Source organism: Cyclopterus lumpus, chromosome 9 (genome assembly GCF_009769545.1).
Source record: "Cyclopterus lumpus isolate fCycLum1 chromosome 9, fCycLum1.pri, whole genome shotgun sequence".
Lineage (NCBI taxonomy): Eukaryota > Metazoa > Chordata > Actinopteri > Perciformes > Cyclopteridae > Cyclopterus > Cyclopterus lumpus.
In genome coordinates this window covers 8409763-8537081 of record NC_046974.1, presented here as the reverse complement: position 1 = coordinate 8537081, position 127319 = coordinate 8409763, and the positions used below count along the sequence as shown (strand labels likewise).

Here is a 127319-nt window from a genome sequence, read left to right as displayed (position 1 = left end):
ATAACCAACACACAGATGGAAAAAGAGGGGGATGAGCATCTTGAAAAGCAGTTGCATATAGGAAAAGGCTTCTTTTTTTCTCCCATTAGTTATTTCAGTTAGTATCTCTGTTTTTTAATAACTATGTTACTCATTTTTATTCTTCTAGTATGCATAAATAGACAAACGAAATAACCAAATACCTGCAATTATTTGTGTTAATAAAATGCAAACACTGAGTTTTCTGTTGGGATGTTCCATATCGGTACACAACTGAACCTTCTGGCACTTTACAGATATCAACAAATATCCCATCCTCATATATCCTATAATATGAACCATTGTTGAGAGCAGAGCTGTAATCCTGTAGGTCAAGACAGTGAGTCCGCCATGTGGTACGCCATGTGGTTAGGTAGGTACAGCCGGGTCAGGGATGCCAAGGAAAGCCTTGAGAGAGGATCAGCACAAGGAAGTGGACTGGACGGTCTCTTTGTGCTTGACCTTAGTCGTGTGCACATTCTGGACCATTTCCATTTCTATTGTTGAGATGAATTGATGTGCTTTCCTGCAAACTCAAAAACACTGCGACTATCTATCTATCTATCTCAGTATTGGTATATGATAATCTGTCCTTTCATCCTACTGTAAAGCACTTAAAAGACGTTCACCAAAAGACACACCGTGCCTTTAATCTGCACATGAAACACGAGACAGACACCGCAATGCAAGCCGACCGTTCTCCCGCTGAGTGTATTGACATGGCCTACCTGCTGTTGTGTGTGTGTGTGTGTATAGAAATGTTATTGACAGTCACTGAGTTCTGTAAGGGGGTGTGCTTTTTGTGTGTGTCAGGGTCACAGGCCTGCTGACCGACCTCTCCACGTCCTCGCTTGTCAGATTATTCAAAATCATTCGTTATCCGGGACCTGCACACCCACCTTTCATTGACCTTCGCCTTCGGAGTACACTACGAACAAGCCCATCCATCCATCCATCCATCCATTATCACCCGCTTATCCGGGGTCGGGTCGCGGTGGCAGCAGGTTCAGCAGGCCGACCCAGGCTTCCCTCTCACCCGCAGCACTTTCCAGCTCATTCTGGGGGATCCCGAGGCGTTCCAAGGCCAGCCGGGAGATATAATCCCTCCAGCGTGTCCTCGGTCTTCCCGGGGCCTCCTACCAGTTGGACGTGCCCGGAAAACCTCTAATGGGAGGCGTCCAGGAGGCATCCTAACTAGATGCCCGAACCACCTCAGCTGACTCCTTTCGACACGAAGGAGCAGCGACTCGACTCCAAGCTCCCCCCTGATGTCCGAGCTCCTTACCCTATCTCTAAGGCTGAGCCCGGCCACCCTACGGAGAAAGCTCATTTCGGCCGCTTGTATCCGAGATCTCGTTCTTTCGGTCACGACCCAGAGTTCGTGACCATAGGTGAGGGTTGGAACGTAGACCGACCAGTAAATGGAGAGCTTTGCCTTCCGGCTCAGCTCCCTCTTCACTAAGACGGACCGGTACAGCGCCTGTTTTACTGCTGCAGCCGCACCGATCCGCCTATCGATCTCCCGCTCCACCTTACCCTCACTCGTGAACAAGACCCCGAGATACTTGAACTCCTTCGCTTGGGGTAGGCAGTTTGCCCCCACCTGGAGGGAGCAATACGCCGGTTTCCGGCAGAGCACCATGGCCTCAGATTTGGAGGTGCTAACTCTCATCCCTGCCGCTTCGCACTCGGCTGCAAAACGCCCCAGTGAATGCTGGAGGTCACGGTCCGAGGAGGCAAACAGGACCACATCATCCGCAAACAGCAGAGAGGCGATCCCGAGACTCCCGAACCGGATCCTCTCCGCCCCCTGGCTGCGCCTAGATATCCTGTCCATGAAGGTCACGAACAGGACCGGTGATAAAGGGCAGCCCTGGCGGAGGCCAACACCCACCGGGAACGTGTCTGACTTACTACCGAGGAGACGAACACAGCTCCTACTGCAGGCATACAGAGACCGGATGGCCCGTGCCAACGGGTCCGGCACCCCATACTCCCGCAGCACCCCCCACAAAAACCCCCGAGGGACCCGGTCGAAAGCCTTCTCCAGGTCTACAAAGCACATGTAAACTGGTTGGGCAAACTCCCAAGACCCCTCCAGTAATCTTGCGAGGGTAAAGAGCTGGTCCACTGTTCCACGACCGGGACGGAATCCGCACTGTTCGTCCTGAATCTGAGGTTCGACAAGCGGTCGGAGCCTCCTCTCCAGCACCCTGGCATAAGCTTTTCCCGGGAGGCTGAGCAGTGTGATACCACGATAGTTCGAGCACACTCTCCGGTCCCCCTTCTTGAAGATGGGAACCACCACCCCGGTCTGCCAGTCCATGGGCACTGTTCCCGACCCCCATGCGACACTGAAAAGGCGTGTCAACCAAGACAGCCCAACAATGTCCAGCGCTTTCAGCATCTCAGGGCGGATCTCATCCACCCCTGGCGCCTTGCCGCCAAGGAGCTTTTTGACTACCTTAGCGACCTCTGCCAGGGATATGGGTGAATCCACCCCAAAGTCTTCCGGCGCTGCCCCCTCTCCGGGGGACATGTTGGCCGGGTTTAGGAGTTCCTCAAAGTGCTCTTTCCACCGCCCGACGATGTCCCCAGTTCGGGTCAGCAGTTCCCCCCCCCCTGCTGAGAACAGCCTGGGGTAGACCCTGCTTTCCCTTCCTGAGCCGTCGGATGGTTTGCCAGAACTTCCTTGAGGCCAACCGAAAGTCCTTCTCCATGGCCTCCCCGAACTCCTCCCATGCCCGAGTTTTAGCCTCCGCGACCATCGTCGCTGCAGCCCTTTTGGCCCGCCGGTACCCGTCAGCTGCTTCAGGAGACCCCTGGGCCAGCCAGGCCCGAAAGGCCTCCTTCAGTTTGACGGCTACCCTCACCCCCGGTGTCCACCACCGGGTTCTAGGGTTGCCGCCACGACAGGCACCGATGACCTTCCGGCCACAGCCCCGAGCAGCCGCGTCCACAATAGAGGCTTTGAACAAGGTCCACTCGGATTCCATGTCCCCAGCCTCCCTCGGGATTTGTGAGAAGTTCTTCCGGAGGTGGGAGTTGAAGACCTCCCGGACAGGATCCTCTGCCAGACGTTCCCAGTTCACCCTCACTACACGTTTGGGCTTGCCAGGTCTCTCTAGCCGAGTCCCCCGCCATCTGATCCAACTCACCACCAGGTGGTGATCAGTTGACAGCTCTGCTCCTCTCTTCACCCGAGTGTCCAAGACATACGGCCGCAGATCAGATGATACGATTACAAAGTCGATCATTGATCTCCGGCCTAAGGTGTTCTGGTACCAGGTACACTTATGAGCCACCTTATGTTCGAACATGGTGTTCGTTATGGACAAACTGTGGCTAGCACAGAAGTCCAACAACAAAACACCATTCGGGTTCAGATCGGGCAAGCCGTTCCTCCCAATCACGCCCCGCCAGGTTTCTCTGTCATTGCCCACGTGAGCGTTGAAGTCTCCCAGGAGAACTATGGAGTCGGCAGGCGGCGCCCTTTCCAGGACACCTCCCACCGACTCCAAGAAGGCCGGATACTCTGAAATGCTGTTCGGTGCATAAGCACAAACAACAGTCAGAGCCTTACTCCCCGCAACCCGTAGGCGCAGGGAGGCGACCCTCTCGTTCCCCGGGGAAAACTCCAACACAGCGGCGCTCAGCCGGGGGCTCGTGAGTATCCCCACTCCCGCCCGGCGCCTCTCACCCTGGGCAACTCCAGAAAAGGACAAAGTCCAACCCTTCTCCAGGAGCTTGGTTCCAGAGCCCATGCTGTGCGTGGAGGTGAGCCCAACTATATCTAGCTGGTACCGCTCCACCTCCTGCACCAGCTCCGGCTCTTTCCCCGCTAGTGAGGTGACGTTCCACGTCCCTAGAGCTAGTCTATGCTGCCGGCGATCGGCCCGCCCAGGTCTCCCGCCTGGCCCGCCGCCCGGTCTACATAGCACCCGACCCCGATAATTCTCCCTGCGGGTGGTGGGTCCACAGGACTACGAACAAGCACACATGCAAAAGGGCATTCAGACACGAAAGCAGTCATTAATAATTACTGCTTTCCCTTCAGGCTCCCTAGTACCTGGGTTTTGGTATTGTGCATGTTGAGTACATTAGGGAACAGCTAACAGCTAACGGAACGTGGAGTACACGGCCTGCTGAGTACATCACCGCTAAGCCTCTGCTACGTGTGCAGGAATCTTGGTGATTTTATGAAATGTCTTAAACAACTACTTCAAGACAATTGACTGGACATTGCATGTCATTTACATCGTTGCTTGTTTTTTTAGTTTGAATGAAATGAGTTTCACGACGACTGGCGACCCCATTAGTGTCTAGTCGGGGGGTGAGCCAATTATGGGTTGTATTAATTTAATCACACAATACTGAGTGCAACTTTCTAGCTGTGGCTGTACCTTTGACGAGTCAAAATGTCTGCTGTGGAGAAAAGAGGTGTGAATGATTTGTTTCTTAGGTTTTATTGGTCTGAATAACATATATTTTAAACCACAGGTTTTAGACTATGGGACACATACAAAACTCCATATAAGGATAAATTAGCTCATTATGACAATCCGACTTGAGTAATATATTGATGTAATGTGTTTTACAATACATATGTAGCATCCACCATTTTGAAGGTGGTCTACAGTGTCTCACTGGAAACTAATTAAAAAAGATTAATGAGCAGTAGATGGCACATATCACGTTACATATCCAAAGTGAACGCATTAATCTTAGCCTCAATGGATTTCATCACCTCCTGCAGTAGCCGGATACAAGTGGCGGAGTGACAACTGCCTTATATGATCATCCTCTATCCCAGCCGGCCACTCAGATCAAGAGGTGGATATTTGAGTGTGTGTTTTTATGTGCTTTGCATATGTGTGTGTGTGTGTGTGTGTATGCAAACAGATGGAGGAGATCGTCTGCATGCTGAAAAGAGGCATCCCGGGGGACCTGAGTGAAGAGTGCACATCAGACAAGATCAGTGCATCCAAGACAGAACAAAAGCGAGGGGGCTGAGTGGCCGGCACGTGACACGTAGTAAAGCTCTTCACAGAAACCCTCGCTCAGTGAGAACCACCTGGCATATCAAAGCACCAAAGGGAGACGAGTTTCAAAGGAGCAGCGCTGCTGGAGAGGGTTTTGTGTTGGGACAATCTGTGAGTTTCTGAGTTATTAGATGCCATTATATATGTAAAGAAAATAATGCATCTCAAGGACTAGACATTAGTTTATGCCCCACAATAGTTGCCTTGCATGAGCTCAATACATAAGTCTATCAAACTAAATGAACGCAGGTGGACCACACTAACTGAGCCACATTCAATGATAGTGTTGCTTTCTTCAGGCATTCTGAATGTTGGGCTGCAGTTGAACAGCTGAAGTGAGCTGCCATGTGGAACAGTGTTTACAAGTCTATTAGCTGAAACCACAGTGAGGGTGGTGTGGCTGTGCTGGCAGCAGCAGCGGCTGGGACAGCAGAAGGAGAAAGGTTAGAGTAGCGGGCCGGTGAAGGGAAGGCAATCATGTTTGAATCCTACCGGGGCGGCATGGTAAATACATCATATTCTTTCCCCACCCTCAGCACATGGTATATTACAGCATGCAGAGTGAGAGTCTTTCACTCCCTAATAATAAATTATATTTATAGACTTTTGGAGGTTTATGATCTGACCGCATTCTCCAAACAAATAGGGGGGCATTTGTAAATCTACTGTCATCATTTACCACCCAAAAAAGCCAATTATTAACTAAAGGCAGGGCTAGAATATTCTTAGAGCCGATAAAAATAACACTGCAAGCATATAATCAGTTTTCATTGGCCTTTTGTGTGTTTACTGTGACACTGATTGGTGTCTGGTTATAAACCAAATAAACCAAATCGGCCTGTGTTTGGTTTATTGAATTGTGTTTGGTTTATTGAATTAAATCCAAAATGGCAGAGACAAGAAAACAACTATTCCTTTCGTCCTCCCCGCCAACAGGAGCCTTCTTCATCTGGAGGATGGGGAGCAGCTCCGGAGATGGACCTTCAGTTAGCGGAGCTGTAGCATCTTTAGTTGACCCTTCGTGAAGCCCTGACCCTCTGCTGCTACTCCGTCAGGCTGTCTGAGCGTCCAAGGAGCCCAAACGGTCACTCACTGCACATACATATTATCACATTTTTTGAAGAAACTAATATTCGATTTCAGAGAGTAGCAGACAGAAAGGTGTCATTGCACAGCAAAGGGGCCCTGGATCTGACTGCTGACTTGCTTTTCTTACATGTCAATATGTTTGATGTTTATAAAAAAAGGTGTATTACCTTGCATTGCTCTACTCTGAAGAGGATGCATACATATATTAGAGGTTGTTTTTCTTTCACTCCTTCCACCATTTGCCATTCCCACAATCCCTAAAAGTTTAGGGACCAGCGCCCTCTTCCTGTTTATTGTTGTAAAACACATTAGCACATTTAACGTGAAGTCCATCCAGTGGCACTGTCTGCGTGCAAAAGGCAACGTAGGGTCTGCTCAAAGCTGTAATGCGGTTTTGTTTATTTGCAGTCTTTCTAAGTATTAATATGGTGCTGCTTTTAGGGGACAGGGAGGCTGAGCAAGACACATAATGATAGAAATCAGGCAGTTCTGGCTACATGTCATTTCCTGCTGAGTCAACGGCACAGACTGTCAACATGGACAACCAAGGTCTCTCTCTCTCTCTCTCCGTCTCTGACACACACGCACACACACACACACACACACACACACACACACGGTAGGCTTTTTTGTTACTTTTGAACACATTACATCGACTTACATTAATTTCCCGGAGGCTTATTCGAACTATAACCTCAACCAGCCTAATCCTAACCCTTACCCTAACCGTAACCTAAACCTGACCTTAAATTATACCTAACCTTACCCAAAACCAAGTCTTCGCCCTAAAATGTTAGCATTAAAGTTATAGGGACGTTGAATTTGTCCCCAAAAGGAAGGTGAGTCCCCACAATGTGAATGTGGAAACAGGTTTATGTCCCCACAATGTGAATGTGTAAACAGATTTATGGCCCCAGAACATGAGTAATACACACCCACACACAACATTTCTCAGTCTTGATCAACTAAACTGTAATCTTGTGTTGAGTTTTTACACCTCACTGTGTAGCTGAAACGTGAGCTGTGTGAACAATGTGTTTGAATATCTGCAGTGATGCTTTAGATGAAAACTGTCCAGCTGAATGACCTTGGTGGCTGGCCAATACCAAGGACAAGTCTATTATAGATCTGCAGGCTTAAATGCATGATTATGTGTCTACTATATATCCACAGTCATTTCCACAACTATACAATTAGAGAGGTGTTTATTTAGCTGTAACCTCATGGATATAAATGGGGTGGGCAAAAATACAAACACCTGCCTGTATAACACAATACAGTTCAACACCACCACAAACTACATCCTGTTGCCAACATACAGTTGAATCAATGCATCTCTAAAACATTTATTGTTTACACGTGCTGAGCTTCAGCTCAGGTCTGCTGCACAAGTGAAGCACCACACTGATGCTTGAGCACCCTCTAGCGGTAAATATGTGTAAGTGAAAAGCAAAAGACTCCTTCCAATGTCATCTATTTACAATGTTGACATTGTTTACGTTGCTTACTGAGTTCCAAATCCAATGCATAACATGTTTTTAATAAATATTACACATATTGACATGATTCTGGTTTTCCGGTCATAGATGTCACTGTCTTGAACAAAAGAATAATCTAGAGTTAGGACCATATTAACATGACAACTTGATATGTTTAAAAGCAGTAATTTAAGACTGACTGTAGTGTTTTGTAATGAATATATTGTTCCTGCACAATACGTTCTCCTACTGTGTTGACTTAAAGCCAAATACAGCAGCTGGCTTCTGGTATCAAGAAAACTGTAGTTTATTTCCAGTGAAAAAAAACTATATTCCACTAAAAACAAAAACACTATTGTTGAGATGGCAGCTCTTTCTTATTTCCCATTGTAACAGTAGCACCAAAAGAAATGGCCCGAGGAGGATGACTCGACAGTGTTGTTGCATATTTTTACTGTTTGGGCTGTTTCCCAGACTGGCAGCGTGAACAGCTGCACTACAGGCGCGGTGTTTGGAGGTGGTGAGGCTGCAGTCCTGTGGGCGGGGGTTCTCTCCATTACCTGGGCGTGGTCCTTCTCCTGCCTCCGGCCTGGATCAGGACCAAGGCCAGCGACAGCTCTGCGCAGTATATTTAAAGGCCACACAGCCATGACTTTTTACCAACAGAGATACTCACTCTTTATCAGGACTATACGTCATATATATATATATATATATATATATATATATATATATATATATATATATATATATATATATATATATATAAAATGTTAACTCATTAAAGGATCAACTGCTATCCGTCTTTGGTTATCTGCTTTACACATTGTAAGGGGAACATTAATTGTTGGTGCTTGCGATGACTTATGACTTAAAACGAGGACTGCAGTGTTATAAAAACATAACTTAATATTGTTCTCGTTTGTATTTGGCGTGTTTTGTTGTGATAGAAACTGACCATGGCTGTCAGGAGGTCACGGTTACCTCCAATTTACGATCTACCAACCCATCACGTTCAAGGGCTGCAGATGAGACTGCGATGATGTGCAAGAACCATGCAGGCCACTATAATGAGTCTCATCCCGTATTCCGACATTGCGGAGGTCTGGGGGGATGAGGGCGGCTGGATGCAGACTGCAGCACCAAAAACAATCTCTGGCGCACAGCTCACGCATCGATCCCGTTTGCCATTCTGCTGGGACAGCAAAGAAAAACTGCAATGACAGTGGCCATGTGTGGACGAATGTAGCAGGAGATAGTCCAGTGGGATGATACATGTACTGGGAGTATTAGAGTACACGTGATTATATTATAACGTGCTTGAATTTGAATGCCATTAAGTCAGAACAAGAAAGGAAAGGGTTAATAACTTAATGAAAGCGAACTTCAATAAGCTCTCCCGTCAAACCGGCCACACAATAAAGCCCTCGTGTGTTACTCGTGGTTATTGTGTGTTGATGCCTGAGCCACAAGACAGAGAAGAGGAGCTGCATGAGTGAATTCGTGTCTCCCTAGAGGGAGCAGGCTTTCTGCAAAAGCTTGCAGGTTTTCCCCCATCTTCTGTTGTCCCTGCGTCAAATGATGCGCCGGCGCCTTCACTATAAAAGCACCTGTACCGGCCAGGCATCACTCGCATCTCACTTTGTCTCTCGCTCACACCCACTCACCCTCACACACTCCTGAACTCCACACACACTCTCTCTCTCTCACTCTCTGCCTCTCTCCCTCTCAATCCCCCGTACAGAGCAGTGGGACCGGACACCACCAGGGTAAAGGAAACATGAGTTACTCCGGCGACATCTACAGCAGCAGCAGCTCCTATCGGAAGATTTTCGGAGATGCCCCCCGGTCCGGCCGCGTGGGTCTGGGCAGCAGCAGCAGCAGCCCGTCCCGCCTGCACTCTGCGGGATACCGCAGCACCCACCGCACCTATGGTTCCCCCTCCGCGATGTCCTCCACCAACTACCGCAGGACAGCGGCTTCTGGCCGCCTCTTCTCCTCCATGCCGGACTCTGCCATGGACCTTACCCAGACCACCGCGGTCACCAACGAGCTCAAGATCGTCCGCACCAACGAGAAGGAGCAGCTGCAGGGCCTCAACGACCGCTTCGTGTCCTTCATAGAGAAAGTGCACAACCTGGAGCAGCAGAACAAAGTCCTGGAGGCAGAGGTCACGATGCTGCGCCAGCGCCACAACGAGCCCTCGCGCCTGCACGAGCTGTACGAGCAGGAGATCCGCGAGCTGCGGGCGCGCGTGGAGGAGCTGACGCACGAGAGGAGCCAGATGCACCTGGACTGCGTGCAGATGAACGATACGCTGGAGCACGTGAGGGAGAAGCTGGAGGAGGAGACGAAGCTGCGCGAGGAGGCGGAGAACACCCTGAAGAGCTACCGGAAGGACGTGGACGACGCCACCCTGGCGCGCCTGGAGTTGGAGAAGAAAGTGGAGTCGCTGCTGGACGAGATCGCCTTCCTCAGGAAAGTTCACGAGGAGGAGCTGCAGGAGCTGCAGGCGTCTCTGCAGGCCACTCAGGTAGACCTCCTGCTGCGCGCTGGTGACCGAGTCGGTCCAAACACAGAGACCCAAGGCCACTTGTCAGATTATCAACCACTAGTTTTCAATGCCACACTGCCACAAATACTCCTCACAACTTATGGCTTTACATTTTTTACAATATCACATTCACACACGTTTTACCACAATACAACTTGACTTTACAGTGTCTGCATCAAACTTGATGGGCTGGTATTACCTGCATTCCCCAATGACTTATATAGTCATTCACCAGATAACATTATTGATGTGGAAGAAATCACCTATACACAGGTAATACTATTTAGTCTAATATGCAGGTCCACTGATTATATCGGATATTTATATATTAGTCAGTTTCCCACAGTGTTACAGGACTTCAATAACCTGTTTTTTTTCCTGCTGTCCTCCTCAAACTAAATATTGCGCACTTGATAATTGATGGCACTGCAGTTCCGTTTCAGCCCCATGCACTGCACTTCCCTCCGCCCCTCCTCCTCCTCCTCCTCCTGCTCCTCCTCGTCGTCCTCCTCGTCCTCCTCGTCCTCCTCCTGCTCCTCCTCCTCTCATAAATTCGGGTTTCTCGAGCGTCCCCGCAGCGTCCCTCGCGCTCGGTCACGCCCTCGCTCAAACTTTAAGATGATTTTTGGCTTGCAGAGAGGTTTTATTTTCGTCAATGCTAATAGGTTGCAAAGTGTGCCGCAAATCGGAATTCTCTGTGGGAATATTAATTTGGCAACATGTCACACTGGCGTCATTTCAAATATAAATACTCTAACAAGGTGCAACAAGGTCATTAAAGACTTTCCGCCATTAGCCCGGCTGGCGAGGTGTTTGGGGGCATTGGACATATTTTCATTAAAGGAGGGGAGGGAAGTGGGCGTAAGGGGAGGGTAGGGGAAGGGGGGGGGGGGGGGGGGGGGGGGATGCGGAGAAATAGCGCATAATCCAGGGGTGTGGTCGTCCGGAAGGAGCAGCTGGCAGGACAAGCCCACTTCTGAACTAGCAGTTATGTGTGTGGTTTACAACCTGAACTGGGTTTAACCGCAGAGCCAGTGAACACACTGCCACTGTTTGACAACAAGTTTTAAAGACTATTAAATGAGGGCAGCAGCAACCATCGCTGCAACTTTGAGCATACATCAATGTATTGAATGTGCAATAAGTTAAATCATGTAGTGGAGTTATGGTTGCTGGGTAGATTTCTCCAGGGTCTCTCCTCTTCCCCACAGGAAATATAATTGCCATGTAAGCTATTGACAGCGCAGCTCACATTGCAGCAGAAAAGTCAGACTCAGCAGTCGATTCATCAGCAGCGCTTCAACACAGCGTAATGTACATGTCACCAGAAGAGATGCCCAGAGATGTCACACTGGAAGAGATATGCAGTGTGGCTTAAAAAAGCCTTTTTTTGTCATCTCCGGTAAAATTGAATAAGTTTTACAGACCAGTGTGTTTCAGTATTTTCAAATGTCATCCCTGCAGTTCAAAGAGAAGGCCCAAATAATCAGTCAAATCAACTTAAAATAACATATAAGCATTACACTAAGACATTTAACCAGAATGTGAATGATTACGTTTTCTAAATGTATACTCACATGTGTATTCTTGGAAATATAAGGTTTATTGATTATTCAAGTTTTGTTTGGTGCTGCATTTCTTCACAGATGTCACTATGTTTAAACCTACTAAAAACGAGTACCTGGATGTAATAAACATCGCTCCGTTTATCCCCTCTCCCACATCCAGGTGTCAGTGGAGATGGACATGAGCAAACCGGACTTGACGGCCGCCCTGAAGGACATCCGGGTCCAGTATGAGAACCTGTCGGCCAGGAACCAGGTTCAGGCAGAAGACTGGTACCGCTCCAAGTTTGCCAGCGTGAACGAGGCCGCTGCCCGCAACCAGGACGCCGTCAAGCACTCAAAGGAGGAGCTGAGCGAGTACCGCAGGCAGGTGCAGGCCCGCACCCTGGAGATCGAGGCCCTCAGGGGCCACAACGAGGCCCTAGAGAGGCAGATTGCTGAGATGGAGGATCGACACAACAATGAAATGGGAGACATGCAGGTACGGCAATGACCCACAGGAGTGAGAGGTTTTAATGTGTGTTACGGTTTGATTAATATGGGAGACGTTTGCTAAATGGAGACCTGCATGGCAACAGATAATTCTTTACTAAAAACAGTTATGTGCCCCATGAAGGTAAAAGTGGGTTATAACAGAGACGATTATGAATAGTCTTGATATCGACCAGAGATATGAGACTTATCCCTTTAAGTCTCAAGCACACGGTGGACCCCGATGAAGGACACAACCCGGTTGTCTGTCTGTCATCAATCACTTCAATATAAAAAATGAACGCACTCCTTGTTCGTTGTCACACGACAAAAGTAAAGTTCTACTTATCGATCTATACCTCTGTTCACAGGAGCATGAATTATTAGTATTTCATAATAGGACTGTGTGTGTCTGTAGGATACCATTCAGCAGCTCGAGGCGGCACTGCGCAGCACCAAGGGAGAGATGTCCCGTCACCTGCGCGAGTACCAGGACCTGCTGAACGTCAAGATGGCGCTGGACATTGAGATCGCTGCCTACAGGTGGGCTACAGTACAAACAACACAACCATAATGGGAGATTGAACTATAGCTTTTACACAATGCTGAGATATGCTCAGTGGCTCACAGGTCAAACCGTTTTTTTATTTTCTTTCTGTTGACAGTTTGAATCGTTTAAGATTTCAGAGACATGTTTTCAGTCGATTTTTTTTCTTTTTTTACAATTGTCCTGGAAAATTCAGTCAATACTACATTGCGTTTCACTCCAGCCTTTATTTTAAGAAACGTTTTAATTAAACTCTCCTGCAGCATCTGGTGGCCTGCTTTTTGACTGTATAAATACCCCTCTCTCTTTACGCCCCCAATAATAATGATGATGGCCTTTCCATTTTGAAAGTGTGGTTTACAATGCTCAGACTTACAATCTCATAGTCCCTCCCAGTTCTTCTCCCCCTGTAATAAGATAGATGAAGGAAAGTGATACAAGGGGAAACCGTACAATGATCCGACTCTGCGGTTATGTTTTTGGACAATATACCAAAACAGAGCAGAGGTGCCACTGATACTCCAGTGACATTAGATCCTTCAGCAGAGAGACACAGAGATCATTTTAGTAATGAAACCAGACTCCAGGTGTCGTCATCTCTTGACCCCCTGTCCGTCTCTCTTTCTGTCCGAGCAGGAAGCTGCTGGAAGGCGAGGAGTGCCGCCTCAGCTCCGTTGGTGGGGCCATGGTCCAGTCGGGCTACCAGGGCTTCTCCTACATGTCAGCCCGCTCCTACGGCCTCGGAGCCTACAGGAAGTCTGAGGCCAGGCCTGAGGAGGAGGAAGAGGAGGCCGAAGAAGAGGGGGAGGAGGACGAGGAGGACGAGGAGGAGGGAGAGGAGAACAAAGAGGAGGGAGATGACCAGGAGGAGGGTGAGGGAGAGGAGGATGAAGAGGAAGAGGAGGAGGACGAGAAGCAGAAAGAAAAGGAGAAGAAGAAGGAGACCCCCGCCGGCAAGACCAGCAAGAGCTAAACCGCTAGTGTCAACATCATCTTCATCATTATCAATAACACATTCCTCATCCTCATTCCAATCACTTATATGGATCTGGTCTCTGTTCACGTCATCTCTGTCAAACACAGTTCTGCACACCGTCGGCACCGTCTATGTTTGCTCTGTAATTCAGAAGTGATTTTTTTAGCTTTATTAGCTGGAGAATGAGCTTTAGAAGGAAATAGATGCATTACAATGACAGAAGAGTTTAGGTCATAAACACACTTTGCGGAGGTCGTCGTCATTTTTCATCACATCGGAAAGCTAGCATGACGCCACTCATTTCCTTTAGTTTGAAACAACAATAAATGTGCCATTAATGAACAATATTTACAGGAAGAGCAATCAAAACCTTGAAAGTTACACATTTTGTCAGCACACAGACTTTAAGAAGTCAGCCAGCCCAACTTTTACGGTGCTATTTGATTTTTACACGTAAAAGTTGGAGAGTACTGTAAGTTAAAAGCGATTTTATCATCGAGCGAAGCTCTACCAGCTCATTCCTAAAGGTCGGCTTGTTACACAGGAACGTTTCGAGGAAAGACCGCTTCTATCGGAACTGTGAGTCCAACCCCACATTTCCCACAGAAGGTGAAAGCTTTTCACTCCCCTCGTTCTTCCATCGCGCTCCAGTTCTGCATCTCATCCCACCATGACAGACGAAAATGTACCACTTACCAATCGAGCCCCTTTCTCATTCTCTTTAATTCACTGCAGTGTCACAGCACGGCAATAATGGAGCTCAGAAAAAAAACAACTGTACATACAAATGTGTTGGGAGAGTGGGTGGTTGTTTTCCAGTTGCTGGAAAGGAGGAGTGCTGAAACTTCTCCGCGAGGGAATGCATCTTTGGGAATGAAAACATAGGGTTTAAATTGCTGCTATATATATATTTTTTGATTCTTTGATTGATTCATTTGTCAATGAATGTATCGGCCTGTCAGAGTTTATTACAACTCTGCAAGTCTATTCCTGCATTTCCCTTTTTAATTTCTCCTTCTACAAAATGTAGTGGTACTTTTGTTTCACGTAGCGTGTCTGTCGCTGTCAGGCAGCTGATGATGACACTGACGGCCCTCAGCTCAGACTGTAAGTGGCAGGAGGAGCAGAAGCCGCAGGAGTTGTGGCCGAATGGTTCAGAGTCGCATACGAGGGCTACTTTCACCACCCTCCTCTCACTTTACTCTGAACTGTTTTATTTCACCAGTGTTCATCAGTTTGTCCTCTGTTTTTGTTTTTTGTTTAGACAAATGAATCAACCAACGGGCATGAATGCATGGCCTCACTCTTTGAGCTTGAATATCTGCTGGATGGGATAGATGTTTTGCTTGTTGTGTGTTAAATTAAGAAACTTGCCTTAATCATGACTGACAGTTCAAATAAAAGATGTGATCCCCTCCATCTCACTTGTTTTTTGAGAGGCTGAGGAGTGCTGAACCTTTCCAGACCTCTGCTATACAACTGTGACTGTATACGTGCTGCTATCTCACGCAGTGATATTCCTCTCAAAGCCAAATAAAGACATTTATGAACCAAACATTCACTGCAGCTCTGCGTATTTAATGTGATGAGGTAGATAGTCTTGTCCGGTTGACTGCAAAGCCATCACGGCACATTGGACATCATTTCAGTAAAAGAAATATGATATTAAAAGTCAGCGACGAGAGACAAATAACTTATTATTTTAATTTTATTTCTCAAGGACGGTAGAGTTATGTACTTCTTTCCTGGTTACCTTATAGTCCAAATAGTCAAGCTAGCATGACTTCTAAAAGGTAGCTCATAGTCTGGTTGTGTCTGTCGGTTTCTTTTTGCAAAATATACCAGGACCGTTAAACTAAAATGGAATTCATCATTACTTTTATAATGTGCACTTATGCTTTCCCCCCTGTGACATGTTAAAAAGGCTCCTCTACTTTTTTATGTTTGTGTGTGTGTGTTTGTGTGTGTGTGTGTGTGGAGGGTGTGTGTGTGTGTGTGGGTGTACATATATGTCGTGGTATCACTCTTCTCTAACTCTCTGCAAGTAAACGAATAAGGGTGTTTCCCTTTGTATTAAACATTTCCCTTAAATGATACATCATTCAAATTAACGACTTACACAGCTTTGTTATCAGCCTCTACATCCTTAACTTTGATGGTAAAAATACTGCCACGGTTACAAATAAAAACAACAATATTTCATTTGAATTCATAATGTGTGTCTAACTGTAAATCAATACTTAAAAAACATATTGTGTTAAAGTCCCTGCAGCGCCGCACGCTGGACTTCGAATGATTGATGCTCGATCGTTCAGCCGTGACACAAGGAGAGTTATGATGAGGAGTCAGACACGGAGCGGCAGACCAGGAGCAGATGGGAGATTTATTGAAAAATTCCAGAGTCGGATCATTCCCAAAACTCTGTGCTGGGGATGGAGTCGTCCTTGATGTGTGCGTGCTGAGCTCTGCCGTCAGCAGATTCTGTTGTTGTGGAGGCGCATACATAATTGAACTGCTCACCTCCTCCTCCGCTACCCACCCAAGACCCTTCGAGATAAAGCGATAAATACTCAACCTCAGCATTTACCAAACACCCTTCACTGTTCCTGTTACTGGGAGTCCACAAGCAAATAATTCCATTTCCTCTTTTAAGTGAGTTAAACACAGAGATACTGACAAACTCACTTCACCGCGACCTTGGCTGACATCCTAAGTGCACACTTGGTTGGCTTGGTAGTTTTGGGGGTTTCTAAAGAAAATAAAGTGTTGTTTAGCTTTTAGTTTCCACAAATCAGGAATGTACTTTGTTTGAACTGTAAAAGTTAGCATTTGCCATCGGAGAAAGTTGCTTTCTGCCGGCCTCGTGTTACTTTCCAGCTCATTTTCAGTTCAAGGTTCACTCTCATCATTCATTGTTTCTCTCTGTCTTGTCCTTCGTCTCTGTCTCCCTTCACCCTCCTGTCTGTTCGTCTGTCTGTGTCTCCCTCTCTCCCCCTCTCTCTCTCTCCCTGTAACTTCACGGCTATATATAGACTTCTGCATTGCAGATGTCCCAGAGCCCTGCAGTTCTGGGGGAGCTGCTGAGGAGTCCCAGTGCCACATTTTAAATTTGGGCTGCCTGACACACACACACACACACACACACACACACTCTCTCTCTCACACACACACACACACATACACACACACACACACACACACACACACACACACACACACACTTTGTCCTGCAGGTAATTAGAAACTGGAGGCCTTCCATCAAACACAAACTCACCCTCTTGACTCCACAAATATTGATAAAGAATCTCTCCACAGTGATTCAAAAGCAAGTTAGAGCATGACAGTCTTCACCGTACATGTGCTGTGTAACATGTCCGAGGCGTCACACTGCAGCAAGGATGAAGTGCCCCCACACAATAGAGTCAAAAGCACTGCAGTCATAATCGGTGGGTGGGTATGTGAGTGTGTTCTTGTTGCCAAGCTTCTGAACCGATTCACCACATTATTACCTTTATGTTTTCTGCCGAGTCACGGCTCCCTTATTTCAGAAGCTTTAGATGTTACGGTTGGATAATAAACACACATTCAATGACAGCATTAATCAAATGTTTATTCCAATAAATGTATTTCGGATGATGCATTAAAGTCATCCAAAGTGTTTGTAATTAATCATGTCGATCTGGGACAGATACTTTTAAAATATTTAGAATAAAATACTGATAGAACAGAAGGGAAAATCAATGGAGCCTTTCAGACATCAACATCAACGTTCATTAATTAATTACCTGCAACAACATGACAGCAATAGTGACAAAACAATCGTTATTGTTCTCTGATTAATCACAAAAACAGCATTCAAATTACAGGATCAAAGTAAGATGAACTTTGAGACAACTTCTCAAGAAATATATAACATAAACTCAAACAAAATTGACAGAAAGCCAAGAAAAACTGAAAAGACATTTAAGATATTTACTACTTAAAAAGTAAGACAAGATTCCAAGGGACCCGGATTGTGTACCATGGGACTGATACCTGGCGACATAATCCAAAAGAAGGACATCTACCTCTTTAAAATCCTGATACTTGCAAGTAAAACGTCATCACAAGGAGCTGGATGAAAAGTGACCCTCCAAGCCCTGGACAGTGGCTGGACATTGTAGAGGAAACATACTCTATGGACAAATGTACTCTCTTCCTAAGGATCAAAGCTCAATGAACTCAAAGCAGTGTCCCATGAACAACGCTGGGGAAAATGGACTTAATACAAGGGAAAATATGAGTAATGTTCTCAGCAGACCTGAAAAGAATCAAAAGTTGTAAAGAGTCATTGATGACACCCTATTAATTTACTATATATTTTCTACGTATGTCTGTCTTTTCTTTATTTTTTTATTTTTCTCCTCCTCTTTTTGTCATTTACGATGTTTGGTTGCGTTTTTTTTAAAACTGAAAAAAATAAAATAAATAAAAAGTAAAAAAAAAATGAAAATAAGCAAGATGAAAAATAAGCATGCCTCAAGGAACTGCATAGATGAAGTAATACAGTATACTGACAGCTTTATTTAGTCTGTTTAGTTAGTCAGTAATCTGTGACATTGAATGTTACGTGCACCTTCTCCATGATGCTGCAAAGATCTGCTGAGTCATGATTGAGGGTGCACCAGCTGTGTTCATAGGTAATATTAGCAATGCATTTTTTTGGGGGGGAGTATTCAAAATATATCGAAAGTCAGGCAGTGGTGCATTGTAATAAATTATTGTTCAACTATGTTAATATAAGTCTTAGATTTGGGTTTGTCCCCCAAAAGACCTGTTATCTTTCATTGGTGCTTGTTCCAGTGATCCAGCCTGTTAATACCATTCATCACTAGGGAGGCAGTGAACACCCCACAGAATGATGTCACATCCTATTGAACTGTTGTATTTGGGCTGTAAAGCTCAGCCCCCTTTCACTTCTGCTGCAACAGTGGTAGGGTATTAAGTATTTATAAATGCTGGCTACTGCTGTCAGGCCACAGAGCTGACACACACACACACACACACACACACACACACACACACACACACTCGCACACACAGATAGTTATAGTGAGCTTTTGCTGCCACTTGGTGTTAAAGGTGAAAATTACAGCAGGAGCGGCTCAGCTATTTAGTCTTCAGAGAATCTTGACTGGCATTGGCCTATTGAACTGATAAAGCCATACGCGTGTCCAGTAAATGGTCCCCTAAGATATTAAGATGCTATTTTCTTTCCTTTTTTGAATGAACTGGACCCAGACCATATTTCTGAAGTCCTGAAGAGGAGGAAGCACTATTTTGAATAACATATATTTAAGTAATGTAACTTGCAACTAGTTGAAGAGGTTAATGTAAAAATTAAGTTAACACTTGTATACATTCGGTCATCATATATTATGTACAGTGTGAGTGTAAGTTATAATGGATGAGACAACATGTGTATCAATAGCAACAGTAACATTTCAGAAGCATCACTGAATCTGAACATCACCAGGAAGCCATTATTATGTTGTAATGAAGAAATGGATCCACATAGTTATAGCTAATGCTGTATTGTTTCTTTTTGTTATCTACAACTGTATAGCTCTCCCAACACGTTACACTGTATTTGTATGTAATGTATAGCCCTCTCCTCCCATGACGTCTGAGAACTCTATACCTTCAGAATAAAAGCACCAATTTGCAAATTTGAAAACTTGCACACAGCAAGCAAGAATATGATAGCCATTATTTATGTATGTATGTGTATGATATCACAACAACTCTAATCTAAAAGAAGAACATCTTACAGAAAAACAAACTTGTAGAGGCAAGACTCGGCTACCTGTCAAATTATAGAAATACCTTTGATAACTGATTTAAAGTGCTTTTGGTCTGATATTTATTTATTTGTTTTCACACCTGATCCATTTAAGAACTGCACACTTCCATCCAGTGTACGTATGTGCTTCTTCTGCTCAGCGGTAAAAGCACAGCTGGATCTAGAACATGCAGAGCGTGAAATCAATCTTTTTTTCCCCAATTTCAATCACTGTATCTGTGAAAACGTCTTTACATATACATTCTGTACATAATTATCTAGTCGATTTATATCCATTTAGTATGTCTTTGTAATTTTATTGTTTACAACTTGCAGAACATTTTGACTTGGAGATAGACATTTTATTTCATTATTTATTGGTGTTCATAATATTAATATTTACAACTATATGTGAACACAAAAGTCTTGTATATTCTTCAACTGTATCTTTTTATTTATATTTAAGTGTAATTACAATGAGAGAGATGCCACACACAAAAAAAGACACATTAATTTCATGTGCACGGACAACAAAGCTGATTCTGACTTGACATGGACATTATTTTGAAAACCGGAAGTTCTCGTTATTTACCATTCCTGCGAACTTGACGCCGATTTGGTTCATCGAGTGAATAGTGTTGCTGTGCACAATCACAAGCTTAGCAGGAGACCTGTCCCCCCAAAAAATAACGAGCGAGTGTCTCGGAGACACAGCAGGACCGTCGCGGTAGTCGTTCGGCTACTATCTGCTACAATGACAGAGCTAAGGCACCGCGGAGCCAAAGACACCGACCCGACGTTACAACAGCAGTCGTCAGAGGACAAGGTAACGTCAGACTCGGACGCTAGTTAGGCAGCTAGCTATTGGTGTGCACCGTCCTGTGGCTCGTGGAGCGAGAGGAACAAGTCATTTTGAAATAGATTGAAATCCGACATCTTGACGTTGGTTTCCTCAGAAGAACAACTGTTATCCTAACTACTCTTAAACGCAGCTAACATGCGCCGAACTACTCGCATTTAGACTTGATTGGTTGATGCTACGTAGTCTTTCAAAACGCACAAGTTAAAATTGTATGGAAATAAACTCCGTTTTCTTTATCGTATATCTGCCGATTTATAGACTGGCTCTCCTTGCACAATAAAACAATTACGTTGTGTTTAAAGCGGTGTTTTTGTCTTCAAAGCAATAGTAAATTGAAAACAATTTGAATTGTGTGTGTGTGTGTGTGTGCGGAAAGATGTTTTGCAGCTAGCCACATACGCGGTATGACGTCAGGGCTTCGACGCCATGAAAAAAGCCTCGAGCGAGAAAGTGGGGCAGATAATATTTGCTCTTAACTGCCGTTCGTGGTTTGTTTCTCCCTCTCCAACGTGAGCGTGCAGTAAACGGTTAACGGTGAAGTCGGCTCGTGCACCGTTCGAACGCCAAATGGCCAGAGCTCGCGGACATCGTCTCTGTCAGTGTAACGTTAGCTGAGCTGGTCTGACTGCTCCAACAACAATAATAACAACAACAACAACAGCAGCTGCTGCTTCAGCTCTCGTTCTGCTGTCTAACAAACATATTGTATTTACTACTGCCATGTATTCAAACTGAGGGGAAAGCTAAACGCATGTTCTGTCTGGGTCGTCAAGATGGATGTCGAGGTTGCTTCCCAGGGAATAGTCGGAGCCAACAAAGGGGCGTGGTCATGGATGTGTGCACCAGATCGTGATTACAGATCATTCAACAGCAGCTAAAAGCAGACGTTGTGCCACAAACCACACAGGGAATATTAGGGGAATGGTCATTTACTCGTGAAGCACACTCGGTCCACAAAGTGCCACGACTTTGTTTTATTTATTATATGTATATATTATTCGTATTTAGGCCGTGAGTGTGTTTTAGAGTAGCCCATCAGTGAGCACTTAAAGAAGCTGCCTTTTTGTGGTACTGTTGAGAAGTGCTTGTCAGGTTACACTATCAGTTAATTACTTTACACAATTAGCTGTAGTGCTATTTAGGTCATATTCCTACAGATTTGTATCCCTCTTGTATCTCTATTATATAATGTTAATACAAATAAACTGACAGTGACATCATTTATATCTTCAGTGTGATCTGGTTTATTTAATTTGTCGTATACCAACAAATATAGAAGTGACCTCGCACTCAGTAGTTTGTGAAGTGACGCTCAAAATGTAGGCACTTGAATCTTACATGTGGACTGCAAACATCTGTGAGATAATCAGTGTAACGCAGACATCCTGGAATTATACACTGCACAGGGTGATGGTATAATAGTAGTATAGGGTAGGCTGGTCAAGATGTGGAAACCATGGCAATTATGTGCCATAAGTGTCCTATGTGGAAATGAATAGTTAATGTTCATTTGGTTTAGATGAGGGGGGACCACATGTACTATCACACAACAATGATAAGATTTCTGTAGGACATACAGCTGTTCTCGTGAACCCTGCTTCCAGCAACTAAGTTATCGTACAAGGGAAAAGGTATTCTGACCCAGCTATGACCTTTTTGACTTGATCATCTTAAGAGGAACAACTCTAGAGAACATTACCGGGGAGAGGGATCCTCCTCTGTTGCTCTCCTGAAGGTTGCTTCCCTTTTTTCCCTGTGAAAGGTTATTTTTGGGAAGTTTTTCCTGATCTGATGTGAGGTCCTGGGACAGGGATGTCGTATGTGTACAGATTGTAAAGACCTCTGAGGCAAATTTATAATTTGTGATATTGGGCTATACAAAATAAACTGAATTTAATTACATTGTTTTAGGAAACAAGGACAACAGTAGCTTAGATAAGGTACTTGTAATGGTGGTTTGCATAAATGGTAGTAGTCAAATTAGTAGTGAAAAACAGTTCACAGATTTCTGAATGAGTCACACTGTGATCAAACTATGTAAACATTAAAGATGCTTTGGAATTCCGCTGCGAAATTATTTTGTGCGTGGAAAAACATCTGGTCGGGTGCATTTCTAATTATAGACATTGTGCGTTCTTTCCGGCGAGGTCCGGAAGCCTCATTCTAAATGAGCATCCGAACACACGTGTGGTCTTTAGCTATTCAAAACATTTCAAACCGTTGCTCAAAAATATTTGTGTCTGATGAACCGCAACACAGCTGAGAAGGTGAATCACAAACCTCCTCTTTTCCTTTTTGCTGTGTTTCTAAAGGGCTTCACACTCCTCAGGGCTAAGATATCCTAGTAAAGACAGCCGTAAAGACATAAATGTACACATCCTTTCACAACTTGCAGATGAATTGGAGATAAAAAGAAACTTGGTGTTGAAAGCATGAAAGGGGACGAGCGTTTGTGTGAAATGAGCGCCTATTTTTAACTCAAGCATCCTGAGTGACGTATAACGTCTCCATAGAAACTGGTAGGCGGAGAATGGATCTGTATGTGCTTGTTGTTTTGTGCTTCCTTCTGCATTCAGTTGGCGGGTTGAACTATTGATCGTATATATCTTGGAAGAGCGTTTCATATAATTTGAAGAAAAGACAATAATAATATCGGGCAGCCAGTGAGAGAATCATTGTTTTGTGTCGGACACTGTGACAAAGGTGGACACACACTGACTGTTGCAGCTGTTAAAATATGATCCTCTGTATTAAATCTCTCTTAAAAAAACAATTCATCAATACGGTTGGGTGAATCAGACTGTGATTATTTAATCCACCTTTTAACCCATTTAAGAAAGCAAAATAAAGTTGATAATATGAATAAATGTTCCCGCTTAACAACATGAGATAGAAAAGTACTAAGTCCAAAAAACATGCCGGCTGTTGAGGTAAAAAGCAAGAAAGGTCTGTTATTAGAAAATATCCTGCTGCAGCAATGTCGTCGTGTCGAATGGTTAAACCGTGAGACTCGGTGGGCGTCCCAAACGTTAAGCCGACCGTCTGCTGTGTAAATGTGAGGTGAGACCTCCGAGCCTAATTTGGTCTTCAGCAGCAGAGATGTCTTTGGGGGTGAAACGTGAAAGGACAAACTGACCTTATGAAAACTCACTGTTGTCATCAGACAAACTGTGTTTAGGCTGCCACCGTCTGATGACAGCCATCCTTTGATGGTTGCTGTTACCATGGAGAGGTAGAGATCAGTGTGTTTTGAACACATGGCTTTTGGGACAATGACAATATGGATGGAGATGATTTGGTGCAGCTTTTAGGCGCCCACACATACTCCTACACTGGCAGTCGTGCTGCTGGTGTTTGCGGATTCTGATATAATGATGATGATGCTGCAGCTGCTGTTTGTTCAATGACATATGCATTTGTTTCACTACGTATTAATTCACAGAAGATGTATGTTTTGTGGTATAAGTAGCGTGTTGAAGCTTCATTTACATTAATTTAGCTGGAAGCGTGTCTGGAAACATCAACCATTTGCGGCAATGTTGATTTAATTTATTATATGAATATCTAAACAAGCGTTATTTTAAATTGCTACACTCAACTGGAATCACCAACAAAAGTAACCAATGTATTTTAAATGTTATCTTAGGTTTGTTGTAATTCTGTGGTTGCACTTGTTGTCCTATCACTACAGCTTTATGTTTTTGCCAAATGTCCGTCTCTTATTTCTCCTCTGTTTGTTTGTCAGGGTTCAGACAGTGAGCTGAAGGGGGAGAAAGATGGGGCGTCAGATAGCGAAGCCAAGGTGGACTCAGGAGTCCCGGAGGTGCCAGTCCCTGCTGATGACACCCCTGTGGTTCTAAACAAGGCCCTGTCTGGACTCTCCTCAAGGTACCATCACTGTTGAAGAGAAAAAACAACAACAAAATATTGCTTTTGTCTGCAGTAATACAAGTTCTCTTTACAGAATATGACTGTAAAGCACGGTGTTGAGCATGCTCAGTTAACCTTCCTTGAATAGATGATGGTCATCATTGAATATAGAAATTATGGAAGTTTGACACCGTTTATCTAAGGAACTGCTCTGTATTCTGAGTTGTTCAGTGAGCCACTACATTGGTCTTTATCAGGCTACAGGCACCTAGCTTTCCTGGATTTTAGATCACTGCTACACTTGTGGAGGTGTCATGATTCATACAAAGGAATCCTTCCTCACACATACCGGGATAGTGACGGTTACATGGTAGTGCTAAAATCCATACCTTCCTGACATTTCACTGGGGAATAACGTATATGACTGTATTTGTGTAGAAATAAATAAATACATTTCTGAGTAGCTGATATATATATATATATATATATAAATGGATGAATGAAATAGCTAGTTCATGGCAGGAGGCCAGCCCACCAGGCCATTGGGAGGGAGGCCAGGTCTAGGCCAGACGCTGGATGCAGGAAGCAGGGGCAAGGACCCAGGACCAGCTTCAGACACAGACGTGAAGTCACAAAGACTCCGGGGAGGAAGTACAGTTAGTAATGATAAAAGGTTTATGTTTAGGATGGCTGAAGGGGTGCAGTAGCCATATTGATTTGAATATCCGGTGAACAGTAATGGTATTGATTGTATGTAGGAACAGCATAATTCAAGCAGTCATGCCCCTCTGTCTGTGTTTCCTTCAGATGGAAGAACTGGTGGATCCGAGGCATCCTCACACTAGCCATGATTTCCTTCTTCTTCTTAATCATCTACCTGGGCCCCATGGTGCTCATGATGATTGTGAGTACCAACAGCACTGATGCCTTTCAGAAAATGTGTTGCATCAGTGGAGTGAAACATCAGCAGGAAGATTACTTCCAACGGGTGTAAAATCATCTCAAATATGTACACATTATTATTTAAGGTACAGTCATTTTCTCAATGACTTGTACAATGTGTTAGGGTTAATACAGTAACGTCCCTCTGCAGCACGTTCAGTTGAACCTCACGACACAAATGGAAAATGTAATCTCATGGATTAACGGGATTCAGGCTCTTTTAATAGCATTCAGGATTTCTGCTCTTGTCACCTGGGAAGTCCCTAAAAATAGGCCCAATAGCCATTTTGTGTCACAAGGACACCAGGACATAGGACGGACACACACACACACACACGCACGCACACACACACACACACACACACACACACACACACACACACACACACACACACACACACACACACACACACACACACACACACACACACACACACACACACACACACACACACACACACACACACACACACACACACACACACACACACACACACACACACACACACACACACACACACACACACACTTGGAGATGCTCCGGTCGTTTCCTCCCTGGTGACGCAGTGTTTCTCTGTGCAGGTCCTCATTGTTCAAATTAAGTGCTTCCAGGAAATCATCACCATCGGCTACAACGTGTACCACTCCTACCACCTGCCCTGGTTCAGGACGTTGAGCTGGTGAGGACGCACACAAACACAACCGCACGCATTATCACACATATTATAGAGGTGTCGTTAGCGCATCAATTATCCTCACTTCTTTCTTATTGTGTTTCATGTTTTATTTTGTTGCAGACTTCCTGAGGTTTGTTTTCTGACCTGATTACGTTTTGAGTAGATTATTAAGCCAATCAACACACATGGCAAACCCATTGTGAATCATCAAAGCCAATTGATTTGAGCTATAGTTTAGTACAGTATGGTGTGATAGATAGTTCCTAGAGTCCTGACATTCATTATACCATAAGCCTGAACAATCTCAAGTGTTCTCAATGTACGGTTAGTAATTTGGACTTGTAGAACATTTGAACTTTTGTCATACAGTGAATGCAGAGTCTGATTAGCTGCTGTCAGAAACGGTGACACACGTACGTTTGCTCCACCCCTCCACCCCACAGGTACTTCCTGCTGTGTGTGAACTACTTCTTCTACGGTGAGACAGTGACAGACTACTTCTTCACACTGGTGCAAAGGGAGGAGCCTCTTCGCATCCTCAGCAAATACCACCGATTTATCTCCTTTGCCCTCTACCTCACAGGTACAAACGCTGAGACCCACACTGCAAAAATAAGCCTGTAATAATGTCTGTCCATATCTTTTCATTTGGTCAATGTGTCACATTGTCATGTCAGGGGTGTACCACAAAACACAAACAGTCCCAACACTGTTCCCAAACTCAAGCCACACAAAGGTTTTCTAATGATTGCTTTCTACCAGAACGTTCTACTGGGGCCTGAAGATGCAACAGGGTGACCTGTTGACAGGGCGAATGTCTTCCCGGCCAAAGCATTACATTTAGGAGGAGCAGAGAGTGAGGGATACTGTTTAGACTGTCGTCTTCTATTGGTCACAAAGGACAAGATTAGGATCTCAGCAGATGACCGCAATGTATTATTTAGGCTTTCAAACTCGATAGCTTTGTGTACATTAGGTTATGTACTTCCCAAGTTGGTTATTTCTGCCACCGTGCAAACTGGAGAAGTCTCACTTCCTGTACTGCAGGTTTTCAGTCGGTAATTCAGTTCTTCTGCAGCAGCTGGTTGATGCCAAACAGGATGTGGTGAGGAAGGAAGCACCTTGGCTGTTGCTATCTCTTGCCTACTTGATTCAAGGTGAAACTGAATGTTCCGGCTTTCTCACACGTCTTTGAGCAGAGAGGCTTTGTAGATAATAGTGTCGTACCTTCAAATACTCAAATCTGCAGTGTTTTGGCACGACATGGCATTTGTTTTTAGATGCTGTAGATGTTGCGTCCTGGATGAGAGTAAATGCCCTTGTAAAACTTTACATTATGTCTGGTTTGACTTTTCTCCCAGTATAAGCACTTTTTTGTGTCATGCAGTCTCAGCTTTGCAAAATTGTCTCCTCACCTCAGTCTTGTGTACTGTATGAAACGCTCCAGCAATCCTGACCTACTCACTGCACATTCATCCGGGGCTTTTCTGAAATAGGTCAAGCTAAATTTAGTTGAGTTTGACCAAAGATGACCGAGATTCTGACTTAATTAATCTCCCTCTTCTCTCAGACACTGCAGCCCTCATTATTTTTCCCCCATTGAGTATTTTTCATGTTGTTGCAGGTTTCTGCATGTTTGTGCTGAGTTTGGTGAAGAAGCACTACCGCCTTCAGTTCTACATGGTAAGTGGCACCCTGCCTCTTCCTGGTGCCCAGCCTCCAGGCCATTGGGTTATTGATGGGGCTCCGTAAAATACGGGCCCTCAAGTGTATGGAGAAGTGGGCCATGTGGGATGGCTCTAACAGAAAATGTCTGGCACACAGTCAATCCAACTGTTCAGTTGGATTGTGTTCACAATAAGATTGTTGCCTGGTTACTTAAAGCGCATCCAATCATACAAGATAACATCCACTGATTGGATCAGGTCTGCGGAGCATAGCCCACATACCCACCTCATGTCTTAATCAATAAGCAGATCCAGACAGAAAAAATGTGTTTTGGTTTAAATACTGAAAGATGACCTTTAGAAGTTATTGATCCTGGGAAGGTTTGCAAAGCAGAGGCAGTTTAAATGCTACACAAACACGAACTTTTGCACCCGTCAGTTGAGTATGGCCAACATATTTTGCTCTCTGTAAGTGAGCGGTGCTGCTAGTTCTTAATGGCGATGATGAGACACTGCCTCCACCCACATTTTCCAACCTCATTATTGATTTAATTGCGCTATTATCTGGTCATGTTTTTGCTAAAAATCCATCTCTGTGCAGAAAATCTTGTGCTCTTACATGTCCAGTCTGTCAATACATATATAGAATAAATACACAAAATCATGAATAGTACGGCTCTCATTTTCAGGCAAGTTTAAACTTATATCTTATTATTGGCTAATCCTATTCTATTGTCCCCACAGTTTGGTTGGACCCATGTGACTCTGCTGATTGTGGTGACTCAGTCTCACCTTATCATTCACAACCTGTTTGAAGGGATGATCTGGTAAGAAAACAGCCCTATTTCAAAAAACAATACACAGTATATATATATATATATAGAGAGAGAGAGAGAGAGTTATGTTTAAATCCAATTATGTTCATTTGTATGTTCGTATGTTGATTTGTAGGAGGATTAGGTAGTCAATTGTATGATCATACATGTCTAGTTTTCATACAAATTATTTTCAGTTAGTCTCATGTAAACCCTTCTCATCCAAACAGGTTCATTGTGCCAATTTCCTGCGTCATCTGTAATGACATTATGGCCTACATGTTTGGTTTCTTCTTCGGCCGCACCCCACTCATCAAGGTTAGTTGCATCACTGTTAGCGTTAGAGACCATTAATGTGTGCAGACGGGTTTTCACCAATTCAATTTAGCCGTTTCTAGTAAATTACCTCCAATATATTTGAAGTGTATTCTCCTCTATAGTTTTATTGTAATGCCAGAGGAGGTCAAACACAAGCAGTGTTTAAGAGGTCTGGGTATTCACTCATGTTATGAAACATTAAAAGCACTGTGTGGTCCATGATGATGATATCTTAACCTTGATTGTTCTCTGCAGCTCTCACCGAAGAAGACATGGGAGGGATTCATCGGTGGATTGTTCTCCACTATTGTGTTTGGCATTATGGTAAGATGGTTTTTCATCTTGTGCCTTTGTGGACAATTCTACATTTTGTCTGTTTTGATTCTCACCACCCGCTCCAGATTCTGAATATGTGAAGTTCCTCACTACCAGGAGTCACGTAATAACTTCCAGAGACATAAATACCGATTCCATGCGTTCCTTGTAAACAAGCGGGAAAAACAAACCGAGGTAAACAACTGAAAATCTTTAATAGGACTCTCAGTTGATTGTCATACCAAACAGATTAACATTAATATCACCATTTTGGGAGTAGTTTTAGACTCTAGTTTCAATATTAATTCTCATTTTAACAAGGTAATTTAACCTTCCTTTTTTATATTAGGAATATCATCAAAGTCTGATCTTCTTTTGCTCAGAAAACGCTGAAATCATTTTTATTACTAGCTGTTTATTAGTATTGTAATGACCTTTTCACTGGATTACCTAAAAAGCCTAAAATAAAAATAAAATAATCCTTTTATTATTCCAGAAAATTACAGCAGCAAATGGAAGAAAACTGTTCATGACAATGGATTACATTTTACAAACTGCACTGGCTGCCTGTATCATTTACAATTGATTTGAAAGATATTTGACTTGTTTATTAAGCTTTTTTTCTTATTTTAATTTACACAAATTAACTTATGTTCCATGCTTCGCCTCCCAAGATTTTGCACATTCGTGCGCGCGGTTTAGTTAAACTCTCCACAGTTCACCATTGTATTTACAGAAGGCCGCCTGTTTACACAAGTATGCACAAGTATACACACCAACCCATGTGCAGTGTAATCACCTGCAGCGTTGCCTGCTTCTGACTTTATTAGCAATAATGTGATAAAGTATTTAAAATATATAAATTTTGAGGTGCGCGTTTTGCTGTTTGCTGTCTTTTTTAGTGGTTGCTACTGTTAGAAACCAAAGGCAACTCATACTCTCGAGCCCTGCTTTTCCTTAAATGTCCCATAAAAGTACCGGTGAGAGTGTCTCACCGGTACTCACCGGGGTGGAGTGTCTTCTGTTTTTATGCCCTTTAACTGTGGAACTCACTGACTGGATATTAGAACGGCAACAACTCAACACACGCTGCAGTGTTGCAGGACGTCTTCTTTCCTTTAGTCTGTCATTGTTGAGAGCGAACAGGCCAGTGATGTGACTGCAGAGTAACTGAAGCTTGTTCTCCTCCCAGTTCTCCTATTTGATGGCCGGCTACCGCTACTTCGTGTGCCCGGTGGAATTCAACAACGACTCCAACCGTTTCCAGGTGGACTGTGAGCCATCCGAGCTTTTCCAGCTTCAGGACTACATTCTGCCCGGCGTCCTGCAGTCCTTCACTGGATGGGTGAGGCTCACCTGCACTGCTGCTCTGCCATCGCTTTGCTTTTACCGTGTCTCTTTGCATTCAAACAAATGGGACCATGTAGGGTTGAAATATTCATTTGGCAACATCCAATTCAATTGTGAAAATATGACGAAGTAAAAGAGGAGTCCGGTATTTTCAGAACATATTGTATTGTTGCAGCATCCTTACCAACTTTTCAGGGATGGGCAATGCCTGACTGATATAATACAGCACCTCTGTAAACGTGAAATATAATATACTGTAATATGTAACCTTTTTGGTAAAGAATGACATTTTAACTTGTTGATTTATATCAGGACCTAGCCGGTAGTCTTAGCTCACAACAAACCTCCTAAATCCAGTCGAGAAAATAAAAAAAGGGAATGAATGGGTTACAGATGTGGAGTTACCGTTATAAGTCAGTCCTACGTTGAAACGCTGGTTGAATCTTGAAAACTGCTTTTATCAAACACTTCCTTCTGGTCTCCACAGAGCACGGTGCGTCTTTACCCATTCCAGATCCACAGCATCGCTCTCTCCTCCTTTGCCTCCATTGTGGGACCTTTTGGTGGATTCTTTGCCAGCGGCTTCAAAAGAGCCTTTAAGATCAAGGTAGGAATGACTGCAGTCTGCTGACTGTACTTATTGTTCTATATATTAACAATATAACTAATATATTCACGTGGTCTACTTGGTGTTTCCCTGCTCAACTGTAGATGGTTTTAAAATGTCAGTATACTGTGTATTGTGCTAAATTAAATATGAAATATTCTATACTGTATTTGCAAAACTTAATAAATTACATCTGTTAATGCCTGTCGACTTTGCCCTGTTTCTATTATTTGTCCTTTTCAGGATTTTGCCAACACGATCCCCGGTCACGGTGGCATTATGGACAGATTCGACTGCCAGTACCTCATGGCCACATTTGTTAATGTCTACATTGCCAGCTTCATCAGGTAAACACACTTTACATGACACTTTAATATGTTGCTTGTGTTAATTAGAACGTCTCCGGCTGACTCTGAAAGTGAGATCCCTGTGCAGGGGATCTAGATATGCATTTGTTTGCTCCATACAGGACCGACTGTCTGTCTGTGTGAATGTGTGAATTCAGCCGTTCATCACGCAGCGCTCATGAGTGCCCCGAGTACGCTTTGCAGTTCAGGCTTAGGTCGGGAATTCCTGTTTTGTTTGGGTAGAGCTAGGTTTCTACTTTTTCCACCTCTGGTCGGGTTCAGACAGAAATGTATGTTTCACCTCTACAAGATAAATTACTTTGAGAATGAGGACTGAAATGTGACGCCATCTTGCATAACACGTTTGGCTTGAGTTGAGTCTTAACTTCCCCCCCAAATTCATTAAATAACAGGAGCAGTACCTCATCGCTAACCTTGGCCTGAACTCTGATGTATTAGCATCCAGGGCGGTCTACCATGCAGTGTTGGATCCGACAAAGAAGATGTACCAATTAAAGTTGCCCTTATGCTTCACGCTTCAGGTCACGGTTACATGAGCCTACACGGAGCAGGTGCCGACAGCTGCATAGATTAAAGGGAGAGTATCTGTATCTGTTACGAGAGACCTGCAAGTGAAAAACACGACTGATACACTTTCATGGTGAAGACACTTTTAGCCGCGTGTAGAAGCGGTAACTCACGTGGTGCAAGCTACCGGTTCCAGCGGATGTCGGCGCCGACAAATACGCTCTTTAATCAACTCCTTACAAGCGTAGCTAGGTTGCTGCGCTATGATTGGTCAATCCATGTTTCAGAAGAAGAGAATTAATAATAGTTCAGTTCTGTCGAGGTCGTTTTGGAGAGAGGGTGTACGATTATGTTCTCCCTCCTCTCAGGGGCCCAAACCCCAGCAAGGTGATCCAGCAGCTCCTGGCCCTCCGTGTGGATCAGCAGCTCCACATCTTCAACTCCCTGAAGGCTCACCTGACGGAGAAGGGCCTGCTGCCGGCGCTGGAGGGGGCCGCCGCCTAGAGCCCCCCCTCCGACCCCACACCGGCTCGCTCTGAGAGAGGAGGGCGGCACCCGAGGGCCCTGTGCAGCTCCGGCGCTCTGAGAGACTGGCAGTGCTTTTGTGTGAGCGAAAACACATCGGAGAGAAAGAAAAAAAAAAAGAAGAAAAATACAAAAAACTACAGTCTTGGGTCATTCCATTTTATTTGGGTATGAGAGTCGAGTGTGTCTGTGAATCATGTTTTCAGGTTGAGTTTGTGAGTTACTGTACTGTTAAACATTTCCTTTATCGCCAACTTGTATCTATTCACGCTGTTGAACAAAATGTTGGTCCACTGTACATTTCTACCTGTATGCAGGATATCCTCAATATACCTATTAATGCGTGTTCACATTTTGTTGTGCTCTAATTATGTTTTTAGTTTCAATGCACTGCTCTCAATCAACCCTGTTACTCACTGTTACCCCAGCTGTACCCCTCCTCCCCACCATCAGTTTAAATTTTCTTTTGTTGGGATTGTTTCTATTTATACATAGACCATTTTTATATTTGGTATGTCTTCTTATATCTTAATGTTGTGTTTGTTTTAGACTGAATTCACTGTTGCCATCTGCCACATGCATTTATGTATTTGTGTCTTTTTTTTTTTCTGTGTTTCTGCTGCCATTCATCATTTTTTTTAAAAAGGCCTCTTACTGACATCATAGTGTTGATTATTATCAAAGGACAGCAACAGTTTGTTGGTTTTGTGCTATAGAGGCGCAGTGTGCGATGCTCTGTACTAAATGGACTCAATCTGCCCTCACCTGGGTGCCATTTCATATTTCATGGCAAAAGCAGAAAGCTTCTTGGAGATGGTACACGCAATCATTTTTTAAAATTTCCTTTTTGTTTCATTAAGTCTTTCTGTGTTAATACTTATTTTATCTCAAACGAGGAGCTGGTTTAGGGTGTATGCTCTGTAAATTGGTGGGATTGTTGCGTTATGGCTTCTGTTTAGGATTGGACAGTACAAGTGAGGCACAATGATGGTTTCCACACTGCAGACATGTTCGTCTCTCTGATGTCACCACGGTCACGGTTTCAGAGCAGAAAGACCCAATATCCTGCTTGAGTTGACCTGTGTGTGTGTGTGTGTGTGTGTGACAGCTGTTGCGATTGCACATATCGGATGTTCAGGTTGTTTGCCAATGCAGTCAGCTGCTGTACACACACACACACACACACACACACGGCGGTCTGTGCTCAAGAGGTTCTACAGTCAGATTATGTGATATTTATACAACTGGCAAAAGTTTGCCTCATTTTTTTGGTGGTAAAATATTAAAGATTCTCCAGCGTTGAGTTAATTTCTGTTTTTGGAAGCATTGTGAATGAATTCTCTGTGTGGTTATGTTGCGGTCTGTTAAAGGGAGGCCGCCGATCTTACACGTGATGATGATGATGATGATGAGTTTACTCGTATTACTACGAGTCTGAGAAAATAGAAAATCGCTGTGATGATGTTATTGGGGTAATCTTGGCTTGTGCCTGGAAAATTTTAACTGAAAGCCTGCGTTACGGTAAATATGGGCGTTTAACAGTCAGAGAGGATCTTTCTTAAATATCTGATTCTGTTGCATTATGGGAAATGGAGGAGAATGTTATACCCACACTAAGGACTAGAAGTCAGGATGTCTCTTCCTCTGGTACATCCTTTTTGAGAAGTCTTTTTTTAATCTGTCTGTTGGTCACTAAGGCATTACATTGCTGGAGTACTCCTTTTAAAACTGCCAACACAATCTGTTCTGTTAATTTCTGAATATGTTATATACTCAATTTAAACTCCGACTGACTGTTTTGTTTTTTTAATCATATACATTATTTATAGATTAAATACTGGCAGACAACAGATTAAATAGCATTTTAAGATTTTTTGCTGATATTGTTTAGTCAATTTGGCTCGTTGGATTGTTAAAAGTGATGATCGTTAAATATAATTAAATGGCCATAATTATTATTTTGTAGAAATGGAGGCGCTAGCGGAGCAGAAAGCCCGACGGTGTATACAGTGTACTGTAAGTGGGTCCAACTCTGGTAGACAAAGGTTCTAATTAGCCTACTCTACCCAGCAACCAATCACCTCAGGCTGTCCGTCATCTTTGTGCACATTCATCCATTTGTTTTTTTTAATCCAATCGGAGAAAAGAATTGATTCATAGTTGTCAGTGAAAGCCAAATAACTGGAGGTTTAATGTAGGAGTTGTTGATGTTTTCCCGACAGAACTACTTCTGTGCTCAATGTTTGAGGTCAAAACAACAATACGAACAACCGTAAAGGAATCAGTAGATCAGTATCTAGTTGTCCCTAAATGGTAATCATATAAAACAGCTATTATCTGTGTCTGGTTGAATGACTGCTCAACTTAATCAGGGTCATTTTGGAAAAGGGTTGCGCCCTTAAATTTCCTCTCATCAGATTCTGTCCTCAAAATCTTTCATGTATTTTTAAGAAAAGAACGCAAATGTTTTGTAACGCAGAAAATTGCTTATTCTTCAATATGCCAAATCAAGACTCACAAGAACCACTGTATAAACCAACCATGCATTTATGTTTTCTCCTCCTATTTGAATGTTGATCCATTCATATTTTTATTGATGTCATGTTTTTGGTTTGACCTGCGCGATAACTAACCTGTCTTTACGCTTAACTTCTTAAAGTATTTATTTTATTTACCCTACGAAAACCTTTTCAAAGTCACTATATTGTACATTTAAGAAGATGTTTAGAGGAAATGTTACGTGTTCTTTCGTATTTTTGGTTAGAGGAATATTTAAAGTATCATTATTGCCATATAGGAGAGAGTATTGAGATAGAAAAGTATTTTCTCTCTGTCTTGCTGTGACTTCAGTGCATTTGGGTGTTTTCTAGGCTCTTCCCTGGTAGCTGTCATGTGTCAACTTCTTTGTCGCGGTGCAGGTTGAAGCAACGCAGATACTTGTAGCACTGTGTTGCATCGTCTCCCTTGGAGTAGATCGGAAGTCTCCAGAAAGTAACACGAGGACTGGTGTCTCAGCATTCGTAGATATCTTATATTTTTCTGGCCTGCTGTGGTGGTTTGAAGTTCGAGGTCTTTGCCCTGCAGCTCTGTACTGCCATTTCTCCGTCTGTGGTGTTACAGTCGGCCACTAGAGGGAGCTGCAGCTCGGCTGATCGAGTGTAACTGCATCTGAGCAGAAAGGTTTGACCCTTTGCTGTTTGATACATTCCAGTTCCCCTAAGATTCTGCTCACATGTAGACAGAATATATGAGATAAACATGCCACTATTAGAAGGAAAAAATATTGTTTTTGTGTCATAACACCCAGGGAACACCATGCCATTTAATCAACACAGTGCCACTTTGCTGTTGTGAATCCTGCCCAGCCAGGACCCTCTAAAAGGAATGTATGGGAGTTGTGAGTACCCCACATGCTGTAGGCCCTTTGTGGACATTTTATTTTGTGGTTATGGATTCTCTTATAAAGCTGTATGAGTTCACTATATTGTTCTTAAACATGTGCAATGGTTTGTGTTGAGTTGTACACTTGTCTAGAGAAAGGTTGTACTCTTTGATGCTGAAATGTGCTTTGCCTTTGTTCAAAGAAAATTAAAGGTCTAAAAAATGTTTTGGTGTGTGACTGGTTTCTTCCCTCTTAGTCTTCTTCCCCATTTTTAAATAGATATACAGTCAATCTGTATACACAAACGGACCCATTTTATAATAGTTCATCTACTGACCTTTTCAAAGGTCAGGAGATGATAGCTCGAGCTTTGACCTTAAGACGTACTGTAATGTATGTATGTAGTGTAAAAACTCCCTCTCTGCTGCAGTCGCGTGGCAGCCTGAGCTGTGAAGCGACACTGAAGGAGTGACAACCATTTCCTTTAAAACACACTTGTGGTTTCTTTTTGTGTGACACCAGTGAACGCCAGTCATTTGAAAAGTCCCCACTATTGTTACATGAAGCACCCTTTGGTGAATCAGCCTGCAAGCCATTTATGCAGATCTCTATCAGCACAAGTATGAACATGGAAGTAAAGGCAACATGAGAGGACGCGTTTAGAAGGGCTGAAAAAAAAAAAAAAAAAAAAAAAAAGAACAGAAGAAGACAGATCAACACACAGGAAGTAGGAAGTGTGATCTTCGATATCTCCAGTTTGTTTGAGTGTGTATCAATTTGTGTGTGTATGTGCTCCGGTGGGCTGTATGTGTGAAATCCGACACTGACTTCTGGTATGAGTTGAGGACAATGTCTCTGAAACTACCTCGCAACTGGGACTTCAGCACCTTCAAGGCTGAGACAGCTCGCATAGGTAAGACGATGGCTTCGCTCACTGCGAGCAGAGTGGATGCTGCACTTCCACTCATAGTGGGCATTTTACAGTTTGGACATTTAACTGCTCCTTTAACTATCAATTTATGTCGACAGATTAAAAAAAGAAAATATTCACCTGCGTGCCAATACACTTTTAAAATGTTTTGTTTCTTCTTATTAAGAATATTACTATTTTTTGCAGATAAATTCATTGTAACATAATTGAGATACCATCATATTGATATTGATTAAGTGACATAATCTGTACTTTGTTTGAATTGTCTGGGTTTTGGAGCATGTTGGTGGTTGCTTGCTATGTGGTGATGCTAACCAGTGTGTTATTGCAGCATTTCTGTTTACACTGTAATCCAGTACAGAATGAATACTAATATATTATTTTACTATATTAAAACATGGCTTGACAATTAACACTTTAAAGTGCCTTTCTTAAAAGGGAAGTACAGCCCTTCTCAAAATCCATGCATGTTATTTCTTTGACCAATGACGGTCCACAAATATTAGTAAACAGGAACAACTTGTGGACCTGTAAAGTCTGGTGCTTCTCCATAGACAATGCATTGGGAACGATGTTATAGACACAAAAGAAAACATTAATGGTCTGTGGAGCAGCTCGTTGTACTTCATCACAGCCCTTCTCTGTTTTCTGCCTTTGAGAGAGAGTAGCTCATTTGACCAAATACTGATTGAACTTTACTAGACCGTGGAAATAACAATGGGAATCTTAATGTTGGTGGTGCTCCCCTTTCAGTCCTCTTAAGGTACCAATATTGCAATAAGTCGTTGAACAACTGCATGGAAAACTATGTGCAGTATTTTAAAGTGACTGTACAGCCGTCTAGACTGACTAATGCAGTGCTTAGAGTTTGCAGAGGGCGGAATCGGGGCAGTAACATGCTTTGTGTGTCTCAGGCTCGGGTGGCACAACAGTTGCAACATTCAAATGAAAGAGAATTGCACACAAGCATGTGATAAGATAAATGCTCTGCTATTTTTCACAGCGTGCACTCATTTGCACGATCAGCGGTACTGTTTGTTCAGTACTGTGGAAGGAAGTATCTGCACATGTATTTGATCTGCTTCATGTTGACTAAATATCAGCCGCTTCTATTGTCATGCTCTTCCTTTCGTTTGAAAGAATAAATGCTAGTGACCCCTACATGATTCTTTTACCTTGAGATGTTTTATGGACCATGACCGTGACTCATTCTATACCCATGAACTAGAGTGAAGCATGTTTTCAACAGGAAACTGATGCAAGAGCTCAGTTTTTTTCAGTTGAATCTGCTCATCTGCTCTTTCACTCAGGATTAAAGGGATAGTTTGACATTTTGGGAAATAGGCTTATTTGCTTTATTGTCGAGAGTTAGATGAGTAGATTGATTGCTCCCACTCTCGTGCATGTGCACTAGATTTGAAGCTTAACATAAAGACTCAAAACAGATAGACAGGTGGATTGTGTTACCTTCAGACAGAGGCTATAGCTGTTCCCCGTTTCCAGTCGTTCTGCTAAGCTAAACTAACCAGCTAACAGACAGACATGACAGTTGTGTTGGTCTTCTTAACGCTCAGCAAATGCATATGTTTCTTAAAATGTCAAATTTCAATCAAAATGTCTGTTGAATATTCATTCTGTCATCTCTGACTGCTGCCAGATCATGATCTGTACATACAAATCTTGATCCTATTATCAATTAATTATTGTGCATGATCATGGAAATGTAGGCCTGTACACCCAATTTTATATTTCTCCAGGTGAATATTTAACCATGAAGCCTGATGACATGACAAATGTCTCCCCACAGTAGAAAACGCTGAATATCTTTCTAAAAGTATCGCATTAATGATAGTGGGCACTGGACACTTTGTGGTCCAGTTTAAAGCAGCCGTGTGTTTGTCAGCTGTGGGTGTGGTGTGACATCGGCTCTGTGTGTGGGCTCAGGGATCCTCAACAGCACTTTAACTTTCCCCAAATCAAGGAAGCGTGATGCGATTAAAATTAGACCAAAGGACTTTCAAAACTCTAGGTGGAGCCCTTTAAAGTGTCGCCGGCCATCCAGCACTGATGTGGCAGCTTCCTGTTTACCCCAGTGCCGCCCTGCTTCTTCTCTTCTCCGCTGTCATCTTGCTTAACAAGACACGGTGAATACGAACAACTGAGCATGTGGGCTCAATCGCAATCCAGCTATCTCTGCAGTCCACAGTCCTGCGTGTTACTCAGTGCGTCTCCGTCTGACTCTGTCTTCTCTGGGCCACGTAGACATCGGCCTCTGTTCATTCATCACTCCATTAAACCATCACCTCGTGGCCTCTCTCAGTCACACAACTCAAGAGTGACCGGTATCAGTCAAGTGTGACATTCTTAAAAAAAACAAGATTTCTTTGCCAGTTTCAGTATAGTCAATACACAACTTAATGTCTTATCTTTACAGCTCATGTTTGATGGCCGGACTCTTGCGAACCACTGTGTTAGTTAAGTAGAACAATCACTGCTGCATTGGTGCACCTTTCACAGGAAACATGGTCAGTTCAGTTTCCTCTCGGCCTGAAACTGCGGGGAACAGAAATAAACTAGAGTGAGCAGGTCTCTCAAACCTGATAGGCCGATGCATGGTCATATCAAAAAGAGGAAGTGATCTCCTCCAGCTCAGTAGTGCTGATGTTTTGGTAATATTTCACAGCTCCGGCTGTGACACAGTGAGTCGGCGTATTTTGTTGTCCACGACTCTTTTACCAACAGCTTTCTTGTGGTGTTTGGCAGCGCGATCCAGGAGTGTGCTACCTGGAGAGGGAGGCCCCGGCCCGGGCTCACCGCGCTCCCCCAAATCCATGGAGAGGCCCCTGAAGGCCGGCTGGCTCAAGAAACAACAGCGGTCTTTAGTCAAGAACTGGCAGCAGCGTTACTTTGTGCTGAGAGGGAGCACTCTGACCTACCACAAAGATGACAAGGAGACCACTGTCCAGGTGAGGCCAAGGGAATTTAGTTGATTTTCCCTCGTACATTACATTAATACTATTATCTGAATTATGATGTCATTTGTTGTCCTCTTCTTGTCATTTGTTGGCATAACACACATGCACACAATATTTCCAAAGCAATTCATACACACAATGCATATCAACATTAAAATGACACAATAACTTCTTTCATTTGGCACATGCAGTAACTCATATGGGAGGAAAGGACTGTCATCAAAATATTGTTTATACCTCTATTACATGTTCTACTTCTTTTACATCCAGTAATGTAAAATAATAAAAGCAAACCAGCATGATATATTATCTTATAACATCTAGTTATCTTAAATTGGCATTTTTTCCAGTATTAAACGTTGTGTATGTTGTTGGATTAATTCATAGGTTCATATGAAATGTGTCGTTTATATATTTTTCAATCAAGACCACAAACAGTCTAGCTGTGTGGCTAACTTTGCACACTTCCTGTAAACAAAACAAATGGTGCTTGAAGCCTCGAAAGAGAGGCCAGCTGACACTGAAAGCCTTCTTTTTTACACCGTTATCTAATCCACTGGTTCACGCTGTTGAACAACCATCCAACCAAGACCCCACAGTCTGTGTGATGATGCTGTAGATCTGTGGGTGTGGGACAAACACAAGATGTTCATTGGCTCCTTACAAGCCATGCAAAGTGTGGACAAACCTTCAACAATGCAGTGTTTTTTTTGTTGATTATATGACTTGTGTTGGCTGATAGTGTTTATTTATTAAAAAAAAAAACTCACCGTTACAACTTCTGTTCTTTTATGGTTATGTGTCAGCTGCTTTGTTTAATTGTGCAAAGAAACATACATAAAGTTGTGGGACAGTGGGTGGAGCTAGAGTAAGTGGGCTGCATGTATGATGAACTGGGGAACATGCTGACCTGTACTGTATATGCTGTAATGTAAACAGTCAACTCGTAGAACATGAGTTGACCCTTGTGAAACGATAACAGATGTTTCGGTGTGTTGTACATCTGCAAAAGCCCTTTAGATACAATGTTGCCACAATAAATCCTTACCTGCAGAGAAAAGCAGTTAATATTAGGATAGCTTATGGCGGTCTATGAATGAATGTAAACATTAGTATACATATCAGTGGTTGGTTCTTGACTTCTAGTTTGGACATGACACTAACATGCTTTTTTCTCTTTGTGTTTGTGCTCCTGTTTTTTGGTGTGCAGGGAGTCATCCAGCTGCGGTTCAGTAAAGTTAATGACCTCCCTCCAAACTCAGATGACCCCGGGAAGTACCTCTTTGAGATCATACCACGTAAGCATGTAATCAACCCTTAAAAGGAAGCAAAACTGACTTTACATTCGAAAAAAGGACTCTTAAAACAAACAGAATCAAACAAACAATGAATGCAATGTGTTTTTCCTTGTAATATGAAAACAAATGTGCTAATGGCAGGAAAATTAGCATGGTAAGATTTCTTGAAATAAGACAGAATATACCACTATTATAAAACACGTTATGTGAATGTGTCTTATATTAATAGTGCACAATACAACAGCAAACAACTATTATCTACGTGATAATACTAAACATATATTGGAGTAATGTCGCAATTACTTTTTTTTGGTCTTCCAGAAAGAAAAAAATCCTTTGCTTTTCCTGTGTGCTACTAAAAACTTTTTTTTTCCAATCAGGTCACATGTCCCTTTGTAGTATCTCTGTATGAGTCAGTAGTTACATGTGATGTGTAGTGGAAAGTCAGAAACTACCACAAACTGATAGCAATCTCAATCTTCAATCTTCACTGGAATTATTCATATATATATATATATATATATATATATATATATATATATATATATATATATATATATATATATATATATTTCCCGTGTTCTGACTGTCCTACTAAAGAGAGATTTTTCCAACAATACCCATCATTTCACAGGCACAACTAAAGACAGAGAGCGATGTCCATATGTGTTCATGGCAAACTCCCAGAGTGACATGGAGGAGTGGGTCCGCACTCTGCGCAGAGTCATTGGAGTACCAACAAGTGGAGGTTCAGTAAAATCTTGTATTGTTATGGAAACTAAGATTACATATGACACTGCAACTCGAGAAATAGTTGAATATTTTGGGAGTGCATTTATTCACTTTCTTGCTGATGGTTAGATGTGAATATTGATACCACTCTCATGTCTATACACTGAATCAGCAAGTTTAGCTTAGCAAGACTGGAAATGGGTAAGCTAGCCTGGCTCTGTCCCAAAAAAATTATATATATATTTACTGTATATATACATATAAATCTGACTCAGCATTTCTAAGCATTTTATATAGATGTGGATACAAAAATAAGGAAGTCAGGACACTCAGATAGATAAATAGTTTGTGCTGGTTGGGGTTTCTTGTTACCTTTGACAGAGCCGGGCTAGCTTTCTCCAGTCTTTATGCTAAGCTACTGTAAGCTTAGCCGCTACTTACCGTTGCTCCAACTCTCAGCAAGTGAATAAGCAATTTCTCAAAATGTCATTTGAAAGTAAATAAATAACCTACAGTTACTGTAAAAACCACGTAAAAAGTGATAACCGTATTCATTTGATTGTGCTAAATGTTTTCAGATTATACTGTATGCACATTACTGGCCCAATATGTCATGACTTACTTCTCTGTCTGTCTGCAGTGTTTGGAAAGGGTCTCATGGACACAGTGACATATGAGCAACGGTTTGGGCCTCACATGGTGCCAATCCTGGTGCAGAAGTGTGTGGAGTTCATCAAAGAGCATGGCCTGGATGAAGAGGGCATCTTCCGTCTCCCGGGTCAGGACAACGCTGTCAAACAGTTCAGAGACGCTTTTGATGCCGGAGAGAGACCCTCCTTCCCCAGGTAAGGAACTCATGTTCCCCTCTGTATACTGGAGCCATGTGAACCATTTAATGGAAATGCTTTCATTACTTTATTCTTAATAGTGTTTATTGGAAGCCTCTAACATGAACTGAGTCCAAAACATTTTTGATTTTGCATCAGTGTGGTAAAGCATCAGTCACACATTTCAAATAAGCTTAACAGGGCAAATAATTCGTACGTCAATCAATCAGCACAAGCTTTTTTTTCTTTCTGAGAAAGCAAGGAGAGATAAGAGTGACGAAGAGCGTGGGATGGATTTCTGTCTGTTCAGAGCTGAAGGCAATACCACATCCTGTTCTAGCCGGTACACAAGAGGAAACCTGTTACCCAACATCACAAGCTCAGTTGATTAAAACATCCATTTGACCGACCTTGTTTGTCTGTACTCTAGTGTGAGCAGATTCAGGGAGCAGCCAGGGCTACGATGACATGCTTCATGGCCGCAAATAAAATAATAAACACAAGTTTTACTTGGCAAACCACAAAAATGAATCCAATCCTGCTGCACCATCTTAATACACACTAGACCCAGAGGCCCAACATGTCCAAGAACAACTAAGTCCTAGAGGACTTTGTGAAGACCTTGTTTATGCTCCAACCCCATGTAAATGCTATTTTGTTAATGTAGTCAAGATGGAAAAAAAATCATCAAATACAAACTACACAATAATAAACAGCAACATATTTATCAATTTAAAAAGCCAAGAAAAACAAAACATTTGATAAACTCAACAGCAGGGTCTCTTTTCCGGTTACATGACCCGGATAATCCGCAGACCTTGTTGTGGGCAGTTTCATGTAGTTTGTGTGGAAAGAAAATAGTTCAGACATAAAACTGACGCTTTGAGCACAACAGGAGTGTCATAGTTCCTTGATATTGAAGAGAAGGAAACATTTAGCCAATATCGCCATCATTCAGTAACTCAAAACAAAAAACAATCTAGATTGATAAATAGTTCTGCGAGTAAGAGGGAAATTATGTATATTTAAGTTTTGGCGTGAACTATTCCTTTAAGCCAGGTCAAAAATGTAATTAACAGGATGTAACCAAGCAAACGGCACCTCTATGTGAGCAGGTTCCATTTAAGGTGAACTGTCCCTTTGAGATCTGAATGTCAGTTTTACTATAATCGGATGTTGTCATACGCGCCTCAGTGACACTGATGTCCACACGGTGGCGTCCCTGCTCAAGCTGTACCTCCGGGAGCTTCCTGAGCCTGTGGTGCCGTGGACTCAGTACCAAGACTTCCTGGACTGCACCACCCTGCTGGACTCCACCAGCACACAGGTGCGCCTATCTGACAGAAGGCTACAACATGTGTATGCACACTGTACATTGTGTATGTATGCGCACGCAGGAGAGGTCCTGTGGTATTTTGAGTGTGTCCTTCAACTTCTCGCTCATGTGCCCTCTTAGGGTTGGGAAAAGTTGGAGAAACAAATTGCTCTTCTCCCCAGAGTCAACTACAACCTTCTCAGTTATGTTTGCCGGTGAGTAGAAGCTGGGGCACAAAGCATTATGGGATATTCCAATAGAAAAACATGACGCCTTTGTGGTTAGGGAGGACATGTATGTGTTCAGTGACATGTCCTTGACTGTTCATCTACCAGATCTTAGGTTCTTCTGGTTGAAAACATGCTGTTCTGAGATCAGTTTCCATCCTCCAACATATACCGACTTGTATCCGTTAACAATGCTCATCGCGTCTTTCTGCTTTGCAGGTTTTTGTTTGAGGTGCAGCTGCACTCCAAGGTGAATAAAATGAATGTGGAGAACTTGGCTACAGTGATGGGGATCAACCTGCTCAAACCTCAGTTAGAAGACCCCATAACTGTGATGAAGGGTAAGAACGCGCTGCTGATGTGTCCTGAATTAAACTGTGTTCAGATCCATGTTGAAATGATGTGGATGACAGCCTTAAAACAGCCTTATTAAATATCGCTTTTACAAAACAAATGGCTCCTGCCATGGCCTACAGTATATCTGTGTCTATGTATCTGAACTGTATAATAGCAAAATATGAACAAGAAGAAATTCTACTCAAGTATGTTTTAGAAAAATAATTGAGAATTTGCATGAGAGCCTGAAGAGACTTTTTGATGCTAATCTCTTCACGTTTGTGTTTGTTTTTCTTCGCAGCGACTCCTCAGATCCAGAAGCTGATGACAGTGATGATCAGACAGCATGAGACTCTGTTTGCTCTCTCTAAAGACGTCCTTCCCTCCCCTCCCTCAAAAAAGGCTGAACGTAAGAAGAACACTCCCCGAAGCTTCGTGGGCTGGGAGACTGCAGAGGTACGAGCACTGGACCACACATTAAGCCTCTGGGATATTTGTAATGTCCCGTTTTTAGGAGCATGTTAAACACAGGACAAATAACACAGAATATATAATGATGTCATGGACATCCAACGTGAAATCAAATGTGTCAATTAGTTGATCTAATCTACGGATCACAAACAATTACATTTGTGATAAAGTTGCCAAGTTTGTAAATATATTATATTATAAATCATATTCAGTCTATAAGACCATAAAAGAGTTACGTCTGTGCTGTTCATATTGTTAAAGCTACTTCGATTCAGTTCCTGGTTGCTCTTCAACTGAAGTTTATTTCTTCCTCCATTTCTTCCCTCCGACTCGAAAACAAGATTTATATCGGCAATTTATTTTGAGTGATGTGTGTGTCTCAGATGGGTGATGCATCGCTGTCTGAGTCTCCAGAAGAGGAGGAGGACATTGACAGTCCAGGTCCAGGTCCAGGTCCAGGGACAGAAAACTGCAGCCCCCAAAACATGCTTCAGGAGCCTCGCTCCACTTCCACAGACGACTGGACGGGAAGTCCCCGCAAACGCACTCAGACCCTTCCCACCTTCAACTGCCCGCTCACCGGGATGGCAGCCAAGGCCGACGCGCTCAACCGGTGGAGTCACATTCACGAGGGCGTGGAGGAGAAGAGCGGGACATTGTCAGAGGACATTTTTAAGATCCTGGACCTCCGAAGTTCAGGTTCATTGTTCCCACAGCTGAGCAACAAGGAGGGAGAGGATAAGTTATTAACAGCCCGAAGAGGAAGTGACAACACGGGTTCTTCAACTGCTGTGTCCCAAAAACCTGACGGCGGGGCCCGGCCTGCCTGGGTGCTGCTTCCTCAAAAGAGTGTGGGGAACCTGACGGGTCCAGACCAGCAGGTCAACAGCCGGTCTGAGCAGAAGAAAGACAGCCGGCAGCTTGTAGACAGGTGAGTTCATCTGGGGAATCACGACCAACTGGCTGCACACCAGGCCAGACCCTCTACAACCCTTACATGTGGTACACACTAATGTTACTGTAATATCATCATGGAAACAGTTTAATGTTGTCATGGTGTGATGAAAAAATCACACCATGGATTTTGTAATTGCAAAAGGATTTATTTAACACTCAAAGAGGAGAATCCTTCAAAGTACTTCAATTCAAACACCAAGATTGAAGGGAACCACACAAGTTTCAATTATATTATATTATATTATTTTTTTCTTGAGGGCTCTTGGCACCTAAAAAAGAAAATGTGTTTGTTCCAAGTGCACTATTTCTTGTATGGGGAATATTGTAGAAATGAGACCAAAGCAGATCACTGGACTGGAATCGAGAAAATGTAAAACAGCTGTTGTAATTTCGCTACACAGGCAAGATTTAATCTGAAGTAAATTAAGTTTGAGAACTCAATAAAAGGCAGTGACAGACATCTTTTTGGACTGGATTCCTATGTTTTTTTGATTATTTGACTTGGATAGTTTCCAGTATAGACAGAGTTGTCTGATCCCGCTGTGTCTCTCACTGTCTCTCGCAGTCTGCAGAAGGAGAACGAGGAGCTGAAGGCCACAGTGGCAGAGCTCCAGTCTGCCCTGGTGGCAGATCGCCGCCACATGGCCGCTCTGGAGATCTGCCTGAGAAATGCCGAGTGCAGCCGAGACGAAGCCCAGAGACGCAACGAGGAGCTGCAAAAAGACATTCAGAAATTCCACACCAAAAAGACACAAGCTTCAACTTAACAGTAATTTTCAGACTCACTAGTATTTAGACGTATCACTCCATTAACCTCAACAGAGCTGATTTTACATGAACTTGCTGTGGAATAATACTGTTGTCCTTCAGTGGGTGTTCATTAGATTGTTTACATTTGAGCTCTGTTTGGTCCTCAAGATCAACTATTGGCTAATTTTATTTGTGCCTGGAAAGTCTGTTAAGAAGAGATCTTAATAGGTTTTAATATCACTATTCAGACAATAATAACAAACATGTGCCCCTCCCTACGATGAACTGCCTTGATCTGATGTGTCCATGGGGCAACGTCAGCTGAGACTGAATCCTTCGATCCGAGGTCAACTGGACTGAATTCATGTTAATGGTGGAACAGAACAAATACTTTGCCATATGTGGATTGACTAGATCATTATTTGATGTTTCCTTTCAGTGGCAAATGAATAAAACAGCACACATTTAAATGATTTTTTTGATGTATATAAAACCATCTTATATATTTACCAATTTTTCAATTCAATTCAATTTATTTAGCATAGCCCAAAATCAATTTATTTACAATCTGTACAAATACGACATCTTCTGTCCCGGGACCTCACATTGGTTCAGGAAAAACTCCTGTGAACATTTCATAACATATTTGCAGAGTAGCACTAAACACAAAGTGCAGATGGGAACACCAGCAGTTTGGCAGGCATTTGGTCTTAAATTAAATTATTGGATATCATTCAATCAAATGTTATTCTTGTAGCACCTTTCAAACAAATGCACTGCAAAGAGGGTTACAAGCCATTGACAAAACATGGGATGTTTAAAGTAGTAAAATATGAATACAATCAAATAATTTACAATGATCAAAAATAAAATAATTGTAATAGAATAAGTACAAATAATAAAACACCAAATACTTTAAAACACAATGAAAGCCATGACTGTCATGGCAGTCCATGTGATAGTTATTGAATATTTCAGTCTGGTCCAACACACCGACTGAACAACGCGCTGCCATCATGGCAAACAACCAGATATCACTAAATAATTCAACTCAGAGAATACAATTAGTTTCATTAAAGCTACACTAATAAATATTTAGAAATGCTATCATCGCTTTGTCTGCTGCTTATGTTTTAGGCACTTATTTGGTTACACACTAATATTATTAATTAATATTTCAGTGTAATATCAATACAGTCACTTGATGCTGCTTTAAATATACACAGTTTTGACTCAGCAGTAGTACATTGATTTCGTACATTTTTTGGGGGTATTTCTTTTGGTGATGTCGATATTATCTGGTAGTGGGTCATAGATATGCCATTGTGGGGGAAACACAGTTTTAAATCATTAAATACGGATCTTTGATCTCTGCACAAAATATTGTCTGTTGGAAGGTTCAATCCCCAAATAGCAACCCGGGCCTTCATAAATCCACATTTGTTACAACCATAGGTCCATAATACAGACCATATGCATGGGACCGACAGTGTGTGTGTGTGTGTGTGTGTGTGTTAAAGTACATTGCTACTCTCAAGCCTTCTTATGGCCACCAGGAAGACCGAACAGTTTAACCGTGTGACAGATAACAGCACGTCTGTCAACTGTCAGCATGGCAGGTGAGTGGCAGAGGCAGGAAAAGCTCATTCCTTCCCATCTCTGTGACGCGCAGCAATCTGGAGTGTATCATGCAGGTCACACAAAGAAGCTCAGGAATGAAGGACAGTTGGGCTGAGGGTTCAGGTGATGAACGGAACAGTTATTCAAATGTGCAGAGGAGCCAGTGGGAGTCATTATTCACCAGAAAACATCTGACCAGCCTCTTGACTCCATGTTAGTAACAGTGCCAAACAGTCTGCTCCAACATGCCGACATATGTTTCTGTAACGCTTTGTGTCGGCCTCACAACACACGTCTGATCTATTCTTGCCTCATTGTGCGCCCTCGCTCTTCCATTTTTTAAGGATCCCTTTTGTGCCCTGTTCATTTCAGCCACAGTGTCGATTTACCAGAAGAGGAAGTACACACTGAACATTTTAGCGAGCACAACAGGTGGGTGATTGTTGCTTTATCGAATGAATATGACTGAATATTTGTGCACAACTCTGTTGTCCCCATGAACTACTTGAGCTCATCTCAGTATCTTTTATCTTTGATCATTAAGGCCTCACACCTCATTGCATTTCAATTTCATTTGGCCAAGTGTTGTCTCCTAGATTTATCCTGTTACATTCAAGAATATCAACAGAGCCCCGGTGTATTTTGTCACAAAGAACTGTTCAATGAAGCCTAGGCGGCAGCTCGCAGAACTCCACAATTTACAAAGCAAATAAACAAATGAAGAATATCAACCCTGGAGCACCCACCCAAACAAAATAGCGCTTCCAGAAGGAAGAGGCTTCAGGACCGTGTTTACAAAATCCTCATTAAGGAAGTTGTGAGATAACACACGCTCATGTGCATTACACAAAGTTGAAGGCACGCGCGCACACACACACACACACAAGCAAAGAGACCAAAAGCACTGAGCAATGCAGAGCCCACCATGTCAGAGATAAGGGACTGAAAGAAAGAGCTGGGAAGAAGAGAGCAAAGCGCAGAGGCAGACCGACAAGAGGAGAGGACACAACAGAGATGACTCGGACGGACAAAGCCAAGCCTTGGCCACCCTGTCACCGGAACTGCAGCCCTGTCACAAAGGACATCAAAAGGTGTACATGAGAATAAATGCTGTGTGATCTGGAGGAAAGCAGCAGGAACACAAACTCCTGCCGAGGCTCACACTGGTCAGGGCAGGGGTCAACAACACTACTGGATCCAGAACTTTCTTTGTCTACAGACAAAACTGACCCCAATTTCAATTAACCTTTGGATTAAGGCGTTTAGAGATCACAATCATTGTGTCTTACTGTGGCCTCAGCTTGTCCATAGAGAACCCCAGAGGGCATAAAATAGAAAGCTGCAGAGTGTTTTTTTCCCATGGCGAGAATTTGGGTCTTTCCACCGGGAATCATCTGCAGCTTTAGGACTTTGCTCTTGCTGTTTTCCATCCTGCTGCTCCAGGGGCTCTGTGGACAGAGCAGCCCAATCTCCAACACTCATCAGAGGTATCGCCCCGCTCCGGGGCTGGGAGACGGGCATGGAGGGGTGGTGGACCCTTCGCTGCTGGAGCGGGACGACAACATGAACATGCAGAGCTTGCTGGAGAGCCTGAAGGAACAGTTTCTGCAGACTTTCAACCTGTCTGGCTTGGGTCCCCGTCCGCTGCCTCCTGAAGGCACACGAGAAGAGCCACCTGAGTACATGATGGAGCTCTACAACCGTTTTGCTAATGATCGTACTGCCATGCCCACCGCCAACATCATCCGCAGCTTAAAAAATGAAGGTAATGCCTTGTTGATCATTTTTTAAAAGCTTTTTTCTTTTGTTGCCATGTTTATTGAATACATTTATGATATATTTGATTTAAATATGATTTGCATTTTTCTCTTCACACAAAGAGTGAAACTGAGAACAAGGGACTTCTTGTGTATATTTGAACAGTTTTTAAGTAGATTGTTAATAAATCAAGAAGTATACTTAATCCAAGCCTTAGTCATTGTCCTGTTTCTTTTTACTCTTTTTCAGGGCAATGTTCATGTAAATGCTATTATTATTCTTTCATGGGACAACTTGCAATACTAATAAGTTGACATTAATGATAGTTGAATGGTTCCTAATTATGTATGACATTGAAGATGTCATCCTCGATAGGGATAGGATAGGGATAGTATATGTTGCAGAATTCAATGTTAACTTTGACCATTCAATTCTCTTCCCCAGATTCATCTCCCAGTGTTGTGGGTGTCAGAGGGGTGAGGCGTCACCCACTCCTCTTCAATGTGACAATCCCCCATCATGAACGCATCACAGCAGCCGAGCTTCGCCTCTACACACTTGTCCAGACTGACCGCCACCTCTACGATGGTGTCGACCGCAAGGTCACTATCTACGAAATGGAATTGTATGTCGGGGATGACAACATGACCGATGAGAACACTGTGCGAGGTGATGGATTCAGAGGGGCAGGAGAGCGGACAGAGGTGTTGGAGTTGGCTTCACGCCAGGTCTACGGCACCGATAACGGATGGGAGGCCTTTGACCTCACTGCTGCTGTTCAACGCTGGCGCAAATCTGACCATGGCTCCACGCACCGGTTGGAAGTGCACATTGCCAGCATGGCTAATGAAGACAATGTTCAAGGTATGAAAGAGGACAAGAAAGACAGGAACCCACCTGAAGGAGACATGAAGATCGACACCAGCCCCAAGGAAAAACACAAACCTCTGCTGATTGTTTTCTCTGACGACCAAAGTAGCGATCACCGTGATAACAAGCGTGAGCTGAACGAGATGATCGACCACGAAACCTCTAACATGGTTCTCCAGAATGACTTGGGGTTTGGCTTGAATGGGCTGTGGGGGGAGCTGGGGAGGGACCGGGATGAGGTGGATGAAGAAGCAGAGCCAGATGAAGAGGACCTCATCCAAATGCGCTCCAATCTGATCTACGACACAGCGTCCCGCATCCGTCGCAATGCCAAGGGGAATCACTGCAAGAAACAATCTCTGTACGTAGAGTTCAAGGATATCGGTTGGGACAGTTGGATCCTGGCACCCACTGGTTATGACGCCTTTGAGTGCACTGGCATTTGTTCCTTCCCACTGACAAAGCATGTCACACCCACCAAGCATGCCATTGTCCAGACATTGATCAACATCAACAGTCCTCAGAAGGCAGCACGAGCTTGTTGCGTGCCCACCAAACTGGACCCCATCTCCCTGCTGTACTTGGATGACACAGGTGTGGTCACCTACAAGTATAAGTTTGAAGGCATGGTGGTGGCAGAGTGCGGCTGCAGATAGTCCATGTTTTGAGAGAGTTTAACTCTTCGTAAAGTCTTACAATAAGAGGAGGTTGGAATCTCTGTAAAATTGAGATTGAGACAGTGGAAAGACAGTGTGCTGCAGATTTACAGTCAACAATGGTGATGCCAAGGTGTGTCCTCAAACCCACAAGAAGGAAACGCACAAGACTTCCCAAAGGACCAAACCGAGCTCATCCTACAGTGTGTGCGGCCTGGTGGGAACCAGTGGGCCAGTTATCCCCCTCCCTCTCCTTCCCCCTGACGTCTGTCTTCCCCTCCACTTATCTCTGGCTTCCCCACTCGATGCAAACACTAATCAGCACTTCATGTGTCCTGGCGCAGTGAAATGACCCCCAAGAGGCAACCTGACAAGACATGAACTCTCCAGGCCCACCTCCTGCCTCCTGCAGCCTCCTGATACGTAGGCGCAGTGCAGGGGTCCTATGTGGCAGGGTTATCTTTCCCAATCCTGTTTCCAACTTCACATGCCTCTTTTCCACTCCCCCGAGCTACAGCGATAGCAAGGTGTGGGGGTTTGAGAAACATGTATGCCACCACCTCAGGCTCGTAGAACTGGACGGCATTCTGTGCAGTTTTCTGAGGTGGTGGGATGGGGGAGTGGGACAGGACAAGGGGGCAGGGGTTGTCCACATTCCAAGGCAACAAACAATCTTAACTGAGTCAACTTACTGACATAGCACCATGCTTCCCTAACATATCTTCAACTCCTCAGTTCAGCCATCTGTCACTTTTATGGTCAAAATTGCCTTTTTGGACAGTTATTATCTGACGGACAAACTCGAGAGTTGAAAAGGGGGCACTTTGTCACATTCCCTTCATGGATACAACCCAAAGGAAACACAGCGACAGAAATGCAGTTTCTTTATTGAAAAGCCTTTTGATACCTCTGCTGCTTGTGTCAAATAAAAGACTATTTATTGTTCTAATTTATTAATTTTTACAAAAGAGTAGATAACTATATATATATATATATACGTATATATATATGTATGTATATATATATATATATATATATATATATATATATACATATGTATATACATATGTATATACATATGTATATATATATGTATATTGGTAAGTTGCTTAGTGTTGAGCAGGTTTTGTATCCGTGACAATGCATTTGCAGCACAAAATGAATTATGTCGGGAAGGGAAATGGTAATTTCTAAAACAATAAATTACTTTACAAATCCTACATGAAAAGTCTCCGAAACTGATCCTTTCTCTTTCAGAAAGTTTACAACCCATCAAAATGTCATTAGCATTATCTCGTATCAAGATGAATGTAAATATTTGGAGCTGAAATGCCATGCTGATGTGGACATGATCTATTTCCCACATTACAATTACCAATCAAAGGATCTCGGTCTGTCAACTTTCCTTGCCATTATTTCAGGAAGAAGCTGTTAGACCAATGATACAATGCATTTCTGACTTTCAGATAATTTAGTCCGACAGTATCAGCTCTCAGGTCATAGTTCATACATGACATACAAACATAGAGCCATGGGAAACTGAGTGGAAGGCCCGCTAATGAACAAAATGGATGGCCCGCTGCTCACACTGACAGCTAGCAGATGCAGACAGCTGTGATGGAAAACCTGTTCAAGAAAACAAAAAAGGATGTGGACTCCAGCATCTCTTTCTGTTCTCACTAATTGTTCTATGAAGGTATACACTACATCGAAAGAGCATCTTTTTGTTCTTTTCATGTACCGACGCACATCGAAGATAAATTAAGGATACAAATCTGATTCATGCTTGGAAATGTGTAACATTCTATTATTTATTTGTCCTTAAGAATGTGTATCACACTAATGAACTCAACAGCAGAAGGATGAAAATCAAAGACAAAGATACAGATATTGATTGCAATGTGAAGATTACTGTTGACGTGTTTGTGAGTGTGCTCATTTCCTTTTTTCGCCAAGAGGTTGCTGACAAGGTCCCGTTTGTGTGCTAATTTTGCAACAGTTGGGAGAAAGCTAGCTTAGCTTAGAATAAATACTAGAAGCACAACTTAAGGAGCATTGCCAAATTTGTAATTTTTTTTATTAATCTGCACGGAAAAGAAGGTGAAAAAAACACAGCTCTAGGTTTTTACGTGGGGTTATTTGCAGGACACAGTGACATCTAGATTCTTGTTGTCACTGTAAGGTTGTCATGCAGTTGGCGGAGAAATATTGAGCTATAGAGGAGGACTATTTAACCATTGGACAGCGCTAAGCTAGCTTCCCCCCCCCCCCCCTTTCATTCCTTTATACAAAGCTAAGCTAACTATCTCCTAGCTGTAGCTTCACACTTCACAAACAGATATGAGTGTGGTATCAATCTTTTCATCTAATTCTCGGCAAGAAAGCAAATATGCTGATTAGATTTGATACTGCAACATTACCAATTCTAATGCAGTCACTTATTTCGTAACAGTTAACAAAAAAGCAGGTGAGAGGTACGTGTGGGGTAAACATCGCTAATGCAATCATAACACCATTGCTATATTATTACAACATGATGATTACATAATGCTTCTGCTACCTCCTAGTGTCCTTTTGTGTGGATCACATACAGTAAAATATTGATGATGTAGATACACTGATTTCCCATCTAAATGTGTGTGATAACAGGAGTTGCAGTTCTACAAACACGTTACAGGGATGCGGTCTGTTTAAAGCCTTTTGGCAACAGCCCACTAATGACAAGTGCACTGAGAAGTTTCCAAAAACATGCAAGGCCATGACTGACTTCTCATGTAAGATGAGGGCAGAGGTCGTTTAAAAATGGTTACAGACCTGAGGGCAAGAACCTCGACCAGTTACTGTGACAACAGTGTGTCTCAGCTATGTGAAGCTCACTAATTGAATATTTACAGAATGGTGGAAGAAACATGAATCTGGCCTTTCTCACTGAATAGCAAACTTTCAGGAACTATGACGAAATGGGAAGTCTTTAGTGTTTGCTCTGTTGATAAGGACTGCTGGAGAGTGCTCTGCGCTTTTTCCTCTCTTTGTTTTGACATGGCTCCTTCTGTCGTCACTTTTTCGTTCCTCTTCTGGAGTTTGTGAAATATTTTGGCCTACGCGATTGCTTTCGGGAGGACACCTATCAACAAGTAAACAAACTGAATGTTTCAAAATGTACAGACGGTTCAAAGGGCTCAAAACTCCCGCGATGCTCCAGTGTCTGGCATCATGGCGTCGGCGTATGTCTCGCTGTGAACGTGTGTTTTGGTGTGAGTCATCCAAAGCTGCATGACTCGCCCCGAATCTGACGCGGGGTCTGTAATAGGCCCTGATTGTTTCCGTTTTGGGTCACATGTTTATCATTCCATCTCTTGACAACACCACCACCCAGCACTCATCTGTCCTTCTTTCCTCTCATCTTTTTTCGTTCCCACGAATAGAAGGGATATTTTACTCAGGATTATATGCCAAAGTTATTTAAAATGTTCAAACATCTTTTAACAATTTGCATTTGAAGCCGATGTTGTGAAATTGCAAAAAAGCCCATTGCAAGGGACAGAGATGAAAAACAGATGTTCAGTGTCGTTCATGTGACTTGTGCTTTTTCAGTTCAAATCAACTGTCATTCTTCATAAAAACTGATTACTTTCACTCGCCAGAGACTCTCAAAAGATATATTACAAGTTATTAGTGAGACGGCTGCAGCGTGTGAGAAAAAATCCAATAAATAAGGGTTGTATTATGACACGTTCAGACCGTTCTCCAAAAGACACTTCATTGCTGAAGTATAAACTGAAATATAAACTTGTTATCTCTCTACAATAACATGATTTGTCTCCTTGTGTTGAACCACTAAGTGTTGGACCTCATATCTCCCTGTGATGAGTTATAGGAAGCCGCGGCTCTTTGCTATCCTTCTTTCATGTGAACATGAGTGCCAAAGGAGAGGTAGCTACAAGTCATCAGGCGAGACTCCAGCTGCATTCTGTGAAAAATAATCCCCATCCTCTGGGGCATTGTTACATTTTAAAAAGGTATTGATGACAACGCCTCTCTTGTAAAACAAATTGCAACTACAAATAGTGATCTTCTCATCTCTGAAAACATGTGGTTTCGATAACACGGCAGAATCCACATGGAGCCAGTTAACAGAGTAGACAGCTGAGAGGCCCGGGCATAAAAATTACTCGCAACAGAAACCTGAACCTGAAGGGAACAACAAAACCCCAAACATCCTGCTTTCATCGGGTTTCTCATGCGTTAACGAACACAATCTTTACAATATACTCGACGATGTTCACATTATACAACACATTTGGGGTCAAAGTGGTATTAAAGAAACAGTTTGACATTTTGAGAAATACAATTTATTTGCTTTCCTGCAAGATTAGAAGATCGATAAATGGTAACTGAATCTACAGCCAGCAGGCAGTTTTCCATATAGTGTAGCATAAAAACTGGAAACTGAGGTAACACAATCAACATATAAGTACTATAAGATCAACTCAAATGTTTATTCTGTCAGACTTTATAGTTTATGTGCCGGACAATTTCTTGGTCAGGCCCAGAAATTTCTTTTCCCACCTCCCACTCAACCCGCTGTTGAGTCTTTTTAAGCTGAAATGACGAATATCATAAACTAGTCTCTGAAATAATGTATTCTTGCAAGTTATACAGAGTCTCAAGGAGTCTGGGTAACACTCCAGATAGGAAGTCACAGAATGATATATACAGCGGGTAAAATAAGTATTGAACACGTCATGTAAACTAATCTGACTGGCTGCAGCTTTCACCTGTACCGTATACCAACTTGAGTTGCATCTAGTTTCTCTTTTTTTTAGCCACTTTGCAAAGAGACCTGGTATGAGTGAATGTCAGCCAACAGTTACCCAGATTTGTAATTCTCTTTAACTACACATATGATCTGGAGTGACTAAAAATAAACTGTATTAAATGCATTATCTGCCTTACAACATGAAAGCATGAATCCATTCAAAAACGTTCCCATGTGGCGAGGCCACATCACTTACATGTGTTTATTCTTTCATTGTCTGGATTTATGGCATCATCTCTGCCCTCTCCTCTCGTACTGCATTCACTTGATACAGAACAGCTGGAGTTATGAACGTTTCACATTGCGAATACTGCACTTGAACCGGATGTTTGTCCATGAGTAATACAGATTTCAATCATTTTTATATAAATGGCATTTTATGTTCACAACTCTGAAAACATCTCGACATAGTAGGATGTGTGACTGAAATGGCCATGGTTGGTTTGCTGTAAACCGTGGGATGAAATATTCCCATGAAATATGGAAAGCTGGTCAGGAACGATCGAAATCTTCAGAAAATATCCTTTTATGCATCTTGGCAGCTTTGCTGGAACTTGAGCAATCCTCAGTTTGATATAAACAGTTGTACCACACTGGATGTGAATACTACACTGGTCCCCGGTAAGTGCCAAAGAGGACATCCCAGTGAATGAAGTAGGGGGCATAGTTGACACTGTGGAGAGTATGGTGGGCTTGGTGGTAGGCGGCTCCTCCCAGACAGGGCAGCTGTCTGTGCAGAGCCCAGGGCAGTTCGTAGCCACAGTGGTCCTCTACCGCCAGCCAGCTGTTGATGAGGTGGAAGAAGACTTCGCTCAGAGGGTGGCAGCCCACCACCCAGGTGCTGCTCAGAGCCAGCAGCAGCAGAGACAGCAGCTCCAGAGAGCCGCTGTCCTGAGCGGCCAGAGCGAAGGGCACGTGGTGCTGGTGGTGCAGCCGGTGGGTGTTACGGTAGAGCCAGGGAACCCTGATGAGAAACACACAAACAGCTGTCCATGATCATACTTTCACTGTTTTGGATAATCACAACAATATTGCCAGAATGTCAGTGTGTCTGTGTAAGTCTACCATTTCTACTGGTACCATTACTACACCATCTACACTGAGGGACCAGGAGACGAGAGGTACCATTACTACAACACCTACACTGAGGGACCAGGAGACGATGGGTACCACTGCTACAACACCTACACTGAGGGACCAGGAGACGATGGGTACCACTGCTACAACATCTACACTGAGGGACCAGGAGACGAGGGGTACCACTGCTACAACATCTACACTGAGGGACCAGGAGACGAGGGGTACCACTACTACAACATCTACACTGAGGGACCAGGAGACGAGGGGTACCACTGCTACAACATCTACACTGAGGGACCAGGAGACGAGGGGTACCACTACTACAACATCTACACTGAGGGACCAGGAGACGAGGGGTACCACTGCTACAACATCTACACTGAGGGACCAGGAGACGAGGGGTACCACTACTACAACATCTACACTGAGGGACCAGGAGACGAGGGGTACCACTACTACAACATCTACACTGAGGGACCAGGAGATGAGGGGTACCACTGCTACAACATCTACACTGAGGGACCAGGAGACGAGGGGTACCACTACTACAACATCTACACTGAGGGACCAGGAGACGAGGGGTACCACTGCTACAACATCTACACTGAGGGACCAGGAGACGAGGGGTACCACTACTACAACATCTACACTGAGGGACCAGGAGACGAGGGGTACCACTGCTACAACATCTACACTGAGGGACCAGGAGACGAGGGGTACCACTACTACAACATCTACACTGAGGGACCAGGAGACGAGGGGTACCACTACTACAACATCTACACTGATAGACCAGGAGACGAGGGGTACCACTGCTACAACATCTACACTGAGGGACCAGGAGACGAGGGGTACCACTGCTACAACATCTACACTGAGGGACCAGGAGACGAGGGGTACCACTACTACAACATCTACACTGAGGGACCAGGAGACGAGGGGTACCACTACTACAACATCTACACTGATAGACCAGGAGACGAGGGGTACCACTGCTACAACATCTACACTGAGGGACCAGGAGACGAGGGGTACCACTACTACAACATCTACACTGAGGGACCAGGAGACGAGGGACAGCGCATAGAACGGGAGGAAAAAGGCAAAAAGACGGCAAACGGTGAATCCAGAGTGTTATAACGACGACACAGAGGCGACCGAAGAGTGAGGTCCATGCGAGTGGCCTTTGGGATTTGTGTACTCTGACAAGTGAGGCCTAAACTTGCTCTATTTACGGGTATCCCCGGTTTTAGGAGAGCACTAGTGAGGACTCTGCTTCAGTGACCAATGAGGGCAGCAATACATAATTCATTCTTTTATTGGACTTTTATATGTCCTCCTTATAGTGCTTTGGATTGATTTAAGCTTCCTGTTCACACTGTGTGTTGGCCTGAAGACTAATTTATTGAGTACTGGGCAGAACCTGGATTTGTACTTCCCGTTTAATTTACAGATTCGTTCTATGATATTAGAGTATAAATAAATGTATACATGTCCTGTCTAAGAGACCAATGCAGCTCTTCCCCCGATTTTAAAAGAACACGACCACTGGAGTCACATTCTCCTGTAGGTGGTGTTGTCTCCTCATTTGACTGCTGTCACTTTACACTTCAGAGACACTGTATACACTTTCATTTTGACATTTTCATTTCCTGTATTATTTAAATTCTTAAATGTAATATGTCCTGCTATTTTTATTTTATTGTAAAAAATTGTTTTGCTGCTGCGTCAAGAAATGTTCCCCTGGGGATGAATAAAGTATAATCTAATCTAATCTAATCTGGTCCAAGATAGTTCTGTCATCGCATTTTATTTCACCCTACTGGGCTGGACAATAGTCCACAACCTAACGTGACGTGTGTGCAGGCCGCTCACCTGTGCATGGACACGTGCCATATAAAGAAGAGCGTGTCAAAAAGCAGCAAACATGCGAAGACTTCCACGAAGAGCTGCCAGCAGGACGGAGCCAGCTGCGGCAGCGCGGGGCTCCTCAGCGAGTGGAACAGCGCGGTGGCCGGCAGCACCGCGGTCACGTATCTGTACAGAACCCTCAAAAAGCAGGCAAACCAGCGGCGGAGGGACGGCGGAGGACCCGATCCCGCAGCGATCCTCCACGAGCGGACCCGCGGACTGACGCTACCCAACGCGTCCAGCGCGAGGAAAGGTGCGCAGAGCGCGACGTGAGTCAAGAAGGCGAAGGACGCCGGCAGGTAAGGAGAGAGCAGGATGTCCTCCTGCCCCGATCTCACGGACTCCCAGAGGCCCTGGAGGACGGGCGCGTTGGCCTCTGCATGCCCTGCGCTCATCACAGCTCACAAATCTCCAACTCCTGCATCTTCTTTCAAGTGTCCTCCTGACTGTTATCACCAATTCTTAAAGAGGAAAATAACCTCAAACAAATCCGATACAAGTTTATCTTGTAATGCACTTTATGTCTCCACTTTGAAATACTGCAGAAGATGCTGTGCTGGATAAACTCTCTTCCTCAGGTATTATATTTGTCCTCGGCTTCCTGTCGAGTGCAAGATGAATGCTGCTGAACAAATGTTCTCTCCACATAGTGGAGCAAGAGGAGGCGCCCCGGATCCACTACTCGGTTTATGTTTACGCAAGTGGGAACTGAATTGAAGTAGGCTGATCCCAACCAGCGTTCAGTTTTTACGCATGAGAACCACCTCCGTCACGTTGACTGTGGAAATGCAGGGGGTTTCTGGAGGACTGGCGCATGCAGAGCTTTAGTTTCTTCTTCTTCACAGATCGAGGAATGATGACACCATGCAGTAATGTGCTAACTTATATGTTAAAAGAATGTTTCGCTCAATTGGATATTTTTCGGTAAAATATAGTCAGTCAGAACCGGATCGGTTTCCAAACTGACACAACATAATTGTATAAATAATAATTAACGATTCAAAGGAGGAAAACCCGAAAATGTCAACGTGTGGTTGATTTTATTTCCCTTTTTAATTTCGTACTCTTCTTTTTCGATTTAGGGAGGCAGACTATGCCGCTGTGAAATCAAATGAATCATTCCAAATAAGGTAACATAATATGACCGTCATTATTTCAATGAAGGCTGCATTCATTTGGTTTTGGACTGAATCTGTGCCACAAAGTAAAAAGTCTCCTCTCTCTTGTAGAGGGGTCATGTGTCACAATGTAGTTTAAGACTGTAAGCTTCGATAATCAATGTATCACACAATGAGAAAACAATTTTAAAATATGAAAGGTGTTGCTCATAGTGATGAACCTACAGATCATCACTTGAATCTGCAGCTCCTCTCGACTTTATGGAGCTTTAAAGTAAGTTTCATCTTGTGGTTAAAGTTGAGGTTCACTCTCACAGCGGTCAATGCCATATTGTACTGGTTCTTTATGATTTCCTGGAAGTTTCCTGTAAAACACCCCATTTTACCATAATTGGAGGTAAAATAAACTCAAATACTGATGGACAAAAGTGGACAGGAAAGCATACGGTTCAACCTTCGGCCTCTGAAGAACATAGACTAGGGTCAAACTTTACAGTAAGGTGGGCGGAACAAAAGGTAAGTAATGGTGAGACGATGTCATGTGGGTTTCATAGGAACGTCTCAGTAAGATGTATCCTTTGACCTGAGGGGGGTCACACATAATTAATGAGTAACTATTAGTTTTGTCTCGAGCAAGTCAGAAGTGATTCATAAAGACTCCAGAATGTGAACTCTAATTACACAATGATTCATCAAGACTGTATTTTCATCCCCTTTCCCATATATTTATCCGAGTAACATGTGCAAAGCAAAATGATTAACACAGTGATCCCGGATTCTAAGAAATGTAAAATAAAACATTTCCCATCTGTGCCCTCTGCATCACCCTAAAATTTTACGCATTCATGACAAGATGTGTTTAAACTTGTGCAATCTTGCAGCCTCACAAGCCAAATAGCTTGTATCTTTCCAATGTGTGTGTGAGAGAGAGATTAGAGTACTTCAGTGCAGAATTCTTCACAACCTGCATAAACGGTATGACGGTTAACTGATTTGTGACTGAAAATACAAAAAACATTAACACTTTCATTCTGGTATAATCTTTACTCAAAAGTACTTTTTCACCTTTTAAATAATCTGATATGCAACAGTTAAGATACCAAATATTTGTGTTTGAAACACTTTTATTAACCCCAGACAACCTCTACATCACATTGGACAATGCAATGTAAATAAAAATTAAAAAATTACTCAAACAAAAACCCACAGCACTTTGTCAATATCTTGATTGCATATTCACAATTAAAGTCAGTGCAAACACATTTGCCTTTCAAGTCAGTATAAGTCACAATCAAGAAGAAAAGATTGCAATAGAATGACATTCTGACGTCACTTTTAGGACAAACTTTAAACAGGGTTTCCAATAACATCATATAATCACTGTTTGCACACGACATGAGTGGAAGTTTCATTGGGTTACAGTGAAATCAGGACGCGAGCCATTTAGCTTCAGACTACAGAAATATATTCTCCCCGTGGCAGCGTCAGATTAACAAAAAGATATTTAAAAAAACAAAACCTGCGAAGTACCAAGAATCAACAACCAAAGGCTAAAAAAAAAAAAAAGATACACGATGAAATTAATCAGGTTTCGCTCATCACACATCAACATGCTGGGACACATAAAAGTGGAATTTTGACAAAGAATGTCTCTTGTCATTTAACACAGGAGACTAAACACAAAGTGAAGTTTGGTATTTTGGTCCTGATCAAGATTAGTATTTTTTTTTTTTTTTAAAAGGTTTTGGGGTGAAAACTGCCCCCGACCGACAATGTTGACACACGAGGTCGGTGGTATTTCTACAGCGAGGAGTCCCTCAGTGTCAATCTGTATATTCTTATGACTACTTCCTCCTCCTGGGCAATGGGGCATGTTGTCAAAGGCTCAAAGCCAACTCACTACAGGTTCTGTAACCTTTCATGAAGTGGTTAAGACTAAATCCATAAAAGATGATAATTAATTGCCCATTAAGGAAAGATGTCGCCACATGTCTGCATCATAGACTTTGTATGAGTATGCTGGAGTACAAAAGCTGGTTTGCGTCATAACCCAACACAAACTTCTCAAGTGTTTGGAATAACACTCCTACTGCACAATAGACACAAATAAACAGTTGCACAAATATAGTCTCCACTGAATGTGCTGTGAGAAAAACAAAGTGCTACATACATGTACAGCACATGTGGTACAACTTCAAACAGTTGCACAACTTCAATTAATATTCAACAGGTTTGGTGTGCTCAAAAGATTATTATTATTATAATTTTTTACAGAAACAAAAAAACAAAATGGGAGTAATGCTATTGAAATCTGACAGGCAGCAGCTACAGTACATTCATCATCCCTGTGTTCCGTCTACAGTCAGGGGGGCTCATGTTTCTCAAGCACTCAGAATAAGAAATCACAGTCTACCACCCTCAGACACACGTTGTCCTTATTGTTCAGCAGTATCAACATTTAAATAACCTTCTTGATCTCTTCAAGTCATTCCTTGTTCTGTTGGATTTAGCGGCGCTGCAGAGCTTTCCATGTGAGGATGTAGTCATGTTTTGGATTAAAAGCTTCATTCATGTCTTCTACATGAATCATAAACTGATGAGGGCGATGACGTTTTGCCTGTAACATGCAGCTTTAGCCTCAGACTTTTAGCACAATATTTAGCCGTGAAGTGAATAATGAAGTCCCCTCCTACTAATATTCTTGTTTTAACACGAGTCAACTGGAAACATTTTAAAAGTCAGTTGAAGAAGGCGTTTTTCAATCCACACAAATGGCGCTAATGTTAGCTCAAATCTGCGAGCGACATTTCAGCCGACAAAAATCGACGTTCACCAGCCAGTAATGAGAATCTTTTTTATTTTTTTATTACTGAAATCAGAAACCAATCGTTTAGAAAGTATTGATTTGAATTATTATTATTATATTAAAAAGGCAGCAATAACTAGCGGATGGGGGGTTAGCAAACACACTTGATACACGGAGCCGAGCAGAAGGAGGGCAAGTTCCTTAAAATGGTGATTTTGGCTAAATGACTAAATAGTTTTTAAAGTAGCTAATTGTACATCGGTGAATGATGCTATTTCATCTTCCACATAATTTACTAGTCCGTCTAGACAATCTCACTCTCCATCAGAACAGAGCAGAAGCATAGGAAGCCTCTGGAATTAACTAACTCAAGTCCACAGCTCCGAGTTTGGAGACTACTACATCAGAGTCCTACGCAAGTGTGATTTCTAGCAGTTATTCTGAAGTGTTTGAGAAATACAGACCCTGGACAGCAGAGCTTCTCTGAGTCAGAGGGATAAGTTGCCAGCCGGCCTGTGGGCCGGGCGCCTGCCCTCTAGCAGACAGTCCTTCCACTCAGTCTGGGCGGTCCCTCGCTAATCCAGGTCCAGGAGCTGCTCAGCAACAATGTCCAGGGCAGCAGACGCCTTGATCGAGTTCCCTGCAGAGCCAGAGTCCACAAACATCTGGGGTATGTCATTCCCAAAGTAGATTTTGCTGTTGGATGCGATGGCCTTGTACTTCATTAGCTGCAGGTACTGCGGTGTCAACTTCAGCTGAAAGAGGGGCAACAGCAATTAAATTACAATCCCCATTTGTCCCGGTTTAGGTGGGAAGTGTGCTTGTATCCTCTCTTTACCTGATTGGCCTCCGCGGTTCTCTGCGATGTGTAAAACTCTGCATCTGCCCTGGCTTTCTGCCGAGCCACGAAACCGCTGTCTGTGAATCAGAAACAGTCAACGGCGGTCGGTTTCATAACAAGTTCAAGCTGCGTTACTGCTCAGAAAGTAGGAAGCCGACGTAAATACTGTAAATCTACTGACGTGAGTTATGCATAAACAACTAAAACAAGAAAACCAGTACTAAAAACAAACTCGCTTAGAAATATGCAGTTGTGCTTGCACACAGTACAGCTGCAGAGGCCACATCGTGATCGAGAGCACATCGTGATCTACTCATCATCACTTCGATGCACTTCGTTACTGTTATAAAGGAATCAAACCTTTTGACTTGGCAGCAGAAGCACACATAAGCGGGGATGAAAGCCGTTTCATGATCAGGTGACCGTATCATTGAATCAACATGCACAACGAGGGGGCTGCAGAATTAGCACTTACACTGCATGCAAACAATATTACATCATTATCACATGTGAAGTCAAAACCACACACACACACACACACACACACGGTAGATACTTTTGTAATGTGTGACACAATACTTCACTGCAGTGCTCTGTGTATACTAGTTACTTTTCAAATTAAAAATTCACAAAAGCTTAAACAAAACAATGTGTTGTTAATATCAAACTCCAAACCTTGTTAGTTTGTGACTCTTTAGGACAAAGCTGCGTCTGGCTGGTGCACCGATTGAATTAAAACTAACTCCTTTTTCCATGTAGTGTTTACATTATTTTGTACACCCCCTGACTCTCTCCCTAGTTGGCATTAGTATTAAATAATGTGATATATAATAATATTTCATGAAAAAAGGGGACATTTTCTTTTGCTTTACTTTTGATGGAAGGAAAAGTACTGGAGTAAATATAGAAAAATATTCTTTAAGCGGCAATCTTGAAGATTTTCATTAAAATAAATATATGCTGAGTCACTATCACCTAATGAGGCAACGCAATAGTGACGGAGCTTATGGCCCAGAAGTCGACTAACACTCAGACTGTCGACAAGTTAATTAAAAATAATAATAATCGACAGAGCCGTCACACTGAGTTTCACCACAAAAGTACCGCTTCCAATTTTGTGTTCACCAGAGATGTGCTGATAAGTTTTGTTGGAAATAAGTAATTCAGCATTAAAAAAAACAACTAAAGAACTATTAGTCAACTGAAACGACCAATCAGTTGACTAATGGACTAAGAGGGGGTTAAGTCACAGTCACAGGAAACGCTACGTGTTGGTCAGTGAGGTCTACAGACCAAAACAACGGTGGCTCAGGTTGAAATATTGCAGCCACAGTGAGCTTTAGATGAAGAGCTGCACACCTCCAGCTTCTCAGCATGGCAATCTATGCCATATGATATTGAATTCAGGACTTCCCCTTGTAAAAATGTTGACATTCTTGTACCAATACGAGTACTTTTACTTCAGCACAGGCTCCGAGTGGTTCTTCCACCGCTGGATACAAACCTTCGATTTCAGAGATCCTTTTTTCTGTTTCCTTCTCCATGACTTTCTGTCCAAACTTGATCTCTGACACTTGTGCCACTTTTTCAGCCTCTATTAAAAAAGAATATATATATATATATTTTAATCATCAACTCTTTGAGTGTTGGAAATGCACTTTTTCCTGATTGTTTTCTTCTCTCTCTCACCAATCACGGCTTTGATCCTTTCTGTTTCCGCCTCCTTCTCCACAACCTTCTGCGTCTGTTGAGAGATCAGCAGCTTCGTCTTCTCGCTCTCCCTGCAAACGTAAAGAGGCTTTAACATTAAACTGTGTTGGCATTTACAGAGCACGCTTTATTGACATATTGATAGTGTTTAAGGTGGGGCATCTAACACTTCATTATTCTTAGTGTGGTGAAATCATTTCCAGAATAATTCCTCTCAACATATACAAAAGAACACCTCAGAACAACCAAGTGGATGTTAGGGTTGTAACGGTAAACTGGTATCACAGGATGCTGTCGTATTAAACAAGAATAGTTAACATACAATCTACATTTGTTCATCTACGCTAATGAAAAAAAAATGAAAAAAAAGTGTGAGTTAAAGTGTACAGACAGGAGCAGTATGGCTGTGCCGTCACATGATGTGTTAATTGATGTGTAAACTTTTAATTTGTAGTTAATTTAATATTCTTCAGTGCTGCACTGATATGCTTCAGTTGTATAATATTATACTTTCATGATATTTTTTAATAAAGAATTCATAATTATGTTCCAATTCCTTTAAGGCTCATTGTAACTGATAATTAAAATAACTAAAAATGGTACACTCAGTATAGACCAGGACCACGGCTGTTTTGTGTTATCGAACTATCCAATAAATCTCTGCTTTGCATCTTCATGCCTTTGCCTCATTGGACGACATCCATCACTAAATGACCAATGGGGGTCTAAAGGCATTAAAAACAACACAAGTGTTGGTTTAAAGGGAAATTTGGTTTATTTTATAACCCAAGGCTTATTTCAATGGTGTGGACCATTTTTATAAGGCTGAGACTTATTTACATTACTGGCCTCCAGTCGCCTAAGCAACACCAACACTCTGACAAGCTGTAAAAACAGAATTTAAACATCCTGAACAACATGTTAGAAAGTGAAAACAAAAGTAAGTCTAAAACTATACTTGGCAACGACCACAGTAATTGCAGTAGATGCCAAGCTGTAGCTCTGAAGAATCTAATGTTTTGCAGATTCTCGTTTGTTTTAAACATTAAAAGGTCCGTCAGCATTTTCATAACATATACTTTTAAACCGAGGGTCATTTGACTAAAATTGCATTTAAACTCAACGGCATTTATACTTTTTACGGTGATTCGTCTACAAAATGAACAGGCGCCAACCTGCCATAATAAGCCAGACAATTAAACTTTCAGGACGCGCTTCAACTCCAAAATAATTAACTCATTGCTGCGTTTCACAAACTTATCAAATTTTCTATTGGCTCAGAGCCAACATCGGTGTAATGGACACAATGCTCATGTTTTATTGGTGCCTATCTGTAACTTTTTTTTTTTATGAAACAGCACAATTCATCGCAGACTATTTCACAGACCCCCTGACCCCACTTTGAAGTCACTGGACCAGTTGACACACACATGTTGCATTAATCAGGCTGTGTGTGCGTTTGACCAGAAGTCAGACAGAGTAACTTGAATTAAACAATATCAAATATCTTTTATCTGACTTGAAGACTTTCCACCGTGGCTGATGTGTCTACATGAACTGTAATACAACTTAGTGTAAATCCTCAATTTCCTCTCTTTATCACAGTCACAAAGCTGTTTATTCACGAGGCCAAAGTAAGGGGTTCACAGACTGATTTAAAACAGCCATGTCTTACTGGGTGGGCGGGACTTGGATGAACATCAGAGCCAAAATATTACACAACACATGATTCAGGGAACATTCTTTTTTTGGGAAAAAAACCCGGATAACTCACATGAGCTCGTAGTTCCTGCGAATGCTCTCTGGTATATTGGGTTTTGTGACACGGACCGCCTGAAGATCAGTAAGACGGACAGACAAAGAGAGAAAGAGTCAACTCTGAAGAAGGCAGACAAAGACAGCGGGAGTATTGTAAGCAACATGACTGTAAAAAAGAGGGTTTTTTCACCACAAGGGGGGTTATGAAAATAAAAAGGCAGTTTGAGAAGAGAACCTGAAAAAAAAAAGTAGTCCCGTTTTGAACTGTAAGATTATTGGATTTCCCAGAAAGAGCAGCAATTGTTATTTCAACTGTTTCTATAGAGTTACAGGAAACTCAAGGCCAGAGTATTAAAGCCCAGTGGAGCGTTTAACTCTCAGGAGTGATGCGTGCGTTTCTCTGTGGGTTTGGAGGGGGGGGGGGGGGATTCATTAAGGAGGGAAAAACACTGGGGGTCCTTTCAAAGTTTATAGGCAGAATGCTGTCCTCTATAAAACTATTCTAGCAAATAAAGTATTGCGTTGTTATAATAAACTATCCAGAGAAGCGGCTTTATGAAAGGCTGTGAAAGCCAAGGCTGAAAACTGTAAAAACACTTTTATTATTAGGTTGACATTGCTACTATAACTCAAATAGCCTGGTTCTGTACTGCAGTACAGTTTGAGTTTAGATGCCTTATTGTTTTTTTTTTTAAGACTCCTTCTAAGAGAGACAACAAGGTGACAAACATAAATATGTCTCCTTCTTAATAAAGTCAGAGTTAGGGTTTCTCAGTCCAGATTATAATAAATAATTATGTTTAGATCATATCAATTCATGGTGCATGTGCCTTTTCCTTGCAGTTAACCACATTTCCCAGAATACACCTGAACAATATCCAGAAAAAGTGCATACACGCTCAGAGATGTGATTATTATGGCAATACACATACATCTACTGTAGCTACAGAACACAATGTTAACAGTGATGCCATAACATGTGCTGAGCCTGAAATTTAAAATCTTGTTTCCTTAAAAAAACCAGTCAAAAATGCTTTTTGGTAAATGGCTTTTTTTTGTTTTTTTCTTTCAAAACACCATGTCAGAGTAGATGAGACGCTCCAGAAGCAAATCTTTGAGCTTATATGTTGTTACAGATCCCCAACATCTCGAAATGTAACATGACATCAATCAATTTTACAAAGGAATAACAGAAAAAATGTACATCAAATATTTTAAAAAATGGTATGGGGCGCAACTGGATCCGAGATGGTCATGAATTCAGCAACTGGACTTCTGTTACTGTACCTGTATGATGAGTCCAGGTGCCATGGATGTTAGGTCCTCTTGTAGCGTCAACTTCAGGTTTTCATCGATTTGGTCTGTACGAGATAGACATAAGGCCGGTGGGTGAGCTGAGCTCAGCAGAAATGGTTTAGGATGCCAGATCCAAGTCAAGGTCGCAAAAAAAAAATCTAATCCTCACTTAAGGTAGGTTTCAAATAATCAGATGTCCAGAGAAAGAGTTCAGACACATTTCATATTTAAAAAGACAAAGCTGTGAAGAATACTATATTATGACAATTAGTCAGCAGAAAGGTGCCAGAGCAGTGCACATTATCAATATCAGTCAACTCACTACTATCAGGCAATAATTGATCCCAGTACAGACACTATCAGAACTGGGATCAATATCAAACTGTACTTCTTTAGGAAGTGGTCTGCTTTTATCCAAAATGTATGGAAGTAAAAACACAAGAGCATTCTACATCAGAATCTGCATAAGCAAAGATTAATAACAAAAAAATGTTAAAACCGATGCGCCATCAGTTATTAAATATGATTCACTTAAATGTATTGCAACATAGCGCAAGGGAACTTTGCTTATTACTATAAAAGAAACTATTTCAACCCCTCATAATAACCGCCTCACAACGTCACGGTTGTTTGCCTTCTGTGGATTGTGTGTGGGTGGACAGATTCCAACAGTCACAAGTGTGGGCACACTTTAACAACGTGCCTGTGCAGACTAGTAGTGATGAGACAGGTGACGGGTGTTTTAAACGCTCGGCTGCAGGCTAACACGATGATTATGTAGATGTGACATTAAAACAGGCAGATACAAGTACTTACCAAACAAACCGATGTAGACCTCCTGCAGTGAGTGAACACTGCAGAACTGGTTGAGCTCATGGTGAACTTTGTTAAATATCAAAGCTTTGTCGTAGTCCGCCGTGAAGTTCCTCACGATGTCGTACACTGCAGAGAGCGATGCAGGTGCTCAGTCAGTTAAGAAATGAAAGCAAAAAACACAGAACACTCATACCGAAAGTGGCTCTGATGGAGCCTGTCGCAAAAAAAGGAATGTTCGCTGTCGAGTGTCGAGTCGTCTTCAGATGTGAAAATAAGAGGAACAGGGAGTTGAGGATGAATTCATGGTTTGATGTTTTTGGCCCGTTGAAGGCTGGTGAGTTTACCTGCTGATGGGATGAGGAAGTTCACCACTTCTATGCGGTCAAAGTAAATCATCACTCCTCCACTGAAAGAAAGCGAATACACAACTATTTGACAGGAACTTTCACCCAAAACACCAGTACGAGATCTCATGAAAGGGGCTTGTATTTGCAGCGCTGGTGGTGTTATAACCCACGCGATGTATTGTGTGGGAGCGTGTAGGTTACAAGATGAATGCTGAGTGTAATAAGTACCGAGGCCACATCTGATACGACTTAAGCCAACCAAAACGGCAGACCTACCCTGTGCCACACGGTACATTCTTCACCTCATCTGTCTGCAACGTCGTCTGCGAGACAAAAGCAAACGTTCAAGCTTAAATTACATTTTCCAGAAGTCAGGAGCACAAAAAGATGCCCCTGAAAATCATAATAGAAATACCAGACAGTGGTAGGACTGGGTAAAATTCACCAACACTGTATGAAATCAGACAATACAATGTTTCAAATTGAAAAAACCTGGATCTTTGTTGTACAGAGAGGAGAAACACCATTACAGGACCTCCTGGCCAGTATCATGGAATGATAAATCAACATCTCCATGACGCAACCTGTGAATGGTTACCATCACAACGGTAGATTATCTTACAGGGCTGTTGCACTGAATTCATAGGTTAATTTTTTTTAAGGACACTATAGGTGAATACTTACATTACGACAATTATTTCTTATCTTACAAGTTTTCTGAAATTAAATGTTTGGATATTTAAATCTTATCAAATATGTGCTAATTTGCCCACATTTCCAGAAGATAAATCTGAACATTGGATAAAGCCAGGTTCAGAATTCTTGAAAAGGGCAATCTGGGAGCCTTTACTGATCTGAGGATCACTGATTATTAGTGATTCTGGTTTCATGGTTATAAATTAAAAAACTGACTTCACTTGACTCACCTGAACAGACTTGTAGGTTGTGATGAATGGAAGCATAAGATGGAAACCAGGGCTGCTGGTGGTGGTCAGGAGAGCCCCTCCTCTGTGACACACACACACACACACACACACACACACACACACACACACACACACACACACACACACACACACACACACACACACACACACACACACACACACACACACACACACACACACACACACACACACACACACACACACACACACACACACACACACACACACACACACACACACACACACACACACACACACACACACACACACACACACACACACACACACACACAACACACACACACACACACACACACACACACACACACACACACACACACACACACACACACACACACACACACACACACACACACACACACACACACACACACACACACACACACACACACACACACACACACACACACACACACACACACACACACACACACACACACACTTGATCGTTAGTTTAGTCAAAAATTAACAGTTAAGACTCAGGTGCGTTCATTTTCCTTTATGCTACTGCTGACGACAAGGACAAATATTCCTTCCTTACTGTCCACATAGTCGGGCAACTCATTTATCAGAGTTTAAAATCAACACATTTTCCCAGAGGATCTTTTTCAGAATAAGTATTCAGATTATATATTTAAATTGATTTTAAAAGTTAAAATATAATGTTGTTGGGTAGTTTAATCTTGAGCAAAGCATCATATTCTAAAATATCTTGTCATGAGCTCAGAAAAACAGCCCTGTTTTCAGATTTCTTAAGATGCACTTTCTAGCTGACTTTTTAAAAACAGCTTAATTAGCTTCAGAGAATTTTCTCAACACAAAAGGAAAATGTCATCCTTCCGTTTATCCAAAAAAACATTCAAAATCAACATATCTGGAACTATATAGTTGTCACTGGACAGGAAGGGAAGGAAATTATTATCTGAAAAGTAACTAACGCTGTCAGATAAATGTAGTATATTTCCCTCTGAGAGGGAGTGCAGTTGAATAAAATTGAAATATTCAAGTAAAGTAAAGGTACCTTGAATTTGTTAAACAGTACTTAAGTAAATGTTCCTAGACATATTCAACCACTGAATTTCATCTTGCGATAAATGCATCTTTACTCCTAGATGACACCATCTTAGTGGCAACTCATCATTTGTTTTAAGAGGCCCACTGAAAGACAAAAACTGATTGCATCTAGTTTATTATGAAAATACAGATATGCATTGCATGCTTGTGCAAGTATTGAAACATTAAATGAAACATTACTCTGCACATACACAGGCACAGATGGCTTCTTTCTTTACAATCTTAAAGCCCAGGTATTTATAGTAGTCACTGTTAACAGTTGCTTATAGCAAACACCTTTGAAGCAGATGCGCTCTTTTTTTATAGTCTCCGTTTCACAACAGTGCAGTTTAACACTACCGTCTCAGGAACAACATAAAAACCAAAAACATGTGGTGCAGTCTCACCTGTAGTAAACACCAGTGTGTCCCTCATCAATCTTGTGCACAGAGCCTAAGAGAGCTGCTCCTCCGAGAGCAGCAATTATTGAGAATATGGCACCCAACTGTGCCATCCTGGCAGGCAGAAAAGAAAGGCAGCATGGGAAAATGAGCACATGGGAACACAGTTTCTCATTGATGTGTGCAAGATGTCCTCCCTTAACGTCAATCAAATGCTCCAACTACAAGTAATAAACTATGCACCGAGTGAGCATCTTGTGTCGTACCGGCGTTGGCTTCTTGCTCACTGGGTTATCTCTTCTCAGCTCAGGCTTAGCCAGGCATCAGCTGGTACTTAGTGACCTTGAAACACTTAAAGAGGATTGAGGCTAAAGTGAGAAAACATTTTAACCCCTTGTCATACGTAAAAAATAAATCTGCCAGCACAATCTTTAACAGTGTCTGCATTTACATGTATGTGATAACATGTATTTACATGCATGTGATTATTTCAGATAGTTTAAGCTGAAAGAGTTGGATGACGTGCATTTTGCATCACAGTGACCCTGCTGACTCAACTCTGGACTTTTGAACCGGTTCATTAAAAGAAATTGTTCAGCAACCATTTGTTTCGATACTAGTGGAATTTTTCGTAGGAAGTGAATAAACAAAAGAAATAACTTATGTGGAATTTTGAACGCATTTGCGAGAAGAAGTGTGCATCAAAAGATTCACGTGCGATGGTACGAAAAGGCATGCGGCTGTAACGTTGAATCGGAAGTGAACGCTCCGAAATCTGGTATCGATATCGTCGCAAAGCCACACGGAATAGTGTAATAATTATTCTGGCAAACACTGAATATAAATCATCCACTAAACAGAATCAGGCTGAATTAAATCTTAAATAATTTGAGCAAAGTGGCGGACACGGCTTCCTCAGCAGTTCAAAGTTGAAAATGAACACTTGTCAAAATACACAAAATCTTAGGAAAACACACGCAAACCGAACTGTAGGGGCGAGTCTAAAGATGGGTATGCAGTGGTTTAGTAATCAAATGCTGATAGGTATAGATGACTTATTAGGAGGTCAACTTAAAGTATCTAAACATGGGAGTTGAATGTGGTTTCGATAGCTACAGTTAGCTGTGATAGCATACCGTTAGTTACCATCCTATCGCTTCCTCAACAAGAGGAGCCTCTCCAAAAGCAGACCCGTTTAACGACACCCCGACGACACAACGTACCTTCGGCTCGCGTTGCTGTTGGCCTCAAAGCACGAGACAGCGCAAGATATCGATTAACCTTTGCTAACGTGAGCGCACAACAACACTCGGCTACACTAACGTTACAAGTTAGCAAAACAAAATCAGCACGTCTCGTCTTCCTTTTGACGTGCTGCTGACATATTAAACAAGACGGGGGATAGCAGAGACTTCGCGGAAAGAGATGGGAGCACACATGTTCTCGTTACTCGCTCGGTCTTACCTGTAATTTTGCCTGAGAGGACACTAGCAACAGATACGAGGCACCTGCTACCTTCTTCTTCTTCTTATGTAATTTTACTGTTTGGCGTCCAACGTGTTGCATCAGCGCCCCCTCTCGGTCGGTTGACCGACCGCCTTTTGCTGTTCGCCTATGTACAGTGCAGGTGCCACATTGGGGCCTGGCCCGCTTCAATTAAACAAAGGCAAATGTGATTAACGTGTTTATTTGATATAAAATAAACTATTTACAGTATTTACAAAATAGGAGACTTCCCAGTTGGCACTGCCTGTATAGGAAGAAACCAGAGCACCAAGAGGAAACTCACTGCAACGTGGGACAACTGCACACATAAATACACTGCTTGACTTCCATACAAGACAGGGGCCTTTTTTATTTGATATTTCACTGGAAAGTAATACCCAAAATATACTTTATGGTTTTCTAAATGTTTTCATTAAATGGTATTTTATCAGAGATATGTGTGTAAACTGTAATACAGCTTCCAGACTAATCAATAACTAATTGTAACTGTTTATAACTGGATACACACACACACACACACACACACACACACACACACACACACACACGTGAAATACATGTCTTAATTGGCAATTTAGGACGAGTCCTCAGCATCAGCAGCTGTCGGTATTTTGTCTGCACAGAGCGTTTGTTTTTCCTCTCTGTACCTCCTCGAGTCGATGGTTAGTTGCTGCTCTGTGCACAAAGAGGTCACTGAGGCCACATCGCAGTCAGGTGCGTCCTGCGGGAGCGTGCCGATGTTTCATTAAACTAAGTATTGAAGCTTTGATAATACTCACGCTCTGAATCACCAAATTCACCAAAGAAGCTGAAACAATGCTCATCCTGTAAAGTGACACTGTATTGGACTAAACATCGGGTAAGATGCAACCTGACTAATAAAAGTGGAAAACCTCCCGACAAAGACAAATGGCGCACACTCTTTGCCACCCCTTGCTCCAGTAGGCCACTCCCACAAAGTCACCTCAGTTGGCACGGGGTGTCTTGTGGAATGTTACCTGAACGGTCACCAGCTCCAAGCTTTATGGGAAACAGGCTCTCAGGTATCGATCATTGACGAAAGATGGAAAACTGAATACTTACCAGATATAAGACTGAGAGATGTTTCAGAACTACTTGACTCACCTGATGAATTAACATGGACTGCTGCAAATGGAATTGAAATGCCTTACCTGGGATGGATTGAGACAACGTTCCTACTGTGAGGAAAGCTTTCCCAAGTCTCAAAAGAAATAAGGTGCTAGTTTTTATACAGGCTGTGAGTGTAGAGCCAAAACCAAGAAAGATGGTGACAGTGCCAAAACACAGGAGCATTCAGATTGAGTGTTGTGTAGTTGTCCAGCCTTTCAAAGAAGACACAAGCATGCTATTTCAGCCAGACCAGAACCCTGGGTGGCCAGACGGTCTTGAGTTGGTCTACGACAAACAATCAGAAAAGGTGTTTTACTAGTCATCCTAACTGATGTCTCTAACCCAACTGATCATGCCATTGTTTTGTTTGGGCGTACTGTAATTGGAACCGTACAAACCAGTCTGACTGTGATGCCTGCCCAAATCGTCGCAAAAGTTGCAACACCAGCAACCGTTTTACAAATGTTTAAAATCATCATAAAAGAGCAATAGAAAAACAATAGAAACATAGAGCACACACATAAAAAGCAGTTCTGAAGAGGTGGGTTTTGATCTGAGATTTGAATAAAGAAAGGTCAGTTCAGTCTCGGATGAATTTGGGGAGAGAGTTCCAGAGGGAGGGGGCCGCTATGGAGAAGACTCTGTCCCCCCATGTCCGGTGCTACTTCCTGAGTGGAAGAGACAGGAGGTTGCATGAATACTGTTGCAGTAGTCGATTCTGGAGGTTTATGAAGGCGTGGATCAAAGTTTTAATTGGAGGAGGCCAGCACACTGATGCACGCTCACCACAAACCTCTCCATCATCAAGTGCTGACCTACCAGCTGCCACAAAGAGAGACATCCACCAAGACGCATCACCTATGATCAGCTTGGTATCCCTTCATGCTACAGCATCCAGTCACCATCACAGCTGTTACCTCTCTACCCTACACCAGGACTGGCCCCATGGTTGCCACCCGTACAGCCAGACTGCCTTCAGCCACCCTGTTTGTATGTACTCTAGGAAAAGTAATCAGACAGAGGTACATTTTGGAGCTAGGACCATGGCCTTCTTGTAGACTGTTCTTTCAGATTGTTTCCCAGGACAATTTATGGACTGTTTATAATGGAAAGTCAACAAACACAAACTGTGAACATGGACTGTATTTGAGCCGTGACCCTTGACCTTTGTTCAAGCACCAGCTTGCAGATGAGAATCTTCAGCGTCAAGTTCATAAGATATAATATATATATATATATATATATATATATATATATATATATATATATATATATATATATATATATAGATTTAATGGCAGAAAATGTTTGAGTGAATGTCGTGACAAGCTTTATTTTGTAGGAGAGAGTTTGACAAGTTGGAAAAATATGCAATCAAGTTAAATATCATACTATAAGTATGTCATGAACATGTCAATGTCGACTCGCTGTGTGTGAGGTGACAGTGCTATCCACTGCAACACCACCTTTCCAATTGGTTTGTAATTCTGTTTTTCTTATCTTCCATTAAAGGCGCTGATGAGGACACACACTTTACTCATGTGAACAGCAGATGGCGACACAGACCAGCGGAGATGCAATGCTTTATTTTTTATGAGAAAATGGTCGCAAAGGCTGCATTATCCTGCTACCTCGTTCTGCCATAGTTTCAAACATTCCAGAGAGATATCTTGCAGCAGTTGGTTATTACATTAATTTGCAGTGGATATGGTTGGCTGTTAGCAAAAGCAACACAAGTTTCACATGTGTTCAAGAAAATAAGGCCACAATCTACCCTTTTAAAGAGGAAATCACTGAACATCTCCAAAAGTCAATTTATTTCCTCTTCAATCAGCAACAAGCCACTGGAAGTGATGCACAACTAAGTGTCTTGACATTAAAATGGCTGTGTCGTGTTATTTTTAGACATTGGCCTCTTGAGAAATTTACAAAGGACCAGAGCTAACCCCTAGGTGCTGCAGTGGCAGCTCTGTGCCATGCATTTTAAACAGGGGGGGAGACTGAGCAAGGAGCAGGGGAAAAGAAGTTTGTCAGAGTTCATTAAGTATCAAGGGAACATCGCTGGAACTGGCAGCGTAAGCCGCGCCAGGCCCTAGTGCCATTAATCACGACTGACAAGAAACCAGGGGCCGTGGGAGGAGGTGGAAAGGAGGGAGGGCAGCTCTGCCTGAGACTCTGGTAGTGATTATAGAACGGGGTCCAAGCAGTCCGGGCCAGGGGTGTTGAAGGTAAAACATACCACAGCCAAGGCCATACAGTTCAGGTACCTTCACAAAGATCACACTCACATCATCACAGATAGACTAAGAAGATATGGAACTCCAGACTTTGAAAGCATGACATGGTAATTGAAGAAAGAGTGGAATATTTTGGTTAGACGGGGAGGCCGGATCGCTCCCTTTGTGTATTTCACCCTCACTCCCTCATTTATATGAGCTGAGCCTCTGGCTTAATAGCATGCAGGAGCAGGAAGAGAGTGGAAGTGCTGCAGTACCAAAGTGTCGCGGATATATCTCTGTCCGCCTGACTTATTTTCTCTCCGCACCCCCAGAATGCTTGCGGTTGCTTGCCACACTGCTGCCACCCTGGATGAAAAAAAATTAAATGGGAGAGAGAAAGAAAGGGGAGAAAAGAAAGAGGAGAGCTTGTGACTCGTGAAGATGGAGGCTTCTGTTAAGTGCTGTGCTTGAAAGCCCGTCCGGCCTCATTAGCTGTCAGTTGTAACAATACTGAGCTGGCAGCGAAGACTGCTCCCAGTCTCGGTGCCATAAATCACAGGCTGACAGGGCCCTGACAGGGCTGGGAACCAACACACATGCAGGACTTGCTTGCTTTCTGTCTCTGCTGTTCCCTTTTCTTTCTCCTCTCTCCCACTTTTTCCACTGCTCGTTCTTTTTCTCCCTTTATCTCCAATTCACTCTCTCTCTCACACACACATTCTTCTTTCTTTGTCAGTACCACTCCCTTTCTCTTCCTCTCTCCCCCTCTCACACACACTTAGGGCACATTGCAGCATGTCAGCAGACAGTCCAGGAGATATGTGCTCACACACACACACACACACACACACACACTTGCCTTTTGCAGCACTTTTCTTTTGGCGCTCCATACTGTATACTGTGTGTTTGATGGGCTTGGAAAAGTGTGTATTTTGTTATTCCTCCTTATTCTTGGCTTCTCTAACGTTTAAAAATAAAAATAAAAATATATATATCTAATTGTATTTTTTAAAGTTTTGTTCTGCGACAAAATACGTGAGTAAATATCCTAAACGTGAATGTTAAAGCTTTTACGTGTCTTTAAAAGTTTCTAAATGAGAAGACAAAACATCACCACACAATGGTCCACCTTCAGCTTAGCGACCAGTGTGTCGTTTGTTTATAGCTTTATGGTAAATTCTTTATTTTTCTGATTGCCGTAGCACTATAAGGAACGAGGTACGGTGGTGTTACCAAAGCAATAAGCGACATCTTGAATTGTCCCTTTTAAGATGACAGTGTAACAATTCCCCCGCCTTAGGTGTGGGCAATACCCAGCACTTACTTTAACAAATGTAATCTTAAAACTTTGAATTGGAACAAAAACAAATTCTAATAGTAGAGATCATAAAGCTGACCCTCCACTTCAGGTCAGAAGAGGACACAGTTTACTGTCATGCAAAGTCTCCCAGAGCAGCATTAAATAGAAACGTTTGAGCATGTTTGCATGTGGAGGATGTTATGGTCTGTTTGAATCCATGAGGCCGAGCAGGAGTTTTCTGCAGCCGTCTGCCGCCGTCCATTATGGTGACGCATGATGATGTGTGTGACACAACTGGAGAGGAAGGAAGTCGAAGAAAGCAGGGTCATTAATCACTTGCCGGTGACACGTGAACACACGTACACATGGATATTTCTGCTCACGCACACACATGCAGCTATAGGCTTGGTGCTGAGCTTGCAGCTGGAGATGTATACAGACAGTAAGGGAATATATACAGTGTTTATATACACGGAGAATGAGCTCACAGCTGGACTTCACGCCTCTGATCTGGACGGACTCCCCTTCCCGGCTCCCACACTCCTTTATTCCAGAGCTGCATACTCGTAATCCAAACCCAACAAGACTCAGCTGGACCTCACAGACTCGGGGGTCAGCTCAGCTTGGATTTTGCACTTAAATGCTCTACCCTAAATAAGGTTTCATCAGTAATGTTTTTTGTTGCAGCCCAATAAATGTATTGCTCTAATCCAAAGTGGCTTCTGTATCTTTTAAAACTTCTGTCTCGGCCCTAAAAATACCTTGAAAACCTGAAATATGAAATAACTTTCTGAACGGTGCAAAAACGAGCTGGAGGGTAAATGCTAGTCAGCTAAGGTGCATTACTAATATTCACTGTCCTGGTAGCTCTTTGTTGGTCTCCATAAACTCCTGATGGAAATATCTGGGTCTGTAGCTGCTAAATGCTCGACTATGTTCACTAACAAGTCTCTGATTTTGTCTTTCTGCTGGTTGGTGCTGAGCAGTGAGTTCTTAGAGTTTTTTTTCTTCTGAAAACAGTCGCCTCCTCTGTTCAAAATAATGAGAGCGGTGATTGTGAACCAAAACCGGTTCAGTTGTGGACGGCAGTCAGGTGATAATTCTCTGTGGGTTTATGACACGTAATCCCATTACGCATTACATTTGTTCATCGTAAAGATATTGATTCTAGCAACTTTAGGGTGAGATATGCAGAAGTAAATGAAAAGTAAATGGGTCTGTTGGGCCCAACACAAAAGTTGTGGCACCAATAAGTCATGATTCAAAGGTTAGGACGCCCATTCTCATTCCTCTCTTCTTCTTTTCGCTGTATGATCTGTTACCACAACAGTTTTGAGAGTTTAGGATGTCCTGCTCTTCACGGTGCTGATGAGTCCCAGAGGAGGTCCTGGCACAAAGTTACACAACTGGCCTCTTTCTGCTACGCTACATTAATCTTCCCCTGGTTGCAACAATCTCCCTGTAACATCTTCCTCATGCCTGCTTTGCTTCATGGGGATATGTATTAGTGTGTGTGTGTGTGTGTGTGTGTGTGTGTGTGTGTGTGTGTGTGTGTGTGTGTGTGTGATTATGAGCATTCGTGTGTGGGTGGACAGGGTAATTGGTACTGTGAATGTGCTCGGGTCTGCTCAGGCCAAACGACGCTTCGCTGTATACACTTACAGTGTGGTGCTGAGCTGAGCTGTGGGGGTGTGGGAAAGCGATCAGAGCACTTCAGAGGGAGCTCAGGAAGAATGAGGAAATTGCAGACAGATAGGCCTAATGGGTGTGCTGAGGGAAGAGGTTGTAGGGCCAACAGCTGCTAGCCATCCATCTGGACCAGCCTGGAGAGCTGAACTGGACCGCTCCACAGTGACGCACTCGGCTTTCCCGGGACGAGTGCACTGGGACTGGTCATCAGACCGGGGGTCAATAAGGACTTGCAATAAATTTATTGAGTTTGTTTTAAAATCCCTTGAAGAGCTCATTTATTCAGAAGCAATAAAAGAAAAACTTCATTTATGGCTGTGGAGAATCTTGAAAACGGAAACAAATGGGTTTCATGATCACATTACAAATGTATAACGTTCCTCTTTCTGCTCAAACGGAACGATTTTCTATTTAAAGGAATAGTATGATATTTTGGGAAATGTGTTAGATTTAGATGAGGAGAAACCACTTTTATGTAACTATGGTAAATATTAATTTAAAGAGGTCGGGTCAAGGTTTAGCTATAACCATGAAGACTGGGTGCACTTAACATAGCGCTGTCTTAAAGTAAAATAAACCAACTCACTAATTAACACGGTATATCCCGTTACATAAACCAAAGTGAAGAACCTCAAGTTGTGGTTTTACTGTCTGTGGCAAACTATTTCTTGGCAGTTTACTGACATCCTGAAGTTCTGTCATAATTAGGTGAATTTTATACTCTTTGCACTAACTCAGGCGAGTTGTTTTCAGTCATTATGCTGAGCTAAGGTAACTGATTTTCATAATTTCCAGAGTGGTATCATCTTACTCTCCGCGAGAACATTTTATTCTTCATGTGTGTGCAAACCTTTTCCATCTTGAAAGGAACAGGCAGTAGTTTGATACAGAGATCGACCCGCAGATGTTTCAAGCTTATATTTAAAAACAAGCAACGTTTTCAATTCTTTATAAAGCTCCTGTTCTTTAATACAAACTGAACACATTCACTCAAACAAAGGTTCCTTCACTTTTGCCAAACATGTTTTATGCTGCGCCAATGACCTTCTCATCTTCTCAAGTGTATTTCCCAAAATGCTGAAACAAAAACACGTCATGACACCGTGCTGTTTATTAAGTTCTAACTGATCAGGCCTTGCCCTACAAAGAGGAGTTGTTAGTGGAGGTAATGGTATCTACAACACAGCCAGAAAAACATCATTTACAGTTGAGCAATGAAAGAAATATTGCTTATTCTGTTCTAATCTCATCTGTGAGGAGGGATTTTGGCAAGTGACAGATGAAAGCACAAGTACCTCTGGACAGCTGTTGGATTCATTCTGGATGTAACATCGATCCTGTTGTTGATGTTCAATCATGGAGCCATAAAATAAGAAAAAAGAGCCCAGCTAACCTTCTCTGGTTTGTGTAGTTGATTTGTCAGAGCGAGGGGCCGAAAGCTGATGAGGAGAATTTACTCAGTGCCCTCCTCTGTTGCCCGATTCCCTCCTCAGCTCCTCTGGTCATGTGGACGAAAACGCCACTGCACGTATGCATACATGCACACAGACCCTCCAGTTTCACAAGCACTCGCACGAGCAGGCGTCCATATGCATGCACACAAACCAGCATGAATGCACGCGCGCACGCACACACAAACACACACCCTCTAACCTCACTATGGTCTCACACAGCAGGCCTGCCATAAATCAATGGGCAGGATCGTGTCTGCCAGTTAGACTAAACAAGAGCATTTGTGAGGATTTGCTCTCAGCCATTAATCATCTTGACAGCTTGAAAAACACATTTCCCCTTTAATGACTGTATTTGGATAATCAGCTCTGTTTCCCTTCCCACCCTCTCCCTGGCTCGCCCTCCTTTCACCTCCCCATTTTCTCCTTTTTTAAAAAAATGTTTCCCCCCAAGCGCCATCATTAACATGAGGGTAACTCACTAGAGGAGGAGAAGCCAGAGGAGGGACTGTGGAGGTGAGGGAGGGGTCTTTCACCATCTAAAAGGGTTGTCCAAAAAAGTAAAAATAATCAAGCTGCCTGTGGAAAAAAGGTTTTTTTTTTTCACCTTCACTCAACAAACCGCAAGGCCTCTCTGCTAATATAAACGTGTGTATGTGAGAGCACACACTCACACTGACAAAGTCCTGCTGAATTAAACACAGAGAGCTTATGGAAGGACAGAGCTGCAAACATTAACCATGAACGTCCTAATGTGTGAAGCTTGTCAGGATCTTAAAAACATAAACCCGCCCTGCGATGTGAAAATGTGATACAAGATGTGTGTTGTGAGGGTTGTAGTTTATTTGACCGTAACATGTTGCAATCGTCAGACCCACCTTTATATGAAAATATCCCCCAAAAGAAATGACTGAGTTTACTTAAAATGTTCTAAATTATAATTTGAAAGTTTGACATGTTGTTTCAGGTGAACTCCATGTAAAAAGGGTGGAAGGAAATGTTCAAAACCTTACTGCATGTTTAACATGGTGGGTTAAATGGTTTCTATTCGTCTGCACTGCAGGACAGAAACTCAGAGCATCTTATTACGTTCACTGAAGGAATCAGGCCACCGTATCACGCTGGACCAACAGTGTCCCTGTCAGTGCAAGCACCTTAGGGAGACAAGTGGAGTGAAGCTGAAAGAGAGTGAAAGAAAATCTCTTCAGTTTAAACAGCCTTTTCTTTGAGTTTAGCCAACGGAAACGACTGGAAATCTGTTACGATATTTAACGTTTGCCATTTATTTAAAACTGCAATTACGGATTTTCTGCTTGTCTGCTGTGGACGAAAATAATACAATGAAGAGTGAACCAAAACAGTACACGTTGACTGTGAGCTGAAAGATGTAAAATCACTCCACAAAGGAACTGAATAAGTCATTAATACAGGTAATAGAAACTTTAAGATACTGCCCAGTCAGCGTTGTCTCCCTTCAATGTGATGATGTAAAGCCGATGGACTTGCAGTGTATTGATCAATATATCGATTTAAAACTGTAAAATCTTTGGGAAAGTGGCGTTGTTTAACATCGCTAAAGTTAAGGTTGGTAATGTTGAGAAATGAGCAAGAGTATGCTAGATTTTTTTAATTATCCAACCAAAAAACTCAACCCAGAGTTCCAACGCTTTTCCAAGAAAAGAACCGAACAGCACTAGCTCCAAAAGTTGCAAAATCTAGCAAGAAAGACGACAAGTCAGCAACACTACAGCCCGTCTATTCAGGCCTCCCTCCAAAGCCACTCCGCGAAAATATCATTATGAACATAAACAACAAACATATCTATCTGTTTGTAGAAATGGCCTGACACACCCTAAAAAATGTGACCAATGGTAACTTAATAAAATTATGGCAACAAAGTGACAATTAATGTAATTAATAAAAAGTATTAAATGGATTAATTAAATATAAACAAAAAAATATGTAAATTATAATAAAGGCAACAGTTAAAATGTGTTGGATTGAGTAATAGATCGCCAAATTATGAGTTATGTAGACTAAAATATTTAGTAAATACAAATCAATTTCACAAGGAAAATGATTTATGTTTACTTAAAATATCATCAAAAGTAATTTACATGTATTGAATATTTCAGTGAAATTGATTTACATTTACTGAATATTTGGATAAAAGTAATTTACATGTATTGAATATGTGGGTGAAATTGTTTTACATTTACTGAATATTTGGGTGAAATGTATTTACATTTACTGAATATTTGGGTGAAATTGATCTACATTTACTGAATGACATTACATAACTGATATTAAATCTATTCAATAATATTACTTTATTATTACTATAATATTACGTCACTACTATGCCATCTTCGTGCCACAGTAAACTTAACTTAAGCCAACAGATACATACAAAGTACAGCAGGTAAACATTTATTTGTGCAAATTTGTTACATTTATATAAAATTCTTCATGTGCAAACTTCTCTATAAAAACACACAATATGCAATTCCGGCTTACAGTTAAAACACTACATGAACAGCTGCTTGTGCATCAAATAACATGGCACAACTACACTTCTCACTGGGATCCTTAAAAAAATAATAAACTTAAGCATTGAACGAGTTGAACTTAATCACAGGTGAGTTTTGAACAGTGACATATAAATTGTTCAACAAGGGTCCATTCTATTAGGTTAACAGTTTGTTCTTGAGGCTGTTTACTTTCGGGGACAGCTTTGAACAGTCCAGCTCCAGTAGGAGTTTCTGAAAGACCTCGAAAGTATATCGGAGCTCGTTGGGATAGGCAAGGTTGACTGCATACGCCAACCCAACCAGCATGCAGCGAGCCCTCAGAATGTTATCCAGAGCAGTCACAACTTTTAGTCCCTCTAAAACGATACCGACATCATCAGAACCCTCCACCGTATAGATTTTTATCTTTTGTGTGGCAAGGTCCTGCGCCACACTGCATCCTGAAATAGCAAGAAGATTGTGTATTACGGACTGTACAGCCAAAAGATAAGGTCCTAATTGAACATCTACCAAATTGCTTCCAACCCCTTAGAAACAAGAACACCTGTAGCTGTCATAACTGTTGCACATAATGCACACCATTTACATAAGTGTTTGAGATGTTTTGCAAAAGTGTTTCGTTAAAAAGTGTATAATCATTTCACCAACAAATGAAAACATTTCAATGACCAAAGATCTTTCTGATCTTTCTCATCTGATGAGTCACATTTGTAAATATCTGTACTTTTTTTTCTTTTTTTAAATCGAGCACGTGTATTGATAAATATCGTATTTTGAACTAACAGGCTGGTCATATGAATGAATTGGAATTATTTTCAATGAAACTGTAAAAACCCAGTAGCTTCTGCCACAAATTACGGGGATAAAAAAAAAGGTATGATTGTATTTTGTGATTTGACCATCCCAATACATAAAAGGTAGAAGAAATGAAAAATAATCACTTTCTTTATATTTCAACATGTACTTCAACTTACATCATATTCTTTTAAGAGTTGATCCGTGGATTCCCCAGGGTACACCATCAAACACCGAATGACGGTATCTCTGGTTGCGTGGATGCTCGGGTTGCTTGGATCCTAAAATGACAAAAATAAACATGAGTAACGATCACCCACTGATCTTAACTAGTTAACTTGTATTACTGTTAAAACAACTAACTTGATGTTGGGCTGTCTCAGGGTCCAGCCCAATGAAACACTTACTGTCATTATTACACAGAACCCAGGAAGTCAATCACATAAATTCCCACAAAACCACAACATTTTACAACTTGCTTTTTGTATGATCAAGACATACCATGTTAGTCAGTGAGCTCTCTGTGTAATGTAATACAATTCACGTAAATAGTCTCAAGGGTGTGGAAAATTATGACAAACCATGTGTCATCATAACTTAGTTGTATGTGTATGATACATTCGTTTGTGATACATTTATAGAACATACACTGTGTGTGGAATTTGGTATCACAGCATATTGTGTATTGAATTACGATACATACCTTTTGATGAATTTCAGTTAAAAATTGTTGATGCACCCGGGGAAAAAATACCTATTAGATTCATACAAGCACACACAACACATGAAACATTAACACTACACAAATATTAAAAGTTTACATGTGCCTGTCCACATACAGTATGATTAACATCTGAGGATTACAGACTTACCAACATTGGCACTCAGGTACCAGACAACATTTTAAGAGTTATATTGTGAGAATAAGCAGATGAAGTATAACAACTATAGCATTGTAACATAAGATTTACATGCGTATCACTGTAGTTGCAAACAGCATGCTGTAAATTACTGACCTCAAAACAGCATTCACATAGGCAGTTCGGTGTAACATCCACTATCAGCACGAGCAGAGACCACTCATTGAAACTTCACTACACATGGCAATCTGAATCTCCTGCTGCGGCCTCTCAGTACCATGAAGGAGACGTGACTGCTAACGACGGTGAACTTGGGATAGTCAGAGCGTGCAGAAAACACAGTAACAGCCTGGAGCTGAATATCACGTCAGGTTAAAAAAAGAAGAAGGGAAATAGCAGTCTTTGTTCATTTATTTCACTAACTATTCTCCAAAAATGTACCTTACCATTAAAGCTGCATGGTCTAACCCGACTGCTTTTAACAGTTATGTTAACATTACTTGACAAAACAAAATGCAGTGATATTAATATAATTTGTGTGCCTCATTACTAACCTTTGTGAGCAATGTCTGTTCCTACAATTGCATTAACCTTAATGCGCTCTCTTCGCTAGCTAGCTAGGTTAGCTTGTTGCAGCGGTGGAAACCACCAAACTCGGTCTGAGCTGGTATCTCAAAAAAGCATAATAGGATAATGAGGAAAGTCATTAAATTGTGGCATTGAATTGACAACTTGTTCAGTCCTTTAGCGGCGTAGAGACAACGTAGACCAACTTTTTTTTAAATCACTAACATAAGCTTATGACTTAAATAAAGTTACAGCACAGTAAAGTTGACATGTTTGTTAACTTCTCAGTAGCGCAAAACACTGTTCAACTGCTGCAACAACTTGGTTATAACTTCTTCGTTAACTAACTATAATTAGGTCTTACCTTTGGGAAAACAGCAGCCCTTCAACACGTGGCAGAAGATGTGCATGTGGCGCAGAATGCGTTAGGCGGAAGTGGAAGTTGATTAAAAACAAGGACCTCCAAATGCGTAAAATTCATCAATTTCCTGCATCTTTGACTTTACTGATGAAATATAATTAAAGTTTACTCAGTGATTCACAGCTAATTTAATTCATTCACAATTAAGTAAAAAGTCATTAATAATTAAACAACATTTCTTAAACTCAGCTCAATGTAATTAAAAACGATACATAGTCATTTTTATTATGTAAAAGTTACTATTATTTATTTAGGAGATATTAATTCATTAAAATCCCAGTTTTTACAGTGCAGCTAAAATAGTCTCAAACCATGGCGGGAACACTCCAGAAATGTAAGTGTTGTAATTGTAAGTTGTATCAGTTGTTTTAAGATCAGACTTAAGTATTACATCCAAATGTAAGTATAAAAGTAAAAGTAAGTATACAAGCTGTACACTGTTATGCTCATGTGACCGAGATCTTAAAATACAGGCGTGAACAACACAATGGACAGCTGATGCAAATGTGACACACGTCATATCTAAAGTGGCGGCTCTGCGGCGAGGATGTTTCATTTTGTGAAATGCCTGTTGCCTCGACTCCTCTCTCCTCGCGTCTCTTCCTCGCCTCATCCACTCACATCTCCCGTGGGCGGGACTATGACGAGAGGAGAGGAGGCCAGGGGAGGAGGCCAGGAAAGGAATCGAGGATGCACAAACTGAAAGGCCCCTGGTATTGCACTGACATGAAAGACTTAATGGTGCTAAGTCATCTTTTACAGTAGTGGCCTTTCTGACTATGACCAGACAGATCAGTGTCTGCTGTAAAAAGCTGCAGTTGCACTTTTAATGGCGTGTTTTAGGAATCCATAAACTATAAGTGTAGTTTTTTTTTCCAAACTAGGAAGATGAACTAAAACAAAACTTGAGACATTCCAGTAAATAACCACTGTTCTACACATACCCAATTATTCATAGCGGTATTGTACCCTTACACAGCCTGAGAAACACAGCTGATGTGTGCTATTGAGTGAAGCACATTGATGTGTAATACAGCAAGTATGTGTATGGGCTGGGCTCCTACGATGTGTTGACATGTGTATGATGTATGTTTGAACAGTTGTGAGACAAGTCTACGTCTGAATACCACACAGATGAGTGATGGTGCCTACAGACACTCTGAAGTCTCTCAGTTACCAAACATCTCATGTGTGTAAAGTTAAGAGACTCTCATCTGGGATTTTTTCAAAACTTGGCTATAAACTTAAAGGCACACTCGCATAGTTTTGTGCAATTTATCTTTAGGTTATCCCAATTCAGTTAATCACCAATTTGTCCTTGTTTCTGTTTTTGCAATTCATCCTGTATCTCTTTCATTTTTCCAATTTTCTCTGAATTGGTTATCATCCAGCATGTGCCTATTCATTTATTTTTTGAAAGGTACAATCTGCCTTAATGGGGCTGCATTAAACCTGCAAGAAAAGTGAAGCAGTTTATGATACATAAGTGGTGATAGACTGCGTATCGTGACCTGCAGTGCAGTGGCTAAGATGAGCCTCAGTCTGGATGCCCATCTAGAGGAGACATAAGACAGGCCCATGATGCTTAAATTGAGTACATGATGACCACAGGCCGTCCCAAACAGGAAGAAAAAAACAAGTTGTCAATCAGAGCATGAATCCCAACCATCAGAGCTGCTCCTCGATCCCCGCCAAGGCACGTTCGTTGCCGAACGCTCGTGGCATCTTCGCCGGCGATCTCCCAGCGCGGCAACAAAATGGAATCCAGCTGGAGGCGCAGTCCAAGTGCTATTAGCAGTGCACCGTACTGTAATTAAAATGTTCCTTTCTCCACCGGTGGTTAGGGGTGGCGTGTCTATTAACGGTGCTCACTCACACCACTGGAACTTTGGAGAGGCCACAGCGGCTCTGGGCAGCTTTCCATGTCGAAGCCAAGTGAGGTTTGCCAAGGTCAGGGCTGGCTGCACATATAGTCACAAGCACTACTTCTCTATCTCTGAAACGGCAGCCGGGCTGACAGTTCCTCTTTGTTACCAATCAATAGATGAATCAACCCAAAAGCAGGATTATACAACCATCTCGGCTTTTAGGTAAATATTTTTGCTGCATCGCAACATGTCAAAATATTAACATTTGCAAAAAACAAGCGTTTGAAAAGTTTAGATGTGCATGTGGGCGAAGTATGAAATGCACAGGTTACTTTTATTGATTTACAGCACAAAATAAATATAAACTAGAGACCATCTTATGATGGGATCACACCCTGCAGCGACACCGAATTGGACCAGAGGCAAAAGGGTGTGTATGTTTGTGTGTGTGTGTGTGTGTGTGTGTGTGTGTGCGGGGGTTCCCTTGGTCGGACCGCACCAATCTTCGAACTCAGCCTTCATTTTAATGTCAACAACACACCTTGAAACTCCAAGGTTTGTGACTGCATTATACAAAGTTCTGAAGTTATGGCAGTGACCAAATCTGTCCAAGATAAACACATCAAACCACAGGCATCAAAGTTCCAGCTTCAGTAATATACTGTCGCTGTCTGCAGGACAACTGTCCCGGTTGTTAAATAACTCTTTTAGGATCAGTGGCAGTGAATGTCAAGAACTGCTGTTGACCTTGAAGGCCTAATTAAAAGGAGGCAGATCCCACGTAGCAACTGGTGTTGCAACACATTTCAGCCCTGAAGGTTAAAAGTAAAAAATCATAATATTAAAGCTTCACAACTATAATTACAATACAATGTTGGTATTTTAACCACAGTGTCGTCATTGATTGCCTCTTCAATAATTACAAGCACGGTTTACTTTGTCACAGAGCTGTCAATGTCCTTGATGACGGATTCTTTCTGTTACCCAGTCACCAAGCAACGCTGCTGCTTAACGCAGGTGTGGAAGTGTGGCAGCTCACCTTAAAACTGAAAGGCTGGCGTTGCAGTCATTGGATAGAATAATTGCTAAAATAATCAGAGAAATTAAGTTTTGAAGGACATGCAGTAAAAATAAAAATGACTTTCTTTGTTAATATTTACTTAAATGCCCAATGTGAACAGGCATGAGAACAGATTAACTCGTTTGGTGTGTGTAAAATGTTATATTTAGTGACACCTGAACTTAAATTTGCTGACATCAAGTTGAAGAAATAGTTCATTCAAATGTTGGACAATGCGCTTTCTTGACGAGATGAGAAGATTGATTCTACTCTAATATCCGTTCTTTTAATAAGAAACTACAGGATCCAGTTAGCTTAGCTTAGCTTATCTTAGAGTAAAGACTGGAAACGGGGAAACTGTTTGTTTTTTGTATGGATCTAACAAATAAGAGGGGCTGTTGGTTATCGTTTGGCAGACCTAAGCTAGTTGTATCGTCCTATTCCAACTCGTTATGCTAAGCTACAAGCTAACCAGCTGTTGGCTGTAGCTTCATATTTGATAGATAATTATGAGTATTCTCAGCGAACTATCCCAAAATGTTTAACTATTTATTTTAGGTGAAATAAATTGTTGTGCTTCTACAATGTAATATGTTAACCCACCGTAACACTGGAGGGGCCTCATGGTGTTCTCCGTCAGCCAGTAGACACTCACCGCTCTTGCTTTTCAAATCACAGGAGAACAACAGTGCTGAGAACAAGACACTTGATGTGGTAAGTTCAAAGGTGGTTTCTTACCCTCTTTTACTGAACAGTTATGATGCATTTAATTGGGAAATGTCATCTGGGCTAGTAATCTGAATCGACTTGTCTATCTTCCCTATACACACTGGGTATCGTCTACACTCATTTAATTCCTTCTCCGACAGAAAGTAGGAACAACAGTTTGCAAGCTTGGAGGACCAGTTCTGATTATCATGTTATTATTCCTCTAATCAAGAGAACATTATTGCAGGCTATTTGTAATTGTGGGGGGAAGTTGGTCCGAACCAGCACACAACCTTCATGACGACCTGCAAGTCTGTTATTTCACAGCGAGCATTGCACCATGGCTGACTACAGCCGTGAATGAGATGAGGAGTTGAAGCAGGCATGTAAAATAGTCAGTCACAGAGTTTATGTGGAGAAATAAAGCAGAGGTTGTGTGACAGGCCCTGATGAGGGATGTGTTCACGCCATCTGGGTTGCTTTAACACTGCGGTCACTGTTGGATGCCGAGGGCTCTGTATTGTGTCCCGATGTTAAACATAGAGGTGGTAGTCATGGAGTTGAGGTTAATGTTTTGTTCTGGAGACACAGAGAGAGAGAGGGAGAGAAAGACTTCTCTACTCTCTCTCTCTCTCTCTCTCTCTCTCTCTCTCTCTCTCTCTCTCCCCCTCTCTCTCTCTGTCCTAGCTGTCACCAGGAATGGTGAGCCGGGGTAGAGCTGGCGTCTAATTGAAGAGCAGCTCCACACCCTGTCGTCATTAATCACCGGGCCTGTCAGCCGGCTGCTCAGGACCTCACAGTGGCACTCTGCACCGTCTCTGCACTGACGCACAGAGGGGAAAATATTAGTCCCCTCCATCACCATCACCATGTCTACTGATACTACTACTCCTTGTCTGATTACCACTATCATTCACAAACTTTTGCTATTGTTACTATTGCCACCAGCCCACAACCAACATTATCCATAACTGCTTTACCTCTAACTGTTAAATTGTTAGCTTTAAAGCTGGAAGAAGGAATTTGATTTGTATATATACATGACACTATAGTAGAAAAGCAATAGTATGAGCATTGCATGCTATTTGTGGAAATATTACAGTATGCTAAAACTACGACTGCATTAATATCCCACAATGCAATGTGGTTTGGTCACATGAGTTTGGCACAGGTTACTATGGTTACGTGCCTCCAACCGGCACATTCAGACGTCAGGAAGTGGTAATTACAGTGCATTGTGTCTGTATGTGATAAGTACTACTGTTTCTTCATATATGTTGAATGATATTACTCATATAGAGTATGTAGTGCATAGTATGCAACTTTGCCTCCAGTCATAGTGGCTTTTTTATTTTAAAGTAACTTCTTTCATCACTGGAAGTTTAGGTTTAGGCAAAAAAAAAACACCGGTTTTAGAAAAAGAAGGTGGTGGATGTTAACTGACAACAACTCACATTGCTACTGAGTGACTAACGAGTCACATGACACGTGTGTGGATTATCTACAACTATAGAAAACCAAAAAAGAAGCGTAGGACGGAAAAATAGTTTTTGCTCTTGCTGACCATACATGTTGTGTTAGTTGAGAAGAACGTAACATAAAGGTCCATTGAAGCTTTTGGCAACAAAGCTGATTTGAATATTTGCCAAAATGTAAAACTCTTCCTTTGAATAATTATGAGGTGAACAATATTACTTGTGACAAGAGAAATTCCACTTTCTGCTCTTTGTTTATTTAGATGTATTTAAACAAAACCCCTGAAGTGGGGGAGGATGTACACCATGTCATTTTGTGCCGATGGAATATCTTTCTATTTGTGTGAGAAAAAGCAAAATAACTTTCGAGAAATGTTATATTTTTGCTGCGTGACATTTGCATTGTATTTTTGTAATTTTTACCCACAGTGTCAGACAGAAATGTTTTGAGATGATAATAGTAACTAATTTTAACAAATGGATGACAATTTGGGGATTTTAAGTCTCCCGAAATGTCCCTTATAATTAAAACTTATTTAAAACTGGAAAATGTTATAACGTAAGGCTCTCAGCCTCACATGTGCCACCGTTCACGGACAAAGGATTGGGGCTGCATACACATACTTGCACACACACAGCCTCACACATGGGCGACATAAATGTAGTGTGTGGGTGTTGACTCAGCTGCGTGAGCGTGTGTGTGTGTGTGTGTGTGTGTGTGTGTGTGTGTGTGTGTGTGTGTGTGTGTGTGTGTGTGTCTGTAGGGGAGGAAGATAGATGTTGGAGATTGATGAGCGCGGGGAAAGGGAGAATAGTGAGGCATTTGATGAACGAGTGTAAACTGGCAACGGTGGAATTAATTCCTCCTCCCCGACAAGATTGAAGGTTCTCCCCTCTGCGTGACCTCCAGTGTGAATCATCTTCAGATTCAAGTGAATGTAACCGGTTCTCTATCTACAGTTTGTAAGATGTATTTGTCACCCTTTGTGTAAGAGAGGTATCTGCCCTTCTCACACAGATTTCACCTGTACTTCACCAACACAACTTTAGGGGGCAACACAATCCAGTGAATCTCTAGTGGCACAACTCAAGTTAAACAGAAATATGTGCAATACAGCATTAAAAACCAGAATATCCTTGACCTATTTTATCTAAACTACTTTATAAACTCGATCATAAAAGAATAATATTAACAAAGCAAGTCTGTCCTGTTCCAGAGAAGTGAATGGCTCCGGTTTCCTAAGAAGAAATATAAATGTATCGTCCCGAAGAGCTACACGGAGTGGTGATCAGGGCGCCGTGACCTTGCTGGTGTGGAAGGGGCTGGATGTGGTTTAGGAGGGTCATCCATTTTGTTAATGGTCCTGTCAAGTGACACCTGTGCTCGCCTTTCCCCTGTCTGGAGTGCTAATGAACCGCGAGAGTAGAGGAGTCTGGGAGTCGGGGTCAATAGCCGCCTCCGAGACTGCAGCCTCTTCGCTCTGTGCCACCTCCTGACAGCCAGATAGAGTGGAGACACAGGAACATTATCGAGGCCGAAATGCTCTAATGGCACCGGTGTGGCTTTGAGATAGACCGACTCCTTCTCCTCGAATTAGTCTCTAACTGCTCTGAGTCGAGAACGCTGACTTCAGTTAAACCACAGCGCAGCAGAGAGCAGCAAGAAAATGGCTCTTCTCATCAGGACGGGAGGCCTCCATGTTTGTGGTTCCTGTAAGAGAGCCCGCTCTCCTCAGGGGAGATGTCAAGACTTTGATGAATATTTCTCTATTAACCGCCTCCCATTGTCAGCCTTGGCCTTTGTGCTGCAGACCAATCCGTCAGACCGGGAGGGGATCCTGGGTCGACACCTCCCTCAGGTCATTATTGAAGTCCCAGTGACCCGGTGGCCACTCCACACAGCCAGCCACTCTGCTGAGGAGGCTTTTTTCAGGCCTCAAAAACAAGAATCAGCAATTAAAAGCTGCACTCCCAACAACAAAAGCAATGTGGGTTATGGCGAGTGGAGGAGGGATGGAGGTCCTCGGAGGCTAGCTAACAGGGTTAATGTGACCCACCCTGCCTTCTTTGGGACAGCCCTGTCAACTGATATGAGACATGAATTATTACTCACAGCCACATATAGCGTGGCTATAACAGCCGTAATGATAGATAGACCTAGATAAGTGAAGGTGAGATTTACTCCATCCTCTAACGCTTTGACAAAAAAGCTACTTCATGGTACTATTTAAAGCAAACAATAAGGAAGAAAACAAGGTGAAATGCAATCATGTATCATTTATTTAACAAAATAAGACCTTTTATTGTTGGTTGGATAGCACAGCCACCATTAATTGTTTTTATTTATGTCGTCTTTTCTAATCTTTGTACCATTTGCGTCGGTGACCCCAACTTGCCACCAAGTAAGCTTGAAAAAAATATTACATCTTTGCATATTTACAAATAAAAATAAGTCTGAATAAGATGCAGAAAAAAAATAACACAAGAAAGGACAGAAGATGAAAAGAGGTTCCCAGAATAAAGCTTCACAGTCCATCTTCATCGTGGTGCAAGGTTTTTATTTTTAGAGTGTATGATAGGCAGAATGGTACTATACTTATATCATTCTCTTTCAGTTAGAATATTTCAGAACAATTTATTCGGATCCCCCCCCCCTCCCAACCCGCAGAGTTGAATACCAAGCGCTTGAGTGAAAAATAAATACAGACTTTCAGTTCTGGGAGACAGATTTAGAGAAAAACTAAATAAAAAACAAAATCAAGACTGTTCCCACAATTCCATTATTTTCCAGCTCTGGTGTCTTTAAATCACTAAAGTCTGTTGGTTCTACAGCCAATCCATCACGGGGTCTTGTGCCTTCGGAGCGCCAGTCACAATCCTGAGGCTAACAGGTGGTATTCCTGACAGGCAGGCCATCAGGCACGAAGCCCTGTACTGGTTATGACCCCGATCTCAAGAATCCATCTTCGGAGACCCTCTGGAGAGTCCAAGCTGGTGCCTGCAGTCTGTGGGCGCCAACACTATTTCTGATATCACTGGTATCCAAGGGCTGAGGCCGAGCCCAGTCGTTGACTGTAGAGGGCATAGGGGGAGTAATAGGCTGAGGCGGAGGGGAGGCTGGTCATAGGAAGTCCTGGTGCTCCTTGCAGGTGGGATTTGCTGTAGGGGTGGTAGCGAGCCAGGCCCAAGCCAGGAGAGCCTCTGAGGGAGAAGGAGCTGGGCAGGCTACCCTGGCTGCTGTGTGGGGGCAGGTGGAGGTGACAAGAGGCTGTCGATGAAACTGATGAGGGGTAGGCTGACAGCAGCTTGCTGTCCATCATACCATGCAGGGCTGTGTGGGTACGCAAGTGGGCTAGTAGCTCCTCTGACGTGGCAAACCGTTTGTCACAGGGACCACCAACAGACACCCAGTTACAGGCGTGAGGCTGTGGTTCGTTGGGGAGCATGAAACCGTAGGTGTAGAGGGGGTGGGACAGGGTGGGGGCGGTGGTGGAAGACAAGGAGCTGGGGTGCAGGGAATGGAGGTGGTGGGAGGGGTAAACCAGAGGGAAACCAGACTTGAGGCTGGAGGGATCGTGGACGCAGGTGGAGCAGTTACTTCCTCCTAGGTGGGGTGCATTGTGGTAAGTCAGACAATACGGGTCCCGACATAAGCCCTGCATCAGGGATGGAGGTGAGGCTCCAGTGAGCGGGCTGGAGCTGGGGTGCTTCCCAGGAAGTCCTAACCCCAAACTAGACTTGGTGTGATCCAATCCAGGAACAAACTGGGAGGGGTAGCCAGCGTAGGCCCCCACTATGGAGCCGTGGTAGCCCATGGCAGCGGGAGGCAAAGGGAAGACAGAATGTCCTGGTTTAAAAGGGGAGACGGGGGCAATGTGCCCGGAGCCCAAACCAGTCTGTGAGGAGACCTGTGGGTCGGCCTTGCTCTCTGGCCGCGGGCTGCTGGCAGAGCTGGCATTGCTGGAGTTGGCGCTGGCCCGTATGTGGCTGGAGTTGGCTAACTGAGCCCCATCCATCCCTGACTTAGCTGCATCTGAGTCTTTTTTGCCAGCGCTGTTATTATTACTGTCCAAGCTGGACTGCTCGGAGCTCCCAGTTTTGCTGTCCATGTGCGAGGCCTGGGAGTGTGACAAGGGCTGCGTGGAGGGGGAATGGCTTTGTCTGTGGGTCTGGCTCTGAGTGTGCAAGGGAGGAGGGCTGGAGCTGGGTGACTGGGAATGGGGAGGAAAGGATGGACATGAAGCAGTGCCACTGCTGGAGCTTCCATTTGGCACCCTGAAAGCTGCTTTATCTGAAGTTCCCTTTGTCCCAGGAATGTCCTTACGAGAGTCGCCTGATGACTTGGAGTAAGGCTTGAAGCTGGACTTGTCTTCCAGGGACTGGTGCTGGTCTCCAGACTTGGAGGATCGGCTTGACGATTCCTTGTCTCCCAGACTGCCTGAGGAGAGGGAGGCCAGCTTGGAAGAGGAGGGGGGATCTGGTTTGCCAATTTGAGAGCAGGTCTGGGCCAGCAGAGCCAAAGGACTCTTCTTGGCATCCAGCTGAGAAGGAAAAAAAGAGAGCAAGACGGTGAACACATGTTTGTTTACACTTTGATTTAATTAAAGCATCTTAAGACATATCAACTCTATTGTAATTTAAAATGTGCAATCATTAAAATTATATTCTGATTACATATTTAACCGGCCAAACAGTGTACTTTGTATATAAACAAGAAAACTCCACATCTGCCCTGAATTGTGAATGTATATCTGATGTGAACAAAGGATGTCACAGGATGCAAAGTTTAAGTTTAAGAAGAAGAAAAAAGAAAGATAAAAAAGAAGAAAGAAAACATTAAAAAAGAGAAGATTTCATTATAATATATCGGTCAAATGAACAGGTAATATTACTTTTTAAAGGGTTTATTATCTGCAATAATTTACATTTGGAACTCTTGTGCTTGCCAACAAAAAGCTGTGCGTAAAATGGCGCATATGCTGGTATTTTTCACTCAACCCACGCCGTGGAGTTATATTAGCTGATTAATATAAATGAAGAAAAACGACGTCAGATGATACAGTATTTGGACACAAATTCAATTACATTTTATTAACTTACTTCAATGCTGACTGGCGCGGATGTGAGTGGCTGGAGATACTCCGGGTGCAGCAAGTGGCCGCTGTGCGCCGTCAACATCTTTACGATCCGGATAGGAAGCCTTTTAGCCTGACGCAATGGATCCGTTGGAGGACAAGAAGTGTGGATGGAAACGGACGCTCTCTCCGCTCCTGTCCGGTGACGATCACCGCTGGCGTCGGCGACGCTGCGCTCCGGGGACTGTCTGCGTAAAAGCGGTTCAGGTCCACCGGGGGGATCTCTCATCTGGATCGGGGCTCGTGGAGGGATGACGGCATGTAACGAGGGGACGCAGCTGGGTTGAAGATCATTTACAAGCACCTTTCATGTTGGTAAATTAAATAGACGAGAGTGCAGTAATCCGGAAGGATATGTAGCTGCGCAGTGCGCGTCCTCCGCGTCGGACCCAAGCTGTCTCTAAAGAGGAACAAATTACCCAAATGTCATCCTCTATCGGGCTCTTCAATATCACCCGCTAATTATTCCTGAATATCCCTTCATCCAGTGTTGCAAAAGAAAGAATCGAGCCAGAAAAGAGAAAAAACAAAACACCATAGGTCGTCACTGCTCATCAAAATACGGAGTGCAAGTAGAAGGAATATCCCCGCAGAGGTTGGTGTGTGTGTGACGATCCTCCTCCGTGTGTATCTCTGTCCCTCTGCAGCAGTCTCTCTCACAGTACCTCACTTCTTCCACATACTAACGACGTGGGGGGAGGGATTTCAAAGCGATGTGCCGCCGTCCAATCACAAGTGTCTGCATGCATAAGCAGGGGCGGGGTAATGTGACGAGGCGTGGTTTGTGTTTTGGCCTCACCCTCATAACCAGGCAGTAATGTGGCCTATGGGTGGAAATCTGTGTCAGTGACCTCCATAAGCCATATGCAAACTAAACCTGCCGAATATAAATACTGTATCATGGATGTGACATTATACACAGTGTGATAAAATACGATTAACCCCAGTAAGCCTCAACTATGGAGAATTAACTGTCTGTCTCCACTTCCTTCTTGAAAATAGGTGCATTAAATAAAATGTAAATATCCTTTCTTGTATGTTAATTACTAGTTTATTGGATTTAATTGTGGCTGCTACTGGGACTGAATACATGTGTCCAAATTAAAACCAATTGACACAATTTAATTGTTTTACTGTGACAGTGAATGTCAGCTTGTACAGAAGAACAAAGCGTAGGAAACAAATAGACTTGGTTGCCCAGTAACTTAATTTAACTTCCCATAAAGTACAACAAGGTGATACTAACGGGGATTTCCATCCTGGTTGTAACTCCTCTGGCTTGACTTGAACTACCCAATCCATAATCAGAGATATTACAACACTGTCTCGTTCACTTCGCTCGGCTTCTGCCAATCGGCTTGTAGCTCCTTCACTTCGAGCTAAACACTCAACAAAATCACGACTGTTTGCTGTGCTGGCTCCTCATTGGTGGAACGAGCTCCCCATTGACATCAGGACAGCAGAAAGTCTCTACATCTTCCGTCGCAAACTAAAAACACATCTTTTTCGACTATACCTTGAATAGGGAAGGTAGAGCCGTAGTAGCACTTTAATGTCTCTTACTGATAGCACTTTGTAGTTTGGCACTTTAGTAGCACTTAAATGGCACTTACGGATAGTACTATGTAGTTTGACGCTATTGAATAAATTGTACTTGCTTGATTCTTGTTGTTCTGAGTTTGGACTCATGGTTTAATGCACTTATTGTAAGTCGCTTTGGATAAAAGCGTCAGGTAAATGACATGTAATGTAATGTCTGTTTAAAGTGGAGTCGTGGATCATTGATTATTGGCTTGAGAGATCAGAACAAGGCTTTCTTCTGAGGTTTAATAGCTAAACTTGTTTAACATTTCACAACACAGGCTGGCCTTATCAAACCGTTCTGCCGCCAGCCTGCTCCTTGATCATAAAGGCTGCCGCCATTTATCTGCAGCTGAGAGGAGGATGAAGTCCCCTCAGCTTCACTCAACGGCGTCACTGTTTGACCTGTCATCATTAGGCTTAGTCGTCCCTCATCGCCTACGCACTCACACTCACGCTGCAATGACCTGCAGAGATCCGAGAATATGCGAACGCAGGCGTGCACGCCGCCGGGCTAAGTGCCGTACACTCTTCTTTTGAATCCGGCTGTTTGTTTAAAACTGTCAGTCACCACCTCGGGCCGACACACATAAACAGGTGACGCATAACAACTGCTTTCTCACTGCAAGATTTAAAGGTAACCCCGAGAGCTTAAAAGAGATTTCAAACATTTCTTTCCAACTCAGGCCGCTAGTTAAGTTGCGCAGTTTCCGATAGCGCCCTTGTTTATCGTACAGTCATCCACTTGTTAAAAGGGCGAGTGGGTAAGTCGCTGCAGTGTGGGTGGAGTTGAATAAGGAAGAGGGGGGCGTATAAAAGGAGACCAAAGCGGAGGGCATTGGTAAAAGCCAGACAAAGGCAGCGAGAGAATGAAACAAGGGAGGGCTCAAACAACAGGGAGCAACTCCTTTCATGTGCCCCCTTGATGTAGGCTGGTAACAGCTGTTTTGGCGTGTCGATGACTGATGGCTGTTTCCTGTTGTAGATATTTTAAGAGGGCAGCTTTCCCGTTAAAGAGGCTTCTCAGCATGTCCAGGTCCCGCTGGCCCTCGGGGCATTTCCATGCCTTTCCATGGCTGTGTCATAGCAGTGGTTTTGACTGAAACAGCAGCCAAACAAAACCCCCAGGATGAGCCTGATAGGGCCCGAGGAGGAGTGAGGAGGAGCGGACCCCACATGCCCCTGCGATCCTGTGATTTATAGAGCCACTGAGGCCTGTAATGGACGCCATAGCTCTGTGGCAGGGCCTAATTCATCCCTGTGTTGAAAGGCTGCTGTTTGCCTGACTCCAGAGTAAATATATAACGCTGACATTAGGCAGCTGAATTCTTCAAACCTGGCTCAAGCAAATCCTTGTCTGCTCGTTTGTCTCCTGCTCTGTTTGGAAGTGCTGAGGTGTTTTGTTGCACACACGGGGATTAGCGTTGTGTAGATGCTCCGTGTGATTGTTTAATGGGGGGCTGACATTGATGTGAGCTCATGAGAGTCTTGTTTCTTTTTTTATTTTCAAGTTCTACAGGCCTTCACTGGTGTCAGCCAGATTTTGACAAGGTCTGGCTGAGTGTAGTACTGTACAAAGAGATGGGGAGAGAAATGATAAAAGCGCCAGAGAGGCAGAGGAGGGAAAACAAGTGTAAATAACTCCTATTTAATTATCTGTGACTGACTTATGGGGTGTGTGGAATGGGAATAGAGGCCTGAGGCTGGGGCTCTGCTCTACCCCAAGTGTTTTCTCCAGCAGTAATAAAACCAAGGGAAAAAAAGTGGATTAAGACAGTTTCATGGGGTGTAGCAGACATGGCATTTAGACCCAAACACTTAAAAAGAGCCTCGCAGGCCACATTCCAGCCGGGACAAAATGTTGAAACAAGGATTTCCTTGAGCTGAAAGGTCCACAAACAATATCCACACAGTGTACTTGATGTATTCACACTTCCTCGTTTATCTTTCTGTGGTTGCCTCTACCTCTCCCTCTGTCTTAGGCATAGTCATACTAATCCTTTCACAGCTGAATGTGCATGCGCTCATGCGACAAAATGTACACCGTGCACGCAAACACAAAGAGACAGACCGTACTGTGCAAGATGCCATCTTAAACGTGTGTGTTTGGGTAGTTCTTATGCAGTATCACCTATCTGACTGTCTACACGGCATATTTGTGTGTTTGTGTGTGTGTGTGTGTTAAAGTCAGAGCTGCGGTTGACAACCTTATCTCTCCAGTTTAGGAGGGAGATTGTCTCTCTTGTCAGCTCATCACGTCTCGCAAGCTAACGCTCTTATCCACTCTGCCTACCTGTCGTCTATCTGTCTGCATTATAATCACACCGGGATAATAGGCTTCCCTCTCTGTTCTCAGATTGGCACTTTTATTTCCGAAACCTACACCGCGCAGGGTTCCACCTTGTCGTCCTCGCTACACCTGAAACGCATTCGCAGACAGGCACGTAGGCTACACACCACCCACACCCGTGCAACCTCAAGTCGTCCCCCCCTCCACGCTCGGAAACAAAAGCCGCTATTGTCCTACGCACGGAGAAGTTATCATGTGCACGGAGCGTGGAGGAGGAGGGATCAGGAGCCTGCTCTGCCAGACAGCGCCTGCCTCAAATCAGATCGTCCTACATTGTTGTGTGAAATTTCAGATGACATCAAAAGATGTTTTTTTTTTTTTTTCATCGGTCTGATGACGGAGGGGGGTCATTTTGATAGTAGCACAATCAAGGTATTCACGAGCCGAGGCCGTGACGGGTCTGGTAAAAGGAACGACAACAAGCAAAGAAAATATTCCCACCACAAATTCCTCACGCTTGTTAACGTCGGTGCTGCTTCCTGCAGAGTCACCTGAAAGTGTCTTCATCACCAACCTTTGTTGAGGGGGAGGCTGCTGGGAAAACACATTCATTCTTTCTTTCTATGAAACAACTTTAGTCATGAAATCCAAACCACAAGACATTTTTTACCAAAAGTTTGCAAGTTGCTTAATCTAGCTACTCAAACGCAGCCTCACTGAGAAAGACTCTGTGGCATTTATGACCCGATGAACAACATGGAGTTACTGGAGGTTGCAGTAGCTGCAAAGTTCCAGCCAAACATAGCCGAGGGTGATGATGAAGGATGGAACGGGCGGGGCTCAGCGGTGCATGTCAATCATCGCAACCCGCAGTGAGGCCGAGTCATGTCAGCTGCCACCACTTTGATGTGACAAGGGATGGCGTGGCTCAATTAAAAGCCTATAAATGTGTAAGTAAATCAGCGCCCTTCAGGCTCGACACATCAAACAAACAGTTATTGAAGCGGCCCGCCCAAGCCATTAATCTCTCTGCATGAGTCAGCCAACCCTAGGTCACAGAGAAACCTGCAACAGTGAGTATTACATGCAGGGGAAAGTCAATGTAAGCCTAATGGAAAACCACACATGCAGTGTTTTTTTTGTTTTTATATAACAAACTTTTTTTATTGAATCAGAATTGAATCAGAATTTGGGAATAACTTTCATGGATTCTCCTTAAATAAATAAAAGTTGGAGAGCAGGCGGTAATGGAAAACGCATTCCAGACAAGACCTCGTGTGGCCAAAATATTTGTCTCAACAGGGTCCTTGTGGTGACAAAGCACCGTGCGTGTCCCTGGCAGTAATTCACCGGCTCAGATGAATACATGAAAGTGAAGCACTGCCATATATCACGACCTCCCCCCACCCCTACATGCCTCGCAAAGTCACACATGGTCGTTTGTTATGCGACCGTGCATTCTCATTTCGAACTCTGCGTTGAGGGCTACGGGCCAAGCTGACACTTATGAAATATTTCCCTTGCTGACCTTAGCTACTGCCTCAGCTGGGGAGATTAATCCTCTGTCGGCAGACACTGGGAGCAGAATGCAACAGTAGCCAACACGCACACACACACACACACACACACACACACACACACACACACACACACACACACACACACACATATACTCCTTCTGGTGACTACAATACATAGCAGTAGCATCAACTCTGTTCTGGAATAGTAGTAATAATTGCAGCTTCTTGATTTATTTCAGCTTTACTTGATGGAGTGCCAGTTAAAGGGGAGGTTGGAATAGAGTAGATGGCAATGAAAGCATATAAAGAAGCAAATATTGCACACATATCCAAATGAGCAGACAGTAATGGAATACATCAGCTTCTGTGTAATTTGTTATTCAACATAACCTAACACAGATGTGTTGGTATATTCCCAGTTTGGAAGCAAAGGAAGGCTGCAAGGACCTTTCAAATAACGTACTTCAAATCAACTTCTGCAAATACCACTTAAATAGTTGTGTCTCTTATGTGTTGCAATTCCCAACAAAACTCAAAATCAAGTTTTAGAAATGTGTTTGTTGTTCAAATAGTCATTTTCAATTAGGCCATTTTACAAGTAAAAAGACACTCAACTTGAGCTGAGACACAACTAGTGAAATTCAGTCATTGAAATTCAAGATGAAAATTCAAACTTGAGTCTTCAGGCTTGTTTAAACTAACGCACACACACACGCACACATACTCACACGTATAGGCTGTGTTGTTATGCTTTGTGTGACTCATTGCTTCATTAAATATTCTTGGCCTCACCATTTTCGTAATCACATATGAGATTACGTCATCTCTCTTCTCCGCCATTGTTACATCTTTTGTGGTGTGATCACTTACAAGATCACAGGTGCCATTTTTCTTTATTTCTCGCATTATTGGATCCTGGTCTCATGGTGGTGCCCCGCTATTGTGAATATATGTTAATAATCCAATCGATATTAATACTTTTATTGATCAATGATTTAGTTTTCGCCTGCCAGAACACATTCTATCAGTCTTTTGATCCAAGAAAGGTAAGGAACTTGACATGTCCGACTGGAACCTGCAAGAAAAGTCATAACATTTTGAATTTCATATCCCAAATGTATTAGTAAAATGTTAATTACTATGGCCTTTCTTTGCTTCCCTATATCAGCACTCTGACCCCAAGAAAGAAGAGTGTTAAGGATTGTGTGCACATGTCAAGCTCTGTCCCGTCTTAATGTGCAGCAGCAGATGACTTGGCCAAGTTGGGTCTTTTATAAAAGGTTATTTGGTTGCCAGGAGAAAGAGCAAGCTGCTCTTGCAGTTCCTGCCAGAAGGTTGCACTACCGGTGCATCGTAAATTACTCAAGACAGCGTACAAGAACGGCGTCGGGGTGAAGAGTGGAGGGAAGATGGGAGAGGAAGGGGTGAAAGAGTAAGTGCAGTTTTAATTTTGGTCCATGGTGATGAATGAGTCTCTGAACAAGGCAGAAAATACATCATATCACCTTTAATGGGTACACATTTCTGCTGCCATAACTCAGTGTTTAAAAATAGGGAGGGGAGGGTGAAATACGACATCATATATTCTTCTCAACGACACTTTTACGAGCCCTCCCTGCAGTATAAAGGCATTGATTGCTATTTCAAAGCTCCATGTTAGAGTCAGTGCTGAGTACCTCCAGCTGCCAGCAAGGAGGTAAGACAGAGAAACTCCTTTAACACATTGGAGCCCAAACTGTTGCTTGGCTCTGTTGAGTTAAATTGTGGTTTCTGTGGTTCAAACATAGGCTTTCTCAAAGGGAAAACTCTGACTTGAGTCTTTTATCACAAAATGTGAGTCTTTCAGAGAGATTAGTTTTTTTTCTTCTTTCTATTCACCATCGATGGTCATGAAGTAGGAAAACCGAGATACGTTGGGGATAGAAGGAGAACATTCAGATCTCCCATGGAGGCAGTTTAAATGATAATGGAATTAAAAATGTATTTGACTTTTTATCCCATCTTTTAGTAAGTTAGTTTAGTCAGGGGTGATTGAAAGTGTTGTTCTTGTTGTGGGGGACTACGATATCTAAAGGCTAATTTATTATATGAAAAGTCTACATGGGCTACTCCAGTAGGGATGTTAAAGAATTTCATGGCAAATCATCCAATAGTTGCTTAGATATTTCTGTCTGGACCAAAGTGGCGCACCAACCAACTTTGCCATCACTAAAGCTAAGCCGCTAGTGTGGCTAACAGTTGATTTTTAGCATCAACATTTAGCCGTGTTAGAGACTCTTGTGATCAGCCTCAATAATTACCACATCAGATGGATTAGCATTATGCAGGTTAAACACTTCTGTGAGAGAGAGAAAAAGAGAGAGTCACTTATCTATTGACGGAGTCTGAGACAACAAAATGGAGACACAGTTAGAGTGAGAGACCGCTGACTGGACTTATGGCTTTGGCAAATGTGAAGTTCTTTTCAGTGAGCAGTTCCCAGCTGTAAATTCACAGTGTTTGTGCAAGCTGCTGTTAAAACCAAGTCCATGGACTGGCGGGTCGTTCATTCAGCCGGCCTGGAGGGAAGAATTCTTCTCTTGACAGACTGTCTGTCTTTTGAGTCAGGGGGAACATGACGGACAGGAGTCAAATGTATACATGCACATGTCCTTTTATCAGATGTATAGGTATGCCTCCAGAAAGTAACATAGTGTAAGTGTACATGTTAACCTATCTTCTATCTTTTATCTTAGACTGCCATGTTGTACGTGTATGCATTTATGCATATATCTACTTATACCTGGGGTGTTCTACTTAAGTTCTACTCATACCTTTTTTTCTCTGTGAGCTAATTTTACAAAACAAAAGTGACCAAAAGCTAAATTAATAATACCAGCTGTCAGTTGAAACTGACAGCTGGTATTATTAATTTTGTTTAAGAAGGGAGTGTGTTGTCTGTGAATTTGTTTAGGAAAATTACTTTATGTCACTCAGAAACGGGTAGCAAGCATGTTGGAGACTGCTGGTATATACAGGCTATACAGCATAGCATACAGTATATAGCATATATGCGTGGACGTGACCATGTTTATCTTGGGGCGGGGTCACACTTTAGACAAAACTCAAATGGTCCAGAAATTGTAAACATAATTTGATGGAAATGATTATTCGTCATACGGTTGGCCCCTTATACAAATCAACAGTTGCCTCGACTTTCGAAAGCTTTGACAAGAGTGTGTGGATTAAGCTAAATTGTTTAATTTAACAAATGTAGAGGCAGGCTGGTTAGCTAGCTAATTCCACCATGCTGTCATGCTACACTGGTTAACACACAGCCAAAGTTGAGCCAAATTGAGCTAAATTGAGCCAAATTGAGTGGGGCGTGAGGCGAAGAGAGGGTGCGCTAGCGAGCTCATAATTGTCTCATTTGTCGACTGATAAACAGTATTTATGAAATTCAGAGGTAGCAAATGCGCAATAGGCTTCTCGCTGTCCAGTCACCCAAACAGGAAGAGCCAACATTTTGACGTTCACACCAGTAATGAACTGCTCCAGAGTTCACTTGTTCTTTGAGGCGGACCAGAGATCAGTTATTTGGTCCCACCAGAGTTTGATTCCGGTGTTCCCACCAACACAAACAAACCACACAAAGAAGTAAACACTCCAGGGTTCAGTTTAGCTGGACTAAACAAGGCTGGTGCAAATACGGCATCAGTGCTTTTACCCGTTTGTTGTTTCAACAGCAAGTTACTTTATTTTGACTTGACCTTATAAGGTAGGCTACATTATGTGTTCTCATTTTTATGTGACCTCTTCCTGTGTGTGTGTGTGTGTGTGTGTGTGTGTGTGTGTATGTGTGTGTGTACCTGGAGAGCAGGCTGCAGTGAATTAATCACTGCTTATTACACGAAACATAATGAGAAACACAGACCTCGTTCCTTCACACACACACAAACAGAAAGCCCACCCTCTTGAAAACATTGAAGGATTTTCTAGTAAACTCTTCCTTGTCCAACTGTGACAAGAACCCAAGGAAGTGATTTGTTGTATTGTATCTGTGGAAAGTAGGGAGAATCTGCCCTTGAACAGGAGGATCCAAGGTCAAGGCCCGGGAGTCAGCAAACATACCCTCTGCTAAAGTACCCCTTAGCAAAGGCATCGAGTCCCTGGCAGCTCCAGGGCTGCAGCTATGACCTTGTCACCACATTGGGTAAGCAAATAAGTGTAAAGAATGGATTAAACAGCATGTTTTTTATTGTATTTGTTTAAAATACATGATTACTTTCAATAAATGTAGTCACAGAAGAACTACAGCCTTGTCTTGACTTAATGTAACATTATCTCACAATATCTCATCTTTGGAGTTGGGTCTCCAAAGACCAAATAAAGATGTCAAGTGTAGTCGCTGCCCGGTTTCAATCAGCCTAATAAAAGCTATTCTGGACACTCGCAACAGGCATATCATTTATTTAAGCTGAGCCCAAGGAGAATTATTGTGGTGTAAAATCCAAAGCCTTTTAGAAGACCGAAGTTACACAACATTAATCACGTTTTCCTGCAAATCCAACACAACACTTGCACAACGCACACACACTAAAAAGCATCCCCATACTGTATTTACACTCACAATGCCACGAAGATCAAACAAATATCCTTCTTTCTGATCATTATTTAATACCTCTATGAAGTTGAGAAGTCAGTGTGTCAGAGCATTATAATGAACAAAAAACCTTCATTTTTCTTTGCACTTCACACAACCTTTCATCCTTCTTTCGTGTTCTCAACTTTGTTTCCAGCCTCCTCTGCCTTTTCATTTCTATACATCGATCCTCTCTGCACCTCCACTTCATTTCTCTTTCTCTTCCTTTTATTGTTTCGTGCATCTAGACATCCTTTCTGTCTCCTACAACATCATCTGTATAAGAAGAATGAAGTGGATCTGCTGAAAGGAAGTTATTTTGCACAGAGATTTACTGCCTGTTTGACCCTAAGGGAGAAGGATGGGGGCATTACATATTGTGCAGGTGCATGAATGATTTCTCAGGCTCACCTTTCTTTATATCCAGGGCATAATAAAGGACTGGCAGGATTTACCTCTTCATCAGATGAGGATTTTAACATCAGAAGGTAAATGTTCTAAACAATGAAGAGGAATAGAGGCTCTATACTGTCTTTATTCTCCGTCTTTCTCTCTCTCTGCTGGATCAGAGTCATCCCTCAGGCCAACCCATTATTGGAGGCAGAGCTTTCCGGAGTAAATCATCTGGTTAATTCTTCGCCTTACTTTCTCACCACCCGTATTTGTCATCAGTGGTGCTTTGAGGCTTTGCTCCCTTTGATGATCCAGCCAGGCCGGCTTGTCACGCTCTCTTTGCCGTGAGACTGACAACAATAAGTTACAGTTGCTAATGATCAGTTATTAAATAGATATGGTAGAAAACATGTTCCCATTTTTTAATAGAGACAATTGACTTGAGGTAAATTATAGGGGCAGTTCACACGCTCACACGACTGTGAACGCCTGTTTGATAGTTTCAGAAGAACCGTCTATTGTGTTTTGGTTGTTACTCATTTTGGCATCATCTTTTAAAATGTAGTACAAGTCAAGATGAAATTAAAAAAAGAAAATAATAAGAAAATAACAAATGACTATATTGTTGGTGTTTGTGTTTTCCATACTTATGTTACATTGTCTACGTATTTGTTTTAAGTCTAACCACGATGTTTTTCTAAGTAGTTTTGTTGCATAAACATAATCGCGACTATCACATTAACAATGTGGCGGGAAATGATATGCGAAAAGCTCAAATGCCCTTAAAGTGGCGGGCTATTTACACGCCCTTTCATGAGATCACATAAAATTGGAAAGACAAATTCATTTTAGGAATAATAGCAAACGTTTCCATGCTTCAAATTTCACTTTGACTTTAGATCTCATGAAATACAATGAGCGCTGGGTAAATTACTCTATCACAATATAAAATTACACAAACTTTATTAATTTATAGTGGTACAAATATCTCACACATCCGAAATAGATCTACTTGAGTATCTTTATTTTAGTAGAACCAGGAAGACATGGGAGGCTGAATAAATGTAGAAAACTGGAGGACTGTGACCATCTGTTCTTAAACGCATGTAAATGTTCTACCATTTGAATACAAAACAAGGAATATTATTATGATTTATCCGTGGCTGTGGAGGCGAGCTCCCTTCGTTCTTCCGTGTGATCTGCCACGGCTCGTGATGGCTGGCAGATTGTATCGGCAAACACGGCAGCTGTACGTACTGTACACGCTGCGAGACAAAATAAGAAGAAGAGGGTTTAGTGATAAAACTGTGAAGGATTATCTGTCATTTGGTGGGCCCATGGAGATTTGCTATCAAAACGGATTTTGCGGGGAAAAAGGAATGACAGGAATGGAAAGATGATGGAAAAGGATGGAGAAGAGGAAGAGACGGAGTGGAGGCGGCTGGGATTGAAGATGGCAGAAGGAGGGGGGAGTTGTCATGCAGGGAGGATTTTGTTTTCTGTTTAATTTCTTGCCCCTTTTCCCTCCCTTTCTGACATCCCCCCCCCCCCCCCCCATCCCCCTATCCCCCTTATCCAATGAGCTGAGTGTCAGTCACATTTTGAACTTGCCAAGCAAACACAGTAGAATGATTGGAGCTGTCAGTCAAAGTAATGCTTTGTTTGCAACTGGAGGAACTGGGAGAAAGACAGAGGAAGGGGAAGGAAGAGAGAGTTGTAACTGTGGAGAATACATCAATCATGTCTTATAGATACTCCTTCAACAGTCATGCCTGAGATCACAAACGATAACTTTGAAGGTGACATAATAAATGCACGGGTGCACAAGCCTTCCCTTGACTCAAACATCACATGTATGAAACACTGCAGCTCAACTTTAACCTGTGTTACTTGCCTTCGGGGGAAAGCTGAAATAAAAAATAAAAGAAGCTCTTGATGCAGACTTTCTGTAAGCATGTAATGTAGTTAGACTTGTGTGAGTTTTGTCTTGAGACTTTTGAAATAACCAAACTGGAATTTTTAACAACCAATTGGTCCCATAGACAAAACATGGCGCTTTAGTTCCCACATTGTTTTGTTACAGATAGTAAAGTGAGTTTGGTGAGGGCGCTAACATGCTTTGAACCCGCAAAAAAAAAAAAGTATGCCCCCTTCTTCAAATTAACCAGCATGAGCCTAATAGCATGTGACTGCTTCTCTCCGGCCCTTTGACTCGCCCAATATATCCACTCCAGCCAAACGCCCCTATTGTGCTAAACTTGTCACCCCACTGACAAGCTAATATCCTCATTCCTGGGAGCTGAGTGGTCGTCTCTTGAAGTTCTGAAGGGAGGTGTGAGATGAGGCACCTTTACTCATCAAAGACAGCACAATCATCTCTCTTAAGCCCATGACACTCAACACTGAAGGTTACCTAGTGCTGGAGGTGGTTTTACAGCACCCAGCTGGCTGCCTATTCAGAAAGACTGACAGAGGGGGTCCAGGAGGTGAGGAGCCCCCCCTCCCCCGACAAGCAGTGGGGGGCTTTATATGGAGAGGAAATTAATTTACACTAATGCGGATGATATTGCAAATGTGTAGACAGTTTTACATCCGTACATGATCATTTTCTAAAAGCCTCACAATCTGTCTGAGCTCTTAAAATGATCTACTAAATAGCCCCTGACCTATAATATTCATCACCCTATACTGCTAAAAATGTATGAAGTAAAAAATGACAGATTACTCCATCATCTGCTCAGAGTGTTCACTGCTTAAAAATCTTCATAACCTCTTAATTTAAAAAATAATTTACTTTTTAAAACCAAAATATAGCACCATAAAACTAAAACACACTTGTGTTGGTGTGCATGTTTCTGAAGGTACAGCTGAGACTCTTTCACACGTTGACTACAACCCTGAACTTGTCTAGACGTTAGCCAGATGAGCTGTTTGTAAGAACGTAACTGTCCAAAGCAGTTGGACCGGACATTAAATAGACTGGACCCTGACAGTCAGTGTAATGTCATTGAGCCCGAGAGTGAATAGAAACAGTAATTTTTTGGTGAATTTGAATGGAAGTGTTGACAATGTTTATATTCAACTGGTTCGAAACAAATATCCGAGGGTGAAGGAGAGGGGTCGTTTGACACCAACAAAACCTCAAACTGGAGAGACAACGAGTTTCGGGCCCACGCCAAAATCAAGGAACGGTAAAAGAATGTGTACCGTGCGTGACCGCGGGCTTTTTGCGTCATGTCCTGCCCAGGCTCCAGCCCTCACCTAAACCAAACACTGTATTTCCAGTATGTATGACAGTTGTGTGCTCCATGTGGGAAAGGGCAAACCAAGGACAATGTCCAAACTTGACTCCCCAAATATGGTCCTTTATCCTTTGAAAAAACGGCCAATGACACAAGTGATGGATCCCTGATCTTTTAAGCTAATCAGATGCCAAAAACATTGCAGCGGATTAGAATACTTTAGAACTCTGCGACCCTGCTGTGACGATGCAGTGGGCTCATTGAAATGAATGAGGGGGCTGCGTTTTGTAATGTAGTGCTGTCACAGATCTGAGGATGGCCGAATAATGGCGTGAGAGTATTTTCTTTGCACGCAGAAGGCTGTAGCTCAATGGGAAGAGCTGGTGGTCCTTTGACCACAGAGTGGGCAGTTTGATCCCGAGCTCCTAGGTTATATTGGAGAGGTCACATTTCATTTATAAATCTGTATGAACATCACTATTGAAATACAGTTTAAACGTTGGCGATGACCAGGTCAGCGCTCAAATGACCCAACCCAACCACATAACTGACAAAGGTTTGCATGTACAACAAAAACAATAAGCATAAATGGCTTCTGATTTTGTGACTCAATTAAACATTTCATGAACATTATTATTCAGGATTCTGTAGCGGGCGTGGTAGCTAAACTATTGTGTACCACAGATGTATCAAGGGAAACACTGATTTAGGTTGTCAGACAGGTTTTGATTGAGGTCTCAATTCAAACATGGAGGAATCACTCTTTGTTTAACAGGTAGCATTTATGTGCTATAGTGAAATCACTCTTTGATACTCCTTCAATTGTCTGACACTAACACAATAACTGAGATGCGGCGGTCCCTCCTTACCTGATGATAGCTGTGAAACATGTATTAGTGATGTGTTTCCAAAAGAGGAATATGATGTTTAAAGGACCAGTGTGCAGGATTTAAAGGGAAGAATTGTCAGAAATGTAATATAATATGCTTATATGTTTTTGCTTGTGTATAACCAAGACTTGTTGTGTTTTCGTTGAATTAGATTGAGTTTTTTGTATCCACATGGGGAGCTAGCCCTCTTCACAGTCTGCCATGTTGCACTGCCATGTTTCTACAATAGCCCTGAACGGACAAACAAAAGGGAGAATTTTGCATTTCTACAAAGCGCTTGGAAATCCGCAACCTCACCAGATGCCAAAAAATCCTACAAACTGCTCCTTGAACTGATTTTCCTATTGTTACCTTTTATTTTAAATCAACCTTAAAACAAAACCAAACAAAACATTTTTGCACAAAACCTTTTGTTACATTTGTTACGTATGCACAAGTTTAACTGGGACACACACACACACACACACACACACACACACACACACACACACACACACACGTGCAGCACGTTCTCATGCACACCCCAAATGACCGGCAGCTCACCGGGATTTGTCCCAGTATGCCAGATGGTCAGTTAACCACGGCTAGCGAGCACACTGGAGGCTGTGGTAAATAAATGTTGTAACTGGCGATTGAGCAGCAGAACCACTGATGCTATGTGCTCTAGTGTTGATATACTGTGAGGGGAGAAGCTACGCTCAGGACGCCTCTTTTCACATGTCTTTATTTTCCAACATGTATACTGTCTTTAGAAACAAATCTCAGATTTTACATGTGGACTTCAATAGTTTGAGGAGGAATTAAAAACTAAAATCTAAAATTGATCTTAATGTAGCTAAAGGAGGTTGTTATCCAACATTTGCTGGTTCGGAGGCCATCTCTCTGAGAAACCACAAAATACAGGCATCTTATGTTAACGTTATATTGGTTGATGCCTACATGAAAGAAGTTTGACTTTCTACAACACATCTGAATAACTCCTTATCTTGCCTACAACTGCCTCCACAAGAACAAATGAAGCCATTCACCTGCTCTGAGCAGCCCCAGCTCCTCCAGAATGAAGACAGATTGGCAGAGTACGTCGTGGGGAAGTTGGGGGGGGGGGGGTAATTAATGTTTCACAAACTCGATCCTTTCCCTCAAGGCAAAACTCTCTCCTCCTCATCATCTTTCTCTTTTAGGAAATTAAAAGATACTCCTCTTGTCTTCCTTTTTGCTCCTGCCCTTCTGTCACCCGTACGTCTTTGTGTGAACTTTAAGGGATTAGGCTTGCGAGGGCTGGCTGATAGTTATGGCTGCAGGGAGGACTCCTCAGGTTTCACTCAGGGCCGCGTGTCTCCCCGAGGCGACAGGGAGATGTCAGCCTCTGTCTGTCATCTAAGCCCTGTCAGCGCCGGCTCTGCCAGCGCTCCATCACGGCTCTGTCGCTCCGAGTTTCCTTCTGGCTTATGATCTGAGAAACTCAGACAGTGCAACTGGCTTCAGAGCCCAACTCGCCTCCCCCCTCCGGCCCCCTCTCTTCAGCACTGATACCTTGCGTGACACAACAAACACAAGGTCAAGGTGTCTGTCATGTTCCGCCGTGCGGGTTTGAGTGTAAATGTGTGAGCGCTGCGCTGTTGCCAGTGCTGGTGCCAGTGCTGGTGCGTGAAAGCCGGGCGTGTCACCTTGCCTGTGTGTACGTGCGAGTGCGTGCGAGTGTGAGTCGGCCTGTTTTGAGTGACAGTGTGAGTGAGGTGCAGCCAGGCGGCGGCTCTTTGTAAAAGTGCACCTACCTTCTCTTCCCACAAGTCCCTCCTGGCAACAAACTGTCACGGCTGACAGCCCGCACAAAAGAAGGAGAGGGAAGGGAGGTAGGGGGTATGGGGATTAAAAAAAAGTTTAAGAGATGAAATTAAAGCAAAGAAGGGAACCTGACAGCACCTTGAGAAGAGGCATTGTCTGTGAGCGGAAATATATCTGTGCAAGCGGGCTTTGATCAGTGGAGGATGAGAGCAGGGAAGAGCTTGTAAAGCTTGCTCCTGAAGCCCCCCTGAAAAGACCAGAGAGAAGAAGAAGAAGAAGAAGAAGAAAATCACCCCCACAATTACTTTCCACTGTGGCTCAGAGGAGAAACTGCATTCTCATTAGTATGGCATGGACTTTGTTCTCTTTTGGCTTTTGTGGTACACTTTTCTTTGCTGGTTCTCCTTTTACTCCCTCTAGTTGCCTTAGATGCTGGAAAGTGTGCCATGGTCAAAAGACAAAATTCTGTAAAAGTATATATAGTAAAAAGTGTTTTCCCAAGAACAAAACAGCTGTTTGAAGGGCGGTGGAGGAAGGAAGAGGAGGAGGAGGGGAAGCAGGAGGAGATGAGGTAAAAGAGGAAGTTTTGAGAGAGGAACCTTTGAAACACATGAAGGAGAAGCAGGAGGGAGGAAAAGGGAAAAAGAAGTGGAAGTCCTGGTGGAGGTGGGAGGAGATAATCACTTTTATTTTGTGATTCATGTGTTGGGGGGCGTGTAGCTGCCCGGCTTTCTATATTAGGAGGGAGGGATGGAAGTGGCAAGGAGCACTGCTCCAGTGCCCCCTCAATACTATGGGAGCACTTTGATAGACAAAGCAGCGTGCTGAAGGGGAACCTCATGCTGGCAGGATCTGAGGAGGCTGTTTACAGAAGAGCTTGTCTGATCTAAAGCCCTGCTCGCCCTCTTGTATGGAAAACACTCGCCCTTTGATGTCTCTCTCTCTCTCTCTCTCTCTCTCCCTCTCTAAATTTCTTTATGTCTCTCAGCTCTGCTACTTCCTCTCATTGCTGGTTGACACATATCAAGATCTGCATGGCATTATGCACTTTGAACCATAGGAGACATAATGTATTCTGCTATGAGTTTTAGCACGCAAGTACAAAACAACTCTTTAAAGTGTGTGTGGAGCGTGCACACTGACGGGGTCAAAGCAGGGCTCGTCAACAGGCAGGCTACTTTAATGTGACATATTTATGTGGCCTGCTAGTGCCAACAACTCTGCACAAGTAGCACATGTGTGCATATTTATTAGAGTCCATAACTTTTGCTCCATCATAAAATGTTTTACCCGTACTTGTGTTGGGTACTGTGAGTGTGTTCATAAACCATGTCTGTTTTTTCACTACCACCTTAGATACTGGATTTAATATGTTTAAATATGTTGACAATGAAGTGTGTGAGAGAGAGAAGAGACAGAGCACTCAACAACAGGAACCTTTCTCAGGTTTCGACTGGCGTAAGCAGGCTCTACATTGTAGTTCTGGACTGCCCAAAATGTCCCTGCTCAGCAAAGACCCAGTTGGTTGCTATCTGTAACCACGCCGCTAGAAGCCACCAAATCCTAGACAATGTGTCTTTTATGTGGAGATTCAACTCATCGGTCATAGTTCCTGGCTCCCAAAACCTCCATGATCTATGGATGGTACTTTCCGATGGCCCAGGAACTATTAGGGAATAGTTGGTGCTGAAAATGACTAATTGCTGACTAAACACTGACTTCAAGCTTCTACAACGTGCACTCAAACGCACTGGTTGCCATCAATCTCGACACATCCTGTATTTGTCACAAAAGCGTCAACAGAAAGATATGACCTTATTTCACTCACCACAATTTCACCATCACTAAGTAGCATTTCCAAAACCCACTTAGGTAACCGAGCAAAGGGGATAAACAATCATTCAACTGCAAAACTAAGTTAAACATTAATTTTCGTCAACATTCGTTTTTTGTGAGCAGTGAGAGCACTGAAAAAGGAAAAAGCAGAAATCTAGTAAAACATAGAGACCCAAAAAGCACAGACTTACATAGAAATTATGAAATGTGTGAAAGGAGTTATAGGGAGAAAACCGAGACTGAGAAAGATGAATAAAGTGTTGCACATGCATTCATGTGAGTCAGAGGTCTGCTTTTCAAACTAATGGTGCACATTATTGAAACAACAGATCACTCTGTTCTGGAATTGATTTATACTGCCTGTTATTTCACTTTAATCTATGGACATTATCTACACAGGATTTATGGACCATTAGCTCTGTGAGAAGATGGAATGTAAATGAGACACAATAAATCAAGTCAGATGAAACACTCAGAGCATGACAAGTTACTTGTGCTCATATGGATGCCTTGGTAACTGCATTTGGATGATCAAGTCCATGTGCTGTATCATTTGTCTTTTGTAATTTGGCCAGAATTGTACTGGAAATAAGCATGAATAATAATGTTGACGACCAATGGATACATAGCCTTTCACAGGATTAGTCCTGCATTAACAACAAAGTGACAGAAATAAAATGCTCAAAGTGCCTCACAGAAGCATGAGACATTCACCATACTGAATCCGTCCCACTCAGTTACATACTGTATAAGATGGAAGCCCTCCCCCTGGCATTGTGTTGTCATTCTCTATGTAGTAACATATAAGAAGGCACATTACTTTTTTCTCTCTATTCCGGCCTGTTGATAGCAGCCTTATTGGTACGACTTACCCTACAGTTACATAATTGTATTAGTATCAATCTGTCTGCCATTGCAGAACTGGAACCGCTGAACATCAGATCTATCCATGAAGATTGATGGTTCAGGCTTGGCACAAAAAACCCAGAAATAGACTTTTTGTTTTTGGCCACAGATAGGAATCCTCTTATACTCCTCCACTGGGTTTATTCAGCTGGGAAACAGATTTCCAGGTGTTGGAGTAGCTGGCCACACAGCGTTAGTGGTTAGTTAATCCCGACCCCAGATCAGAGGCAGCTCCGCGTTGGCTCTGCGCTGGCACATCGAGAGCTATGTGTGAGTTTCTGGACATGTCGTGGAGCTACAGCCAACGAGAGCACACGATTCGGGTTGAGGGGAAGCCTACCTCGCCTGTAGCCTCACTGTGTTGCATTTGCAACACATGCAAAAGTTGTTGTTGTTGTTGTTGTTTTGTTGGACCTAGGGTGTTGGATTGTTGCATGAATAAACTAAAAATATAATGTGAATGATCCACATAAGCGAACGATAACAATCCACATTAACATGCATAACTATGCAACGGCGGTGTCGGTTCATGGTCGTGTTTTTGTAATAAAACATACTTTGGAGACCACATCTGGGATGTCAGATGTCCTTAGAGTATGGGACAAGCAAGAAAACAGCATTTTTTGTAGCGTAAACTGTACAGCGATTTGACGACTGAAGTTTGTCATGTGAACTTGGCTTGACTCTGAATTGTGTTGAGTTGTGTGAAGGAATAATGGACAGGAAGTTGCACCAGTCATACAGTTGGCTTGCCAGGACTCTATAAAATATCAACACCTTTTAACAGCTAGCTAGCTCACAGAGTGCACTATTCACTATAAGTTAAATGACCAATTCAGCTTCCTAGAGGTATTTCTATAAGTCACTGTGCTACCAATGCTTACACAAAGAATCAACCTGACCTCACGGAAAAGCATATGGATAGCAAGACATTTTAGGATGTTCTCGCATCATTTGTCTTTTTACGCCACATACTTTATTAAACAACCTCTGTTTTAGTGAACAAAATCACTTAGTTTAAAAAAACATCATGGTTGGGCATAAAATAAGTAAGTTAACTAAGTATAATGATAAAAACACAAGTATACAAAACAAGTCACAAACAAAACTTCAATAATCCACCATAAGTCACATTTACATTGAAGTCAGTACATACTGCATGATCTAAAATGACATACAAAAAGCAATTATGACGTTGCTCACTGAACAAATTGTCATGTTGTCCATACATCATTTGGTTAGACCGGGCTGAGAGAACATATTGATATATATGTATATGAGCTTAACAACCTCCCTTGCGCATCAGCTAACAGCTGCATTTAGCTACTGAGAGAGCCAATAAACCTACAGTATTGTATTTATGATCAGCAGAATCTATAAAGGCGCGGTCCTAATTATGTCAGCACATTTGCATTTGTATTTGTAACCGACTCAACTGGGAGCCAATTAATTTAGTGACTACCATGGGTGAGCTAAACACCCTGTTGCTAGCTTGTAGCTGCCAAAGATAACCTTATTCCTTGCATTCTGCCTCGTTCTTGCTATTGTCACTCTATTGTCCTGAATCATAATGCTGTTGCAGTGTTGCTGTTGCCTCAAACTTGACGAAGAAGAGGATGAGATTTGGTCTCTGGATCATCTACCGGCTACAAAACAGCCCTCTGATAGCGGTGAATATTTAGCATTTACGGAGGAGATTGAGATGAAAACCCAGTAGAAATACCCAGCTGGATGTCTCAGGATGTCAGCATGGCCACCGAGGCCCGACTCCCCTTCACTTTCCCTCTCTGCACCCCTCCCCCCTGTGTCTCATCTCCACTTACTTTTGTTCCTTCTGTCGACTGATACTGAGGCTTCGTCTGAAAGAGCAGCCAGAAGCCCTCAGCCATGACAGGTTGCTGGGCTTTATGACCATGCCAATGATCTATCGGACAGAGACAAATGGAGAGACGGAGAGAGAGATAGATAAACGGAGGGAGGTACAGAGGGAGAGAGAAAGGGAGGACAGTGATTGCTCAGGGGAGGCTGGATCCGAATAGCGGTAAAAACACTCCGGAGTAGAAAAACAGGGGGAATTTCAACTCAATCGCTCAAATGTTTCAGCTGCTTGAACACAAAAGACCCAACTTCTACCAATTCCTCTGAGTCATTCCACTCAATTGGAGAACAATTGGCTTTGACTGAACTCCCGCCCTGCTCCCCCCATCCCATAACCCCTCCTACCCGCTCTTTCCCTCTTGTCAGTCTGTATCTCCTCAATTTACCCAGCTCATGGAGTTTAGCAGGATTTTCCTGAACACACACACACACACACACACACACACACACACACACAGACACACACACCCTGTGCGCCTTTCGACACAGTTTCCACGTCAACCAGTGTGACAGATTTGACGATCAGACACATGACATCAGTTCAAACAGGAGACAAGAATACGATTTGACATGTGATTCAGTGTGAAGAGGTCAGTGGGAACGGTGGCCCCCACAGACACACACAACCTCCATCCACACCACAAACAAAACTAATTGTAAACATATGATGAGCGTTCTTCACCGCGGTCTCCCTCTCTTGCTGTGTACACCCAGTTCCAGCCTAGTCACTATCGAGCCCCAATCAAAACAGGAATATGAAGAAAAGCCAAGGCCCACCGCTGCAATGCGGTGGCTCAAATTGAAAGTGACAGCTTGACACATAATATGGCACCCGTAATGTGATTAGGCCAGCGTGGCACTCTCTTCTTAAACTCCCACATCCCAAAGAGCGAGCCTCACGTCCAACTCCGCCAAATACACTCAAGCTCTTGCCTCTGAAATGGGGGCAGAGAGGGCCGTCTTGTCTCCCACTTTAGTTTCTCTTGCGATGCTTCATGCTTTGAGACGAATTGAGATGATGCCGCTGTTGAATCATAACCCCCCGGAGGGGAATTGCAAACACATGTAGGGGGGTGAGAGAGAGAGATGCTTTTTGGGTTTAAAGACATAGATGCCAAGAACAGAGGAGCTGAGTGGGAGAAAGTACACAGTGGTATGGATTAGATCAGCCTTTATCAGAAGCAGAACTGGCCCGGGCCTTGCTGTCAATCCATGTGATGTAAATGAACAGTGACATGACTATGATATCACCCACAGCTACTCCTGACAGAGTCAAGAGGTGAAATGCACAGAAATATCAGTGAAAATAATGAGAAATCCAGATGAAGAAATAATGATTGCAACCGAAGCAGTAGGAGAGCTTTTTCTTTTTTTATTAAGAAAAAAAGAAAGTGGCTTCAAGACGGGAAAGCGAACTGGAAAAGCTTAGAGGTCGACCATGTTGCAAAAGGCTGTCAGAGACATGAAAAGGGAAACAGCAGCAGGGAGCTAAGCTCAGGCAAAATGAAAAAAATGGACGTTAGAGCTGAGTCCAGCAGGAAATTCAATAAAATACTTCAAAAGGCCGTAGCTGACAGAGAAAAATCCCAAATTTATAAAATTGAACTGGAGAATTGTAAAATAATTATTGTACTTGGCAAGGGCGAGAGGGAACAAGAGTCCAAAGCCACATTTCCAAATGAGCCGTCACAGATTGAGAGATCTTGGCTCTGTTCACATTTAGCATTGGAGGGGAGCTGGTGCATAGCTCCTTGCCTTTCCCAATGAAGTTTCCCTTTCTCCCAGGGAATTCCCTATCATGTTAGCGATGACAGGATGAAAGATGTAGCAAAGGGCTTAGCGGGGACAGGACTTGGGAAACGAATGGATGGCAGACCCCGCAGTTGACAGGCAATTGGGAATCCAAGTGAGTTGCATCGGTTTGCCAAGCACAGTAAAATTGAAAGGCCTTAGCTTTCCAGAAATAAGGGTCATTTCTCAACTGTGTTTAAAAATGTGTCAACAACCAGCAAGATGGACTCAGCCTGCCAGTTTTCTTGCCCCTCAAACCATTTATATCCATGAGTCTCCAACTGAATTGCAAAAATAATTTTTGAGGTACGGTGAGCAACGCCAAAACCGCCAATATGTGCCTCATCATAAAAGCAAATCAATGTACTACATCAGCCTGTAAACCTCTTGCTTGACTTCTTCTAGCTGCATATTTCTCTCTTTCTCTCCAGTCTCCCGTCTCTCCAACTCCCCTCCACAGCCTTTTAGTACAAGAAAAGCCTGTCAGAGGAAATCAAGTCAAGCCGAAGACATAGTTGAGCGGCGGTGACAGGCTGAAAGCCACTCAAATGGGTCTATAATGAGTCTAATAATGGTATGGGTAAGCATAATTTACAGGGCTGAGGGAGCCGAGGAGAATGATGACTGCAGCACTGGTTGGCAGGCGATGATGAGCCCTCATTCCCAATGACACGACAAGGCCGGAGCAGAAGGTGGACTTGCTCCAAGCCCGTCAGTCTCCCCGCAGGCCGGGCCCTTGGGGCTGAGCCATGACCAGACCTGCTCATCATGGAGCAGCGGACTGGAAAATTACACTTGACTGGATGCTTCCACAGGGCCTCGGCTGGCTCGGCGGCGACCCTGTCTCCTTTGAAATAGAGAACTGGGTGACCTCACACTGCCTAGGGAGTACATGTAAAACCATATCTCCTCTTCCCAGTGTGTGCGATATGTGTGTGCTGCAACTCTGTGTGTGTGTGTGCAGTGATGTAGAGGGAAGTTGTGACAGGCAATAGCCACGAGCTGATCACCCACGCTCCCCCCTAGGGAGATGGCTCCCTCCGGACAGGATAACCAAATGTCCCTTGGCAGAAACCAGTGTAATGATGTAAACACACGCACACACACACACACACACACACACACACACACACACACACACACACACACACACAGGAAGCAGCAGCAGACATACATGTCCTTGTTTGTACTCCTGGCGCTGTCCGTGTGGCAGACAGGGTGGTGGTGAAAGGTGGCTGTGGCCGCGAGTCTTTCCCACGAGGCTTCCACACAGCAGGTTGACCTCCATTCTCCCTCAGCTGTTTACCCTTCAACACGAATGTCACCAGCTGCTGCTGTGTTTTTTTACCTTTTAAAATCCTTAATGTGGCTGAAAAATATCCGGAAACCTCTCGAATGTAGGAATCTGTTCATTATAGAGCTGCTGTTTCACATCTCCTTTCCTTGTCTCAATTATTTCCTACATGGGATGTGCGTCCCCTGAAAGAATGTAACAATCCTTTTAACACATGCACTGCAACCCTGAACCTATCTCGACATAACCCGGAGGAGCCGCATGTCAGAACGTTAATGTCCAAATCAGTTAGACTGGACATTAAACAAACGTTGCCCTGCTATCTCCCTAAAGTGTATGAATCGGTCATTGCCCGGAGAATTGACAGAAAGACTTGGTTGTTTATGACCAATCTATGAACCGGCTAAACCCGCGGTGTTCTAGCATCATCTCCTTTGTGTGTTACGACAAAGTGTATTCTTAGCTTCTGCTCACTGTCAGCAGTGCATGCAACATCATTATAAGCTTTGTGATCAGATGTTTCTGATATGGTCCCTGGGAGTCGTACTTGACGTAGTTATCCTTTAAAGGGATAGTTTGAGTGTTTTGAAGTGAGGGATGTGTATTGAAGAAGTTGTGCAGTTATGCGCAGCTTGCTTTGTTATGTAAAATATTTTTTTTTAAATGAAGGATCACTGTAAAATAAAATAATGTGGGGAAATCAAAATGGGGGGAACAAAAATGAATTTGTGGTCCACATCTAAACATGTTGGGGACCGTATGAAATCTGGTTCTTTGGCCGGTAGTTTGAGATCCTTGCTTTAAAATAACTGGAGCAATAGCCTGAACTTCTCACACATCCACAGCCTTTACTATGTCTGTCATCCAGGATACACGGTCTCAGCATGAGTTTAAAATATGTGCAACATCTCCTGTTTGTGTTTTTCCTCTTAATGCCAAGATAATTAGTTGGGCTGTGTGACATGAGGCTGTTAGCCCTGAGGTGTGTGGCAGAACAGTAGAGTGTCTGTTGCAGTCATAGGATGCCATACACAGCTGGTGTGTGTGTGTGTGTGTGTGTGTGTGTGTGTGTGTGTGTGTGTGTGTGTGTGTATTTAGGTAAGCAGCAGAGCAGGGGGTTGTGGGAGACAGCCATCAGGGTCAACGCAGTGCCTCCAGTGGAGCAGGTAGATGTGAGGCCTGCCTGCCTTGGCCGGCCGCCACCTCGTCAAAGTCACTTTCCCAAAGTCGCGGTGACGCACGGCGCCCCGAGCCGCACGGTTTATGTTACAGTACCGGTAAAAAAGGGATAATGGACTGGCATTTTGACATTTCTGTTTTCTGGTGGGGGGGGGGGGGGTAGAGTTGGTCTTAACCTCTTTCTGAAGATGTGAAATTCTTAATCGCTGCACTAGTTTAACTCCTTTTGACTTTTTCCTTCAATCATGCCTCTCTGTTCCTCTGTCTCCCTCTCTCTGAAACCTAGTCTCCCCCCCCCCACACCTCCCTGTCCCCCCACACCTCCCTGTCTCTCTCCGTTGACATTTCTCTCTGTCTTCCCTCCTGTCTCAGGACGAGCGTGTCCCAGTGCGTTTGGCACTCTGACTGTGTCTGATGGCTAAACTGAGCAGACAGGCTGCTGACAGGCCCTGTGCCAGAGCGGAGTATGCCAACATGGGAGATTTGTGAAAATATGCCCTGTGTCATTTCCTCTCCATTTCCCTGACAACTTCACTCTGTCAAAAAGCCTACGTGTGAGCGCATGGGTAGGTAGGCGGGTGGGGGATGGTGTGTTTGTTTGTGTGTGCATGTGTGTGAGGGATAAGACATCTCAAAGTGTGTGTGGGTGGGTGGGTGAGTGAATGGGTGGGGAACATGATAGAGACAGAGAGACAGCAATAAATTAAGCCCATGTTATCACAACAAAGTCTGCAAAAGTTGAAACCAAATGATCAAATCTGTCTAGCAGGCATGTCGTGAGTGCATCTCTTCCTAAAAGTTCATGTCTTTTAAGCCCGCACTTTCTCCTTTCGGTGTGCCTGCTCATCAAACGGCTCCCCGAATCTACCCTGAATTTAATCTTTGATCCCTCCCCTTGGAATGCAGGCTGAAAGATAACATTTCATGCGAAGCAAAGCGGAAGAAAACAGCCTGCAGAAAGCCAGCGCACTGAACATGCTCGCTGTCAGCCGCTTTCGCTTAATTTGATGCCTCTGTCTCTACCACCGCCAGTTGAGTCTAATCTCGTTGAGCGCTAGAAATGAGTGTTGGTGACAGGGATGTCAACAGCGGTTTGTTTCGAGCTCGGCGGGAGAACAGTACCTGCCTGTGTGTCTCTGTTACACAAGTGCCCCCAGTCTTTCTCCCCCTTGTGTGTCCAAGTCAGCCGGCGTTACTGTCAATCCCACAGGCCAACAGTGACGTGCTTAATCACTCTACACTGCTACTGCACACACATTCGCATGCCCCTCTGGCTGACAGCTTAAATAGATTCTCACCATGCCACACATTTCAAAACACCCCAGTCAAAACCCTATGTTTTCATTTGGATGCAATCCGCAGTGAGTGGCTGCCAACATGGCCGCCAACAGGTGAGAATGCGTATGTGTGCGTGTGTGTGTGTGTGTGTGTGTGTGTGTGTGCGTGCGACCTGGCCTGGCAGTTTGTACAGGGACCACGTCAGCTTGTGTGACTTTACAGATGTTGAACTCGCTCTTCTGATTGATGTTTCTTGACCGCAGAGCTTCATCTCCCTCTCTCCCCCACACCTGTCAATCAACCAGTGGGCCTGCTGTAAAGACGTCTTCCAGAGACACTGGGTGCGTGGGAGGAGGGGGGTGGGGGGTTAGCCAGAGGTCACAAGTTCAGAGTAAACTGTTGAGGGTGTCGTGCTTTTAGTTTAGGAAGAGCGTGTGTGAGTTAAGGTGTGAGTGGAAAACTTTCAGCACCATTAGGCTGTGCGTGTGTGTCTCTCTGTGTGTGTGTGTGTGTGTGTGTGTGTGTGTGTGTGTGTGTGTGTGTGTGTGTGTGTGTGTGTGTGCGTGTGTGTGCGTGTGTGTGTGTGTGTCAGTAAAAATCCTCGCGGCAGAGGCAGCATTAATGGCGGGCAGATCCGGTGCAGTAGCGAGACAGCGAATCCGATTCAGTCTGATCAAAGGCTGCTGTCAGCGACAAAGGACCGTTTGTTTAGCCTCAGCATGACATGTATCTGAGAGCCATAAATTACAGGGGGAATTAGAGGAGGTTTGGTGGATTTCATGCTCGTGTGCCTGTCTGTCTCTTTGGGTACAGCGTACACACACATATGCATTCACAGTCACGCAGACCACACACACACACACACACACACACACACAAAAGGGGGGTGGGAAGGGAAAATGAATCTGAATGTGGCTCTAGAAGTGATGATGAAAGATGGGAGCTGGCATGTGTCAGGTACTGGATGAGCACTTTGAGAGCAGAGGAGGAGGTTTTGACAAGGACCACAATGAGGACTGTGCCCATAGGCTGTTAACACAGGCATCACATTGTAGATGTTGTCCACAGGGGGTGGACAAGCTATTGGGAAGTTCAAGAGGCTCCCGAAGGGCCGACCCATTGCAGGCCGAAGCGGCCTTCGTTCAGTTAGCTAGTTTCAAACTTTTGCCATAAGTTACAGCTGGGTTCACCCAACGACCTGGAGAGAAAATTGGTTCGAAGATATAATACACAAGATATAACGAGACAATTTGTGAGCTTTAGAGGTGCTGATAGGCAGAAAAAACACTTAAACTGTTGGTAGGAAACATGAACGTTAGAAACTTAAAGAATGTAAGAACAACAAAATAACAATGCTGTTGTTTCTCTTGGGAGGAGTGTCTACCTCATACTTATTACAAACATTGAGTACCCTTCATCGTACCCCTTCCATAGATAGAATGGCTTCATGAAAAGATTACATTGGCTGTGGTGGAGCCGTGCCTGCATATGTAAACATCCAAGATAATGGGATAATAAAATGATCAATGTTTCGGCTTGTTTCTTGTGGCAGAACTCTGCGCCAGCTTGATGACTGGTTTTCACACACATTTACGTTGGTGTTAAAACCGACTTATATGGGCAATTCATATGTGCGCTGATGAATACCACAATCGCGGAACATGTACAGGTTGGTAATCTTCTTCAAAAACATTTCTCGTCATATTTGTTAAAATTCTCTTTACATCCTGACAGCAATCAATAAATCTCATTCGGGGATAAAATAAAAGTAAAAGGTCTGGTAGTTTAAGTTTATATAACTGCTAACGTGTGTGAGAGACAAAGTATTATAATCTATGTTTACAGTGTGCATCCTGTCAAAGGGAATTAGTTGCAGGAAAAGTCACAGTGCATTATGGGTACTGTGCTGCACAGCCTTCTTGCAGCAACATTCTCTCTGTAAGGCCTGAATGACATTTGTTTGTCTGAAGCTCTGAGCCAAAGGCATCATCTGTGTTTACTCTGCAATGGCATGTTTGGCAAAAGCTTGTCAATAGTAATTATCCCACTTTAGCAGAACACGGCTGCTAAATTAACAAAAATACAAGTTGTTGAGCTGATGAGCCATGAATGTTGATCTGATGCCTGGAGGTTCTTCAGAGCTCGATCCCTTGACAGCAACCCGTGGAGATAAATTGTACTTGGATGGGAATTAATTCAACTGTCTTTCTGTGCAGGGAAACTGATGGATTTTGGTCTCAGCACACGTGATGTACCGTCGAAAGGCTTTTAGTTTCCAAAATTATATTTTCAGAGTACTGCGTGGTACTGGGACATTTCTGGAGGCCTTTTGTAAAGAAAGAAAAACTGCTGTAATGAATTTAAACGCTGGGGGGAAAAAAGCAAGCAAGATTTGACAAATGAGTTTGAACACTTTTGACTGTCGAGCCGTTAATTTATGACTGAGTAAACTTCCAAATGTTTAGCTTGGACGCCTAACACAGAGGCCCACAGCTCTTGGAGGTGACTGTTATATGAAATATGGAGGCAGGCGTGATATTTATTTATTTCTTTGCTTGCCTGGCACTTTCATGGCCCTATTTGTTTTAATCCTCGCGAGTGTTGTAGGAGAAACCGATTCCTGTTCACATTAATAAAAATAATATTTTGCGGAGCAAGGTCTAATGGTCAAAATGTCACATCTATGACTCGCTCTTTTTCCTACCCGCAGCCATAACTCAACAAGCCGCTCTTTTATTTGCTTGGTCCCGAGCCGCCAAGGACACATCACCCCGTAGCTGCAGTTTGTTGGTCCCGTCTACACACGTGGTGGTTCAAATTAGGGTTTATGGACAATGACGATTTGTTTTTCTTCCTATTAACATGTTGAAATATGACAGGTTTAGGGTATAACAAGCTTCTGAAACAGCACTTAGACCATCATGTGATGTCAAAACTCCACACTAATTGAATCTTTTCAGTGGGTTAGCAGCTCCTTTAGGCACGGTGACACAAAGTTCAGAGCAAGATTTTCAGACTGTCATTTCTGAAATCTATCAAGCCTTTATCATATAATCAGTGGAAAGTATTGACTGATATGTGTTCTAATTTTAATAAAAAGCCACTGAGAGCGCAACGTATCAATCCCAAATGTCACTTTTGTGCCTTTATCACATTCCAAAATACGTTTATTCTTCAGCTGTGAAAACCTTAGAAGCTCTTTATCTCCCGGCCTGACGCTGAGCCTCCCTCTCCCTCCCTCCCTCCCCTTCCTCCCTCTTTCTCTCCCTGGGATCACTCCCCTCTGAGGCGTTTGACTGAAAACATGCGCTCTTTAATCACTGGGGTGACAGTCCCTGCCCTGTGTTTGCGCCTCTGCCCCGCTGCAACAATAAAGGCAGGGTCACGCTCAGTGTCAGCTCCAGGCGTGATGTTTGAAGGAGGGAGCGAGGGAAAGGAAGAAAGAAAAGAAAGTGGGAGGGAGGGCGAGAGGAAGGGAGGGGGGCGAAGAGAATGAAAGCAGGAACTCAACTGGAGAGGGAAAGCTCAGGGAAGTATTGCAAGCATGTCTGCCACAGGAAGAATCTCCTCTCAACAACAAAAACAGAGGAACTGATTCAAAGTCAACAGGATTCAGGGTGGCGAAGAAAAGGAGTTGACATCATTTTGTGGGTTAGTTTGACTGGCTGCAGTATCTACAATGTGTGTATGTGTTTGTGTGTGAGTG

The 127319-nt window shown here is 43.0% G+C and overlaps 7 protein-coding genes and 1 long non-coding RNA gene across 11 annotated transcripts; 4 read left to right on the top strand and 4 right to left on the bottom strand.

The window, feature by feature from the left end:
- Positions 1–9261: 9261 nt before the first annotated feature.
- zgc:65851 (uncharacterized protein LOC321113 homolog) lies at positions 9262–15294 on the top strand. Of its 2 annotated transcripts, XM_034540804.1 has the most exons (5): positions 9305–10160; positions 10943–10952; positions 11917–12227; positions 12636–12760; positions 13401–15294. In XM_034540804.1, exons 1-5 carry the CDS (start codon positions 9408–9410, stop codon positions 13735–13737), a joined length of 1536 nt encoding a protein of 511 aa, XP_034396695.1. In that variant the 5' UTR covers positions 9305–9407; the 3' UTR covers positions 13738–15294. The 2 variants fall into 2 exon arrangements, with proteins under 2 accessions (XP_034396694.1, XP_034396695.1); XM_034540803.1 differs by lacking the exon at positions 10943–10952 and having other exon boundaries at positions 9262–10160; positions 11910–12227.
- Positions 15295–20160: 4866 nt separating this feature from the next.
- On the top strand, positions 20161–35990 carry cds2 (CDP-diacylglycerol synthase (phosphatidate cytidylyltransferase) 2). The gene is made up of 13 exons (XM_034540807.1): positions 20161–20387; positions 24169–24311; positions 25101–25197; positions 25818–25915; positions 26356–26495; positions 27537–27595; positions 28324–28406; positions 28625–28712; positions 28968–29036; positions 30220–30372; positions 30865–30984; positions 31228–31331; positions 32228–35990. The coding sequence occupies exons 1-13, from the start codon at positions 20316–20318 to the stop codon at positions 32361–32363; spliced, it is 1362 nt and encodes a 453-aa protein (XP_034396698.1). The 5' UTR covers positions 20161–20315; the 3' UTR covers positions 32364–35990.
- Positions 35991–36303: 313 nt separating this feature from the next.
- Positions 36304–47094, top strand: arhgap25 (Rho GTPase activating protein 25). Of its 2 annotated transcripts, XM_034540801.1 has the most exons (11): positions 36304–36679; positions 39461–39663; positions 40883–40970; positions 41605–41718; positions 42343–42547; positions 43724–43856; positions 43986–44059; positions 44291–44412; positions 44709–44863; positions 45262–45809; positions 46401–47094. In XM_034540801.1, exons 1-11 carry the CDS (start codon positions 36616–36618, stop codon positions 46600–46602), a joined length of 1908 nt encoding a protein of 635 aa, XP_034396692.1. In that variant the 5' UTR covers positions 36304–36615; the 3' UTR covers positions 46603–47094. The 2 variants fall into 2 exon arrangements, with proteins under 2 accessions (XP_034396692.1, XP_034396691.1); XM_034540800.1 differs by lacking the exon at positions 36304–36679 and having other exon boundaries at positions 39308–39663.
- A 1994-nt stretch (positions 47095–49088) lies between these two features.
- Positions 49089–52457, top strand: bmp10 (bone morphogenetic protein 10). The gene is made up of 2 exons (XM_034540806.1): positions 49089–49970; positions 50408–52457. The coding sequence occupies exons 1-2, from the start codon at positions 49565–49567 to the stop codon at positions 51487–51489; spliced, it is 1488 nt and encodes a 495-aa protein (XP_034396697.1). The 5' UTR covers positions 49089–49564; the 3' UTR covers positions 51490–52457.
- A 3434-nt stretch (positions 52458–55891) lies between these two features.
- On the bottom strand, positions 55892–60022 carry ch25hl3 (cholesterol 25-hydroxylase like 3). Its single transcript, XM_034540810.1, has 2 exons — positions 59264–60022; positions 55892–57272 (listed from the first exon to the last, which is right to left on the bottom strand). Exons 1-2 carry the CDS (start codon positions 59692–59694, stop codon positions 56915–56917), a joined length of 789 nt encoding a protein of 262 aa, XP_034396701.1. The 5' UTR covers positions 59695–60022; the 3' UTR covers positions 55892–56914.
- Positions 60023–61508: 1486 nt separating this feature from the next.
- Positions 61509–73986, bottom strand: erlin2 (ER lipid raft associated 2). Of its 2 annotated transcripts, XM_034540809.1 has the most exons (13): positions 73878–73956; positions 72680–72764; positions 72420–72527; positions 70918–70999; positions 70268–70314; positions 69989–70050; positions 69645–69770; positions 68820–68893; positions 67549–67607; positions 65754–65845; positions 65569–65658; positions 64062–64141; positions 61509–63978 (listed from the first exon to the last, which is right to left on the bottom strand). In XM_034540809.1, exons 3-13 carry the CDS (start codon positions 72524–72526, stop codon positions 63799–63801), a joined length of 999 nt encoding a protein of 332 aa, XP_034396700.1. In that variant the 5' UTR covers position 72527; positions 72680–72764; positions 73878–73956; the 3' UTR covers positions 61509–63798. The 2 variants fall into 2 exon arrangements, with proteins under 2 accessions (XP_034396700.1, XP_034396699.1); XM_034540808.1 differs by lacking the exon at positions 72680–72764 and having other exon boundaries at positions 73878–73986.
- Positions 73987–84123: 10137 nt separating this feature from the next.
- On the bottom strand, positions 84124–85650 carry LOC117735897. The gene is made up of 3 exons (XR_004609941.1): positions 85443–85650; positions 85215–85316; positions 84124–84680 (listed from the first exon to the last, which is right to left on the bottom strand). It is a non-coding gene; the product is annotated as an uncharacterized LOC117735897 (long non-coding RNA).
- An 8602-nt stretch (positions 85651–94252) lies between these two features.
- znf703 (zinc finger protein 703) lies at positions 94253–97783 on the bottom strand. Its single transcript, XM_034540802.1, has 2 exons — positions 97095–97783; positions 94253–96535 (listed from the first exon to the last, which is right to left on the bottom strand). The coding sequence occupies exons 1-2, from the start codon at positions 97356–97358 to the stop codon at positions 95027–95029; spliced, it is 1773 nt and encodes a 590-aa protein (XP_034396693.1). The 5' UTR covers positions 97359–97783; the 3' UTR covers positions 94253–95026.
- Between the last annotated feature and the right edge of the window lie 29536 nt (positions 97784–127319).

Coding starts and splice junctions, on each gene's coding strand:
- ch25hl3 (XM_034540810.1), bottom strand. CDS start 59,694: ATGAGCGCAGGGCATGCAGAGGCCAACGCGCCCGTCCTCCAGGGCCTC. Junction 57,273..59,263: donor TGGCACGTGTCCATGCACAG/GTGAGCGGCCTG, acceptor GTTTCTCATCAG/GGTTCCCTGGCTCTACCGTA.
- erlin2 (XM_034540808.1), bottom strand. CDS start 72,526: ATGGCACAGTTGGGTGCCATATTCTCAATAATTGCTGCTCTCGGAGGA. Junction 71,000..72,419: donor CACACTGGTGTTTACTACAG/GTGAGACTGCAC, acceptor TGTGTGTCACAG/AGGAGGGGCTCTCCTGACCA. Junction 69,771..69,988: donor CTTCCTCATCCCATCAGCAG/GTAAACTCACCA, acceptor CGCTCTCTGCAG/TGTACGACATCGTGAGGAAC.
- znf703 (XM_034540802.1), bottom strand. CDS start 97,358: ATGAGAGATCCCCCCGGTGGACCTGAACCGCTTTTACGCAGACAGTCC. Junction 96,536..97,094: donor CCGCGCCAGTCAGCATTGAA/GTAAGTTAATAA, acceptor TTTCCTTCTCAG/CTGGATGCCAAGAAGAGTCC.
- arhgap25 (XM_034540800.1), top strand. CDS start 39,310: ATGGTCATATCAAAAAGAGGAAGTGATCTCCTCCAGCTCAGTAGTGCT. Junction 44,864..45,261: donor TGGGCTGGGAGACTGCAGAG/GTACGAGCACTG, acceptor TGTGTGTCTCAG/ATGGGTGATGCATCGCTGTC. Junction 45,810..46,400: donor AGCCGGCAGCTTGTAGACAG/GTGAGTTCATCT, acceptor TGTCTCTCGCAG/TCTGCAGAAGGAGAACGAGG.
- cds2 (XM_034540807.1), top strand. CDS start 20,316: ATGACAGAGCTAAGGCACCGCGGAGCCAAAGACACCGACCCGACGTTA. Junction 28,713..28,967: donor GCCGCACCCCACTCATCAAG/GTTAGTTGCATC, acceptor TGTTCTCTGCAG/CTCTCACCGAAGAAGACATG. Junction 29,037..30,219: donor CTATTGTGTTTGGCATTATG/GTAAGATGGTTT, acceptor TTCTCCTCCCAG/TTCTCCTATTTGATGGCCGG.
- bmp10 (XM_034540806.1), top strand. CDS start 49,565: ATGGCGAGAATTTGGGTCTTTCCACCGGGAATCATCTGCAGCTTTAGG. Junction 49,971..50,407: donor CCGCAGCTTAAAAAATGAAG/GTAATGCCTTGT, acceptor TCTCTTCCCCAG/ATTCATCTCCCAGTGTTGTG.
- zgc:65851 (XM_034540804.1), top strand. CDS start 9,408: ATGAGTTACTCCGGCGACATCTACAGCAGCAGCAGCTCCTATCGGAAG. Junction 12,228..12,635: donor ATGAAATGGGAGACATGCAG/GTACGGCAATGA, acceptor GTGTGTCTGTAG/GATACCATTCAGCAGCTCGA. Junction 12,761..13,400: donor ATTGAGATCGCTGCCTACAG/GTGGGCTACAGT, acceptor CTGTCCGAGCAG/GAAGCTGCTGGAAGGCGAGG.